Here is a 144,179-nt window from a genome sequence, read left to right on the forward strand (position 1 = left end):
GAACCTTGTTGAACACTTTACTCAAGAACATACAGATCACATCCACCACTCTGGCCTCATCAATTCTCCTTGGTAATTCAAAAAACCCAATCCATTTCATGAGACATGATTTCCCATGCACAAAGCCATGTTGACTAACCCTAATCACTCATTGCCTTTCCAAATACAAGTAAATCCTGACCCTCAGGATTCCCTCCAACAATGTCAGGCTCATAGGTCTATAGTTCCCTGGCTTTTCGTTACCACTTTTTTTGAATACTGGCACCACGTTAGCCAACCTCCAGTCTTTGTGCACCTATCTTTGACTAACAATGATACAAATATCACAGCAAGGTGGCCAGCAATCACCTCCCTAACTTCCCACAGAGTTCTAGGGTACACCTGATCAATTCCTGGGGATTTATCCATCTTTATGCTTTTAAGACATCCAGCACCTTCTCCTCTGTAACATGGGCATTTTTCAAGATGTCACCATCTATTTCCCCACATTCTATATCTTCCATGTCTTTCTCCACAGTAAACACTGATGCAAAATACTTGTTTAGTATCTTGCCCATTTCCTGCAGTTGCATATGTAGGCTGCCCTGCTGATCTTTGAAGGATCCTATTGTCTCACTTGTTATCCCTTTATCCTTAATTTATTTATAAATTATTTATTCTATAAATAATTATTTGGATTCTCCTTAACCCTATTTGTCAAAACTATCTCACATCTGAGTTTCAACCTCATGTTTTCTCTGTTAAGTATACTCCTACTGTTTTTCTACTCTTCTAGGGATACAGTCACTCTCTGCTGTCGATACCTGACATATGCTTCCTTCTTTTTCTTAACCAAAACCCCAATTTCTGTACTCATCCTGCATTCCAAAAACCTGCTAGCTGTACCTTTCACCCTAACAGGAACACACTGTGTCTGGACTCTCAGAATCTCATTTTTGAAGGCTTCCAATTTTCCAGCCATCTATACATGCGAACATCTGCCCCCAATCAGCTTTTGAAAGTTTTTAGGCAAAAGTTGGCACTGCAGATGCTGGAATCAGCGTCAAGGTTAGAGTGGTGCTGGAAAAGCACAGCAGGTCAGGCAGCATCTGAGGAGCAGGAAATTCGACGTTTTGGGCAAAAGCCCTTCGTCAGGAATGAAGCTGGAGACTCGGTGGTTGGAGAGATAAATGGGAGGGGAGTGGGGCTGGAAGGAAGGTAGCTGAGAGTGCTATAGTTGGATTGGGCTGGGGTTGAAGGTGATAGGTTGGAGAGGAGGGTGGAGCAGATAGGTGGGAAGGAAGATTGACAGGTTGGACAGATCATGAGGACGGTGCTGAGCTGGAAAGTTGGAACTGGGGTTAGGTGGGGGAAGGGGAAATGAAGAAACTGGTGAAATCCACATTGATGCCATGGGGTTGGAGGGTCCTGAGGCCGAAGATGGGGCAATCTTCCTCCAGGTGGTAGGTGGTAAGGGAGTGGCAGTGGAGGTGACCCAGAACCTGTATGTCCTCGGCAGAAGGAGAGGGGGAGTAGAAATCAGCCACTGGGCAGCGAGGTTGATTGGCTTTGCGAGTAGGTGTCCAGTCTCCCCAATTTAGAAGGGATCACATCCCAGAACACACCAGATAGCCTCCTTCATTAAAGACCACAATTCCTCCTCTCATGTTGTTGATGATGACGTTTAGTACATCTCATCCACGTACTGCACCTCTGCCCTCGAACCCCAACCATCCAAAAGGACCCCCCCCCCCACTGCGGTCCTCACCTCCATCCCACCAACCTCAGCATATGTCACATCATCCTCTGCCATTTCCACCACCTACAAATAGACCCCACCACCAGAGATATATTTCCCTCCCCACCCCTATTCGCTTTCCATAAAGACCATTCTCTCTGTGATTACCTGGTCAGGTCCACACCCCCTAACAACCCACCCTCCCCTCACAGCACCTTCCCCTGCCACTGCAGGAATTGCAAAACCTGCGCCCATACCTCCTCCCTCACCTCCGTCCAAGGCCCCAGAGGAGCTTTCCACATCCATCAAAGCTTCACCTGCACATCCACACCTGTCATTTGCTGCTGATGAGGTCTCCTCTACACTGGGGAGAGTGGATGTCTACTCACAGAGCGCTTCAGAGATCATCTCTGGGATACCCGCACCACTCAACCCCACCACCCCGTGGCTTAACATTTTTACTCCCCCTCCCACTCAGCTGTGGATATGCAGGTTCTGGGCCTCCTCCACCACTACTCCCTCACCATCCGACGCCTGGAGGAAGAATCTTCCGCCTCGGGACCCTTCTACCCCAGGGCATCAAAGTGAAGTTCAACAGTTTCTTCATTTGCCCTTACTCCAGTTTCAACCTTCCAGCTCAACACCATCCTCATGACTTGTCCCACCTGTCAATCTTCCTTCCCACTTCTCCACTTCACCCTCCTCTCTGGCCTATCACCTTCACCCACAGCTCCATCCACTATTGCATTCTCAGCTACCTTCCCTCCCATTTAAATCTTCACCCTTGAGGCTCACAGCCTCATTCCTGATGAAGCGCTTCTGCCTGAAACGTTGACTTTCCTGCTCTATGGATGCTGCCTGACTTGCTGTGCTTTTCCAGCACCACTCTAATCTTGACTTATGAAAGTTCTTGCCCAATAACATTAAAATTAGCCTTCCTCCAACTTAGAATTTTAACTTTTAGATCCGATCTATCCTTTTCCATCACTATTTAAAACTAATAGAATTATGGTCGCTGGCCCCAAAGTGCTCCCTCACTGACACCTCAGTCACCTGCCCTGCCTTATTTCCCAAGAGTAGGTCAAGTTTTGCACCTTCTCCAGTATATAAATCCACATACTGAATCAGAGAATATTCTTGTACACACTTAACAAATTCCTCTCCATCTAAACTCTTAACACTATGGCAGTCCCAGTCTATATTTGGAAAGTTAAAATCCCCTACCATAACCACCCTATTATTATCTTTATAGATAATTGAGATCTCTTTACAAATTTCTTTCTCAATTTCATTCTGACTTTTGGGGGTATTACAGCTTAGATTACTTACAGTGTGGTAACAGGCCCAACAAGTCCACACCAACGCGTAACCCACCCATACCCCTACATTTACCGCTTCACCTATAACTACAGGCAAATAAGCATGGCCAATTCACCTGACCCGCACATCTTTGGACTATGGGAGGAATCCGGAGCAAACCCACACAGACACGGGGAAAACATGCAAACTCCACAGACAGTCACCTGAGGCAGGAATTGAACCCGGGCCTCTGGCACTATGAGGCAGTAGTGCTAACCACTGTGCCACTGTATCTATAACACAATCCCAATATGGTGATCATCACTTTCTCATTTCCACCCAAATAACTTCCCTGAATGTATTCCCAGGAATTTCCTCCCTAAGTATAGCTGTAATGCTATTCCTTATCAAAATACCACTCCCCCTCCTCTCTTGCCCCCTTTCTATCTTTCTCATAGAATTTGTATCCTCGAACATTAAGCTATCAATTCTGTCCATCCCTGAGCCACTGTTTCTCTAATTGTTATGATAACCCAATCCCATGTTTCTAACCATGCCCTGAGTTGATCTGCCTTCCCTGTTAGGCCTCTTGCATTGAAATAAATTCAGTTTAATTCATTAGTCCTACTTCGTTCTCTGCTTGGTTCCTGTCAGCCCTGACTGTTTGACTCGGTCCTTTCCCCAACTGTACCATTCTCAGATTGATCTCTTTCCTCACTACCTCCCTGGGACGGCACCCTCTCCCTCCCCACCCAACCGACTGGTTTAAATCCTCCAGCCCTCGCAAATCTCCCTGCCAGTATATTAGTCCCCTTTCAATTTAGGTGAAATCTGTCCTTCTTGTACAGGTCACTTCTGCTCCAGAAGAGATTCCAATGATTCAAAAATGTGAATCCTTCTATCATACTCCAGCCCCTCAGCCATACTCTATCCTTCTATTCCTATTCTCACTAGCTCATAGCACCGGGAGTAATCCAAATATTACTACTCTCGAGGACCGCCTTTTTAAATTCCTGCCTAACTTTTTATATTCTCCTTTCAGAATCTCACCCTTTTCCCTTCCTATGTCATTATTCAAATGTGAACAACAACTTCCTGCTGATCCCTCTCCTCCTTGAGATCATTCTGCACCCTCTCCAAGATATCTTTCATCCTGGCACCAGGGAGGTAACACACCATTCTGATTTCTTGCTGTTGGCCGCAGAAACATCTGCCTGTGCCTCTGACTACAGAGCCCCCTATCACAATCGATTACTTGGAACTTGACTTACCCCTCACTACATTAGCGCTGGTCTCGGTTCCAGAAAGCTGGCTGTTTGTCCTACATTCCCCTCAGAGTCCATCACCCCAGCCATTTTCCAAAACATCATACTTGTTTGAGGTGGGGATAAAAACAGGAAACTTCTGCACTACCTGCCTGCCTCTCCTACTTTTCCTGGAGTTAACCCATCTTCCTGACTGTATCTGTACTTTTTTTCCCTTCCTACAACTGCCATCCAGCACACCCTGTAGCTCCTGTAAATTCCTTATAGCCTCTATCTGCCGCGCCAACCAATCCATGTGATCCGATAGGATTTGCAACCAAACACACCGTGGGGTGGCACGGTAGCATAGTGGTTAGCAATGCTGCCTCACAGCGCCAGAGACCTGGGTTCAATTCCCACTTCAGGCAACCACTGTGTGGAGTTTGCACATTCTCCCTGTGTCTGTGTGGATTTCCTCTGGGTGCTAGGTTTTCTCACAAAGTCCAAGACTGTGCAGGTTAGGTGAATTGGCCATGCTAAATTGCCCATAGTGTTAGGTGATGGGGGAATGGATCTGGGTGGGTTGCTCTTCAGAGGGTCGGTGTGGACTTGTTGGACTGAAGGGCCTGTTTCCACACTGTAAGTAATCTAATTAAACACTTCCTGCAGATGTAATCATCAGTAACATGAAAACTCTCCCAAATCCAACAGGAAGAGCACATCACTCTACTAAAAGCCATCTTTGCACCTTCACAATCTACAGACCCAGAAAATGGCCCAGTCTTACAGCTCTAAAAACACTGCTCTAGGCTAACGTAGACTTTTTGGGTTTATATTTTTAAAATTTAATCAACAGACAGATCTTAATAAAACATAAAATCAAGAAAGAACCCACTCTACTCATTACTGTAGATTTATAGCAAGGTTACACTTACACATGGGTGGCACGGTGGCTCAGTGATTAGCACTGCTGCCTCACAGCAGTGACCCAGAGACCCAGGTTCAATTGCCGCCTCGGGCAACTGTCTTTTTGGAGTTTGCACATCCTCCCCGTGTCTGCATGGATTTTTTCCGGGTGTTTCGGTTTCCTCCCACAGTCTAAAGATGTGCAGGTTAGGTGAATTAGCCATGCTAAATTGCCCGCAGTGTTAAGTGTATTAGTCAGGGGTGAATGTAGTGGAATGGGTCTGGGTAGGTTGCTCTTCGGAGGGTCAGTGTGGACTTGCTGGGCCGAAGCACCTGTTTCCACACTGTAGGGAATCTAATCTAAATCTAATCTAATCTACAAACCTAAGCACTCATCCACTCCTGTGCTGTGAGCTGTCCCACAGAGATTTCTCCAAGGTCAGCTGTGAATTTCGCTTTTGTTATCTTTTCGTAGATACACCCCAATATCCAGAGATACTTGAACTCAAATAGCAAAGGCATTAATCGTGCAGATTTACTGCTGTGTCAGATAGCTGTATAGGTTTCTTTCTCTAACCATGGGGTTGCTACCTTTGTCTGTCTTCCTCCTTTTTAAAGTGTTTTGATCTTTTTTCCCCCAAAGTTCCAAAACAATAAAACAGCTTATAAAACAGTAATTGCTGCTCCTGGAATTTGAGTAAATCACCTCCAACACCTAAAATACCTCAAAAAAGAAGCAGCTCTTACAGCCACAATTTTTTCCTGTCCTCCATCTTGGATTACTAAGAATCCTCAATTCTGGTCTCTCTTCTACAGGAAAGGTATTGCTAAACTTAAAAGAGTGGAGAGGAGATATACAAGGATGTTGCCAGGGTTGGAGGATTTGTGCTATAGGGAGAAGCTGAATAGGCTGGAGCTATTTTCTCTGGAGAATCAGTATCTGTGCAATGACCTTATAGAAGTTTATAAAATCATGAAGGGTATGGTTATAGAAGTTTATAAAATCATAAAGGTCTTTTCCCCAGCCTACGGGAATCCAAAACTAGAAAACTAAAGTCAGAGAGGGAAAATTTAAACAAGGCCTAAGGGGCAACTTTTTCACGTGGAGGGCAGTGTGTGTATGAAATGACCTGCCAGAGGAGGTGGTGGAGGCTGGTAAAATTACAATCATTTGGATGGGAATATCAATTACAGGCACCTGCATGTATATACGAATAGGAAGGATTTAGAGGGATATGGCAAATGCTGGCAAATGGAGCTAGATTAATTTAGGATATCTGGTTGTCATGGATGAATTGGACTGAAGTGTCTGTTTCTGTGCAGTTTCTCTCTATGACTCTATGCTCACATAAAGCTTCATATATGACTCTGACAGCAATTCCGTACTTGTTAATTCTCTTAGGCTACCACAGATAAAATTCTCTGCAAGTCTGTACAATCTTTGATAAAAAATATCAATTTCCTCTTATTGCTGTGTACATTTATTAAATCTGACCATTCTGATAATATTTTTCATAAACTGAAGTAGGAATCAAGTGTACTTATTACTTCCTTGCACATAGTTTTTTCTTCATTGACTCCTTGACTGTCTAGGATATTGTCTGTAAAATTACCCATAGTATACAATAGTGCACCAACTGCTCAGCTTTCCTGTGAGGCCAGATGCATTGTGAACTTTGTAAATCTTCACACCTAGTTTGCCATGCATCCAGTTGATTGGAACCTGTGACCTGCGTGAAGCTTTAGGATAATGGCAGAGACTTTCACTTGCTGCAACCATATAATATTCTTTCTCTCATTGTGCTGTTAAAGAATATTTACAGAACTTGCCTGGGTAAGAAAAACATACACTATTTAATAAAAATCTTACTGTGGCTTAGGCTATGAGACAAGAGGGTTCAAGATAATGTGACATTAAATCACTTCCAGTGATTCTGCATCCTCTACCTGCTTAGCACATCAGATAGTCAGACTTAACCCTTGATAATACATCCAGCAATTGCCCTGGCTCTCAATCCAGTGTCATAACTATATTCAAACTGTAAACTGTACTCAGTGGGAATATATTTGGGAAGCACTGCCTCAGACTATAGGCACCTTTTTGTGAGTCATCTAAGAAAGCCTCCACATTGAACATCTCTTGGAAGCACTGAGGGTGGCAAAGCTATCAAATGTACTCTGATTGGGAGATTTCAATATTCGTGCCAGGACTGACTCAGTAGTTCTAAAGGACCTGAAACAGGTGTTAAGGGAACCAAGAGAGAGAAAAGTCTGCTGGATCTTGTTCTCAACAATCTACCTATCATAGATGGGTCCATTATGACAGTATTAGTGGGAATGACCATTGCATAATTAGTGAGGCTACCTTCATCTTGTGTGTAGCACTCACACTGTGCTAAATGAGGCAGGCTTCAAGCAGATCCAATAAGTCAAAACTAGGCATTCATGAAGCATTGTATCATTAGAATCTGGAGAATTGCATTTAACTACAATCTGTAATTTCATGGCATGACATATCACTAGTTTGGCAGGAGATCAATGTTACGGTTCAATGAAGGATGCAGGACGGCATGCCAAGAATAAAATCATGCATCCTTTAAAAATGAAGTATGTAGCAGTTTCAGGGCAATCCCCAGTTTTAAAAGGAAAGACTGAAAGAAAATCACCTTTTGTGAAAAACTGGTCAACCTGGCATCTGTGCAGGTAGGATTTCCCAGCAGGCCTGCTAGAAGAAGGACTTATGTTCTTCTGGGGTCAGAGATCCTCAGAAGTATGAGACAACTCGACCAACAAAGTGGTACCCCTCAGACATCGTATCAAGGGACAGGCATAGAAATGGTAATGAGCTCCAAAACTGTGAACAATGGAGCCGATCTAGTTAATAGGATAACTGCCTCACAGCACTAGGGTCCCAGGTTCGATTCCAGCCTCAGGCAACTGTCTGTGTGGAGTTTGCACATTCTCCCCGTGTCTGCGTGTGTTTCTTCTGGGTGCTCCAATTTCCTCCCACAGTCCAAAGATGTGCAGATCAGGTGAATTAGCCATGCTAAATTGCCCATAGTATTAGGTGCATTAAGCAGAGGGAAATGGGTCTGGATGGGTTACTCTTTGGAGGGTCGGTGTGGACTTGTTGGGCCAAAGGGTCTGTTTCCACACTGTGGGTAATCTAATCTAATCTAAATTTACTCTAATCTGAAAACAGTTTGAGAGGATCCATGAAGTCATCAAAATTTCAGTTAAGTGAATTTGGGACAGTATCGACCCTTTTGTTTCCATTACTGAAGAGATTAAACTGGCCCCAGCAATAGGGCAGAACCAGCCGGCCGTTTGGAATTGCAAAGTTAAAGGGGACAGCAGGGCCAGCTATCAGGGCTTTTTTTCTACTTCACTGTCCTCACTCTGAGCTCACAGCATCTCTGGACACCAGCCCTTTGGAGCTGAAGATATCGATCCTGTCGGACTCTGCACCGAAACTAAGGCAGAGAGGGAGTTCCACCGAACAAGCAACAAATCCCTCTGAGACTGTTAAGAACCCTTTTCAGGCCTGGGACACTCATACTCTGGAGTAGTTGGTTAGGCATGGGGGCAGGGTGGTTGTGTAATTCTTAAAATATAAGTACCCCGTAAATTGTGTAAGGTTAAAGATTTATGCTGTGTCTGCTCCAGTTTCCTTATATTTTATGTCATAGTATAGAGTACAAGTTTCATTGAAGTATTTACAGGTTGGACAAGTTGATTTTTTTCGGTAATAAAGTTCACCTGTAATTTTGAACTCATATTTGAGTCTGTCTGTGCTCCTTCTGGGTACACCAATTCTGGCTGAGTTCACAGCCGATCCCAGACTAAAATTCCAGTGTCAATGACCAACCGAAGGGTGATCCCGCGATTCAAACCACCCACTCAAGGAGGATTGCTGGCCAGGATAAGCAGTTTGATCTCTCCTTTGCTCTCTTGGGGGGGTACTCCCTGAGCGGGTAGGTACCAGGTGGCCATTATCCCATCAACAAGAGAGAGAATTGCCGAGGCACTGATGGCGATCGCAATTACTTTGTGGAGATAAGTTTAGACTATAAAAGCCAGAACAATAATAGTGAATGAGGTTCAGTGCTCTCTCTCTCCAGCAGAATTTCCCTTGTGCAGCATTCCAGGTCATTGAAGTTTCAGACCCTGTTGGAGAGAGACCACCACAGTAATTGGCGAACTCCAGACACCAGCCTGAGTGTGGAGTAAAGGAAAGAGGCCCACCCACCATTACCAACCTGGTAAAGCTCCAACAGAGACTACTTGCATGCCAAAGAGTGGAATCAACATGCAGTGGACAGGGTTGAGCAATCCCACACCAACACCTCAGAATTCTGTACTCCTACAACATCCAGTTGTGAGTAGTGGTGGACAATTAGATTAGCTTAGATTCCCGACTGTATGGAAACAGGCCCTTTGACCCAACAAGTCCACACCGACCCTCGAAAGAGTAACCCACCTAGTCCCATTTCCCTCTGACTAACTCACCTATCACTATGGGCAATTCAGCATGGCCAATTCACCTGACCTGCACATCTTTGGACTGTGGGCAGAAACCGGAACACTGGAGGAAACCCACGCAGACACGGAGAGAATGTGCAAACTCCACACAGACAGTTGCCCAAGGCTGGAATTGAACCTGGGACCCTGGTGCTGTGAGGCAGCAGTACTAACCACTGAGCCACTGTGCAAAGGATACTCCATAAATATCCCAATATTTAATGACATAGAGACTAGTGCATCAAAGCAAAAGATCAGGCTGAATTAACTTGAGTGTCTCTATACACAGAAGGCTGTAGTGGTTCAAGAAGACAGCTCACCAGCAGTTGAAATAGGGCAATCTTGGATAGGCAATATGTTTCATCAATGAATAACGAAAACAATTTCAGTTTTTGCACAGAATGTACTTTTAGTAGCTTCAGGAAAATGATAAATGTGAGTATAAAGTGCAGATCACAGAACAAATGCAGGGAATTGTAGAGAATATAGTATAGACTGCCATTCTATTTTGTGGTAAATTGATGCTGCCACCAAGATTGCTAAAATGTGCCAGAAGAGAATGTTTCCAATGCTTTCAATCTGTACAGCAAAAATCTCCAAGATCTGGTTATAACAACTTTTACAGCTGAAAATGTGTTGCTGGTTAAAGCACAGCAGGTTAGGCAGCATCCAAGGAACAGGAAATTCGACGTTTCGGGCCAGAGCCCTTCATCAGGACAACTTATAACAACTTTTAGTTAGCATTAACTTTCTAATGATGAAGAATTAAGTCAGTTTCTTTATTGTAATCTATTGATTCTTAAGCCGTGTTATTTAACAAAGCTAAATGGACAAAACAAATGTGAGAGTAAGGACTTTCTAAGACTTATAATGTGTAACATAGGTACTTGGCACAGTTTAACATTGTTCATGCTATCACAAAACATTTCTTTACATTACAGGGATACTGCATGTCCCTGCAATTCCACAGTGTGATACTACTTGATGTTTTTCACAGAATCAACCTACATTGCCTGTGGAGATATCAAGTGTTATAAATGGAGCTCAAGTCAATCAACTTGACAATCAACAATCAATCAAAGTTTTAGGGTGGTATTTAGCATGTTTACTTCCAGCTGACATGTCGGGAATTCTGAGTGTCAGGATACATGTGGTTAATTATGGGATTTTCTGTACTTTTTTCACTGAGCCATGACATTAGCTTCGCAGCTCTGATCAGTGATTCACTGGCCCACCCAATCAGCAAGGGTGCTTCCAGAAAGAAACTGGGATCCCAATCAGTGCAAGAGTTTGGGGTGGTTTGTCTATTTTCTCAAAGGAAAATTTTCTGCTTGAAGTGACCATGATATGGTTAGAATGACTCTCCAGCACTTGGATTTTTGAGGGACAATAAGAGACAAGGAACTTGGGATGGCTGTTGCTCTGGTTCTCTCATTCTTACATAGAAATTCTGCTGTGGGATTCAAGATAGTAGAAAGAGGACAACCTTTCAAATCAAGCAGGTATGGAAAAAGATAGCCAAGAATGTAGGTATGTTCTTGCCATATCAGAGACAGTACACAAGAGAATCTAAGACCTCAAGAGAGTATGAACAGCAATTAGCAAAAGGCAGATATCTGATGTGGGACAGAGTGGATTGGCTCAGGACCTTACAGTATCATGCAATGCCCTTAATTTAGTTGCTGCAGAGATAACCCAGCTGTGGCTAAAAAAGCCAGTGCTGCCTTGTCTCAGACAGTTCCAAGAGCACAGTTATGGGTAAGTGTCTTTTAGGTTGTATGCTGTTCTAATCAGAGTTGCCATGCCTTGGAAACTGATGATCCTGACTCCAAAACTTGTTGCCAATCAAAGTAAATTGAAGTACGGCAAATCATAGAGCATTATCCATCGATAATGGCCTTAGTAGAGAGGTGAGTGGGTCACTGAGGGCGAAGGGTATGGAAGGGGTCTTTGAATGGGGCCAGCATTTGCTACTGAAGGGAATCCACTAATAGTGTCATAGTGTGATTGATCAGGAGGGCACTTGTGCACCTCAGGTTTATCAGGCAGCCTCGACATGTCCATTGTGCCTCACTGCAATCTCCCCCATGCCCGATGCTATTAGTAGAATACCAGTGGCAGCTGGATGAGGTGCCAATTTTGGCATTATTTTAGGGCCTCAATCAGCCATACAACAGGAAGGCCAATTACAATCTTTCCTTTCTGAATGCGCAGAGGTGATGAGAGGAGCTATGGAGGAGTCAGAAAAGCTTTGGTTTCTCCATCCCATATGTTCCAGCTCCCAATCCATTCCAAAGGGGATTAACATTTTGCCCAATGCTAGGGAATGTGGTTTTATTTCAGAAGGCAACAGTTCTCAGCAGCAATTTGTCATGTGTGTTTCTTTATGTTGGTTTCTGATAAATATTTAGGAGTCAATTATTTAAACTACAGAGAATGTACATTGGAAGCTATGTCATTGATGATGTCATGATGCTTATGTTAGTGATAGATTTAAGGAAAACAATCATAACTTAAATATTGTGCAGTATTGTAATACATATAGTTAGCATATGCTGCCTGACCCGCTGTGCTTTTCCAGCACTACTTTAATCTTGACTCTAATCTCCAGCATCTGCAGTACCCCCTTTTGCCTGATGTAATTAGACAATCACTTTAAAGACCCAAAATCAGCCATCTCTCTACCCTAGAGTGGATCCCACAAATGTTATTTAGAATTCTATCTGGCAACAATGAATGGTGGCACCAGTGAAGAAACCCATCAGCACGTTGGAGCATGGGAAAGAAAATATAAATAAATGTATTCTAATCATAGTTAAACAAAATATGCATTGTTGACTTAAAACTCCTTAACCTAAATCCTACCTCTTTTTAAACCTTTACAGACATACTTACAGACATAGACAAACAAAGAAATGTAGATGTTACGTGTGGAGAAAAAATATTGGGGGCATACAATTGAATTGCACCAGTCCGCAGGATTCATTTAGGCGTCCTTTTGTTTATTTTAGTCCTTTAGATCTTTAATCATCTTCATTCCAATTCTTCAGTTCTTTTTGAAGACCAAGGGTGGTTGGCACACATCATTCAGTCTCTGTCACTGATCAGGTGCAGATACATAAAAGCAAATGGTGAATGACAATAGCTAGCCATCTTCCACTTCTTTGTTACTTCTCTTCAAGGAAAGAAAAATGCTGTCTTTCTCAGAGTCTAAAGGCTGTCAGCTGATGTATTGTTCACATGTAGGCTATCCAACTGCCCAGAAGCTAATCAGAGAGTTGTTAGCTGAACACTCTTGATGAACACAACTGATCCTTATTGAGAAAAACCAATCAACAATGCTATGTCTGGATAAAACTGCCCTGAACATACACTTGACAGTGCAATTGAGTCCAGCGATCTCACCCATCACTTGAACAACACATGTGACATAGCCAAGCAATGATTCAAAAATGGTAAGGAAGTGATTTCAATACTTAAAACATATATGAGTCAAATTTCAGACACAGATGCATTTTCTTCCAAGCTGCATGTCATAAGTATATATCATGTGTATAGCAAGTTTTCGGGTTATTTTGTCCAGAGTCAATACCTCAGTGTCTGTGAATGTGTTCAGTTGGGTTCCTTGATGATGCAACTGAATTTGAAGATGACATTGTGTTTATATTAGATTAGCTTAGCTTACTTACAGTGTGGAAAGAGGCCCTTCAGCCCAACAAGTCCACACCAGCCCACTGAAGTGCAACCCACCCAGACTCATTCCCCTACATTTATCCCTTAACTTAACACTATGGGCAATTTAGCATGGCCAATTCACCTAACCTGCACATTTTTGTGACTGTGGGAGGAAACCGGAGCACCCGGACAAAACTCACGCAGACACGGGGATGATGTGCAAACTCCACGCAGTCAGTTGCCTGAGGCAGGAATTGAACCCTGGTCTCTGGCGCTGTGAGGCAACAGTGCTAACCACTGTGCCACTGTGCTGCCATTATTATCGCTGAGGTACTTGTTCCATTTTTATGCCTGAGCTTGCATTTACATAGTGCCTTTCATGGCTTTACAAAAGTCCTTTTAAGCTGCTGAGGTACTTTGTAGTCAATGTTGATAAATAGAGCAATTTTGATAGCCAATTTGCACTTAGCAAGGTTTACAAGCAGGATCAGATGCTGAGTGCAAAATTAGATTTTTGAATTCTACAAGGCCCTTTAATGTTCCAAAATGCACACTCCTCTGATTCAAAGTCCACTGTTTGTCATGGTGGTAACATATCATCTGACTAACTCGTGACCCCATGAATACTCTCCATCCCATTACTTTCCTGACCACTCAACTAACCCCCAATCTATTTTGACTACCCCCAAATAGACTTGTATAATGATTGACCCAATCTACGTAGCCCATGAACCAGACTTGAATAACCATGATTGAGGAACTATGGTATCAGAACAGCATGAATGCATTGAGAACCACACTTCTGACCATGCTACTGACAATTCAACTCAACATTATCCATCACCCTCACTCTGCGAAACCTCCGCTATCACCACTCACCTGAGTCAAGGACCCTCAGAAAATACAGGTTTTGGGTATGTGTCTTTCCTGCAGCCGCCACTATTTCCTGTTAGCCTGTATTGAGTGAAGGATCTGCCAGGCCTCTAATTGGCCAGCAGCTCTTGATCCAGATCTCTTGGTAGATCTGTTGGTGACATCTTAAGTAATTAATTGGCACATGGTACTGCTGGCCTTCCTAGGAAGAAACCACACAGATAGCTTGTTGTTGCTCTGGGCAATGGCCAAGACCTTTGGAAATGTCTTGGAAAATCCTCCTTTACACTTCTAGCCCCCAAAATTCTGTTAGCATATGCCTATTGTCACTGACCCATCCCTAATGCCTTAAAAATGGTTTTGTTCCTTTGTGACCTTGTCCCGACAAGTAACTTTCTGCAGCCTTATTACTCTCAAAACTCAGAGGAGAATCAAAACATGAGGAAGAGAGCTATTTTTTTAAAGCCGAGCCTCCAGCTGGAATCTAACTGACATAGCAGATTGTTTTTGGATGGGAGCAGATGATTTCCTGATTACACAGATTGTTACATGTTACTATTCATCACTAAATTAACAATGGATAACAAAATGTTACAGAACAATGATGGTAATTAGATCAAACAGACTAGACATTTGAATAAGACTTTTTTTAATACATGAAGGAGCTCTGCTGTTAATTTTCTAAGCTGAAAATGTGTTGCTGGAAAAGCGCAGCAGGTCAGGCAGCATCCAAGGAACAGGAGAATCGATGTTTCGTGCATGAGCCCTTCTTCAGGAATGTTAATAATAACGGCAGCACAGTGGCACAGTGGTTAGCACTGTTGCCTCACAGCGCTAGAGACCCAGGTTCAATTCCTGCCTCAGGCAACTGACTGCGTGGAATTTGCACATCATCCCTGTGTCTGCGTGGGTTTCGTCCGGGTGCTCCGGTTTCCTCCCACAGTCACAAAAATGTGCAGGTTAGGTGAATTGGCCATGCTAAATTGCCCATAGTGTTCCAAACCCAACATTGTACTTATCAAGTTAATAACAAAATTAGAAAAGCAATGAATCAATCATACTTATTAGCTTAAGTAATCATGTTCCAATGAAAAGGCTGTTGCCTTGATAATCATTTCTTATAAACCCTTCCTATTCATATACCCATCCAGATGCTTTTTAAATGTTGTAATTGTTACCAGCTTCCTCTGGCAGCTCATTCCATACACACATCACCCTCCCCATGAAAAAGTTGCCCCTGAGGTCCCTTTCAAATGTTTCACCTCTCAACTTAAACCTACGCTCTCTAGTACTGGACTCCACTTCCCCAAAGAAAAGACCTTGTCTATTTACCCTATCTATGCCCCTCATGATTCTATAAGCCTTAATAGAGTCACCACTTAGCCTCCGACACTCCATGGAAAACAGCCCCATCTTATTTAGCCTCTCCCTATAGCTCAAATCCTGTAACCCTGGCAACATCCTTGTAAATCTTTTCTGAACCCTTTCAGGTTTCACAATATCCTTCCGACAGGAGAGAGACCAGAATTGCACACAATATTCCAAAAGTGGCCTAACCAATGTCCTGTACCGCTGCAACATGACTTCCCAACTCCTATAGTCAATGCTCTGACAAATAAAGGAAAGAATACCAAATGCCTTCTTCTCTATCCTCTCTACATGCAACTCAATTTTCAAGGAGCTATGTACTTGCACTCCAAGACCTCTTTGTTCAGCAACACTTCTGAGGACCTTACCATTAAATGTATAAGTCCTGCTCTGATTTGCCTTTCCAAAATGCAGCATCTCACATTTATTTGAATTAAACTCCATCTGCCACACCTCAGCTCATTGGCCGATCTGATCAAGATGCCATTGTAATCTGAGGTAACCTTCTTCACTGTCCACTATGCCTCAAATTTGGTGTCATCAGCAAACTTACTAACCATACCTCTTAGGCTCACATCCAAATCATTTATATAAATGATGAAAAATAGTGGACCCAGCACCGATCCTGTGGCAAACCACTGGTCTTAGGCCTCCAGTCTGAAAGCCACCATCACCCTCTGTCTTCAACCATCAAGTCAGTTCTGTATCCAAATTACTAGTTCTCTCTGTATTCCATGAGATCTAACCTTGCTAACCAGTCTATCATGAGAATGCCTTACTCAAGTCCATGCAGATCATGTCCACCACTCTGCCCTCATCAATCCTCTTTGGTGCTTCTTCAAAAAACCCAATCACTTTAATGAGACATGATTTCCCAGGCACAAAGCCATGTTGACAATCCCTAATCAGTCATTGCCTTTCCAAATACATGTACATCCTGTCCCTCAGGATTCCCTCCAGCAACTTTGTGGGCGGCACGGTGGCACAGTGGTTAGCACTGCTGCCTCACAGCGCCTGTGAGACTCAGGCGACTGACTGTGTGGAGTTTGCATGTTCTCCCAGTGTCTGTGTGGGTTTCCTCCGGGTGCTCCGGTTTCCTCCCACAGTCCAAAGATGTGCGGGTCAGGTGAATTAGCCATGCTAAATTGCCCGTAGTGTTAGGTAAGGGGTAAATGAAGGGGTATGGGTGGGTTGTGCTTCGACAGGTCGGTGTGGACTTGTTGGGCCAAAGGGCCTGTTTCCACACTGTAAGTAATCTAATCTAATCTAAAGTAATCTAATCTAAACTTGCCCGTCACTGATGTCAGGCTTATAGTTCCCTGGCTTTTCCTTACCAGCTTTCTTAAATAGTGGCACCACGTTAGCTAACCTCTAGTCTTCCGGCACCTCATTTGTGACTATCGATGATACAACTATCACAGTAAGGTGGCCAGCAATCACCTCCCTGGCTTTCCATAGAGTTCTTGGGTACACCTGATCAGCTCCTGGGGATTTATCCATCTTTATGCTTTTAAAGACATCCAGCACCTGTAACATGGACATTTCTCAAGATGTCACCATCAATTTCCCCACATTCTATATCTTCCATGTCCTTCTCCACAGTAAACACAGATGCAAAATGCTCATTTAGTGTCTCACCCATTTCCTGCAGTTCCATAGGTAGGCTGCCCTGCTGATCTTTGAAGGACCCTATTCTCTCCCTTGTTACCTCTTTATCCTTAATGTATTTATTGAATCTCTTGGGATTTTCCTTAACCCGCAGTTATCTCACATCCCCTTTCCACCCTCTTGTTTTCTCTGTTTAATAAACTCCTACTGCCTTTATGCTCTTCTAACGATTCACTCACTCTGCTGTCTATACCTGACATATGCTTCCTTCTTTTTCTTAACCAAAACCTCAATTTCTCTACTCATCCCGCATTCCCAACACCTGCTAGCCATACCTTTCACCCTAACAGGAACATACTGTGTCTGGACTCTTGGGATCTCATTTTTGAAAGGCTTCCCATTTTCTAGCCATCCCTTTACCTGTGAATATCTGCCCCCAATCAACTTTTAAAAGTTCTTGTCTCATACTATCAAAATTGGCCTTCCTCCAATTTAGAATTTTAACTTTTAGATCTGGTCTATCTTTTTCCATCATCATTTTAAAGCTAATAGAATTATGGTCGCTGGCCCCAAAGTACTCCCTCACTGACACCTCAATCACCTGCCCTGCCTTATTTCCCAAGAGTAGGTTAAGCTTTGCACCTTCTCTGGTAGACATAGCTTCATACTGAATCAGAAAATGTTCTTATACACACAACAAATTCCTCTCCAGCTAAGCTCTTAACACTTTGGCAGTCACAGTCCTACAGCCCCGAATTTATCCTCGTAGCTGAGTTGAGTGATGGATCTGCTAGGCCTCTGATTGGCCAGCAGCACTTTGGTCCAGATCTCTTGGCAGGTCTTAACTAGTTAATTGGCACATGATACTGCTGGCCTTCCTAGGAGGAAACCACACAGGTAGCTTGTTGTTGCTCTGAGCAATGGCCAATACCTTTGGAAATGTCTTGGAAGATCCTCCTCTACACTTCTGGCCCCCAAAATTTTGCCTATTGTCACTGACCCATCCCTAATGCCTTAAAAATGATAGTCCTCATGTTTTTGTTCCTTTGTGACCTTGTCCCCACAGTAACTTTCTGCAGCCTTATTACTCTCAAAACACACAGAGGAACCAAAACATGAGGAATATTGCCTTTTTTTAAGTTGAGCTTCCAGCTGGAATCTAATTGGCATAGCAGATTGTTTTTGGGTGGTAGCAGATGATTTCCTGATTATGCAGATTGCTACATGTTACTATTCATCACTAAATTAACAATGGCTAACAAATTGATATAGAACAATGATGGCATTTAGTTCAAACAGACTAGACACTTGAATAAGTTTGTTTTAAATACATGAAGGATCTCTGCTGTTAATTTCCTAACCCAACATTACACTTGCCTAGTTAATATCAAAATTTGAAAAGCAACCAAACCATCATACTTATTAGCTTAAGTAATCATGTTAAAAATAAAAAGGCTGTTGATTTGATCAGCATTTTTAGTCAACAATTTTACAGCCAACACTCAGAAGATGTGTTCCATCCTAAAATTAAGTGAGGTCTTTTGCAGATGAGAATGAAATTTTTTTCAGATCTTCCTTGTCATGTTTAAAGTCATCACATCTAGCATTATCGTGTGTATCATGTGTATCCTTTTCACTTTCCCTAAGATTTCTGTTCCTTCAACGTGAACATCATAAAAATCAGCCACCGGCTCTCCATATTATTAACTATTCCTCACATATTTTAATATGTCTTTTAGGATACATCTGATTGAGCTGGAGTGGAAATGGAGGAGAAGCCACTAGATATAACCCTGAGCATTTTGTAACACTGTTGGGCCCTGCAATTTCCCCCTTAAACTTATCAATGGAGATAGATTCTCGAGAAGGTGAGCAGCATCAGTGAATGTGGGTCCTGAGTGGAATGGTGGACAAAGGTGAAACCCAAAGCGAAAATGTTGGAAAATCTCAGCAGGTCTGGCAGCATCTGTAAGGAGAGAAAAGAGTTGATGTTTTGAGTCTAACTGACCCTTTGTCAAAACTTAAATAAAGGGTCAGTTAGACTCGAAATATCAACTCTTTTCTCTCCTTCCAGATGCTGCCGGACATGCTGAGATTTTCCAGCATTTTCTCTTTTGGTTTCAGATTCCAGCATCCGCAGTAATTTGCTTTTATCCGGTGGAAATGTGTTGCTGGTTAAAGCACAGAAGGTCAGGCAGCATCCAAGGAACAGGAAATTCGACATTTCGGGCCAGAGCCCTTCATCAGGAATGAGGAGAGGGTGCCAGGCAGGCTAAGGTAAAAGGTAGGGAGGAGGGACTTGGGGGAGGGGCGATGGAGATGTGATAGGTGGAAGGAGGTCAAGGTGAGGGTAATAGGCCGGAGTGGGGTGGGGGCGGAGAGGTCAGGAAGAAGATTGCAGGTTAGGACGGCGGTGCTGAGTTCAAGGGAATCGACTGAGACAAGGTGGGGGGAGGGGAAATTCGGAAACTGGAGAAATCTGAGTTCATCCCTTGTGGTTGGAGGGTTCCCAGGCGGAAGATGAGGCGCTCTTCCTCCAACCGTTGTGTTGTTATGTTCTGGCGATGGAGGAGTCCAAGGACCTGCATGTCTTCGGTGGAGTGGGAGGGAGAGTTAAAGTGTTCAGCCACGGGGTGGTTTCCTCATTTCCTCATTTCCTCATTTCCCCTCTCCCCACCTTGTCTCAGTCGATTCCCTTGAACTCAGCACCACCCTCCTAACCTGCAATCTTCTTCCTGACCTCTCCGCCCCCACCCCACTCTGGCCTATCACCCTCACCTTGACCTCCTTCCACCTATCACATCTCCATCGCCCCTCTCCCAAATCCCTCCTCCCTACCTTTTATCTTAGCCTGCCTGGCACCCTCTCCTCATTCCTGATGAAGGGCTCTGGCCCAAAACATCGAATTTCCTGTTCCTTGGATGCTGCCTGACCTGCTGTGCTTTAACCAGCAACACATTTTCAGCTGTGATCTCCAGCATCTGCAGACCTCACGTTTTACTCGAAGATTTTATCCGGTGGACAAAGGTGGTTTCCCAGGCCTTAGAAAGGCGGAGTAGATGGTGAAGAAGACGGCATCCAATGGCAGAGGTAGCCATTCCAGGTTGAGGCAGACATGGCTCCATCCCAGTCTAAGGTCTCCTGGCGAGCAAGGGGCAGGTCCTAGGCTTAATCCTCTGGTCTAGACTCACAGGCTGAGCTGAGGGTCCAGGTCCATGGCTGGGCCTGATGGTGGACATTGCAACAGTGGCCAGTTTGGTTCCAGCTCAGGATCCTGTGCACTTGCAGCAGCTGCATTGACAAGGTTGGCCCATCATGAACTCATGGTGGCAGTATTGGTGGAGGTGAGATGGCACCGGAGAGTGGTGACTTGTCGTTCCAGTGTTGCGGTGTGATTAAAGCAGTGGATTAGATTACTTACAATGTGGAAACAGGCCCTTCGGCCCAACAAGTCCACACCGACCCGCCGAAGCGCAACCCACCCATACCCCTACATTTACCCCTTACCTAACACTACGGGCAATTTAGCATGGCCAATTCACCTGACCTGCACATCTTTGGATTGTGGGAGGAAACCGGAGCACCCGGAGGAAACCCACGCAGACACGAGGAGAACGTGTCTGGATATCTTGAGAGGACTCAAGACATTGGGATGGATGAACCAAGATCTAGGCTCATGGCTATTCCAAAGACCATTTAACTTTATTGAGAGAAAACTGTAAGATGAACTTTACTGCTTCATTTTTCTGACTTTATATTCTGTGGTTTTATTTATTTTAAGATGGCACCGGCGAACAACACTAAACAATACTTTTCACTGTATTTGCAATAAACTCGTGTGACAATAAATCAAACCAAATCATGTTAAATATTGTAAAACAGAAATACCAGTCAACTATTTACACATGAATCATAACTGTAATTTCTATTGTTACTATAATGATTTTAACTCACAAGCAGGCTTAAAAAAGGACAAACGTAGAAACTTTCAGTAAGATACCTAGAGTCTAAAACTTTGAGCAAAAAAAATGTATACTTTCCTCTGTGACTCCATCTGAATACAGTGCACCTAAGGTCAACTCCTTGCAAAAGTTTCTCAGTGGAATCTCACTGCAACATAGTTGTGGAAGTATAAAGTTCAACTAGAAAACACGAAGATCTTCAGGCAATCCATAACTTGAGGAGTTGGTGACTGAATAGCAATGTCACTGCCCCAGATACATGCAAGCAGAGTCTTGAACTGTGATTTCAGCCAGGAAAACCATGGACAATAATGTTTATAAACTATTGTGATCCAGGCCAAAGAAAACAATGACAAAGGTACTTATCAATTTCCTGAGGATATCTTTATTCTTTCATGGGATATGGGTGTCACTGGCAAGTCATATATTTGTTGCCCGTTGCTAATTTCCTGTGAATGGAGTGACTCCGTAGCCCTTTTCAGAGGATAGTTAAGAATCATAAACATTGCATTGGGTCCAGAGACACACATAGGTCAGACCAGGTAAGGATGTTGGATTTCTTTCCCTAAAGGACATTAGTCAGGTGGTTTTTATGACAATGCTATTTATGATCACTGTTACTGAGACCAGCTTTACTTTCCAGATTTTCTTTATAAATTGAAGCTAAATTACACCAACTGATTTCATCCTCAGTCCCACAGCTTCAGCTAGATTACTATAAGATGCACTGTACCATTGGCTGTGCCATTCAAGTCCATGACTTCTAGCACCCAAGAAGTGGGTCTTAAAAGGGTCAATTATTCAAAAGAAACTTAACAACTGATAATCAGCATGTGATGCAAACAACATATATGAAAGCTGTCAGGCCATTTCTCACATGAGCTATTTGAAATATGAGCAGTGTTTTAATTTCTCTCCGATAAAAATAAAGGTTTCTTTATTTCACAATTGGAATGTTTTGTCCTTGTTCAATAACTACAGAAAGGGCTTCACAGCAATTCTTTCTATTTTTGTAACATCCTTGTTTGATCTATTTACTTGTTACATATAGATGGCTTATAAACCTATGCACATATTTAATAAACATTGCTTACTTTCCTGTGACATTCTAGATAAACAAATTGAAACTCTGCTTTCAATAATGATGCCTTTTTTTTGCACATTGTATTTTTTCTGCTTGCTACTTTCAGCATTTCTACTTGTTTTCGTTCTACTTGTTCCCATCTTTCTGCATTTGCAGTTTCTCTCCATTATTTTTGCATCTTTCCATGTGGTTCAACTTCCTAAATCTAGCATTTTCTCTTTCTAATAATGTGTTTCTCTTTAATTCCACTCTTCCTGTATGTCTCTAATGGCACTATCAAGTTATTCAGCTGATGCATTCTACCTCTTTTAAAGTTGCAGAATAGCATTCAATGTTTGATTGATACAATGTATCATGATTCTTACATTTAGATCCAGGCTGCATCAGCTTTAAAATTTAATTATTTACAATGTATCTATAGTTTGATATGCTGGGTTTGGATTATAATTATGACTGTTTTTGTAACTCTATATCTTTCATAATTTGTTAAAGTACAAGAGGTTATCTGCAGACCCCACTCTCCAACTTTTAATCACTTTCATCATTTTCAGAACAATGGAGATGCTCTCTATCATGGTGAAAATCCAGGCCTCAGTCATCTTGGACATCCCAGTCACATCCTTCCAAAGGTCACATCCTGTCCAAACTGCTACAGCATTGGATCATATTGTTCAAAATTCTCTTTTGAAAAAGAGCAACCTTTCTTTGAGATACACAGAGAATATGTAATTTAACTATACCAAATGTGTTCCTGCATGACCTACATTTTCCATGTCCTAGATAAAGTAAGGCCCAACTCTGCACTTTAAACATTCTTGAATTTCGTACAGTTTTACGGACATCTGTCAGATCAAAAGTAAAATACTTCTGATGCTGGAAATCTGAAATGAAAGCACTAAGGCCAGGAAACCCCAGCGCAGAATGAAACAGAATTTTATCAGCCTGTGGTAATGGGCTGAGCATTAGGGTCATAAGGACAGCAATATAGTGAGAGAATACTTTAGGGTAAGCAATTTTTCCATTATCAGCTATATTTCTCAGAGGCAGTCAGGCAATGAGGTTATAACCATTTATAAAACACACAAGATATTGCCTCTTACCGAACCCATCCCAGTCTGGGAGCTGTGTTATGACCTAGAGTCTGCACCACTCTGTCCTAATGACGTCTTCCTAGCAGACCCAAGGAGAGGTTGTCCTCAGTGCTTTCTTCTGAACCATGACCCTCACAAATAAGACCCCACATAATAGCCTCAGCTAAACAAAACACGATGCATACCACTTCTGAAATGAAATCCCCTAAGAAAACCCCTGATTAATAAAACCCACAAATAAAATCTTCAAGTAAAAGTTCCACAACTAATAAGTCCTCCATCCTGGGGTAATTCACTCCATTCATGCGACCATTATGTCTTTCCAATGAAAGTAGCTAGGAGTGCCTGTAAACAGAGAAGGTTTGCATTGAAAGTTTACATAGTTTGCAATAATGATGAAAGTATCCTGCAGCTGTATGCATAATTCCTAGGAACTTACTAACTCCAATACTTCTTTAGACAGTCCCAAATCTTCAGGTTGCTCAAGTACATTTATGAATCAAGACTGAGTGACAGAGGCTTTATATTATAGACACAGATGGTTATAATTGTATAGAACGCCAACAAAGAGGCAGAAGACACTGATAGCTGCTGATAATTGACTGCATTCCACCAATGAACAGGCTACAGCCTTTGTGAAAATGAGAGTCAGATGCTGGATAGACATGGATGCATGTATAATACATGACATTATGTGCATCCTGCCCAGTCTGCCAATCCACAGGGAGAAACATTAAAGGGCGAGGAGCTAACTGCCACTACCTTTGTGGAGGAAGAGTTGGGGAAGGTTGGGATAAAACAGATGTTGTGTCAACAATATTGACATCTAACCAGGGAAGCATGAAACTCATTTGTACACCACAAAATTAGAAATGATCCAGTTTTGCTCCTGCAGAAATGATGGTGACCTTTCATGCACATCCTTACCATTTCAGTTGCCCCATTATTACAGAATTCTACAAGATATATTTCCCATTGCTGTACTCTGTGCATACAGTTATATATCCTACATCATAAGTTGTAAGTATTTGGTTAAAAATCCACTAGTGTAGAAATGAGATGACATTTTACATTTTACAGAATCAAACTTTTAAATTGGCACATACGTGTAGCACTTTGAAATTGTGTAAAAACATGCATTCAGTGAGAACCTAGGTACCACCTGTTAATTAATTCAAATACTCCCAAATCTTCCTACTTAATGCTTTCTTTGAGCCTATGGTTCATGAGTAGGCAGATTACTGCCTTTTCTGCTTCAGTGCATTAAATAACGAGTGTGGATGTTTCCCTGTGTCCTAAGTCTTTGTGCATTCAGGTACATGCAGATCATCTTTCTGTGTGCAGGATTGGCTTCTGCTTTTGTAATTTTAAGGATTTCTTATGTCATTGTCAAAGGAGTTGAGAATCCACAATCAAAGAAAATAATAGTCTGAGAAGAACTTCTATGTTGCTCAAATAAGAGCAGAACAATGTCATGATTTGGAGATGCCGGTGTTGGACTGGGGTGTACAGAGTTAAAAATCACACAACACCAGGTTATAGTCCAACAGGTTTGATTGGAAGCACACTAGCTTTCAGAGCGCCGTTCCTTCATCAGGTGGTTGTGGAGTACACAATTGTAAGGCACAGAATTTATAGCAGAAGTTTATACCTTGATTGTCTGTTGAGTCTTTCATCTATTCGAATACCATGATAGTTTCACTTGTTTCATGTGAAAATTACAAAACTTTTTTTTAAAAGTTGCATTCTCAGGTTAACTGTAACAATTGGTGTTAGCTAGACAATATGTTGAAGGTGTTAGCCCCTGGTGTTCTCTGTCTGTGCCATGATGTTTAGATTGATTCTAATCTAAAAAGTGAGATTACAGAGTTTTACAGTTTATATAGTTTTTGACCAAAGTACAATGTAACGGCAAGTACAAATTCACCCCACAAATATATATGTATATGAGTGCATGTGGGTCTTTGTGTGCATGTGGGTCTGTATTTATCTGTGTATGTGTGTATATGTGTGTGTGTGTCTGGGTTGGGGGGGGTTGTGAGTGAGAGAGAGAGTGTATATGTGTGTGTATGTGAGTGTAGAGTGTCTTACGTCTGTGGGGGGATGCATGTGTGAGTGTGGGAGTGTGTGTGTCTGGGGTTCGGGGAGTTGTGAGTGTCTGTGAGAGAGAGTATATATGTGTGTGCGTGAGTGTAGCGTGGTCTAAGTCTCTGAGAAGATGCATGTGTGAGTGTGGGAGTGTGTGTGGTTGTAAGGGTGTGTGTGAGTGTCTGTGTGCATGTCTGTGTATATGTGTGTCCATATGTATATATGTGTATAGAAGTGTGTGTGTGTAGGAGTGTCTGTGTGTGTGTGTATAATGCAATGGTGGTCACCCAGTTGAGGTACATGGCAGGTACTTATGTGAGGAGAAAGTGAGGACTGCAGATGCTGGAGATCAGAGCTGAAAATGTGTTGCTGGGCTTATGCCTGAAAAAGGGCTTATGCCCGAAACGTCGAGTCTCCGGTTCCTTGGATGCTGCCTGACCTGCTGCGCTTTTCCAGCAACACATTTTCAGGTACTTATGTGACTCAGCCAACATTGTCTATCTTATACATTGCAGGCAAGGATGCCCTGAGGCATGGTACATTGGGGAAAGCGAGCAAAGACTACGGCACCGGATGAATGGGCACTGCACAACAATCAACAGACAGGAATGTTCCCTCCCAGATGGGGAACACTTCAGCGGTCCAGAACATTCGGGTGACCATCCTCCAAGGCAGACTTTGGGACAGGCAACAGCAAAAAGTGGCCGAGCAGAGGCTGATAGATAAGTTCCATACCCATAGGGAGGGCCTCAACTGGGACCTTGGGTTTATGTCACACAGAATCCAGATTAGAGTGGTGCTGGAAAAGCACAGCTGTTCAGGCAGCATCCGAGGAGCAGTGAAATCGACATTTCGGGCAAAAGCCCTTCATCAGGAATACAGGTGACCACCATTGCACTACACACACACACACACACACGGACACACGGACACACGGACACACATATACACAGACACACACACAGACACTCACACACCCTTACAGACACATACACTCCCACATGCGTCCTCTCAGAGATTTAGGCCACTTTGCACTCATGCACACACATATACACACTAAGTCACAGACACTCACAACCCTCCCCCACCCCAGACACACACACTCTCCCACACTCACACATGCACCCCTCACAGACTTAAGACACTCTACACTCATACACACACATATACACTCTCTCTCACAATCACAACCTCTCAACCCAGACACACACACACACATGCACACATATTCATATACGTTTGTGGGGTGAATTTGTACTTGCGGAGTTACATTGTACTTTGCTCAAAAACTGCACGAATTCATGTAAAACATTGTTATTTCACTTGTTAGATTAGAATCAATCGAAACATCATGGCACAAACAGAAAACACAGGGGCTAACACCTTCAACATATTGTCTATCTAACACCAATTATTACAGTTAACCTGAGGATGCAACTTTTTAAAAAAAAAGTTTTGTGACTTACACATGAAACAAGTGAAACTATCATGGTATTCGAACAGATGAAAGACTCAACAGACAATCAAGGTATTTTTCTATAAACTTTTGCTATAAATTCTGTGCCTGATAATTGTGTCCTCCACAATCACCTGATGAAGGAGCAACGCTCTGAAAGCTAGTGTGCTTCCAATTAAACCTGTTGGACTATAACCTGGTGTTGTGTGATTTTTTCATTTAGAACAATGCTAGTACTGATCAATGTGAAACAGAATTAACATTTCAGGTCTTTGATCTTTCATCAGAATGTTCCATGGGTCTCATTATTCTATCATTTTTCTTGATGTGGTCTTCAGACAGATGCTCTTTGACTTTTCAACTCCTATCTGCCCTTTTCTGCTTATCCAGCGTAGTTAGTCACCTGGCAATGTGCCCAGGAAACTCAGTACCATCTTGCCTAGCTATCAGTTAACATAGTTCATGGATAATGCTATACAGTGCTTTCTCACACCTCCTACATCAATATGATTAGTTTTAAGCAACATTATGGTCTTCATTCTCTCTCAGTGGGCAATTCCAGGTGCTCACATACTGGAGATATTGTCCCATTCAACATATGGACAGACTCCCTCTGTGCCAGGAATCCCTGTACCAAATATCAATAGATTTCAAGTTATTATTCTAGCATTTGCCCTTTTAACTGTGACTGCTTAGGTTTACCATAAGAGTGGAGCTAAGTATCATTGTACCCATCCTCAGCCTCTGATGGGGGGCGAATAATACCCATATTAGCTATTCATGTACATCTTTGCTATGATCACCAGCTCTTACAACCATTCTAGTTGCAAGTCTGTGTCCACTGAATTAAGAGTGCATGTGATAGTAATGGATTTTGAATCATCCTCTTAATCTTGCTTTGCCATAACTATCATCAGTTTTGTATCGAGTCAGAGACCTGTGTGCGAGAAAGACAGGAGTAATGATGTTATCATACTGCATCTTCAATCAAGTTCCGTTTCCTGTCAATCTAGAGATCCCAATGTTCATCAGGGTTTACAGAGGTGCCATAGTTAGTTTGCTTGCATCCATCACGTTATATGTTCTCTGTTGTCTTCACACACTCATCGGCCTCAGCAACCAACTTCCCCACTGAAACTCATCCTACCTCCATGCCCTTCATCTATTAGAATCAAATCAGGTGAGAATGGTCCACCAACTCCAGTTCTTCCCCACTCCTTATCGTTGAGAACGTGGTTCTCACATACACGCAAGTATGTACACAATGTCATTCTCCTGTCATGGTCCAGCAGTATTCATCAATCTGCATCAGTTTCTATGTCCATGTTTACACTAATTGGAGGCCTGGTGGAAATTGGTTATTCAGATCTATCAATGCAGCAAACTACTGTAACTGATTATAGATCTCCAGTGTAAGTCTGCTGTGATGTTGGCCATGCCTAATGCTTTGGTTCAGCAATCTCTACAGCATCTCATGATCATGATAATTGATTATTTGCAGGACTGTAAACCTGCCAATTTCAATGACGTTCACCTGGCCAGATTATAGCAGTTAGTTGAAATTAATTTGAGGTATCATCACACAACTTGAATGACTTCCAGACATTGTTTCTTTGTTAGGTTTGTTAGCCTCTCTTTGCATCCTCTGTGCATTCCCAAAATGATAACTGGAAGAATTGGGAACTTAACATTGTTTCTTTCTGCACAGATACTGTCTAACCCTCAGAGTATTAATTTTTAAAAAATTTTAATATGTAATAAAGAACAAAATACGCTGAAATATTAACTTTAGACTGTGCGGTAAACATTTTGATTTAGAATTCTTGAGGAAAAGTTACATGAATCATCAGGACAGTATATCAAGAGATTGGAAAAGGTGGGTCAGTGTGGATGGCACAATCAATCCATGAAGTAATTTTAGAGGCATGGTGATTGTAATCTCGGAGTTTCTGACATATGCCCAATCCAAAAGCATTCTTTATTGGAAATTCTAACTCATACAATCTACCCTGGATTTTGATTTCATTGTAAACTTGATACCATTGTGTACAAGGTGTTGTGCAGTTTCAGTTGAATTACACTTGACAGATCTAAGGAATGTCATAAATCTGAATCTCAGCTGGATGCAGAGTGCATTAATGCAGCTCCTAAAGATTAGTGTGACATAATTCTCTGACACACATCTAAGCCTCTCAAAGAAGACACTATAGGATACAAGGAGAGATGGAAGATGTGTCCTTTTCACTTTAGTAGTTGCTGTATTCAGCAAAGCTTTTAAAGTTCCAAATATTTCAGTGAGTAGTTCAGTGAGTGAATATGTTAGCAGGTGAATGGGTGAGTGAGCAAGCAGTTATGTGGGTTGAGTGGGTGAGTTGGGAAGGCACTTGGGGTTTGGAGGTGGGGTGACTAATGGGTTAAATGTAGTGCATTTATGAGGCAGATATGTGGGAATACAGGTTGTTGGGTGAGTTGATAGAAGTTTCTTGGGTAGTCAGTTGGTTTGAATGATCAGTAAATGCTGCCCAATCATGGAAAAACATCTAAGTGCCATAGGTTCTGAACTTTATAACTTACTGAACAAACCTGAGTGTGCTGAGTATTTCATTAACAATTTAAAATTAACAGTTTTAAATTAACAGTTAGGCTTACAATATGTGGCTCATGTATCCTTGCTGGAAATGACCTATATTCTATTGAAGGTTCTGGTCCTTTGTAGGAAAAATATTGGCCAGGCTTTGCACTTTTTAAATTAGCAAAAGTTCAGAGAACAGAGTTTCCTGTCGCATTTCCCATGGCATATCTCAACAAATCAGTTTCAATTTGCCTTTTTTGATATGAAGAAAACCTTTGATGTAATTGTTCACTGGTGTATTCCCCATTGTAATGCATCTGCTAGAGTCTACTTACCAACCAATCTGAACCCTTTTTCGCATGTATTTTAAATTGATATTCCTTTTGAAATTTAGCACTTTTTTCATTTGTTCCAATAAATGCAAAATTTTAAAAAATCTTGTAACAAAATCTCCTGTTTTCAACAATGCCTTTGTTTTCACTAAAAGATTATTCATTCAACTAAAATGTACAAAATCCTATTAGGAGTCTGAACACCAGCTATTGGTTTTGTTACATGTAGAGATATGAATCAGAGAACACATCTTGGTCATCACGAGGACTTAATTACAACCAGAAGTATTTTTAAATTAATTTAAGACTGCAGCTAAACTTTAGAATCTCAGAGCAAAAGCTAGTATTTCAGCTTTGAGAAGATATGCAGTGCTTGGTCATCCAGAAACCACAAACAAAATATTTTACTGTGGAAAGTTAGATTCTCTAATTATCAGCTCAATTAATTTTACACTGATCTTGAGAAATTCATTTTGTATTTGCTGAACAAAACGTTTTTTGTGAAACAAAATGGGAAACAAATTTCTTTCTCTGTGCTGCCTATAGAAGTTGCTTCTGAACTGATCTTTCTTGGTAAGACTTTGTCCTTTCTGAAACAGGACACCAATTATTTTCACAAGCTAGGTTCTTTAGTTTTAACAATTACTTTTTAATTAAGCATGGCTACTAATGGGCTGGTCCCTCCACAATTGTCAGTTGCACTCTGATTGAAGCAGCAACTTTACAGAAAAGATCTGATTAGAAATATGCTTTGGTCTGTTTATTAAACAGAAAAAAAGTGTTATTAAAATCTCTTGGTTCTTATGTTAACATTGCTGGCCACATACAATAGTAATCTGTGAATGCGATCTCTGCTTATCTTCAGACAACTTCAGCTGAACAATCTGGGAATGAGTCATAGAGTCATAGAGATGGACAGACCCTTCAGTCCAACTTGTCCATGCCAACCAGATATCTCAACCCAATCTAATCCCACCTATTAGCACCCTGCCCATATCCCTCCAAACCCTTCCAATACATATACCTAAACAGATGCCTTTTAAATCTTGCAATTGTACTCATCTCCACCACTTCCTCTGGCAGCTCATTCCATACATGTATCACCCTCTGAGTGAAAAAGTTGTCCCTTAGGTCTCTTTCCCCTCTCACTCTAAATCTATACCCTCTAGTTCTGGACTTCCACTCCCCATGGAAGAGACTTTGTCTATTTATCCTATCTGTGTCCCTCATGATTTTATAAATCTCTATAAGGTCACCCCTCAGCCTCCGACACTCCAGGGAAAACAGACCTAGCCTATTCAAACTCTCCTTATAGCTCAAATCCTCCAATCCTGGCAACACCCTTATAAATCTTTTCTGAATATTTTCAAGTTTCACAACATCTTTCCGATAGGAAAGAGACCAAAATTGCATGCAATAGTCCAAAGGTGGCCAAACCAATGTCCTATACAGTCTCAACATGACCTCCCAACTCCTGTACTCAATACTCTGACTGATAAAGGAAAGCATACCCAATGCCTTCTTCACTATCCTATCTACCTGCGACTCCACTTTCAAGGAACTATGGTAATGCTTCAATGGAAATCTTTGAGACTTTTTTATGATTGTAAGGTTGCTATATAAATGCATACTGTTATTGTTAGACAATATGATCCCTTAAAATCCCTTAAACTGTTTAATGCAGCTTCACAGAAATTTGTATGAGGCTCATGAAGCCAGGTACGAGTAGAAAGAGTGACTAAACCCTTGATTTCAAAGAGTTGTTGAAGGAAGACGGAGAATTAAAGACTTATATGGGAAAAAAAATCCAAGCAATCTGATGGCATTTCCAAGAGTTTTGACCAACTGCTTACAATAGCGAATTCAATTCCTCAAAGTCTGGAATGATTTTAAAAGTATCTATCCACAATTCTTAATCCCCAGGAACAATCACTCTACTTGGTGTTAGTTTATGTTAAAACACATCTATTCCGCTGTAAAGTCTGACAACGGGGAGAAGTCTTAAACTGCACCCTGCCCTTCACCGACATCTGCGGTAATGTTACCTGGCATTGTGAATGTGACTGATGGTGACGGAAAAATGGATTGTCAGGTAATTTTTAATCAATTACACCAACACTTTTACCTCTCAGACTCCTGTAAAAAGATTTTGTTGTTACATCGAAATGGGATTTCTGCCATTGGACGTGCTTGATTTCTCTAACTGGGCAGGAGCGCGGCTGTCGGGTTGAAACCACTAAATTTGGCCTGGCAATGCTACTGGGACAGAAATCGTTAATTTACTATCCGCATCTCTCTCATTATATAATAACGTGGCTGCAGTGGAGTGGCTGTCTTTAAGATCGTGATCTCGTATTTGAAGTGTTAATGTGCAGAGAGCTCCCATCATTGTAGTTGACACAATAGGGTCAGACTTGAGCCTGACAGCTCTATTCAGCTCGGACTCGCCCTTCCAACCTCAATCCTTCCCCGATGGGATGAGTCTTCGCGCCTCCAGAGATTTCCCTATTCAGTGTAACTCGCCATTTGATCCTTGATCCCCTTCCGATAGTTATTATATCAGCTGGCCTATGCCCTTAATTCATCATTCTGGCAGCAGGTCGAGAGGTTGCTTCTTGGCAGAAGGCGAGAAAGTGCGGAAGGCAGAGATAAAAGATGTGGATGCCGACTTCGATCTGATCAATAGTGAATGCATAACTAGCTGGCGTAATAGATTTCCATCCATTAAAAACTTCGCCACTCTAACCGGGTTAGTCAGTTAGTCTTTTCCATATGGCAATATCACGGTAAAGATCTGGTTATTTCTATAAGATTCAGTTCGTCTTTTTTTTAACCTGTTCCGTTCTTAAATGAGTGGGCGAAAAGTTCCGATCATGCCGGAAAACGTGTCGATGAGGAATGGCTCGGCTGTGGCCGGCTCTGCCGTGCTGGGAGGGAGTTCTCGAGCTGCCTGGACAGTGACTGCGCTGTCCAGCGTGCTGATCTTCACCACCGCCGTGGACATCCTGGGAAATTTCCTAGTCATTGTCTCTGTCATTAGGAATAAGAAACTGAGAAATACCGGTAAGTCAAACGGTTCTCTTTAGGCGCAGCAAGTTTGTATCCGACTTCATTTGCAAAAGTCATGTGAAACAGTTTTTCGTGCAGTCGAGATTGCACACAGTTCCGTACTCGTGCACCGCAGTCAACGTGACAGTGTCGACTATATTTTTAAAACAAATTTTTCCCAGGTGACGTTCTGAATTTAGATCGAACTTTGTAAGGACTAAGCACTTGTCAAGGAACCAACAGCTGCTGTAGTAAAATTAGACAAATCGTTGTTTTATGTTAACTGTCACTTGACAATGACTGGCCGAAACCTCTAATCAGGATCAAAAACGAGGGCTGGTGAAGCATATGTGGAGAGAAAACAGCTAACGTTTCCAGTCGTGACCATTGTTCTGACGAACGGTCATTGTGCTTGAAACAATCACTTCTTTCCACTCTTTACAGGAGCTGACAGGCTTGATGCTGTTTCTCCAATATTCTGTTTTTCTTTCAGAATTCCAGTATCCTGCAGTTCTTTCTGTTTCTTTTACCAACTAGTCAGGAGTTGGCTAGCATAAAAAAAACCCGATGGACAATTTGTGTAAATAACGACAGACCAAATTGTTGTACTCTAACAGCTCCAAAATTACCGGGACATGTTGAAGGATCCAGTAAAGGAGAGTAGAATAAAGAGATCATTGTTTAGATCAGTTCTACAGTATTAACACAAATATCCCAGCAATGCTTCGCTGACTCTAGCCCCTAATTCTTTTCACCCTCCTCCAACTGAAAGATTAGTTCGAATGTTTTCATAGTATCTCAAACTATTAAAACTTCCGAGAGTTCCTTTTTAACGCGATGGGATTTATGTTTACAACTTGTTAGGCAACCACATCGATATATAACTCATAAAATTAAATAAATACGTCGGTGGAAACCTCAAATTGTGACAATTTACAGACGGTCCTTTAACCTTACTCTTCTGCAGCAACCGTTCTTTGATCAGATGCTATAGTTTCCACTCTTTGGCACGAAAGTAGTCAACGCCACACAAAACAAAACCTGAATGTGGAAACTCAGTATGCTTCTGAGTGGCTATCAATTTACCATGCAGTAGCATGAAGTGCTCAAACACAATTCTTAATATTTTGTGATACAAAATCTTGATCTGCAATCAGCCAACCTGAAGGAAAGGTCAAGTAACTATGAATTGCTTCTTCATCATGAAGAATAAAAACATATTGAGTTTGGGTGTACCCAGATAGCTCTGGTATAGGAGGGAACATAACAGATACTAACAGACAATTAAATCACATTCTGGTCTCTCAACTGAACATGTAGGAGGCTGGGGGGTGACCTTATAAAAGTGAATAAAACCACGGCAAGTGTAGATAGGGTGAATAGTTCTGGTTTGTTTCCCAAGGCTGGTTAGTCCAAAACTCATGGATATAGGTTTAAGATGAGAGAGGAAAGATTTAAAAGGGACTTGAGGGCTCATCTTTTCATGCAGAGAGTGGCGTATATGTGGAATGAGCTGCCAGATGAGATGGTGAAGGCAGGTAGAATTAGAACGTTTAAAATGCATCTGGATGGGAACATGAATGGCAAGGGTTTGGAGGGATATGGGCTACATGTTGGACCAAATCAGTTTAGGGTACCTGATTGGCATAGAGGAATTGGACTGAAGAGTCTGTTTCTATGCTAGATAACTCTAGACTATCTCTTTGTATTATCATTGAAGATATAATAATTGGAACACGAAATATGCCTTATAAGACAATGAAAATGTTTAAACAATTACCTACCTAATATATTTTATCTAATGTTGTTCTATTAACAAATCAAATAAATATTTTTCCCAGATGTTTGTGTTACTTGAATTTTATGGCCTGTTCACATATTTACATTTCAGTACAAATAAACTAACAATATTTTTGAAACTTAGGAAATTTTTATGTCATTATCCAACCTCTGAGGTAAATCTGGTTTCTCCCTCTCCTGATCTCTTCAGATGTCATTTCACTGTTCCAGTGCCTTGTACAATTATGGTTGTTTAATGACATCCTGTAACTTTTCAGATTTGGGTTGTTTGATGGATTGAATTATGGTGATGGCATGTGAGTGGAAAAAAAAATCATATTATATCAAAGTGAATGAAGTATTCCTGTATCTATACTTCTTAACTTGTAAATTGCATTAGAAAATTTTGGTAAGATAAAAAAGACCTCTTGGAGTCATTGACAGACATATCCTTTATACCAAGTCATCCTCTCCAATCTTTGTAGGCAATTACACAACATCCATTTCAGTTTGTGGTAATATTTCATCTGTTATGGTTCACACCTGTCTTCTACAGTGCATGTCAATTTAAAACTTTCACTTGGTTTTCTGCTTGTCTTCCTTGTACCCTACGTATTATATACACGTACCTATATAATTCCATGTATATATCACATGAATATCTCATACATACATTCAACTGGCACATACTTCTTGCAGTGAAAACAAAATGCCAAATTTATTAATGTAAATAGATTTATGTTGCTTTGAGCTTTTTATATATTGTCTTCCAGTACTTTACTGGTTGACACTTGCAAAATATTTGAAATCAGATTACGATCTTCATTACAACAGTACTTGAAGTGCAGAATTTTGAGTTAATCTTTCACTAAACATTTTAACAGAATCAAAATGCCTTATTCAAGCAGTTTGACTGTTGCTACAATTCACTGGGGTAGCACATTTAAAATCAAGTTCTTTTATTCTTAGAATCATCACAAAAATTAAAGACTGTATGCAAATGCCATTTGCAAAATTATTCAATTTACCTGTAATGTTAGAATGGTCAGGCCAAGTTTCTATACAGTACATAATATAACTAATCGAATAATAAATATAATTATTATAATAAACTTATTATCATTATTTATAATAAATAAATGGATGCTAGCTACAGGTAAATAAATATGAATTGTCAACATATGGTTCTGCTAGTTAAAAGCCTACCTCCTTCTTTTAAAACTCCCCCTGCCAACACAAACTGTTATGGGCAAACAGTTCCTATCCATGCAGTTCACTGAGATGATCATCTTGACTTGTTAGAACCTGTTGCTCCTCCATCTTCCTTCTCCAGGTCCTATCATTTGTTTGTATGAGGCACAAGTTCACACTTATAAAGTCTTTGATTAAACGCCATAGCTTACAGTAACTTAAGAGGAAATAAATTAGCTTTATTCAGGTTTGAGGTTTTTTTTATTGCAGTGGAAGGTAGTTTTTATCCTTTTCAGATGTCAAATGGCTTCTTCCCAAACATTCACACCCACAGCTATTTAGCTACCTGGGAGCCAATTACATAGTTGTGACTAAATAAAACATAGTTGTGAAGACAGGCAGAAGGCTTTTGTCAAGAGTCAACATACCACAGACTAATCAGTTAATTGTTGCTGACTAAATCTCCCATGACTCCTGTTTGTCTACAGTCACTTCCTTCACTGCTTAAACAAATAGTCTCGTGGGTCAACTACATTATTTTAAAATGTGCAGTTATCTTTTCCACAATGCTTGCCCTTTCAATATAACAATCATTTCAGTACACAGAGAAGTATAAATTATGTTGTTTAAACTGTAGAGAAATTCTGGAGAATACAAATGCTATCTATCAAATCTATACAATTGATGCTAATTTATTCTTATATTTGCTCTCTTATGAGTCTTTCTCATAAAATCAAGGAAATCTTAATTTTGAGCACAAAGAATAGCTTTTATGTTGTATCAAATAATTGTTTCCACCATTTTTCCTCATTTCACTAATTCCATGATATCACCTACTTCTGCTGCAACATTCTAATCATGCCCAACCATGGAATTGTATCCTGTTGATGATATTTCTCTCATGGCATACAATTCAGTTTTTTGTTCCTCCCTTGCCATTCTCATCTCTCCCATAATTCGTATTATGATCCTGGGGTTCAAAAAGGTGGACAGCTGGTTTGTGATGCAGAGTAATGCTAACCACATGGGTTTAACTTCTGCACTGAGATTACTCTAAAGAACTCTCCTTCTCAACAATTCCCCTTATCTGAGGCATGGTGATCTTAAAGTTAAACTATCACCAGTTATCTCTCCAATGAGACAGCATTCCTACTATGTTCCTTGCAGAAACAATCTCATAGAATCCATTCGGTGTGGAAGCAGGCCACTCAGCCCATCAAGTCCACACCAATCCACTGAAGAGCATCCCGCTCAGACCCACCCCATTCCTATAACCATGCATATCCCATGGTTAATGCACCTAGCCTGGACACCCCTCCACACAATGGGCAATTTAGCATGGCCAATCAACCTAACCTGCACATTTTTGCATTGTGGGAGGAAACCAGAGCACCCAGAGGAACACCACACAGACATGGGGAGAACATACAATTCCACACAGACAGTGGTCAAAGGCTGGAACCAAACTCAAGTCCCTACCACTGTGAGACAGCAGTACTAACCTTGCCAGCCCAGTTATGCTTTATTATTCAGCAAGATTGACTTTACAGCACTAATCCACTGCTTTATGCATTCTACACACAATTCTTTAAATACTCCACATTGATCCTCTCACAGTATAACAATTTAGCTATGATATTCAGAAAATATCAAACATTTGATATTCAACCCTGATCAAACTAAAATGTAGCCACTGATCTTGAGATGTCTTCTGCACTTGAGTTTATTTGATAGGGGGGTTCTTCTTATAAACCTCTCCAGGTATCTACAAACTGAGCAGTGAAGAAATTCTTTGTCGAAACCACATCCTCTTTTGTACTGGGCAGTGTGCAATGATGTGTGATTTAAATCCCCAGAAAAACAGTCAACCATCTTGGTAGTTCCTGTGAAAAGGAAATATGCAAGACGAGTGTGGAGCTTGGGTACATAGAGTCATAGAGATGTACAGCATGGAAACAGACCCCTCAGTCCAATCATCCATGCTGACTAGGTATCCCAACCCAATCTAGTCTCACCTGCCAGGACCTAGCCCATATCCCTCCAAACCCTTCCTATTCATATACCCATCCAGATGCTTTTCAAATGCTGCAATTGAACTAGCCTCCACCACTTCATCTGGCAGCTCATTCCATACACGTATCACCCTCTGAGTGAAAAGTTTGCCTCTTAGGTCCGTTTTATATCTTTCCCCTCCCACCCTAAACCTATGCCCTCTACTTCTGGACTCAGCAACTCCAGGGAAAAGACTTTGTCTATTTATCCTATCCATGCCCCTCATGATTTTATAAACCTCTATAAGGTCACCCTTCAGCTTCCGCACTCCAGGGAAAACAGACCTAGCCTATTCAACCTCTCCTTATAGCTAAAATCCTCCAACCCTGGCAACATCCTTGTAAATCTTTTCTGAACCCTTTCAAGTTTCACAACATCTTTCCTATAAGAAGGAGACCAGAGTTGCATGCAATATTTCAATAGTGGCCTAACCAATGTCCTGTACAGCTGCAACATGCCCTCCCAACTCCTGTACTCAATACTCTAAGCAGTAAAGGAAAGCATACCAATCACCTTCTTTACTATCCTACCTACCTGTGACTCCACTTTCAAGGAGCTATGAACCTGCACTACAAGGACTCTTTGTTCAGCAACACTCTCTAGAACCTTACCATTAAGTGTATAAGTCCTGCTAAGGTTTGCTTTCCCAAAATGCAGCACCTCACATTTATCTAAATTAGACACCATCTGCCACTTCTCAGCCCATTGGCCCATCTGATCAAGATCCCGCTCTAATCTGAGGTAACCTTCTTTGCTGTCCCCTACACCTCCAATTTTGGTGTCATCAGCAAACTTACTAACTATACCTCTTATGCTCACATCTTAATCATTTATATAAATGATGAAAAGTAGTGAACCTAGCACTGAACCTTGTGGCACTCCACTGGTCACAGGTCTCCAATCTGAAAAACAACCCTCTACCACCATTCTCTGTTTTCTATCTTTGAGCCAGTTCTGTATCCAAATGATGAGTTCTCCCTGTATTATATGAGATCTAATCTTGCTCACCAGTCTCCCACGGGGAACCTTGTCGAATGCCTTACTGAAGTTCACAGTCACGTCAACCGCTCTGCTCTCATCAATCCTCTTTGTTACTTCTTCAAAAACTCAATCAACTTTGTGAGACATGATTTCCCACATATAAAGCCATGTTGACTATCCCTAATCAGTCCTTGCCTTTCCAAATACATGTACATCCTGTCCCTCAAGATTCCCTCCAACAACTTGCCCACTACCAATGTCAGGCTCACTGGTCTGTAATTCCCTTGCTTGACCTTACCACCTTGCTTAAACAGTGGCACCTTGTAAGCCAACCTCCAATTTTCTGGCACATCACCTGTGACGATCGATGACACAAATATCTCAGTAAGAGGCCCATCAATCACTTCCCTAGCTTCCCACAGAGTTTAGATTACTTACAGTGTGGAAACAGGCCCTTCAGCCCAACAAGTCCACACCGACCCACCGAAGTGCAACCCACCCAGACCCATTCCCCTACATTTACTCCTTCATCTAACACTACGGGCAATTTAGCATGGCCAATTCACCTAACCTGTACATTTTTTGGATTGTGGGAGGAAACCAGAGCACCCGGAGGAAACCCACGCAGACACGGGGAGAATGTCAAACTCCACACAGAGAGTCGCCTGAGGTGGAAATTGAATCCGAATCTCTGGAGCTCTGAGGCAGCAGTGCTAACCATTGTGCCACCGTGCCGCTCAGTTCTAGGGTACACCTGATCAGGTCGTGGGGATTTATCCACTTTTATGTGTTTCAAGACATCCAGCACTTCCTCCTCTGTAATGTGGCCATTTTTCAAGATGTCACCATTTATTTCCCTACATTCTATATCTTCCATGTCCTTTTCCACAGTTAATATTGATGCAAAATACTTGTTTAGCATCTGCTCAATCTCCTGCGGCTCCACACACAGGCCACCTTGCTGATCTTTGAGGGGCTCTATTCTCTCCTGAATTACCTTTTTGGCCTTTTGTCCAAATTTTTTGGATTGTAGGAGGAAACCGGAGCACCCGGAGGAAACCCACGCAGACACGGGGAGAACGGTGGCACAGTGGCACAGTGGTTAGCACTGCTGCCTCACAGCGCCAGAGACCCGGGTTCAATTCCCACCTCAGGTGACTGACTGTGTGGAGTTTGCACGTTCTCCCCATGTCTGCGTGGGTTTCCTCCGGGTGCTCCGGTTTCCTCCCACAGTCCAAAGATGTGCAGGTCAGGTGAATTGGCCATGCTAAATTGCCCCTAGTATTAGGTAAGGGGTAAATGTAGGGGTATGGGTGGGTTACGCTTTGGCGGATCGGTGTGGACTTGTTGGGCTGAAGGGCCTGTTTCCACACTGTACGTAATCTAAAAACGTGCAAACTCCACACAGTGAGTCGCTTGAGGCGGGAATTCACCCGAATCTCTGGAGCTGTGAGGCAGCTTTGGTAAAAACCCTTTGGATTCTCCTTAACTCTATTTGCCAAAGTTATCTCATATTTCCTTTTTTCCATCCTGATTTCTCTCTTAAGTATACTCCTATTGCACTTATACTCTTCTAATAATTCACTCGATCTTTCCTGTCTATACCTTACATATGTATCCTGCTTTCTCTTAATCAAACCCTCAATTTCTTTAGTCATCCAACATTCCATATACTTACTAGCCTTTCCTTTCACCCGAACAGGAATACTTTCTCTGGACTCTCGTTATTTCATTTCTGAAGGCTTCCCATTTTCCAGCGGACTTCTGCGCCCAATCAGCTTTTGAATGTTTTTGCCTAATACCATCAAAGTTGGCCTTCCTCCAATTTAGAATTTTAACTTTTAGATCTGTTCTATCCTTTTCCATCATCATTTTAAAGCTAATAGAATTATGGTCACTAGCCCCAAAGTGCTCCCTCACTGACACCTCAGTCACCTGTCCTGCCTTATTTCCTGAGAGTAGGTTAAGCGTTGCACCTTTGCTAGTAGGTACATCCACATACTGAATCAGAAAATATTCTTGTACACACTTAACAAATTCCTCTCCATCTAAACTCTATGACAGTCCGAGTCTATGTTTGGAAAGTTAAAATCCTCTACCATTACCACCCTATTATTCTTACAGATAACTGAGATCTCCTTACAAATTTGTTTCTCAATTTCCCTCTGACTATTGGGGGGGGGGGGAGAACAGTCTATAATACAATCCCTTTCTTATTTCTCAGTTCCACACAAAAAACTTCCCTGGATGTATTTCCAGAAATATCTCCCTCAGTACAGCTGTAATGCTATCCCTTATCAAAAACGCCATTACCCCTCATCTCTTGCCTCCCTTTCTGCAGCATCCGTATCCTGAAATGTTAAGCTGCCAGTTGTGACCATCCCTGAGACATGTTTCTGTAATTGCTATGGTATCCCTGAGCCATGTTACTAACCATGCCCTGAGTTCATCTGCCTTTCCTACTCAGCCTCTTGCATTGAATAAATGCAGTTTAATTAATCAGTCCTACCTTGTTCTCTGCTTTGTCCCTGTCTGCCCTGACTGTCTGACTCGCCTTTGTTCTCAACTGTACCAGTCTCAGATTGAATCACTATCTCCCTGTGTCCCAACTCCCACCTTATTAGTTTAAATTCTCCTGAGCAGCTCTAGCAAATCTCCCAGTCCCCTTCCAATTTAGATGCAATCCGTTTTTCTTCTACAGGTCACCTCTACCCCAAAACAGCTTCCAATGATCCAAAAATGGGAATCCTTTTGCCATACACCAGCTCCTCGGCCATGCATTCATCTGCTCTATCTTCCTATTCCTGCCCTCACTAGATCGTAGCACCACGAGTAATCCAGATATTACTACTCTCGAGGACCTCCTTTTTAAATTCCTGCCGAACTCTCTGAAATCTCCCTTCAGAATCTCAACCTTTTCCCTTCTTATGCCATTGGTTCCAATGTATACAATGACCTCCTGCTAGCCCCTCTCCCCTTTGAGAACATTCTACACTGTCTCTGAAATATCCTTGATCTTGGGACCAGGGAAGCAACACACCTTTCTGATTTTTCACTGATGGTCACAGAAACGTCAGTCTGTACCTTGGACTAGAGAGTCCCCTAACGCAATCGATCACTTGGAACCTGACATACCTTTCATCACATTAGAACCAGTCTTAATACCAGAAACTTGGCTGTTCATGCTACACTCCCATGAGAATCCATCACCCCCTACATTTTCCAAAACAGCATACTTGTTTGAAATTGGGATTGCCACAGAAGACTCCTGCACTAACTGCCTACCTCTCTTACTTTTCCTGAAGTTAACCTATCTATGTGACTGTATCTGAGACCTCCCCCCTTCCTATAACTGCCATCCATCATATCCCCTTGCTTTTGTAGTTTCCTCATTGCCTCTAACTGCCTCTCTAATCGATCCTTTCAATCCGATAGGATTCACAACCAACGTCATTTATTGCATATATAATCCTCAATAACCCGTAAATTCTTCCTAAACTCCCACAGCTGACAAGAAGAGCATGACACTCTCTTAAAGGTCATTTTTGCTTCTTTCAATCTACAGACCCAGAAAATGGCACTGTCTATTTCTCAACAAAACACAGCTCCATGTTAAATGAAAACTTATGGCTTATATTTTAAGTTTAATGAAGAGACATAGCTCAATAAAACATATAATTAAGCAAAGGACCCACTCTACTCACTACTGCAGACTTATTTTAAGACCACGCTTAAAATCTACCTCTCCGTTTCCATGCTGTGACAGCTCCCTGACAGGTTCCTCCAAGATCAGCTGTGAAGTTCAGTTTTTTTTTTATTTTTTCAGACATACTCCAATGTCCAGCAATGTATGAATTCAACAGTAAAGGCAGCAATTGCTAACTCTGTCAGTTAGCAATGTGGATTTCTCTGTCTGTCTGTCTGTCTGTCTGTCTGTCTGTCTCTCTCTCTCTCTCTCTCCTGCACTTACCTCACCATGTGCTTCCTTTGTCTGTTCTTCTCCCTTTTAAAACTGCTGTTGTTTTGACATTCTTTTCTCCAAAGTTCCAAAACAATGCAACAGCATATCAAACATTAATTGCTGCTCTTCGAATTCAAAGAAATCACCTCCAACATCTGAAATACCTCAAAAAGGAGCAGCTGTTACAGCCAGAAATTTTTCCCATCCTCCATGGTGGTAAGGTGAAATAGGTGTAGGATTCCAGGGATAGAGGGTACCAAGTAAGGAGGTGGGTAGGTCCCAGAGTGCTGGGTAAATTATAGAGTACTTAGGATAGGCTTAGTTTGGAGGAGTTAATGTTAAGGCCAGCACCAGGATGAGGCAGTGAGGAATCATCTGAGTATAGAATGCCAGACCAATGGGATGGGAGCTAGCAGTGCGTTCTTCATTGAGGAAGAGCTTGTCAGGTCAGGCACTGAGGCATTTTATCAGTGGGGAATCAGACTGGTATTGTTGAGTGTCAAGTCCGAGGACGAGGTTAGGCTAACATTGGGTGTGTTTGGTTCTGATTAATTCAGATGTCAAGGCTGCAGGAATGTCAGGTCCATGAAGGATGGGGGTAGTGGAATCATTTTTGATGAGTGGTGATTTTGGTTGGGGATGTGAATATCAAGAGTCTGGGACATTGTAAAGTGTTGGTGCAAAGTAGTTGGAAAGGTGAGTAGTAAGTCAGTAAATCAGTAAGCCATTAATTGGTGATTCAGATGTTCAGGTTAATAGTTGCTCAGGATTTAGAGTAGGTTTTTAACCCTCTAATCTTTCTTAGATAGCTATTAAACTGGACAGAGTTGGAATTTCCTGAATTCTCTGACTTTGTTGGATTTTGTTTAAGAGTTCCACCCACAGGGGAATTGCCCACCAGAATCTTCAATTTCCCAAGCAATTCCCACAGATCCTGCTGTGTCTTGGATTCTGCATGGCCTGGACAAGCAACTCCAGTCTACATTCATAAATGACCATTTGGCATCAAAATATCTGGGCATCAGATGTGTGGACATGTAATCACAATGAAGCTGAAATTTACAGGGCGGGGGGGAAGCTATGCAATATCAGCAGATAAATTCAACAGAGAAAGAAACTCTTAACCAACATTCAGTTACCTAAATTTGGATGTTGCTATGGTGATTTGAGGGACCAGCAGATTGGAATATATAAGCTTTCCCACAGCTTAAGGTTACCATCTGCCTCTTTCTATTAATTCTAATAGTTCACTGGCTATCCTTGAAGATTTTTTAATTTGATTTCAGGATGTGACAGTCACTGTTTGGATATTTTGAGCTTCAATTTGGAAAATGTCTCTCTGCCAGGTTGGGTAGGCTTGGGGAATGACTGATAGATTTACTTACATGTAACTGTGATCAGAGTGAACTTGTATCTAGAATCAGGCATAGGGCAGAACAGACAATCATGACAACGTTGCCTGTTGTGAAGGCAACACATTAGAATTCATCATGGGCTGAAGGACCTGTTCAGAACCCTTTTTCTGATGGCTTTACATTTACCAATGGCAGGCACTTCTGTACAACCCCAAAGTAAAGAAAGCTTCAGATTAACAGTTACACCATTTCAGGAGCAAATTCAAGGTCACCTCAATCCAAATAAGATCTCAAGGATACATATAGTCATAGAGTCATAGGGATGTACAGCACGGAAACAGACCCTTTGGTCCAACTTGTCCATGCCATCCAGATGTCTTAAATTAATCTAGTCCTATTTGCCAACATTTGGCCCATATCTAATCCCTTCCTATACATATGCCCATCCAGATGACTTTTCATATGACAACACCAAATATTTCCCAGCTACTGGAGAGCCACAATGAGAAATATAAGGTTACTTAGAGTCATAGTGACATAGAGATGTATAGCATGGAAACAGACCCTTCAGTCCAACTAGCATCTGGCCCATATCCCTCCAAACCTTCCTATTCATATACCCATCCAAATGCCTTTTAAACCTTGCAATTGTATTAGCCTCCACCATTTCCTCTGGCAACGCTTTCCATATACGTACCACCCTCTGCTGAAAAAATTGCCCCTCAGGTCTGTTTTATATCTTTCTCCTCTCACCCTAAACCTATGCCCTCTAGTTCTGGACTCACCCATCCCACGGAAGAGACTTTGTGTATTTATCCTATCTGTGCCCCTTACAATTTTATAAACCTCTATAAGGTCACCCCTTAGCTTCTGACACTGCAGGGAAAACAGCCCCAGCCTATTCAACTTCTCCCTATAGCTCAAATCTTCCAACTCTGGCAACATCTTTGTAAATCTTTTCTGAACCCTTTCAAGTTTCACAACATCTTTCATAAATGGAAGCACTAGCATAATTAACATGGTGAAACACATTGCAGAGTTAATACTATTTGTGTGCAATATAGTTTAAACATTCTCAGAAATAAATCTGTTTGTAGTTTTGGATAATGTATCAGCAGATAACAAAAACAGGATCTTATACAGGATTATTTAAGACCTTCCATACAAAAGTGAGGAGACAATGGACTACAGGTATTGTCACAGGGCTATTAATCAGGAGATCCAGATAATGTCCTGGGGACCAAGGTTCAAATCTTACCAAGACTAGATGGTGGAACTTGAATTCAATAAATGCCCGGAATTAAATTGGCCAATGATAACCATAATGTCTGTTAGGGAAGGAAACTGCTATCCTTACCTAATCTGGCCTACATGTAATTCCAGATCCACAGTAATGTGGTTGACTATGGTGGGATTTGGGGGTTTGGCTTTGATGCCCCTTTTCCCCTTTGAATTGCTGTTTCTTGTAAACTGCTGTTCATTGTTAACTGTTTGTAACTTGTACTGGTTAATAAAATGAAATAGTGTCAGAATCCTGTTCACTCTGAGAGAGCTGGATCAGTGTTAAGGAATTTCCATGTGTAAATAAAGGCTGGTTTAGTGATGGGATACTGGCTTCTGTGGAGTTATTTTAAATATCTTTTTTATAAGTGCACTTCTCATATTACTACTTCCACTATTTAATAATATATCTGCCTACCTGTTGCAATATTCAGAAATCACTAAAGCAAAATAATTACTTTATTTGTGGAGTGTTTCTTAATGGATATATTGCTATCAGTCTTTTCTGATTGATGTGCCTATAAAATATTTTGCTGTTTTGGTTTTATTTTTCTACTTAGGTTTATTTCCCTTGCTAGTTCAATTACAAATTCTCTCTACCTTCCTAATTGTTTTTTTTTACTTTTCTTCTAATCATTTTGTCTTCTCTCATCCAGCATTCCTTTGTGTCTAATTAATCCCTTTGCTTACCCTTATAACTTTATTTATCCATGGGATCTCATTAGTGTTTATTTGTTCTTTTCTTATAGGCAATATATTTTCCTGCACTCAAAACTGTAGATTTAATAGAATCATAGAATCCTTACAGAATGGAAGCAGGCCATTCAGCCCATTGATGATTGTTTAATACCTAGTCTTTTGAGGCTAGGTGGTTTGGCACATTTCTACTGTTGTCTTGAAGAGTGACTTGATTGAGGTATATAAGATCCCAAATGGTCTTGAAGGTGATTATGAAAAAGGATGATTCTTTTTCCAGATTTATCTAGAACTAGAAAGCATTGTTTTAAAATTAGGGGCCACTCTTTTGAGATGGAGATTTAACTCTTAGGGGCAGAGAGTTCAACCTCAGCTCAATGTGATGGAAGTGAGTCATTGAATAGGTTGAAAATGGAGTTGAATAGATTCTTGGTGGGCAGTGGAACAATCATTATTGAGGGTTAATGAGAACATGGAATTTGAAACAAAGTCTATTGGCCCTGTTCAACATGCTGATCTGTCAACTCACCAAATCCTGTTGCTGGGAGTTTGTCAGGCCTGGTTCTGGAGAGGCACTCACTATTCAGAACCATTACTAAATGCAACCTCAAGCACTTATAGATTAGATTAGATTACTTACAGTGTGGAAACAGGCCCTTCGGCCTAACGAGTCCACACCGATCCTCCAAACAGCAACCCACCCAGACCCATTCCCCTACATTTACCTCCTCATCTAACACTATGGGCAATTTAGCATGGGCAATTCACCTAACCTGCACATCTTTGTGACTCTGGGAGGAAACCGGAGCACTCGGAGGAAACCCACGCAGACACGGGGAGAATGTGCAAACTCCACACAGTTGCCCAAGGCGGAAATTGAATCCGGGTCTCTGGCACTGTGAGGCAGCAGTGCTAACCACTGTGCTACTGTGCTGCCCACTACACTCCTACAATTGGCTATCAGCTCTCTGATGTGGGAGTTCTCCAATACCACCTTCAAATGTATCATATTTTAAACATTGCTGCCTCAAAATTCCCTTATTTTTGCTTGTCTTATCCGTCTGATTCACTTGCCTATAGAAGATAAATTATGGGTCCTTCTCTTGCTAATATTTTACATCTTTGATTGGGAAAGAGCCCCGTTTACATTGGAGGAACATATTCGCTTTGTAAAAATAATATTAGGGAATTGAAACCCATGGTTTATTTTTAAACTTAATTCCCTCATTTGTCCATATATCTATCTTGATTTCATTCCCATGTCTCAATGGCCTGTAGATAATATCTATTTGATCTTCTTCAATATAATTCATTTTGACCCATATGAATTCACTTTTCTGTTTTATTGTCTTGCTGGTGAAGCTACCAGACAGGACTAATTGCATGCTAAATAGCATAAACAAGTGATAGACAGATCTAAGAAATCCCACAACCAATAGATCAGGCCTAAACTCTGCTGTCCTGTCACATCCTGTCCTGAGTGGTGATAGACAATTAAACAACTCACTGGAGGAGGCTCCACAAATAACATCATGCTCAGTAATAGAAGACTCTAGTATTTCAGTGCAAAAAGATAAGATTGAAACATTTCCAGCAATCATTAGCCAGAAGAGCTGAGTGGACGATACATCTCAGCCTCTTCCAGTGGTCCCCAGCATTATGGATTCCAGTCTTCAGCTAATTCAATTTACTCCATGTAGTATCAAGAAGCATTTGGAGACACTGACTACTGCAAAGGCTATAGGCTCTGACAACATTCCAGAAATAGTACTGAAGACTGGTACTCCAGAATTTGTTGCTCACTGGTCAAGCTCTTCCAAATCAATTACAAGACTGGCATCTATTTGACAATGTGGAAAATTGTCCAGGTATATCCTGTACTCAAAGCAGGAAAAAACCAGCACAGCTAATTACTGCCCCTTGAGTCTACTCTTGATCATCAATAAAGTGATGGAATGTGTTATCAATAGTGCTATCGAGCAGCACCGGCTCAACAGATTCCTGATCAGTGATGCCCAGTTTGGATTCCACCAGGGCCACTCAGCTCCTGATCTCATTACAGCCTTGGTTCAAACATGAGCTAAATTGGTGACATGAGGTGACAGTGACAGTCCTTGACATCATGGCTGCATTTGACGGAGTTCATGAAGGAGCCCTACCAAACTTGGACTCAATGAGTACTGGGGAAAATTTTCTTCTGGTTGGATTCATACCTGCACATAGGGAAGATCCCTGGTTGTTGGAGGTCAGTCATCTCAGTTCCAGAACATCTCTGGAGGAGCTCCTTAGAGTGGTCCCCTAGACCCAATCATCAACTGCTTCATCTATGACCTTCCTTCCATCATAAAGTCAGAAGTGGGGATCTTTCCCGATGATTGAACTATGTTCAGCACCATTCGCGACGACTCAGATACTGAAGTATTCCATGTTGAAATGCAACAATATCTGGACTTGGGTTGACAAGTGACAAGTAACATTAAGGCCACATGAATGTCAGACCATGACCATCAACCAATAAGACAATCCAATCATTGCCCCTTGATATTTATTTATGTTACTAGCATTGAATCCCCCACTACCAACATCCTGAAGATTATCATTGAATAAAAACTCAACTGGGACTTGCCACATAAACTCAATGGCCACAAGAGCAGATCAGAGGATAGGAATTCCGTGGGGAATAGCTCACCACCTGACTCTCCAAAGCTTGTTCACCATCTCCAAGGCAAAAGTCAGGAATGTGATGGAATATTCCCCATTTGCCTGGATGAATGCAACTCTAACAATACTCAAGAAGCTTGACACCATCCAGAGCAAAGCAGCCACTTCATTAGCACTACATCCACAAGCATCCATTCCCTCCACTACCAAGATTCAGTAGCAGCACTGTATACTATCTACAAGACGCACAGCAGAAATTCACCCAAGTTCCTCAGACAGCTTTTCTCTTTTTCTCTCACTCACTTTTTCTGAACATATTTTATTGTGTAATAGTTCATTCCCATTTCTAAATTTTATACAGCCAGCTCTCAAAAATGCTGGCTGTCTGTTTGTTTGTTTCTTTCTATGATTTCATCCAGAAGCCTCCTTACTTTGCCCTGTTTGACTACAAGTTTGACTACTTTTCAATAAGATTTTCTCTCAGTTTATATTTAACCATCTCTTTACAATCTCTTCCTTTAATCTGTTTACTCACTGCCAATGTTCCTCCTTTCTACTTTTCTGTGATCTTTTTGCCAACTTGCTAACCTTATGTTGCTTATATTGCTTGTAGATCCCTCCAGCAAACCTAACAGCATAAAACATTATTACCTACCTTTTTACCCTTTCCTATAGGATACAGGAATTTGAGTTGTCCCAGGTGCTTGCAAAGATGCACAGATTAGGTGAATTGGCCATGCTAAATTGTCCATAATGTTCTGGGATGTGCAGGTTATGTTCATTAATCAGGGAGAAATGTAGAGCAATAGGGGAATGGGTCTGGGTGGGTTATTCTTTGGAGAGTCAGTGTGGACTTGCTGGGCCAAAGGGCTTGTTTCCACACTGTAGGAATTCTAATTCTAATTCAAAATTCAGTTACTTGCTGTCATTTTGAAGAATGAATTGGTGCTAATTAAATGTATTATTTCAACTGGGATCACCCCAAAACATCCAAACAAAAGCTATGGGTTCAAGAAGTTTCAGTTAGATTGAATTTGGTGCAAATTGAAACCTGTGGGGTTGTGTACAAGTTTTTAAAAAAACATTCTGTTGGATACCTTATCCACACAAAACTGATCACACTCTAGATTATTTTTATTTTATTCACTTGTGGAACACAAGCATTACTGGTTGCCCAGCATTTATTGTCCATCTCTAGTTGCCCTTGAGAAGATAGTGGTGAGCTGCCTTCTTGAACCTCTGCCATCCATGTGCTGTAGGTAAACCCACAATGTCATTAAGAGGGAGTTGCAGGATATTGACCCAGTGATAGTGAAGGTACAGTGATATATTTAAAAGTCAGGATGGTGAGTGGCATGGAGAGGAACTTGCAGGTGGTAATGTTCCTATTACCTTTGTGCTTCTAGAAGAAAGTAGTATGGGTTTAGGAGGAGTAGTCTAAGGATATTTGATAAATTTCTGCAGTGCATCTTGTAGTTGGTGTACAAACACAGTACTTTACACTAGTAGTATTGAGTGTCAATGGTGGAGGGAGTGAATGTTTGTGCATGTGATGCCAAACATTCAAGAAAGTGCAAATGAGTTTCACAAGTATGGATACAGAAACAAGAAACTTAAGCTATGAAGATTGGAGAGGTTGTGACTGTTTTACTGGGAGAAGAAAAGGCTAAGAGGAAGTTTGATTAAAAGTTTCAAATTATGACAGGTCTGGACAAAATGGATAGAACAAATTTGTTCCCACTCATAAAGGAATCAAGCTTGAAAGTGCACAGATTTAAAACAATTTATAAAATTAGTAATAGTGTTATGAGGAAAAGCTTTAACACAACAAATTGTTAGCGTCTGAATACACTGCTTGAAAATGCGAGGGAAGCAGGTAAAATCAAGACACTCGAGGCATTAGTTGATCATTTAATCAGCATTTGTGGGAAAAGGGCAGAGAGTGCCATTAAGACACGATGTTTGTTTTGGAGAGAAGATGCAAGCGCAATGAGCTGAATACAATGTAACAATTCTGTGATTCTGTGAAATGGTCACACATTCGACACAATGTCAGACTTGTGGAAAAACTTACACTTTTTATAATTTTTTCAAAAATCTTTCCAATTATTTAAAACCCTTGATAATAGCAGGTAATACACAAGTCTAATTAAAAATATTTGCCTTTTGTGGTAATCCTGGTTTCAGCTAGCTTTTTTAAGGCAGCACCAATTTTATTAAGGAATATCTTTTAATGTAACTTTGTTTAAGTAACATTCTAAAATGCTGCACAATAGTGCTGAGTCAAGTCAGATTTTCCATCTGGTGATACATATAATTTTGAGCAGAGATGAGCAAACAAATGACTTCCAAAAATCAACAAGTTTTGAATGCTCTTTGTTTCTAGATTGCTGATGTTGATGAAGGCATATTTGTTGTCAGTATGATAAACACATAGTGAGAACTGTACATAGAATGGGAAACTAACTACTTGGCAATGAGAACTTGACACAGCTTATTCATCTAGCAAAAATGTTTGAGCAACTCAATCTTCAAGCTTCTACTGCTCCTCCTCTTCACTCATTGTCTCTTTCCTTTGCTTGGTTGTTTCAGGCTCTCAAAAAATGATGTTTCCTTGATATTTTAAACTATAGAGCATGCACAGGTAGGGTATCTTTTTATTTGCATGTCTGAAAACCAAAAAGAGACCTAAAAACCAAAGATCTTTCCAAAGGTGGACCTGAAGACACATTGAATTCGGGGCCTTTTTATGGGGAAAACAATTTCACTTGGCCCAGATGAATCTAGGAGTGTTTTTTTTTCCTCAAAGGCTAGAACTCAGATGTCTACAGGTCTGTTCAGGCCAAGCAAAGATTTTTTTTTATGGTTGGCTACACGAGCATTTATTGCCCATTGCTAATCCCAGTTAGGAGCCAGTGACATTGCTGTGGATCTGGAGTCACATGTCGACCAAAGCAGATCAAGATGGCAGTTTCCTTCCTGAATGGTCATTAGTGAACTAAATGGATTTTTTTTTATTAACCAGCAATTAGCAATAGATTCATGATCATCATTAGACTCCTAATTCCAGATTTTTATTGAATTCAAATTCTACCATCTGCTACGACAGGATTTAAAACCAGGTTAACCAGAATATGACCTGGGCCTCTAGATTAACAGTCCAGTGACAATTCCACTCGACCATCACCACCTCCAATGTTTGCTCCAACCTCACCTCCAGCTTTAATTTCATGGACATGCTTATCACCAACTTTGTGCTAATCCATTCAATTGACACTACCACTTCCCTCCATTCCACTATTTTATCAGACCAAACTTCTTAATATAACCTGAGCACTGTACTTGCATTATTCTCTACTTTCTACCTTCATACTTTACCCAAAATCATCCTGCAGAATAGAGACAACTATTGCTCCCTCAAAATTATCCCAACTAAACTACTGGTCACTCAACTTCCTTTCTTGAATCTTATGTTAGCTAGTACTTCCTAAACAGTTCTCACTTTTCATGTGCCCCTCTGATTTTTAAACCAGCTGTTATCAGCCCTCTCAAAAAGACTGTTGACACCATTATACTTGCAAATGACCTCCAACCACCTTCACCTATTTCATCATTAATTTTCCTTTCATCAGAGCATTGATTCAAACACGGACAAGAGAGCTGACCTCCAGAGGTGAGGTAAAAGTGATTACCCTTGATATCAAGGCCACATTTGATTGGATGTGACATCAAAGGGCCACATCAAAATTATAGTCAATAAGAACCAAGGGTAAAACTTCCCACTGGTTCAAGTCATACCAAGTACAAAAGGAAGATGGTTGTATTTATTGGAGGTGAGTCATCTCAGCTACAGGATATTTCTGCAGGATTTCCATAGAGTAGTGTTCTATGCCCAACCATCTTCAGCTACTTCATCAATGGTATTCCGTCCTATATAATATCAGAATTGGGGATGTTCACTTATGATTGTATAATGTTCAGCATCATTTACAATTCCTCAGATACTAAAGCAGTCCTTGTCCAACTGCATCAAGACTGAGATGATTTCCAAGCTGAGACTTGACCAGAAACTGTATTGGATTGTCACATTTATATGCCTTTACTTTGCTGAATCCACTATTATCAACACCCATTAACTAAAAGTTGAACTAAATGTGCCTTATCAATACACAAGAGCACAAGAGCAGGTCAGAGCATAGGAATTCTACAGCGACCAACTCATATCCTAAGTCCTCAATGATTGGCCATCATCAACAAGGCACAAGTCATGAGTATGCCAGAATAATGAAACTTGGCTGGATAAATGCAGCTCCAGTAACAATCAAGAAATTCAGCATCATCCAAGACAGACCCCATTTGATTGGCATACCATCCACTACCTTCAACATTCACTGTCTTCATCATCAATGCATAGTTGTAGTGCTATGTACCACCTACAAGATGCACTGCAGCAAATTACCCAGGCTTTCTGACAGCATCTTCCAAATTCATGAGCTCAACCACCTGGAAAAACAAGGACAGCAGATACATGCAAACACCACCGCTTTCAAGTTCCCTCCAAGTCACACATCATCCTGCTTTGGAATTATATCACTGCCACTGAGTCAAAATCCTGGAACTCATTCCCTATTAGCACTATAGATGTTCTAACACCCCAAAGACCGCAAACATTTATGAAGGTAGCTGATCACCCCTTTTTCATTGTACACATTGGAACTAGCAACATAGGAAGAAAAAATGATGACATTATAAATGGAGAATATAGAAAGTTAGGCAGGAATTTAAAAAGAATGTCCTCGAGGGTAGCAATATCTGGATTTCACTTGGTGCTACGAGCTAGTGAGGGTAGGAATAGAAGGACAGGGCAGATGAATGTGGCACTATAGATCAGTGAGCTTGAAATTGGTGGTGGGCAAGTTGTTGGAGGGAATCCTGAGGGACAAGATGTACATGTATTTGGAAAGGTGAGGACTGATTAGGGATAGTCAGCATGGCTTTGTGTGTGGGAAATCATATATCATGAGCTTGATTGAGTTTTTTGAAGAATTAACAAAGAGGATTGATGAAGGCAGAGTGGTGGACGTGATTATATGGACTTCAGTAAGGTGTTCGACAAGGTTCCCCATGGGACACTTGATAGCAAGGTTAGATCTCATGGATCATGGAGAACTAGCCATTTGGATACAGAACTGGCTCAAAGGTAGAAGACAGAGGGTGGTAGTAAGAGTTGATTTTCGGACTGGAGGTCTGTGATCAGTGGAGTGCCCCAAGGACCGGTGCTGGATTCACTACTTTTCATTATTTATATTAAGTAGATAAGATTAGATTCTCTACAGTGTGGAAACAGGCCCTTCAGCCCAACCAGTCCACACTGACCCTCCAAAGAGTAACCCACCCAGACCCATTTCTCTAATGCACTGAACACTATGGGCAATTTAGCATGGCCAACTCACCTTACCTACACATATTTGGACCGTGGGAGGAAACCTGAGCACCTGGAGGAAACCCATACAGACACGGGGAGGCAGCAGTGCTAACCACTGAGCCACCATGCCACCCTTAATGATTTGAATGTGAGCATAGGAGGTATAGTTGGTAAGTTTGCAGATGACAGCAAAATTGGAGGTTTAGTGGACAGCGAAGAAGGTTACCTCAGAGTACAATGGGATCTTGATGGGATGGGCTAATGGGCTGAGGAGTGGCAGATGGAGTTCAATTTAGATTAATGTGAGGTGCTGTATTTTGGGAAAGCAAACCTTAGCAGGACTTATAGACTTAATGGTAAGGTCCTCGGGAGTGTTGCTGAACAAAGAGATCTTGGAGTGTAGGTTCATAGTTTCTTGAGTCTCGGATGGATAGGATAGTGATGAAGGTGTTTGGTATGCTTTCTTTTATTGGTCAGAGCGTTGAGTATAGGAGTTGGGAGGTAATTTTGCGGCTGTATAGGACATTGGTTAGGTCACTGTTGGAATATTGTGTGCAATTCTGGTCTCCTTCCTATCGGAAAGATGTTGTGAAACTTGAAGGGTTCAGAAAAGAGTGACAAGGATGTTGCCAGGTTTGGAGGATGTGAGCTATGGGGAGAAATTGTGGATAAGCTGGGACTGTTCTCCCTGGGGCATCTGAAGCTGAGTGGACCTTTTGAAGTTTATAAAATCATGAGGGCATGGATAGGGTAAATAGACAAAGTCTTTTCCCTGGAGTCCAGAATGAGAGGGTATGGGTTTAGGGTGAGAGGGAAAAAATCTAAAAGGGACCAAAGGGCATTGTTTTCATGCAGTGGGTGGAATGTGTATGAAAGGCGCTGCCAGAGGAAGTGGTGGAGGCTGCTGTAATTACAGCATTTAAAAGACATCTGGATGGGTATATGAATAGGAAGGGTTTCGAGGGATATGGGCCAAGTGTTGGCAAATGGGACTATATTACATGAGGATATCTCGTTGACATGGACAAGTTGGACTAAAGGGTCTAATTCTATGCTGTTCATCTCTCTGACTCTGTGACTCTGATTTAGAACAATAATAAATTCTGCCCATTCCCATCCAATTAATAAATAAAAATTGATCTGCGCTTGCACTCTTGAATGTTTAGTGCCTTCTAATACTATGCACATCTTTCCCCAAACTTCATGTATGCATGAATCCCTCCAACCATTTACCATACCAAAACAGTACCAAAATTGCTTTTATGAAAGAAAAAAAAGTCCCACGTGACTATAACAATGGTAAGCTTTATCTCCCTGTTCTTCTCAGCCTGCCTTCAGTCTTTGACATGGTTGATTTTACCACCTTCTATAATATCTGTGCACATCCAACATGATTGCATTGTTCCCATCTGGTTCCATTTTTATCTATTTCATCATAACCTGAGCATTATCTACAATGTTTCTGCCCCCTCTCCTGCACTGTTACCTTTGGTGTACTACAATACTTGACTACCTCCTAATTCTTGACTACTTGCTTGATAATACTACTCAGAAACAGGGTCAATAATCATTGTTACACTGGTGACATTTACCTCTACCTTCCTACCACCATCCTTGCCTCATTCATTATCACTCTGTCATTCATTCAACTGCCTGGCTGACATCTCACATCTAATACCCAATGAGCAGAAATTTCGAACGTAAAATATGAAGAGACCGAAATCATCGTCTTCACTACAAACTCTGCCCCCAGTTACCTCATCTATCTCTTTCTTGTGCGATTATCTGAGGATGAACCAGTTTATTTGATATTCAGATAAGCTTCTGACCACACATGAATGCTGTCATTTAGACTGCATATTTCCTCTCCTGTAACATTTTTCAACTCAGTCTTGCCTTGTTTTGCTGCTGAAACCCAAATTCATAAGTTTGTTTCCTCTACACTTATTGTAGTGCATCACAGCTCAGCCTTGGGTGGCACAGTGGTTAGCACTGCTGCCTCACAGCGCCTGAGACCCAGGTTCAATTCCCGATTCAGGCGACTGACTGTGTGGAGTTTGCACATTCTCCCCCGTGTCTGTGCGGGTTTCCTCCAGGTGCTCCGTTTTCCTCCCACAGTCCAAAGATGTGCGGGTCAGGTGAATTGGCCATGCTAAATTGCCTGTAGTATTAGGTAAGGGGTGAATGGGTCGGTGTGGACTTGTTGGGCTGAAGGGCTTGTTTCCACACTGTAAGTAAGCTAATCTAGACATCATTTAAAATTCTACTGCCCATATCCCTACTAGCAATGAGTCATGTCTATCAATCACTTCTGTGCTTGCTGACGTACATAACCGTGCATCTTGATTGAAATTTCTGATCTTTGTTTCCAAATTCATCCATGGCCTTGCCTGTACTCTCTCTGTAATCTTCTCCAGATTTACAGCTGTCTGAGATATCTGCAGTCCACTGGTGGCCAACTCTTCAGCTCTCTGTGTCATGAGCTCTGGAATTCTGTCCCTATATCTCTCCATTTCTCTTCTTACCTTCTTTTCAATGCTCTTTGACCAAGCTTGTGGTCATCTGCACTTAATATTGCCTTATGCTGTTCTGTATACTACAGTGAATGGAAAGTGTTTTGAGGATTTTTTTTGTAAATTATATCACTGTAAGAAAGGGGCCTTTGTCATTTTAATAATTATGAAAAAATAATACAAGTTAAATTATTTCACTACTTCAGACATTTCATTGACAGCTTTACTGTTAATTTAATCCATCTAAAAGTCTATAACTGAAGGCATGTTTTGATTATTTTTAGTGTACCAGCTAATAAAATCAAATAAGTTCAGCTGGTCTATCCAATATGTCAAAATATGATGATAAGGGATTCTTTATTTGAACCTAAATTTATTTTATTTACTTAGATATCAGTGAAACTGACTTGCGTATTAATATTCAAACATTTAACTTTTCACGGTGGCTCAGTGGTTAGCACTGCTGCCTCACAGCACCAGGGACGCTGGTTCAATTCCAGCCTTGGGGCGACTGTCTGTGTGGAGTTTGTACATTCTCCCCGTGTCTGCGTGGGTTTCCTCTGGTTGTTCCTGTTTCCTCCTGCAGTCCAAAGATGTGCTGCTCAGGTGAATTGGCCTTTATAAATTGCCCATAGTGTTAGATGCATTAGTCAGAGGGAAATGGGTCTGGGTGGGTTACTCTTTCGAGGGTTGGTGTGGACTCGTTGGGCTGAAGGACCTGTTTCCACACTGTAGGAAATCTAATCTTTCATTGCTAATTTAACAGAGATCATATACTTTTAAACCAGTTTCAGGTACAAATACTTTCAGTAAAATAAATATCAGACCTTAGTCAGTCAAGCGGCAGTGGATGTAAATAGTGCTCCAGTCCCTGACTGACAAAGAGAAAATATAAAAAATTATGTGAAGCAGCAACATGCTACGATTGTATTAATTATCATCAAAAGCAACAAAGCAGATTTGGTGTTAATCTGTGGAAAAGATAGTGACCAGTTTTCATAGATAAATGTCAGATGTTGTTAATTAATGCTGGAAATAAGTATTGGACAGTATCTATAAAACTTAATGAAAATATTATAAAGTCACAAACTAAGTTATAAAGGTCATGGAATAGATGATAGCCTGCATAAAAGTTGAGTCATATGACAATTAGAAGCATGTAATGGTAAGATACTGGTTTGGTTGGTATCTTGACACACATTTCTTTCTCTTTTAGGGAAGTTTTTGAAGGATCTAACTCCGATTTACATAACTGTTTCCAGTCTATTTTTGTGAATTCATTCAATAAAATCAGCCTCATACCAAATTAGAACTTCAACTTTAAAATCGTATTTCCATAATTAAAAATAACTGAATTATGATCACTGATCACTAAGTTGCTCTCTAATTTCACCACTTCTACCTGCCCAAATTCATTTCCTTTTAATAAGTCCAGAACCATGCCCTAGATTGTTGAACTTGGTACATTCAAGTGAAAATGCTACCTAAATGTACTTCTGTTTCCTTCATTCTTTTCTCATTATTACTAGTTCATCTAATGTTTGAGTAATTAAAATTCTCAAGCTTTACAAACATGTTGTTTATGGATTCTCAGAGATTTGCTTACATTATTTGCTCTTTCACCTCCACAAAACTGTTTGGGAGTCAATATTGCATCCCCAGCAGTGCAACTGCCCCTTGATGTTCCTTAGGTCAATTCATATGGACTCACTTGAGGATCATTCTAACATGTCACCCCTCTGAACAGCTGTGATAATTTCTTCCACTAAAATTGCCTCTCTCAAGGCTGTTTTATCTCCATCTATCTCACCTGAAAACCTTGTAACAGAGATGTAGAGCTGCCATTCATGTCACTTTGCAATACCTGTGATCATCAAATTGGCATTTTTTCTCTATGCCCACTCCTCCCACTGGGACTTATCTTGTCCTCCAACAAGAAACACAACTCCATGACTGCCACCCTGAAGAGCTACAGTCTTCAGTATTGGGGCTGCAATGACATTTGCAGAAAGCTGGACCTTCAGACAATTGACTTTTTCTGCGATATAAAATCATCTGCAGAGAGAAGACTGGTCACATGGCTCTCTATATCCTCCTTCTTTCTGTGACCAGAAGGAAAAAGAAGAATTCCCAGTATTTTACCTGCTTTTGTACCACAGTCTTTAGTAGCTGGTCTAGTTCACGTTTGGTCAATGTAGACGTGCTAATGACAATGAATTTACTAAGAGTAATACTGTTGAATGTGAAAGAGCTGTGGTAAGAGACTTTCTGTTTCCACCAAGCCATATACCTGGCAATATGAAGATACTTTATGTGCTTTGCTAAATGGAACTGAGTGTTAGTACACATTTAGATCTCAATTTGGATTTACTCCAATGAGTTTACCAGAATGTTGCTTGGGCTAGAGAGTTTCAGTTAGGAAGAGAAATTGGACAGACTGCGTTTTTTTTCCTTAGAGCAGAAGAAGTTGAAAGGGGACATGACTGAGAGATATAAAATTATGAGGAGTTTATGTAGGGTAGATAGGAAGAAACTTTTCACATTGATGGAGAGATTAATGAACAGGAGGCATACAGTTAAAGGAAAAGATGAAAGGTTTAGAGGAGATGTGAGGAAAAACTTTTTTAGCCAAAGGGTAAATGGGAATTTGAACTCACTGCCTGTAAAAGTGGTAGAGGAAGAAGCCCTCCTACTAGTTAAGAAGTGATAAGGCATAAAAGGCTTAAGGCGAAGTACTGTGAAATGGTTTTGGAATAGTTAGGTGGTTATTTTTGACTGATGTGGACTTGATGGTATTAACACCAATTTGTTGATGGAGGAGGTACTAGAAAAAAACTTACATGTTCAGTTTGAAAGCAGAACATAAAATTATTTTCCTTACAGATAATTTCTTCTATTTTGCAATGATGAAGATTGCTAAGCATCTTTAGGAAGACAGAGACAGTGTAACAGATTACGCAATGAGTAAGAAAACTAAATTTAGTGTATAGAAGCGTGAGATGTTACGGTTAGGTAGGAATTATATACTGAATGGTAAAATATTTAAAATAGAACAGGAAAAATAGCACTATGGGCTTCTCAAACAGCTTTTGGAAATTGAAGCACAATTTCATAAATCTGCAAATGAAAGTTTTCATGATATAATTGCAAATATTGCAGAAGGGAAAACTTATTCACCTTGCGTTTCAAAAGACAGATGATTGCTGCCTTATGATTTGGAATTAAAGTGTTTTCTGTATTTTTTCCTTCTTGTTTTCCATTTTGAAGTTGGAAGAAATATCCACAAAACAGTGGTATTTGATTAACTGCTCCTAAAACGTCTACATCAACCAGAAACCCACTGGTATTGACAAGCGTATGTGATCAATGACTCAAAAATATTGCTCCAACTGTTAAATAAGTAATTAGATTAGAGTACTTACAGTGTGGAAACAGGCCCTTCGGCCCAACAAGTCCACACCAACCCGCCGAAGCACAACCCACCTATACCCCTACATTTAACCCTTACCTAACACTATGAGCAATTTAGCATGGCCAATTCACTGGCCCACACATCTTTGGACTGTGGGAGGAAACCAGAACACCCGGAGGAAACCCACGCAGAGAATGCGCAAACTCCACACAGTCAGTTGCCTGAGGCAGGAATTGAACCCAGGTCTCTGGCACTGTGAGGCAGCAGTGCTAACCACTGTGCCACTGTGCCGCCCATGGTGGTTAGACTTTCTTCATATGACATAAAAATGCTGCTTTTCCAGTTGAGGAGATGATAGTTGAGAATATCATTAATAGGCTGTTAATCCAGAGGCCCAAATAATGTTCTGGACATGTGGGTTTGAATCTCACCACAACAGTTGGTGAAATTTAAATTCAATAAAAATCTGGAATTAAAAGTCTAATGATGACTATGAATCCAATGACAACTGTCGCAAAAGCTATCTGGTTCACTATTGCTCTTTAGAGAAAGAAACTGCCATCCTTACCTGGTTTGGCCTACATGCAACTCCAGATCCACAGCAATGTGGTTGAATCTTAACTGCCCTCTGGACAATTAGGGATGGGCATTAAATGCTGGTATAGCCAGTCCTTATCTCATAAATGAATTTTTAAAATGTTTTTAAAATCTTATGCTTACTGATACCTGGGTGCTAAATTACAGGCATCAATTTTGTATGTGTTAATGATTTTACCACAATTCTACATGGTTGAGCTTGCATGGTTTTAAACAGCAGAAACTTTTAAAATCAGGCAGTGATGGCACAGTTTGATCTATAAAGGAAACTACTAAATATGTATAAAGTCAATCAATAATATTGTTTTTTTAAAAAAACCTATATAAAATAAGGCAAATAATTGGAATTGCTTCAAATATTTTTGAGAAGTTTCCTAGAGCATTTTGTCATGGAGCCAACTAGGGAGTAAACTATTTTGAATCTGGTAATAGGTAACAAGATTTAATAGGATTTAATAAATGACCCAGAGTTAAAGATCCTTCAGAAAGTAGTGACCATACATGATAAAATGTAATATTCAAATCAGGAATTAGAAACTTGGGTCAGAAATAGCTGTGATTAACTTAAATAAAGGGAATTACAATTAAGTGAGAATGGAGTTAGTGAGAGTGAACAGGTGTGTAGGTTCACTGGACTATCAGTAAGCACATTTAAGGAAGCATTTCATGATGCTCAGCAAAAGTATATCCCAGGAAGGAGAAAAGACATAAAAAGAGAGATAAACCAGCCATGGCTAATTAAGGAAGTTGAGGAGAGCATTCACTTGAAAGCAAAAGTTTATAAAGCGGCCAAAGTTAGTGACAGCTCCACTGACAGTTAAATTCAAAATCCAGATAAGGATGATAAAAAGGGTAAGAAAAACAGAGAATATAAGTGAGGAATATAAAACTGACAATAAGAGCTTCTTCAAATTTATAAAAAGGAAGAGAGGGGTCAAAGTGAACATAGGCCCCTTAGAAAATGAATCTGGGGTAATGGTTATGAGGAAAAAGGAAATGGCAGAGGAATTAAACAGATATTTTGTATCAGTCTTTATGGTGGAAGATTCTTTGAACATTCCATTTATACAAATGAATGCAGGGGAGGAATTAAGTACCATCCTCATCACAAGAGAATAAGTATTAGGTGAACTAATGAGGCCAAAGACAGATAAGTCTTTTGGCTGTGATGTCTTGCAACCAAGGACCCTAAAAAAGGCTGTGAATGCAGTAGCTGTAATATTCAAAAGTCTTTGCAATCTGGAGAAGTACCAGAGGATTGGAAAACTGCTAATGTGAAACCGTAATCATAGAGTCATAAAGTCCTACAGCATGCCCATCCACTCTAATCACATTTTCCTGCACTTGGCCCATATCCTTCTAAACATTTCCTATCAATGTATTTGTCCAAATGTCTTCGAAATGTTGTTAATGTACTCGCTTCAACCACTTCTATTGGCAGCTTATTCCATAAGCGTACCACCATCTGTGTAAAAAAGTTGCCCCTCAGATTCCCTTTTAGTCTTTCCCTTCTGGCCTTAAACTGATGCCCTCTAGTCCTTGATTGCCCAACCCTGGGAAAAAGACTGTGTGTATTCACCCTATCCATGCCTCTCGCGATCTTATATAATTCTATAAATTCCTCCTTTAGTGTCCTACGTTCTAAATGAAACAGTCCTAACTTGTTCAACTTCTCCCTATTACTCAGATCATTGAATCCTGGCAACATCCTTGTAAATTTCTTCAGTATTCTTCCCAGTTTAATAACATCCTTCTGATAGCAAGGTGACCAAAACTGACCACAATTCTGCAAATGCAGTCTCACCAGCATCCTGTACAACTGCAACATAACTTCCCAACTTCTATACTCAGTGCCCTGACTGATGAAGGCCAGTGTGCCAAAAGCCTTCTTTACTGCCTTGTCTACCTTCAGAGAACCGCGCATCTGAAATCCAAGGTCCTTCTGTTCAACTACACTCCTTCAGGCCCTACCATTCACCATTAAATTCGTAGTCTGATTTGACTTTCCAAAATGCAAGATGAAAGTCTTATCTATATTAAATTCCATTTAAAAGGCATAAATCAGGAGTGTAATGTCATAATTTCTAGTTGCTTGAGTAAGTATAGGTCCAACTATTGTATGTGATGGAAACAACCATCATCAGACAGTTGGTACAGAGTGCTGCTACCAATTCTCTTTTCTACATTTTTATTGTTTAACCAAATAGGCCTTTAGGTGGCATGGTAGCTCAGTGGTTGGCACCGCTGCCTCACAGTGTCAGGACCTGGGTTCAATTCCAGCCTTGGATGACTGTATGTATAGAGTTTGCATATTCTCCCTGTGCTAAATTGCCCATAGTGTTCAGGGATGTGTGGATTAGGTAAATGTAGAATAAATGGGACTGGGTGGGTTACTTTTCAGCGAGTCAGTGTGGACTTGTTGGACCAAATGACCTGTTCCTATGCTGTAGGGATTCTATGGTACTGATTAAAATCTGCCAATCTCAGCCTTGGATATTAATGACCAAGGCTGAACAGCCCTCTGTAGTAATGAATTCCACATATTCATTATCTTCTGACAGAAAAAAATTCCTCCTAATTTCTGTCTTAAAAGTACAAACCCTTATTATGAGTTTATAAGTTAATAATGAGTATTAACTCATCATAAGATATAAGTAAATAAATTATTTAAACACCCACTACTGGGGCACTGCAACTAAAAAGATCAAAATATTATTGGACAATTACTAAAAGATAATGAAAACTAATCAAAATTAAATTGAAATATAATTTTAAGTAGAAATGATGCAGGCTTGACCATGCCATGCCCACTAATTATGGAAATGTCTCTTTCTCTCTCTGGTCTAAAGGCCTGTTTGGATAACAATGGTACAGAATGAACCATAATGAGTGCTTGTTCAAATAACAGGAAGCAATTTATTATATGATAGCAACAGGTAGAAGTTACATTGGCTAAGTTAGGTATAATTACTAAATAATATTGGGAGCCAGGTATGACACATCTAAACCTATTGAGATCATAAGTTAAACTCCCACCCAAGACAGTATATAGCATCATCAGATTAGATGCAGCTTAATGCAGTCTCCAACATTAACCATTTCAGAACAATTAACTTATATAACACAGCAACATTCAAGAGGTTGGACACCATCCAGCACAAAGCAACCTGCTTGATCACCCTATCTGCTATCATAACCATTTACATACTCTAATGGCAGTGTACTGTGACAGTAGTGTGTACCATCTATAGGATGTACTGCTACAATTCAAGTTTGTACTATCTAGAATATGTATAAATTACAACACATGAACATTCCTGGTGAAAGGCTAATGCCTGAAACATCGATTTCCCCTACTTCTCTGATGCTGCCTGACCTGCTGTGCTTTTCCAGCACCACACTCCCAACAACATATGAACAGGCTAATTAAAGTAACTGTGTTAGTAGTTCTTTTGATAAAAGTTTTTTTAATGCAATCATTGCATTTTCATTTGACATTCAGCTTTTCTGAACAAATGACATGATGACAATGTGCATCAGTTTGTTTTAGTTCTACAGTTATCAGACTTAAAGTTTTGCAGAGCCAAAACCTGAGACAGACGATGCTACACAGCAAGGCAGCACTATGCATTAATAATGGGGATAGTACTGTGAGCTGTAAAGATTCCAAGGCAGATTCTGTTTTCTGCAGATGGTAAATGGAACACTAATACAGAGAACAAGAAGGCATTTTTGGGTGCCTGGGCTGGTAAAAGTGGATGTGATCCTTCCACTTGTACCCTAAACTTCCAATTCAGAGACTCTTAGACTGCCTCTTGTTCTGATGATTGATTCTACATTTATATAAGTGTACATCCCCATGCCCTCGTGTGCCCCAAGACCATCTAAACAGTCAGAGCTGTCTCTAGGTCTGCTGAACAGGTATTGCAAAAGAAAGAAATAGTAAAAAAGGAAGATAAGAAATTTGTTTTAAAAATTCTAGTTTTATACAAATATGTGTCTGAGTGTTTACCAAAATGTTACATTTTATATTTCTGTTTAACATTTGGGCAACATTACATTTATTTGATTGTCCTTTTCCATGGTCTTACTATTTTGCCTGCTGCCTATAAAGTGGTCTTTCGTATTGTGGAGAATGCTAAAACGAAAATTAATGGGCAACTGAGAAAGGGATGGATAGGAACTGATTAGCCCAGTTAGTTCATGAATTTGTTTGCCAAATGCCTGATGCCCAGTCTGGAGGCATCCCTGACAGCTGTGTGTCCTTCTGATGATGTCTTTGCCTTATTACTCTGTTCCTCCTCATGCTGCTCCTCTGCCAAAAGAGAAACAGTGTACACAACACCTGAATTCTTATCCTGGAGCTATGGTCCTCATTGTTGCACTAAAGTGTGAAAAATGCAGCGGACCTCTATTATTTTGTTCCTTTAGCTTAGTGAATGCTGAAGGGCACCCCAAATCTGTACAGCTCTAAAATCTATCTTCAGTATCCAAAGAAGCTTTGGTGGCCAGATGGCTTCTACTGCAGCTTTCCTGAGAATCATTGTCTGAAGTCCTCACTGATGTCATCAGTTATATCTTCAAAGGATAACCCTTTTCTCTTCAAGATACAAAAACCTCAGGGAGCCTTGAATGGAACAGGATGAAAAGTTCTTGGCAGTTCATTAAGAATCTTAGATAGAAATATACAGTGGACTTCTTGTGGTTGCAGATAAGCTTCACATGGATGAAGAGGGATTTTCTTTGCTGAATGAACTCTACAAGGAATATGTGGAAAGACACCCAATGTGGCAAAGCCAAGTTCCTGCTCATCTGACTGGCTTCATAAATTGACACATGGATGAAAAGTCCTGCCCTTGGCAAAAGTGACTTGGTCATTATGAGATGCACTTGTTGCAACAGTTGTAAATGCAGAAATATTATCTGCTGATCTCAGTAAGCATGCAGAAATGAAAATATATATTTTGGATCATGAAGATTTTGACAGCCTCTGCCTATGTGTGCCAACCTGAATCTTTTACCAAGAGGAGCTGCAAATGTTTGTGATCATCTGAAGTGAAACCATGAGCCTCCTTAGGTACTTGCTCAGTCCACAAACTATCCTTTGCTTGTGAATTCTATGTTGCAAGCACTACTGTCTGTGAGGTGTTGCTTTGTGTACATCCCCTTTGACTTATGGAGTAGCAAATGATTGAAGAGAACACTATTGCCGTTCAGTGAGGGTGTTAATGTTGTTACTGTTGCTTATCTTATTCCTTGTCTGAAGATCAAAGTGAAACTGCATAGATAATCTTATGCTGAATTGAAGATTGTCTGTCAGCAATTGTAGATCTGCTTATGTAGACTTCACAGTATAAGTAGAGTACCTCAATCCAGCTATCCAAAAATTGGAGGTATCTGAAAATATTGACATGCTTTATTATATTCAATGCACAATTTTTAGAGTTTTTAAAAAATGACTTTTGAATAATTTGGTTAGGTGTTGCATTGGCACAAGTTAGAAACCCGCTTCACCACTTCATGTGACACTCTATCCCATGCTCCAAGTGACCCTTAACCCCACCTTGGCCCAAACTGCCTAACCCAAAATGTGGAAACTTCCAAAATTCAATATGGCCTCTTTCCCAAGGTTGTTGTATTGTACCAGTTTTGGAAGTCACCAACAAAACACTGAAGACAAACCCTATGGGCAAAATAATGTTATGGAGACAAGGAAATAGAAATTAAATCTCAACAGTTGAAGCATTTCTTGCCTGTCACCTGATTGACCTCCTTCGGACATAACTGTCTCATCATCTTGATTTTTCAGGTGAATTCCTCAAAGCCCAGGACACTCATGTACACGTCATTAACATCAGAAATCATGTTATAGAAGAAATAACAAATATTTAACATATATTAACTGCAAGATATCTGTCCCATGGAGGTTTTTTGCACATAGCAGGACGCTAAGGTTAAAAGTAGAAGTCAAAGATATTGTGCATTTATGGTTCTCATAGTCTTTTGATTGTCTACTTTTATCATTAATTCTGGTAGTGAATTCTATGATCTTTCAATTTCCTCTGTAAAAATATTCCTTCTGCTTTCTGAGATAATCACTGAAATTTAAGAAAATGAAGGGGAATCAATTAAAAATGTAAACAATTCCAGCAGGACTGGACAGGATAATTGCAGGTAATCTTGCTGATGACTGAGGAATCCAGAATCAGGGGTCACACTTTCAGGGTATAGGGTAGGCCACTGAGGACTGAAATGAGAAGAAATTGCTACAGACAACAGTGGAGGCCAAAACATTGAATATTTCAATAAAGAATTAGAATAGAATGAGAACAAAGAACAATACAACACAGGAACAAGCTCTTCGGCCCTGCAAGCCTGCGCCGAAACATTTTCCCTTCCATACTAAAACTGCCTTCACTTACAAAATCCACAGACACCTTTCAATTCATGTATTCATCCAGCTGCTTCTTGAATGCTGCTATTGTGTGTGTTACCACCACCTTCTCTGGCAGTGTGTTCCTAGCACTTATCACCTTTTGTGTGAAAATCTGCCTCACACATTTCTTTTAAACCATTCCTCCCCACCCCCACCATTCCTTGAACTGGTGTCCCCCAGTAGTTGACTTCACCACCTTGGGAAAAAGACTCATACATTCCACTCTATCCATCCATTCACTATCTTTTAAACTTCTTTCAACCTCCTGCATTCCAATGTAAATAATCCCAGTCTATCAACCTTTCTTCATTGCTAAAATCCTCCATACCAGGCAACATCCTGGTAAATTGTTTCTGTGCTCTCTCCAAAGCATCCATATCCATTTTGGTGACAAAAACTGTGTGCAATATTCCAAGTACGGCCTAACTAAAGTTCTTTAAAGCTGCAGCATAACTTGCCTCTCCTTATACTCAAAGCCCCTTGTGATGAAGGCAAGCATGCCATCAGCCTTTTTTACTGCCTTACCTACGAGCGCTGTCCCCTCCAGTCATCTGTGGACATGCACACCTAGATCCCTTTGCGTATCAATACTCCTAAGAGTTCTGCCATTCACTCTATAATTTCTACCTGCACTTAACCTTCCAAAATGCATCACCTCATATTTGTCCAGGCTAAACCCCATCTTCCATTTTTCTGCCTATGCCTCCAACTGATCTCTATCCTACTGTATCCTCTGACAATCCTCCTCACTATCTGCAACCCCACCAATCTTTGTATCATCCACAAAATTATGAATTAGACCAGCTATATTTTCCTCCAAACCATTTAAGTATGCCATGAACAGTAGAGATCCCAGCATTAATCCCTGTGGAACACGATTAGTCACAAGCCTCCAATGTGTCTCCTATGACTAAGCCAGTTCTGTATCCATCTTGCCAGCTCACTCCTGATACTATGTGACTTCATCTTTAGTACCAACCTGTTATAAAGGACCTTGTCAAAGGCTTCACTGATGTTCATGTAGCTAACATCAGCTGCTTTTCCCTCATCAATCATCTTCGTCACCTACTCAAAAAACTCAATCAAGTTAGTGAGGCACAACCTCCCCTACACAAAATAATACTACCTATCACAAATAATTCAGTTTGCTTCTAAATGCGTATAGAACTTGTTCCTGAGAATCTGTTCCAATAATTTCCCTACCACTGACATGAGGCTTACAGGCCTGTAATTTGCTGAATTAGTCCTGTTACCCTTCTTAAGCAATGGGTCAACACTGGCTATTCTCCAGCCCTCTGGGATTTTACCTGTGGCCAAAGAGGATATAAAGATGCCTGTCAATGCTCCAGCAATTAGTTTTCTTGCCTCCCAGAATATTCTAGAATAGATTCCTTCATGACCCTGGGACTTATTTACCTTAATGCATTTTAAGATTCACAACACCTCTTCCTTTTTAATAGAAACATGAGTTAGAAATTCGATACTCCTTTACATGAGATCATTGTTCATCAATTTCTTCCCTTTGGTGAATACTAATACAAATTATTTGATTATAGAACATAGAAGGATACAGCGCAGTACAGGCCCTTCGGCCCTCGATGTTGCGCCGACCGAATCCTACCTAACCTATACTAGCCCAATAACTTCCAAATGCCTATCCAATGCCCGCTTAAATGACCATAAAGAAGGAGAGTTCACCACTGATACGGGCAGGGCATTCCATGAACTCACAACCCGCTGTGTGAAGAATCTACCCCTAACATCTGTCCTATACCTACCACCCCTTAATTTAAAGCTATGTCCCCTAGTAACACCTGACTCCATTAGCTGTAAAAGGTTCTTAGTATCTACCCTATCTAAACCCCTAATCATCTTATACACTTCTATCAGATCTCCCCTAAACCTTCTCTTCTCCAATGAGAACAGCCCCAAGTGCCTCAGCCTTTCCTCATAAGATTTTCCTACCATTCCAGGCAACATCCTGGTAAACCTCCTCTGCACTCGTTCTAAAGCTTCCACATCCTTCCTATAGTATGGCGACCAAAACTGCACACAATACTCCAGATGAGGCCGCACCAGAGTCTTATACAACTGCAACATGACCTCAGGACTCCGGAACTCAATTCCTCTGCCAATAAAGCCCAGTACTCCATATGCCTTCCTCACAGCACTATTTACCTGGGTGGCAACTTTCAGAGATCTGTGTACATGGACACCAAGATCCCTCTGCTCATCCACACTACCAAGTAGCCTACCATTAGGACCTCACCTACCTCTTTTGGTTCCACATATAGATTCCCTCCTTTCTCCTTCATTGGTCCCACCCTTTCCTGGCTACCCTCTTGCTTTTTACACATGGATTAGAAACCTTGGGATTCTCCTTAATCTTGTCATTACCCCTTCTAACCCTTCTTATTCCTTGTTTAAATTCTTTCTTACTTTCCTTGTGTACTTCAAGGGCTTTATCAGTTCCCATCCTCCTAGACCTTATTTTTACTTCCTTTCTCTTTTTGAGCAAGGTCATAACATCCCTGGTCATTCAAGGTTCATATAACTTGCCATACCTATCTTTCATTTTTTGGGAATGTACCACTCCGGAACTCTGGCGTTTGAAATACTCCCACTTGTCCAATGACAGGTGGTGAGAGGAAGGTCAACAGTGAAAGTTCCAGCGGGTAAAGGAGGGCAAGTCTAAACAACTTCTGGATCTGTTATCATAGAGTTCTACAGGATGAAGACAGGCCTTTTGGCCCAAACTGGTCCATGCCTAGCAAAATGTCCATCCACTTTAACCCCATTTCCCTGCATTTGGCCTATATCCTTCTAAGTCAATAGCGTGATCCTGGAAAAGTACAGCAGGTCAGGCAGCATCAAAGGAGCATGAGGATCGACATTTCATCGACATTAAGCTGTTCATCAGGCCCTGAAGAAGGGCTTAAGCCCGAAATGTTGATTCTCCTGTTCCTCGGATGCTCCCTGACATGCTGTGCTTTTCCAGCACCATGCATTCGACTCTAATCTCCAGCACTGGCAGTCCCCACTTTCTCCCATATCCTTTTCAACCTTTCCTGTCCATGTATTTGTCCAAATGCCTTTGAAATATTGTTAATGTACTTGCCTCTGATGATCTATAGGTCTCCCGGTTCTATGATCGGTCAATAAACACACCTATAAACAACTCTTTGTCTAACATCCAAACAATTGTTTATTGTATGTTACAGCGATGGGTTGGATGACTCTGATTAGCCCAGAAGTATGAAAACATCTTGGCAATCAAAAGAATCCAACAACCTTACAGAGTTTGCATAAGGTTATATACATTATTCATCATCAGACATGGAAAATTATCATATTGTAACAACCAATCAATACATGATATCACTTCATGGGTAGTTGCTTGAAACGATGATATTGATTAAGTCATAATCGTTGATGTCACTTTACAAAGATTTGCAGCTTGCAACGTGTGGTATAGTGTTTCCTCTACGAGGACTTGCAGCTTTATATAGCCTTAGAGACTAGTTTAGGTGGTCACATCGGCACAGGGAACCAAATAGTCAGGTAAGAGCTGGGAACCATTTTGTCTCTAACTGCAATTTAGAATTAACCGTTATTTCTGGTTTTTTTTATTGGAATTACATCAGTCTGTGGTTTCTTGTTTCTATCTGGTTCAGTGCAATCTAATTTAGCAATGCAGAAGCCATTTTGTGCAGCTCCTTTATCCAATTGGTCCTACCTCCCAAAGGCCCATATCCTCACCTCAACCAGTTCTGTTGGCAGCTTATTCTATATGTGTACCACCATCTGTGTAAAAAAAGGTTCCCTTTAGGTTCCCTTTTATTCTTTCCCCTCTGACCTTAAAACTGATGCCCTCTTGTCCTCGATTGCCCAACCCTGGGAATCCCCCCTCAGTGTCCTACGCTCTAAATGAAACAGTCCTAACTTGTCCAACCTCTCCCTATAACTCAGATCATTGAGTCCTGGCAACATCCTTGTAAGTTTCTTCTGTATTCTTTCCAGTTTAATGACATCCTTCATGATAGCAAGGTGATCAAAACTAAACACAATTCTGCAAATGCAGCCTCATCAGCATCCTGTACAACTGCAACATAACTTCCCAACTTCTATACTCAATGCCCTGACTGATGAAGGCCAGTGTGCCAAAAGCCTTCTTCACTGCCCTGTCTATCTGTGACTCCACTTTCAGAGAACTGTGCATCTGAAATCCAAAGTCCTTCTGTTTCACTACACTCCTTAAAGCCCTACCATTCACCATGAAACTCCTGCCTTGATTTGTCTTTAAAAATGCAAGACTTCACACTTATTTAAATTAAACTCTGCCATTTCTTGGCCCACTTCCCAACCTGAGTAAGGTCCTGCTGCAATTTCTGATAACCTTTCTAAATGTCCACGAAATTGTTTATATTAGTGTCATCTGCAAACTTGTTAATCATGCCTTGTCCATTCTCATCCAAATCACTGATATAGATAACAAACAGCAATGGGCCCAGCGTTGACCCCTGAGGCACTCCACTAGTCACAGGCCTCCAGTCTAACAAGAAGGGCTCATGCCCGAAATGTCGACTCTCCTGCTCCTTGGATTCTGCCTGACCTGCTGCGCATTTCAAGCAACACATTTTCAGCTCTGATCTCCAGCATCTGCAGTCCTCACTTTTTCCTACCATCAAGCCAATTATGTATCCAATTTGCCAGCTCACCCTGGATTCCATGTGATCTAACCTTCCAGTTCAGCCTACCATGTGGAACTTATCAAAGACCTTACTGAAATCCATATAGACCACCTCAATCTCCTTGCCCTCGTCAACCTTTCTGGTCATTTCATCAAAGAATTCTAACAAATTTGTGAGTCATGATCTCCCATGCACAAAGCAATGCTGACTACTCCTAATCAAATGCTGTCTTTCCAAATACATGGTAGATCTTGTCTCTCAGATTCCTCTCAAGTAACTTACCTACCACAGATGTTAGGCTTATTGGTCTATAGAATCATAGAATCATAGAGATGTACCATATGGAAACAGACCCTTCAGTCCAACCTATCCATGCTGACCAGATATCCCAACCCAATCTAATCCCACCTGCCAGCACCCGGCCCATATACCTTCAAACCCTTTCTATTCATATAGCCATCCAAATGCCTTTTAAATGTTGCAATTGTACCAGCCTCCACCACTTCCTCTGGCAGCTCATAGAACATAGGACAATACAGCACAGAACAGGCCCTTTGGCCCATGATGTTGTGCCGAACATCTATCCTAGATTAAGCACCCATCCATGTACCTATCCAATTGCCGCTTAAAGGTCGTCAATGATTCTGACTCTACCAATGCCATGGGCAGCGCATTCCATGCCCTCACTACTCTCTGGGTAAAGAACCCAACCCTGACATCTCCCCTATACCTTCCACCCTTCACCTTAAAACCTCATTCCACCCTTCACCCTTCACCTTTGTTAGGACGGAAACTACCGTCCCGGTGTTCGTTTTGGAGAGAGAGAGAGAGACACCCGACCAGATTCAGAATACAACCCGCTTTATTTGGGAGAGAGAGAGAGAATCGTCTGTGATACAGCAAGCTGTCTGGCTTGCTGGAGAAGGCGCGTTCTGCTCTTCTGTTCGGGCTTGCTCCAGTTATACTCCTCACTGACTGCTCAGATTCCTGGCCGTGTCAAGGTGTCTGTTCGGTTCCTGCTGTGCTGAACAATAGTTCCGACATTCCGGGGCCAGCCGTCCCGTTTACTTAATCAATAAATACATTGTTGGCTTACAAACTCAACATTCCATTTGTCATTTCTATATGTCTCGTTACCCTACAGTTTCGATGGGTCACTTAAGTAAGCCAATTTGCAGCTAGTCTAACAGTTACACAATTACACAATTCAATGGAACCATTAGCAAGATAGCAGTGACTTCCTTCATGAGTAATGTCTGGCAGTTACGAGTTTCAATGTTTTAATGGAATGATTTGCATAATGTTTATCAGCTAGCCTTTTCTGTGGTATGGTTAGAATGGCTGCAGCTTTTAGTCCAGCTGTAGTTTAACCCGTTCAGGCCCGGTGCTAAAAACACTAGTTTGTAACAGGTACAGTTATCTCACCCTCCCTGGATCTAAATTAAACATCGTACTAGTGAAAGCATCCCAACACCTTAAAGCTCATTCCATACACGTACCACTCTCTGCGTCCCCTCTCACCTTAAACCTATGCCCTCTAGTTCTAGACTCCCCTACCCCAGGGAAAATTTATTGTCTATTTATCCTATCCATATCCCTCATAATTTTGTAAACCTCAGCCTCTGACCTCCAGGGAAAACAGCCCCAGCCTGTTCAGCCTCTCCCTATAGCTCAAATCCTCCTCCTCTGGCAACATCCTTGTAAATCTTTTCTGAACCATTTCAAATTTCACAACATCTTTCCGAAAGGAAGGAGACCAGAATTGCATGCAATATTCCAACAGTGGCCTAACCAATGTCCTGTACAGCCGCAACATGACCTCCCAACTCCTGTACTCAATACTCTGACCAATAAAAGAAAGCATACCAAACGCCATCTTCACTATCCTATCTACCTGTGACTCTACTCTGATCCTGCACTCTAAGGTCTCTTTGTTCAGCAATACTCTCTAGGACCTTACCATTAAGTGTATAATCCTGCTAAGATTTTCTTTCCCAAAATGCAGCACCTTGCATTTATCTGAGTTAAACTGCATCTGCCACTTCTCGGCTCATTGGCCCATCTAATCAAGATCCCGTTGTAATCTGAGGCAATCCTCTTCACTGTCCACTATACCTCCAATTTTGGTGTCATTTGCAAACTCGCATCCAAATCATTCATGTAAATGACAAAAAGTAGATACCTAGCACCAATCCTTGTGGCACTCCAATGGCCACAGGCCTCCAGTCTGAAAAACAACCCTCCACCACCACTCTTTGTCTTCTACCTTTGAGCCAGTTCTGTATCCAAATGGCTAGTTCCCCCTTTATACCATGAGATCTAACCTTGCTAACCAGTCTCCTATGGAGAACCTTGTCCTATGTCCATATAGATCACAACCACTGCTCAGCCCTCATCAATCCTCTTTGTTACTTCTTCAAAAAACTCAATGAAGTTTGTGAGACATGATTTCCCATGCACAAAGCCATGTTGACTATCATGAATCAGACCTTGCCTTTCCAAATACATGTGCACCCTGTCCCTCAGGATTCCCTCCAACAACTTGCCCACCACCGACGTCTATAGTCTATAGTACCCTAGCTTGTCCTTACTACCCTTCTTAAAGAATGGCACTGTGTTAGCCAACCTCCAGTCTTCCGGCACCTTACTTGTGACTATCGATGATACAAATATCTCAGCAAAAGGCCCAGCAATCACTTCTCTAGCTTCCCACAGAGTTCAACGGTACACCTGATCGTGTTCTGGGGATTTATCCACCTTTATGCATTTCAAGACATCCAACACTTCCTCCTCTGTAATATGGACATTTTGCAAGGTGTCACCATCTACTTCCCTGCAGTCTATATCTTCCATATCCTTTTCCACAGTAAATACTGATGCAAAATACTCATTTAGTATCTGCCCCATCTCCTGCATCTCCACACAAAGGCCACCTTGCTGATCTTTGAGGGGCCCTATTCTCTCCCTAGTTATTCTTTTGGCCTTAATGTATTTGTAAAATCCTGTTGGATTCTCCTTAACTCTATTTGTGAAAGCTATTTCACGTCCCCTTTTTGCCCTCCTGATTTCCCTCTTAAGTATATTCCTACTCCCTTTATACTCTTCTAATGAGTCACTCGTTCTATCCTGTCTATACCTGACATATGCTTTCTTCTTTGTCTTAACCAAATCTTCAATTTTTTTAGTCATCCAACATTCCCTATACCTACCAGCCTTTCCTTTCACTCTCACAGGAATATACTTTCTCGGGATTCTCATTATCTCATTTCTGAAGGCTTTCCATTTTCCAGCTGTCTCTTTACCTGCGAACATCTGCCCCAAATCAGCTTTTGAAAGTCTTGCCTAATACCATCAAAATTGGCCTTTCTCCAATTTAGAACTTCAACTTTTAGATCTGGCCTATCCTTTTCCATCACTATTTTAAATCTAATAGAATTATGGTCACTGGCCCCAAAATGCTCCCCCACTGACACCTCAGTCACCTGCTAATTTCCCAAGAGTTGGTCAAGTTTTGCACCTTCTCTAGTAGGTACATCCACATACTGTATCAGAAAATGTTCCTGTACAAGCTTGACAAATTCCTCGCCATCTAAACCCTTAACATGAAGGCAATCCCAGTCTATGTTAGGAAAGTTAAAATACCCTTCCATTACTACCCTATTATTCTTACAAATAGTTGAGATCTCGTTACAAGTTTGTTTCTCAACTTTCGTCTGACTATTAGAGGGTCTATAATACAATCCTAATAAGGTGATCATCCCTTTCTTATCTCTCAGTTCCATTCAAATAACTTCCCTGGATGTATTTCCAGGAATATCCTCCCTCACTACCGCTGCAATGTTGTCCTTCATCAAAAACGCCACTCCCTCTCCTCCCTTGCCTTCCTTTCTACCCTTCCTGTAGCATTTGTATCCCGGAACATTAAGCTACCGGTCCTGCCCATCCCTGAGCCATAGTTCCCAGATTTCTCTTTGCAGTCCTTCTTGAATTCACTACTCTCCAGTCTTCCAGGACCTTACCCATGGCAAACAATGAGGCAAAAATATTAGCGAGGACCCCTGCAATTTCTTCTCTAGCCTTTTGCAGTGTTCTTGGATATATCTGGTCAGAACCAGGTGATTTATCCACTTTCATATATTCTAATACACTCCCCTACTGTGATATGGACTGTCCCCAAGACATTTCCATTAATTTCCCCAAGTTCCCAAATCTTCTTGTCTTTCTCTATGGTAATACAGAGGAGAAATATTCATTGAGGACCTCACCCATCTCCTGCACATACATGTCCACTTTGGTCATTGAGGGGTCCTATTCTCTCTCTAGTTATTCTTTTTCCTTTAATATACTTATAGAATCTATTTGGATTCAGTTTAATCTTCTCAGCCAAGCTATTTTGTGCCCCCTTTTCACCCTTCTGATTTCCTTCTTCAGTAAACTCCTGTATCGGCTATATATCTCCAGGGATTCCCTTGATCCCACCTGTGAGTGCTACCTGTCAATCTTCCTTCCCACCTATCTTCTCCACCCTCCTACTACCATTGCCCCCACCTTGATCTACCAGTCACACCCTCAGCTACTTTCCCCCTAGCACCAACCCTTTCCTATTTATTTCACAGCACCCCAGCTCATAAGCCTCATTCCTGATGAAGGGCTTACACCAAAAACGTCGATTCTCATGCTCCTGAGATGCTGCCTGACCTGTTGTGCTTTTCCAGCACCACACTCTCAACCCTAATCTCCAGCATCTGCAGTCCTTACTTTCTCCTTCCTGAGGAGGGACAGAACTGGCAGCTGAATGTCCCAGATTTTAGATGCTTCAGGTGTGACAGAAAGGGGATGTAAAAAAGGTGGGTGAGTTGTGTTTACTGATAAAGGAGAATCCCACAACTGCACTGAGGGAGAATATATCAGAGGACTTGTGCAGTGAGGCAATAAATGTTGAACTCAGGAAGACTACACATCTCCCGACAGCCAGTGGGTAACGGAGAGAATATGTCGACAGATTTTGTGAAGATGTCAAAACAGCAGGACTGTTGTGGTGAATGATTTTAGTTTCCCCGACATTGACCGGGACTCACTTCATGCTTGGGTCTTGGATGAGGCAAATTGTAAGGACTGTTCAGGAGGGCTTCTTGACACAGTATATAAACAATCCAAACAGAAAACCGGTTTTAGAAAATGAGCCCCAGGCAGATGAGTGAAGTTTCAATGAGAGAGCATTTTGGGAATAATAACCATAAAACCACGAGTTTTAATATACTCATTGGTAGGGATAACAGCAGCCCTCAGGTGAAGGTGTGAAGTTGAGGGAAGGTGAACTACAACAATATTAGGCAAGCACTGGAGAATTTTGATTGGAGGAAGCCGTTTGAGGATAAATCCACATTGGATATGGCTTTTAAAGTTACAGAGACCAAAGGGTATGGGGAAAAAGTGGGAACAGAGAACTGATTTGGATAATCAGCTATGATCATTTTGAATGGTAAAACAAGATTGAAGGACTGAATGGCCAACTCCTTCACATTTTTTTTGTTTCTATGTTATGTTTGATTGTTCTACAAATTAATCACTACAAATGGTTTGTTTTTATTTATTTTCTCCCATCAAGTCATAATTCTAATATTCAATATCAATTAGCTTTGCTTCTCTTATCTCATGCAAACAGACTTTTTTTCTACTTTTTCTTTATATTTGCATTTTCTAATTTCAAGCGCTCTCATGTACTGTCCAAAAGTAATAGTGTAGATGTCCCATGCTGGAAATATTCAGCAGATCTGACAACATCTGTGGAGAGAGAAACAGAATAAATTTTTCTGCAAGACAAGGTCATCAACCTGAGTAAAGATTGTTTAGTGGTTGTTCCTCCATCACTGTAAACCAAATAAACCCTTATTCCAGTCAAGGGTAAAGGAGTGGTGACAACATGCTTTTACCTACAAATACCACCATAAACATGAGAAATTCCAAACTCTTCCAGGATCTGATTTTTAATTATTGCTGTAAAGTAGACATTGCACTCACTTTGGATATGAATTGAAAGCTGTGATGAATTTAAACCAAATGGTGAAAATAACAAATTCCATTCCCAAAGGATCAGAACATCTTGAAGTGTTTCTGAGGCCAGGATGACTTCAAGTGTGTTTATTCAATGACAGAAAGACAATATGAATACAAGTTTCACATATTCAAAGTTTAATCCTTCAATTCCGATAAATACATACATATCGTATAGAAATGTTATGTATTTATGCAAATACATTGTTATACAAATATATGGAAGGTAAACGTCCATCTTAAAGGGACTTGCCTCGAGTGTCAGTGGCCTTCATTTTTGGAAGCAGCAAGAGGAAAGGTAAATTCCCATCTTAAAAGGACTTGCCTCGAAGTCAGCTGTCTTCATTTGCAGCAGCTTTGGGAACAGTGAGAGCAAGGAGCTGAGTGGGAGCGATCGAATTACGCTCTGGGAAGGTGAGTGAACTGATATATTTGGGCAGCAGCTAATCCAAGACAGTGTCCCGGTAGTGGCTCCCACTTGCCCTCCTCTTCCACCCAAAAAACAAGAATCTGTGTGTGTTGATAAGGTAAGACTTTTCATTTTTATCATGCAATTGGTAAGAACTTTTCTTTTCTTCCCTTTTTCATTTATCTAAGTTAAGCTTAAGACTAAAAATGGCATGAAATCTCAGACCCATGTTATGCTCCTCTTGCTCAATGTGGAAGCTCAGGGTTGCTTATATCCCTAACTCTTCCACGTGCAGGAAGTGTGCCAACTCCAGCTCTTGTTAGACCACATGATGGGTCTGGAGCTGTGGATGGACTCACGTTGGAGCATATGAGATTGTGAGGGGGTCATGAATAGCACGTTTAGTGAATTAATCACACCGCAGATTAGAATTACTGAGGGAGAAAGGGAAAGGATGACCAAAAGGCAGCAAAAGAGCAGGAAGGCAGTGCTAGCGTCTGCTGTGGTCATCTCCCTCCAAAAGTATATCGTTTCGGATACTATTGGGGATAATGGTTCACCAGGCGAAGGCAGCAGTAGCCAGGTTCATGGCACCATGCCTGGCTCTGCTGTACAGATAGGTGGGAAAAACAGTGGAATGGCTATAGTCATAGGTGATTCAATTGTAAGGGGAGTAGATAAGTGGTTCTATGGTTGGAAATGAGACTCCGAATGGTATGCTGCCTCCCAGGTGCACGGGTCAGGGATGTCTCAAGATCGGCTGCAGGACATTCTCAAAGGGGGGGGTGCTGAACAGCCAGTTGTTGTGGTGCATATAGGCAACAATGATACAGGTAAAAAATAGGATGAGGTCCTACAAGCAGAATTTAAGGAGTGAGGAACCATGTTCAAAAATAGGATGTCAGAGGTAGTAATCTCAGGATTGCTAGCAGTGCCACACACTATCCAGAGTAATAATAAAAGAATAGGCAGGATGAATGCGTGGCTTGAGAGATAGGGCAGGAGGGAGGGGGTTCAGATTTTTTGGGACATTGGGACTGGTTCTGGGGGAGGTGAGGCTATTACAAATTGGATGGTCAATACCTCAGCAGACTGGAACCAATGTCATTGGGAGTGCTTTTGTTAATGCTATTGGGGAAGGCTTAAATTAATGTGGCAGGGGAATGGAAATCAAATGAGATAGTTAGTGGACAGTAAGGCGGGAGTAACTAAATCCTGTAAGGAATGAAATAATGAAGTCAGCATGACTAAGTGTGAGAGTAGGCAGGGAGCAGATGATGAACACAAAGAGACAGGTAGCCTGAGGTGCACTTGTTGTAATGCAAGAAGGGTAGTAGGCACGGCAGATGAACTTAGGGTTTGGATTAGTACCTGGGAGCATGATGTTATTGTTATTACTGAGACTTTGTTGAGGAAAGGGCAACTAAATATCCCAGAATATTGATGTTTCAGATGGGATAGATAGGGAGGTAAAAACAATAACTGCAGATGCTGGAAACCAGATTCTGGATCAGGTTGGTACTGGAAAAGCACAGCAGTTCAGACAGCATCCGAGGAGCAGGGAATTCGACGTTTCGGGCAAAACCCTTCATCAGGAATACAGGCAAAGTGCCTGAAGGGTGGAGAGATAAATGAGAGGAGGGTGGGGGTGGGGAGAAAGTAGCATAGTGTACAATAGGTGAATAGGGGTGGGGATGAAGGTGATAGGTCAGAGAGGAGGGTGGAGTGGATAGGTGGAAAGGAAAATTTGCAGGTAGGACAAGTCATGGGGACAGTGATGAGCTGGAAGGTTGGAGCCGGGGTGAGGTGGAGGAAGGGGAAATGAGGAAACTGGTGAAATCTATATTGATGCCCTGGGGTTGAAAGTGTTCCGAGGTGGAAGATGAAACATTCTTTCTCCAGGCGTTGGGTGGTGAGGGAGCGGCAGTGAAGGAGGCCTAGGACCTCCATATCCTCGGCTAAGTGGGAGGGGGAGTTGAAATGGTGGGCCACAGGGCAGTGTGGTTGATTGGTGTGGGTGTCCCAGAGATGTTCTCTAAAGCGCTCTGCTAGGAGGCGCCCAGTCTCCCCAATGTAGAGGAGACCGCATCGGGAGCAATGGATACAATAAATTATATTGGTGGATGTGCAGATAAAACTTTGATGGATGTGGAAGGCTCCTTTATGGCCTTGGATGGAGGTGAGGGAGGAAGTGTGGGCGAAGGTTTTGCAATTCCTGCGGTGACAGGGGAAGGTGCTAGGATGGGAGGGTGGGTTGTTGGGGGACGTGGTCCTGACCAGGTAGTCACGGAGGGAATAGTCTTTGCGGAAGGCAGAAAAGGATGGGAGGGAAATATATCCCTGGTGGTGGGTCCGTTTGGAGGTGGCAGAAATGTTGGCGGATGATTCGGTTTATGCAAAGGTGGCACCAGGGGAGTTCTGTCCTTGTTACGGTTGAAGGGGTGGGGTCTGAGGGCGGAGGTGCGGGATGTGGACGAGATGCGTTGGAGGGCATCTTTAACTACGTGGGAAGGGAAATTGCCGTCTCTAAAGAAGGATGCCATCTGGTGTGTTCTGTGGTGGAGCTAAAAGGGGTGGAGGAGTTGCATTACTGGTCAGAGGGGATATCACGGCTGTGATGAAGGATGGCAGTATGGAGGACTCAAGCAGTGAGGCAATATGAGCACAGCTTAGAAATAGGAAGGGTGAGGTAACGACGTTGGGGCTTTACTATAGGCCTTCCAACAGCAAGTGTGAGATAGAGGTACAATTATGTAGACAGATTATGGAAAGATGTAGGAGCAATGCGATGGTGGTGATGGGAGATTTTAATTTTCCCAACATTGACTTGGATTCACAGTGGTAGAGGTCTAGATGGAGAAGAATTTGTAAGGAGGATCCAAGAGGGTTTTCTCGAGCAGTATTTAAAAAGTCCAACTCAGGAAAGGCCATACTGGATCTGGTGTTAGGGAATGATCCGGTCAGGTGGTTGAAATTTCAGTAGGGAATAGTGATCACAATTGCATAGAATTTTAGAATACTAATGGACAAAGACAAAAGTGGTCCTAAAGGAAGAGTGCTAAAGTGGGGGAAGGCCAACTACAGCAAAATACAGCAGGAGCTGTGGAATGTAGGTAAGGAGCAGCTGTTTGAAGGTAAATCCACCTTATGTGGGATGCTTTTAAAGGGAAGTTGATTTGAGTGTAGGAGAGACATGTTACTGGGAAAATGAGGAATAGAAATGGCAAGATGCGGGAACCATGGATGACAGGCGAAATTGAAGAAGGAAGGTCTAGCGATTGAAGACAGATGAAGCTATGAAAGAATATCGGGAAAGTAGAACCAATTTAAAATGAGGAATTAAGAGGGCTAAAACGGGTCATGAGATATCTTTAGCAAACAGGTTTATGAAAAAACCCAAAGCCTTTTATCCATATATAAGGAACAAGAGGGTAACTCAAGAACGGGTTGGCCTTTTCAAGGACGTAGGAGGAAAGTTATGTGTGGAGTCAGAGAAAATGGGTGAGCTTCTTTAAGAATACTTTGCATTGGTATTCACTGAGGAGAAGGACATGACGGATCTTGAGGTTAGGGATAGATGTTTAATTTACTCTCGGTCAAGTCAGCATAAGGAGGGAGGTAATGTTGGGTATTCTAAAAGGCATTAAGGTGGACAAGTCCCCAGATCAGGATAGGAACAATCCCAGGTGACTAAGGGAAGCAAGAGAGGAAACAGCTGGGACCTTAACAGGTATCTTTGCAGCATCTTTGAACACAGGTGAGGTCCTGGAAGACTAGAGAATTGCTAATGTTGTCCCCTTGTTTAAGAAGGGTAGCAGGGATAATCCTGGTAACTATAGACCGGTGAGTCTGATTGTCAGTGGTAGGGAAGCTGCTGGAAAATCTACTGAGGGATAGGATCTATTTCCATTTGGAAGAAAATGGGTTTATTAGTGTTAAGCAACATGGTTTTGTGCAGGAAAGGTCATGTTTTACCAACTTAATAGAATTCTTTGAGGAAGTGACAAAGTTGATTGATAACGGAAGGGCTGCAGTAGCCTATACATGGACTTCAGTAAGGCATTTTATAACATTCCCCATGGTAGGTTGATGGAGAAAGTGAAGTCACATGGGGGTCCAGGGTGTACTAGCTAGCTAGATAGACCAGTGGCTGGGCAACAGGAGATAGACAGTAGTATGGAAGGGAGCTTCTCAAAATGAAGACCGGTTACCAGTGGTGTTCCACAGGGAACTGTGCTCTGACCACTATTGTTTGTGATATATAATCATAATCTGGAGAAAGGTATAGGTCATCTGATTAGTAAGTTTGCAGATGACATTAAAATTGGTAGAGGAGCAAATAGTGAAGGGACTGTCAGAGAATTCTGCAAAATATAGACAGATTGGAGAGTTGGGTGGTGAAATGGCAGATGGAGTTCAGTCAGGGCAAATGCGAGGTGATGCATTTTGGAAGATCCAATTCAAGAGCGAACTTTATGATAAATGGAAAATGAGTGTACAGAGGGATCTGGGCGTTTGGGTCCATTGTACCCTGAGGGTGGCAATGCAAGTCAGTAGTGTTCAAGAAGGCATACAGCATGCTTTCTTTCATTGGATGGGGTATTGAGTACAAGAGTTGGCAGGTCATGTTACAGTTGTGTACGAATTTGGTTTGTGTACACATTTGGAATACCGTGTACACATCTGGTTGCCACATTACCAAAAGAAAGTGGATGCTTTGGAGAGGGTGCAGAGGAGGCTCACCAGGATGTTACCCGGTATGGAGTGCGCTAGCTATGAAGAGAGATTGAGTAGATTAGGATTATTTTCATTAGAAAGATGGAGATTAAGGGGGAATCTGATTGAGGTCTACAATATCATGAGGGTAATAGACAGGGTGGATAGCAAGAAGCTTGTTCCCAGAGTGGGGGACTCAATTACTAAAGGTCACCAGTTCAAAGTGAGAGGAGAAATGTTGAAGGGAGATATGCATGGAAAGTTCCTTACACAGAGGGTTTTGGATGGCTGGAACACATTGGCAGAGGTGGTGTTAGAGGCAAGCATGATAATATCATTTAAGATGTATCTAGACAGACATGTGAATGAGCAGGGAGCAGAAAGATACAGATCCTTAGAAAAGAGGACAGCTTTAGATAGAGGATCTGGATCGGTGCAGACTTGGAGGGTGGAGGGCCTGTTCCTGTGTTATAATTTTCTTTGTTCTTTGTTCCTTTTCTATCAAAGAAATTTACTTTCGGGAAATCATGTCACTTGAACATTCAGGTTTTGAGTTTCGATTTTCCTGGACCAAATCCAACGTCATATCTCGGTTCAGTACTTTCTATACTTTTCTGAGGAATATATCACTGAACTAAATGACAGTACAGGGGATGTGGCAACCTCATTAAAATTACAAGAAGTGGTAGTTATAACCAGTGATTTAAACAATTTGTTACATAATGATTTATTAACTTGCTGATTCCTCTATTGTCAGGGTGTTTTTTTTAATAAAGCACATGGAATCCCTACAGTGTGGAAAGAGGCCATGTTGGTAACTCTGTCTTACCCGTGACTCCTAATACTTCACAGAATTGCTGTATGTTGTTAGGTCAGCAAATATAGCACTCATTGTGCACTAACCAGGTCCTGCAAATGTCAACAAAATGATTACCAACAATCAATGTTCCACATAAGTGTTTTTTAGGGATAAATGGTGATTCTATCTTGTTTCACAATTATTTCTCTCATTCTCTTGCAGGTAATGTGTTTGTTGTCAGCTTGGCATTTGCTGATCTTGTCGTGGCTGTGTACCCTTATCCGCTCGTGCTCTTTGCAATTTTTCATAATGGATGGTTCCTTGGTGACATTCACTGTAAAGTGAGTGGCTTTTTGATGGGTCTAAGTGTGATAGGTTCAATTTTCAATATCACAGCGATCGCAATAAACAGATATTGTTACATCTGTCACAGTCTCACATATGACAAACTATTCAGCTGTCGAAACACAATGATCTTTGTGTTTTTGATTTGGGCATTAACAGTACTTGCAATAGTTCCAAATTTTTTTGTTGGATCCTTACAGTACGATGCCCGTGTTTATTCCTGTACATTTACTCAAACAGTTAGTTCTTCTTATACCATGGCTGTGGTGGTGGTTCACTTCTTGGTTCCGATCACAGTGGTGTCATTTTGTTACCTGCGCATCTGGATTTTAGTTATTCAAGTAAGGAGGCGAATCAAGACAGATGTGAGGCCAGGACTGAAGCATAGTGACTTCAGAAACTTTCTGACTATGTTTTTAGTATTTGTGTTGTTTGCATTTTGCTGGGCACCCCTGAACTTCATTGGTCTAGCTGTGGCTACCAATCCAAAGAAAGTCGGACCAAAAATTCCAGAGTGGCTCTTTATCCTTAGTTACTTCATGGCCTACTTTAACAGTTGCCTTAATGCAATTATATATGGAATGTTGAACCAAAACTTCAGAAAAGAATATAAAAGAATACTAATGGCTTTGTGGACACCACGCCATTTATTTCAAGAAACATCCAAAGGTGGAACTGAGGCAATGAAGACGAAACCATCACCTGCATTACATAATGATGATTAGGTTAAAGCAAACTCATTGTGATATTATCCATTTACCTAAATATCTTGGAATGTAGTTTTTTGATTGCTTTTGTTTTGAAGTTGTCAGCTTTTGTTCAAGAAAATCAACTGTTTATAGATGTTCTCTTATTTTAATATCTTTGTTAAAATTATGATTCAATAATTCTGCTCTTCTTGCCAATGCTGAAATGTTGAATGGAGGTGTTTTTGGTCGGTGTAGCATCTGAATGAAGATGTAAAACACATCAATATAGTTAGCATAATATTAAAATCTTATTTGATAAGCTTTCCCGAACATATGGGAAAAATTCCATTCTTCATTCAATTACTATTTCAATCTTGATAAACTATAAATTTACCCTATAAATTGAACTTGACAGACACATTAATTCCAGAACATTCTGCTCATGATTTCAGCAATTCAATGCTATTTTAACACTGGGAAATTCCTTGAAGCTTCAGTTCTGCTTTAGTAAAGTTCCTGGAGGTTTTATGGAAACCCTAGCTGAAAGACGTTGCATAGTTGAAAAGGGTGTCTTTTGGAGTTTTGGTTGTGGAACTGAAGAGAATCAAAGAGCATTCACTTTAACATGTAAAATTTTCTTTGAAGCCACTTAAAAGTTTCAAGTTTCGGCAATGACTATTTTAGGGTCACAGAACACAAAACAAAAGGCCCTTCAGCCGATTGCATCAGTGCCAGTCAAAAATAACCATCTAACTGTTCCAATCTCATTTTCCAGCAATTGGCCCATAGTCTTGTATGCCTTGGCACTGCAAGTGCACACCTAAATACCTCTTCAATGTTATGAAAATGTTTGCCTGTACCACTCTTACAGGCAGGGAGTTTCAGGTTCCCACAACCCTCTGAAAAAATTGTTATCTCTCATCTTCTCTAAACCTCTATTTACCATAAATCATTGATCTCCAGTGATTGATCCCTCCATCCTGGTGAATAAGTTCTTCCTGTCTGCCATATCTATGCTGCTCTTAATTTCATACATCTCAGTCATGTCCCTTCTCAATCTCCTCTGCTTTGAAGAAAACAACCTCGGTCTGCCCAATCTATCTTCATAACTGAAAATCTCCAACCCAGGTGACAGTCTGGTAAATCTCCTGCACCTTATTACATCTATCCTATAAAGTGGGTTCAGTTGCAGCAAACCTCTAATCTTAAACTCTATGCCTTAAATAATAATGGCAAGTCTACCACCTGTCCTGCTACCTTAAGGGATCAATGTGCATGTATACCAAGGTCTTTCTGAGCCTGGATGCTTCCGAGAGTCATTTATTATGTATTCTCTTTCCTTATTTGTCTGGGCCAAGTACCTCACATTTATCCAGACTGAATTCCATTCATCACTGATCAGCCCATCTGATAGCCTGTCTATATCCTCTGTGATCTAAAGCTATCCACCTCAGTATTATTATTCTTCACTTTTAACATCATATGCAGGGCCACAATCAGATCAGTCATAAATTTATTCAATAGAGAAAACGACACCATTCCCAATTCTTGTGTTCATTCTTGGTTTCAGCGGGAATGGCTGTTTATTAATCAAATTCCTACTTAAACCTCATCTCTAGCAAGAAGTCCTATCTCTTGTACATTAGTTAGACTTGTCAATGAATACATTTACAAATCTACAAATTTAACCCAAGCATCTCTTATTCTGCAGTGGTCTGATCAAAACTAAGTTAATCAGTGCAATGATAAAACTGATCTTCAACTATGTACAAGAATGCACACACCCACACATGCTTTGGAAGTCACTATCCATTTGTTTGATAACAATCCAAGTTTGCTTAATCAGTTTCTGAATTGCAAAATGCTGAAAATTCACTTTGGGCATTCATTGCCGATCCTCTTCAGCATCGGAGAAATTGGCAGGTTTTGATTCTTCTTGTGATTTCAGAATTGATGTGTGAAAGGATTACAAACGCTCATATATATGGATATGCTTATGTATAATTTTGTCTTGAGTGAAATGTTTAGTATCATAATGAACTTAAGTTTGAAAATCTATTTTACAACATTCCCAAATTGAATTTTATTCATGATGACTAACGCACACAACTGAATGGTGTTGTCTTATCATTAATAAAATATGCTGCCCAAAAGCATTTGAAAATGATTGCACGTTCAATATTGTTCCATTACTGTTGATACATATGTCAAATAAAATAAAATTAGTACTTTGCATTCATTTCTATTTAGTGACAAAACAAATGTGAACCAAAAGTGCTTTGAGCTGAAGGCACTGATGTAGTTGTGGTTTGTTCCCTTGCTGCAGTAGTTAGTGTTGCACGGTAACACAGCTGACATGTTTATTCAGGTCAAGCTCTGCATAAAACTTCAATTATATAACAAAAAAAAACTTTGTGATGTACTTGCCATATCACAGAAACCTGGCATTCTAGCTCTTCTTTGTTACACACACAATTGGCCAGTGTTGATTTTCCTCAAATCTTTTTTGTGCAAAGAAACCTGATCTGTCAAAGGCCTGTGTAACATACGCCATAGTACTAGAGACTGGAGTGGCTACACAATGTGTCTAATTAATCAATTTCAAGAAACTGTATCCATTTAACATAGCATTTAATTTCCATCTGTTCACTTACAGCAAATTCTCGCATGTAAAATATGTACATAAAATATACTACTTTATTCGATCAAAAAACCAATTCAGACGACACAACTGTGAACATTAATAATTGCTGAAGTTCCTGTTTCTTCTACAAAAGTTTACATTTCAGAGACCACCAAAATCGAACAAGTTAATACTAAATCACAAATGGCAAATTCTGTTAGTTTTGTTTCATTGTAGCTTTCAAAGTATTGGACCAATTCTGCAACTGTAAGAATTCTATATCTCCTAACTTCTGCAATCAATGTTCTTAAAACAGATGGAAAATGTGCCCATGTCCATAACAATAAAATATAAATCATTGTCCTGTATTTAAATGTTGCTTTATTAAGCATAGTTTGTCAACAGCAAAATATTCTTTTTTTTTTACAATAAAAGTTAAAAATGAACCTTTCCAAGGCTGATTGACTTCAGATACTAGATTTGATTAACAATTTTTGTTTCTGTGGCTGGAAACTATGTTAAATGAACAGATGTTTGGAGGCAATTTGAACGTGTCAACATGAATGGATTTGTGATTCGATTATAGGTTAAAAGAGTTGGAATTTCTGATGCATAAGGGAACAGCATCATCTGTTGACTTCCACCTTCAATCTCCGTCTGACTGAAAAGGCCTGGGAAACCTCATTGGGGGCAGGTGGTTTGGTAATTCAACAATAAAAAATGCTTTAACTATGATTTTTGCCTTTAATGAAGTGTGCATGGATTTCCCAGGCTTTACAAAACTTGCCAGGCAAATCAAAGCAAGACAACAGCAATATTTCAGGGACTGAACAACTGACAACAAATAAATACCTTAAATTTGAGATCTCACTCCAGCTTTCTTGTATAAGTGATAGACTTTTGTTCACAGGGCTGGTTCTTAAAATGTGCTTTCACTGCACAGGGGCTGATTTCCAACACATTTTCCATTAACCTTTAGTTCAGTACAGGAGTCATTTTATCTGGAACCTAAAATGAGGAATAAAATGTGTATCAGCAGCAGCATCACTAGAATCAGAAGCAGTAACTGTCCAGAGAGTTACAGGTCTTATAATGTGATGCTCCCAACATAGAATTTACAAGCAGGCAATAAACAATCCTGGACATATGTAATTCCAGTGTCTCAGAAGGTTCAGACCTTCATATCAAACGGTCACTGGCATTTGTAGATTAATGGAAGAAAACGTCTTCCCTTGGACTAGAGAAGTAATCGTTATTAGTGACTTTCAAAGGTTTGTTTGACCTCTGGCTCTTTGTATTTGTGGAACCTACAATTTGCTCTTTAAGGTGCATCTCACAACTGACCAATGTCATGTTTGCCTCTGATAAGCCTGAAAATGCCTCAGTTGGCATTTTCTGAAGGGCCTTTTAAAGCACTTAAGTTGCTATTAGAGCAACAACATCAACTGCCCCGATGAAGGACTTATGCCTGAAACATCGATTCTACTGCTCCTCGGATGCTGCCTGACTTGCTGTGCTTTTCCAGCACCACACTCTCAACTTGGATCTCCAGTATCTGCTGTCCTCACTTTCTCTTAACATCAACTGCCCCATTCTACTCCCTCGGTTATCATCCCACTAACTGTGATGGTGTGAGTGCATTGTTCTAATTTTTTCCATGTCTAATTTTCCCTGCTGAACAGGTGGACTCATTCAGTGGTTCAGTTGTCACTGCCCCTCACTGTACCTTACAATGCAGAAGCTTATTAATTGCATAAACGTCATGCCAAAACAGAAAGATAGATGAGCTCTTCCTCCTAGTTGAATCCTGACCTACATGTCTATATATTTCAACATTTAACTTGCCCACACCACCACAGATTTTGTTTGTTTCACATAATTAAATGACACTTGGTCTGTTTCCATATGACTATGTCACTTTCTCTTTTTTTGAGCCTCTCAGGTTTTTGGAATACTCACCACTCTTTTACAGTCTTGGTTCTCCACTTGTGTCCAATAATCATGCCAATTTTCACAATAAGGTACCTTCATTGCTTCACCGTCCCAGCCTCTGCACCACAAAACCTCTCAGCAAAAGGTGATTTTAACCTGTATTTCTTTCTCCTCGGAGTTCATGGCCCTCTATCTTCACTTTTTAAATTCAACAACCCTTATTCATAGTCAGGACAAGGAAAATAAATAGTTGGACTTGCTATTTCTCCTCTATATCCACCACCTCCCCCAATCAAACCTTGCTCCTCACAGCCTTTGGGTGTCCAAAATTGAAAACTATAGATACAGTGGGTTCACAGTGAGGTTGAACGGTTTTATTTAGGTACAGCAAAACTCATGGCTCTTGTATTTTATGCCTTCATTTACAAATTCCAGCAAAAGCTCAGGTTTTTGGAATGATACACTTTCTAACCATTACTTTGTTAGGCAAATACACATGTCTTGGTTCTTCATGTTATTCAACTAATTCCACTTCTTTGAACTGGGCTGTTGTATTTTCAAATACCATAAAATCATATGACATTGAATCTGCTAATTAAATCTGCTCTACCATTCAATGGGATCATGGCTGTTCATCCTGAATGACACATTCTTGCCTTTTCATCACAACACTTGTTTCCCTTAATGATGAAAAATCTCTCCATCTCCACCTTGAATATTATGTATAACCCTGCCTTATATAGCTCTCAAAGGTAAATAATTTCAGGTTCATACTTTGAGAAAAGAAATCCCTATACATATCTGTCTTAAGTGGGCAATACCTTACACTGAGATTATGCCCATTGGTCTTGAACTCTCCTAAAAGTGGAAACAATCCTTCCAAATCTACCCTGTCAATCTGACAAAGAATCTTACATATTTCAATAGAGTGGCCTTTCATTCTTCTAAATGCTAATGAGCACAAGGTTCAACGTACTCAAACTTTTCTCATAAGAAAATCTCTCCATATCTTAGCTCAACCTAATGAACCTTCTCTGGACTGCTTCCAATGCCTTTCCTTCAATAGTTTACAATGTCTTTCTTTAGATAAAAGGGAACAAAACAGTTCACAGTATGCTATGTGTTCTACCACAAGTATGTGGTATTCTGGTTTGGGATGATTACAGCCCCAATCCTCGTTAGTCTGTTCTGAGTCCAGGTCCAACCTAATCATCAGTGTTAGAGAATAAACCACAGATAAACTGAAGCAAAAGAGGCACTGATGTTAAATATTGAGGTAAGTAATTGCAATTGTAGCTTTTGAAACAGTACACAGAAACATGGAAGATAAGCTCATTCAGCCCTTCAGAGCTGCTTGACCATTCAACGTGATCAGAGCTGACAATTCAACTCAGTATCCCATTCCCACTTTGTTCCCACGCCTTATGATCTCTTTAGTCCAAAGAAGCATATTTAACTCCATCTTGAAAATATTCAAAGCTTCATCTCTGTGGCAGAGAATTCCAAAGGCTCACCACTCTCTGGCTGGAGACATTTCTCTTCATCTCAGTCTCAAATGGCCTGCCCATATCCTTAGATTGAAACTTTTGTTCTGGACACCCCAATCAATGGAAACATACTTCTTGCATTTACCATGTCAAGTCCTGTTAAACTTTTATAGGTTTCTGTGAGATTCCCTCAAAGTTAACCCAAGTAAATATAGTCCTAACTGATCTATTCAGTCACCAGTCCTGGAATCACAAGATTCTCAGGATTTATCCACTCCAAATTCACTTCAGAGGAAAACATTAAATTCTACCCATACAATTGTAGAATATTGAAATGTTCTATGCAGCCAAATCTTGGGTGGCATGGTGGAACAGTGGTTAACCCTGCTGCCTAACTGCGCCAGGGACTTGTGTTTGATTCCAACCTTGAGTGACTGGCTGAATGGAGTTGGCACATTCTGTCCATGTTTGAGTTGGGTTTCTACTGGCTACTCTGGGGGTGGGGGAGGTGTGTCTGAGTGGCATACTTTTTGGACGTGATGGGCTAAATGACCTCTTTCTGCTTTGCAGCAATTCTACGATCAGTCTGGCATCTGTTGCACTCCCTCCATAACCAGAAAAATCTTTCTCAAACAAGAAGAATTAAATTACACGCAATACTTCACGTGTGATGTCATTAATGCCCTTTACAATTGTAACAAGACATCCCTGCTCCTATATTTGAATCCTCTCACAGTGATTTACCATTTGCCTTCTTCACTGCATGTTTACTTTCAGTGACTGGTGTACAGGAGCACCCAGATGTCTTTCCCAGTTTATTACATTCAGATATAATCTGCCTCACTCTTTTTGCAACCATGTAGATAACCTGACATATATCCACATTATACTTTATCAACCATGCATTTGCCTACTCACTCAGCTTGTCTAAATCATAGAACATAGAACATAGAAGGATACAGCGCAGTACAGGCCCTTCGGCCCTCGATGTTGCGCCGACCGAATCCTACCAAACCTATACTAGCCCAATAACTTCCAAATGCCTATCCAATGCCCGCTTAAATGACCATAAAGAAGGAGAGTTCACCACTGATACGGGCAGGGCATTCCATGAACTCACAACCCGCTGTGTGAAGAATCTACCCCTAACATCTGTCCTATACCTACCACCCCTTAATTTAAAGCTATGTCCCCTAGTAACACCTGACTCCATTAGCGGTAAAAGGTTCTTAGTATCTACCCTATCTAAACCCCTAATCATCTTATACACTTCTATCAGATCTCCCCTAAACCTTCTCTTCTCCAATGAGAACAGCCCCAAGTGCCTCAGCCTTTCCTCATAAGATTTTCCTACCATTCCAGGCAACATCCTGGTAAACCTCCTCTGCACTCGTTCTAAAGCTTCCACATCCTTCCTATAGTATGGCGACCAAAACTGCACACAATACTCCAGATGAGGCCGCACCAGAGTCTTATACAACTGCAACATGACCTCAGGACTCCGGAACTCAATTCCTCTGCCAATAAAGCCCAGTACACCATATGCCTTCCTCACAGCACTATTTACCTGGGTGGCAACTTTCAGAGATCTGTGTACATGGACACCAAGATCCCTCTGCTCATCCACACTACCAAGTAGCCTACCATTAGCCCAGTAATCCATCATCTTGTTATTCCTACCAAAGTGAACAACTTCGCACTTAGCTACATTGAATTCCATTTGCCACATTTCCGCCCAGCTCTGCAACTTATCTATATCCCGCTGTAACCTACCACTTCCTTCCTCACTATCCACAACTCCACCGACTTTTGTGTCATCCGCAAACTTGCTTACCCAGCTTTCAAGTCCTTCCTCTAGATCATTTATAAAGATAACAAAAAGCAATGGTCCCAAAACAGATCCTTGTGGTACACCGCTAGTAACTGCGCTCCAAGATGAACATAATCCATCAACTACTACTCTCTGTCTCCTTCCAGCCAGCCAATTCCTAATCCAAACCTCTAATGTATCCTCAATGCCATACCTCCGAAGTTTTAGCATTAGCCTACCATGGGGAACCTTATCGAACGCCTTACTAAAATCCATATACACAACATCTACTGCTTTACCCTCATCCACTTCCTTGGTCACCTTCTCAAAGAACTCAATAAGGTTTGTGAGGCACGACTTGCCCTTCACAAAACCATGCTGGCTATCCCTGATCACGTTATTCCTACCCAGATGTTCATAAATCTTATCCCTTACCATTCTCTCTAAGACTTTGCCCACCACTGAAGTCAGACTCACTGGCCTATAGTTGCTAGGGCTATCCCTACTCCCTTTCTTGAACAATGGGACCACATTCGCTATCCTCCAGTCCTCTGGTACTATTCCTGTTGACAACGACGACATAAAAATCCAGGCCAATGGCTCTGCTATCTCCTCCCTAGCTTCCCATAGGATCCTGGGGTAAATGCCATCAGGCCCAGGAGACTTATCTATATTCATCCTTTCCAATATTCCCAAAACCTCTTCCCTGCATATTTCCAGGGCATCCATGCTAATTATTTGTGATTCCATATTCACATCAGCAACAGTGTCCTGTTCCTGAGTGAATACTGATGAAAAGTACTGATTTAATGTCTCTCCAATCTCCTCCGCCTCCACACACAACTTCCCACTACTATCCTTGACTGGACCGATACCTACCCTAGTCATCCTTTTATTCTTGACATACCTATAGAAAGCCTTTGGGTTTTCCCTAATCCTACCAGCTAAAGACTTTTCATGTCCCCTTCTCGCTTCTCTTAGCTCCCTCTTTAGCTCCTTCCTGGCTACCTTATAACTCTCAATCGCCCCTACTGAACCTTCACGCCTCATCTTTACATATGCCGCCTTCTTCCCTTTCACAAGGGACTCCAATTCCTTACTAAACCACGGCTGCCTCACAAGGCCCTTTACACCATGCCTGACTGGTACATACCTATCGAGGACACGCAGTAGCTGCTCCTTGAACACTCCCCACATCTCATTAGTGTTCTTCTCTTGAAGCCTGTTTTTCCAATCCACACATCCTAAGTCATGCCTCATACTGAAGCATCTCTGCATCTTCCTCACAGTTCACCTCCCACACAGCTTTGTGTCATCTGCAAACTTCCGGATATTACATATAGTTCCCTCATTTGAATGGTTAATATATATTATGAATAGCTGCAGTCCAAACACTGATCTTTGCAGTACCCCTCACTGCCATTTGGAAAAATCCCACTTATTCCTACTCTTCCTTTCTGGCTGTTGTTCAGTTCTCTTTTTATGTCAATTTGCTACCCTCAATCCCACAGTGTTCATTACATGTCACTGTTTTATGTGGGATGTTATTGAAAGCTTTCTGAAATTCAAGTACATTACGTCAACCATCTCTCCTTCTCAATTCGACAAGTGTCATCCTCAACAAATTCCAGTTGATTTGTCAGGCATGTAAATCCACAGTGACTCTGTCTAATCCTGTCACTGTTTTCCAAATGCTTTGCTATTTAATCTTTTGTAATGGACGCTAGCATGCTCCCAATACCAATGGCAGTCTATCAATTTATAATACAATTTTCTCTCTACCTTTTTTTTAAATCAGATAGTGGGGTCACATTGGATTAAAGCGTAGCCAAAGGGACTGTTTCAGAGTCTACAGAATCTTGACAGATAACTACCAATGCATCCAGTATTCCTAGATTTATTCTGGAATGTATACAAATCGGGCCTGAGGGATTTATTAGCCTTTAATCCCATTCATTTCTCTGACACCATTTCCTTACAAATACGGATTTCTTCAGTACTCCCTCCCACTAGATTTTGTTATCCAATGTTTAGGACATTATTTGTAGCCTCCTTTGTAAAGACAGAACTGAATTGAATACTTATTATATACTTAATTGAAGATTTAATTCATATTTTGGTTCTATTTTTCTATCATTTCTTTTTTTCCCATTGCAACTTTCCCATTTCCTTTCATATATGTTTCAAAGCTTTTACAATCAGTTTCTATGTTTTGTGCAAGTTTAAACTTGTACTCTTTAAATGTTTGTCATTGCTATCCATCACTATCCCTTCAAGTAGTATTTGTCAATATTTGCCTGCTTGCACCTCATAATTGTAGTTTCCTTTATTTTGATTCAGAGTCATCTCCAGCATCTGCAGACCTCATTTTTTACTCAACTACATCACTGTCCACCTTAATGAAGTATTCTATCATGTAATGATCACTTTTTCCCAAGGAGCATCTTAGAGCAAGATTGGCAATTATTCATTTCTCATTAGACAATACTCAATCTAGGATGGCTTATTCTGTAGTTGGTTCCTCAATGTATTGAGGAGAAAGTGAGGTCTGCAGATGCTGGAGATCAGAGCTGAAAATGTGTTGCTGGAAAAGCGCAGCAGGTCAGGCAGCATCCAAGGAACAAGAGATTCGATGTTTCGGGCATAAGCCTGAAGAAGGGCTTATGCCCGAAACATCAAATCTCCTGTTCCTTTGATGCTGCCTGACCTGCTGCGCTTTTCCAGCAACACATTTTCAGCTCCTCAGTGTATTGGTCCAGAAAACCATCCTGTACACACTAAGAATTATTCCTCGATGGCATTGTTAACAATTTGATTTGCCCAATTTATATGTAGATTAGTGTCACCCATAATTACAGCTTTATCTTTATTGCTTGAACCTATGATGCCTTCTCCAACATTACCATTACAGTTTAGGGAACTATATACAACCCCCACTATAGTTTTCTGCTACTTACTGTTTCTAAGCTCTACATATAAAGATTCTACTTCACTGAAGTTAGTGTCCTTTCTCACTATTGTAATAATTTTACTCTCTAATTAGCAATGCTACTACATCTTTTTCTTTTTTTTTATCAGTCCTTCCTAAAAACTGAAAATCCCTGGATATTCAGTTCCCATTTCTGGGCATCCTGCAGTCACATTTCCATACTCCTGACTATATTCCATTTATATATGACAAATTACTCATCGAACACTCAGAATCCCTACAGTGTGCAAGCAGGCCATTCAGCCCATCAAGTCCACACCAACTCTCTGAAGAGCATCCTACGCAGACCCAACCCTACAACCCTGTATTTCCCATGGCTAGCCTATCCAGCCTGGACATCCCTGGATACTTGGGCAATTTAGCATAGCCTATCTGCCCTAAACTGCACATCTTTGGACTATGGGAGGAAACTCACGCAGACACAGGGAAAAACAGAGTCAGTTGCCCAAGGGTGGGATCCCTGATGTTGTGAGGCAGCAGTGCTGACCATTGAACCATGGTGCTGTGGTTTGCCCTCTGCTAACTATCCTATATAATGAGGACAGAGTTTAATTCCAATTAATCCACTTTATTGTGAATGCTCTGTGCATTAAACCACAACTCATCCCACAGGGCAAGAGTAATAGTTCGGGGAAGGGCAATTATGATGCAATTAGATTTAGGATGCACAGGATAGGGAAGGAAACTGCAGAGGACAGGCACAATTGAAAGGTGGAGCTTATTCAAGGAACAGCTACTGCGTGTCCTTGACAAGTATGTACCTGTCAGGCATGGAGGAAGATTCGAGCTTGGGAGTTGTGGTTAACTAAGGAAGTTGAATATCTTGTCAAGAGGAAGAAGAAGGCTTATGTTAGGATGAAATATGAAGGCTCAGTTAGGGCACTTGAGAGTTACAGGCTAGTCAGGAAAGAACTAAAGAAAGAGTTAAGAAGAGCCAGGAGGGGGACATGAGAAGTCATTGGAGAATGGGATCAAGGAAAACCCTAAGACTTTCTACAGGTATATCAGGAATAAAAGAATGACTACAGTAAGATTAGGACAAATCAAGGATAGTAGTGGGAGGTAGTGCGTGGAGTCAGAGGAGATGGGGAAGCACTAAATTAATATTTTTCATCAGTATTCACTTGAGAAAGTGTTCAAGGAAAATACCTGAGATACAGGCTACTAAACTAGATGGGATTGAGGTGCATAAGGAGGAGGTGTTAGCAATTCTGGAAAGTGTGAAAATGCATAAGTTCCTTGGACTGGATGGGATTTATCCCCAGATTCTCTGGGAGATTGCAGAGCCTTTGACTTTGATCTTTATGTCATCATTGTCTACAGTAGTGCCAGAAGATGGCGGATAGCAAATGTTGTCCCCTTGTTCAAGAAGAGGAGTAGAGACAACACTGGTAATTATAGACCAGTGAGCCTTATTTCTGTCGTGGGTAAAGTGTTGGAAAAAGATTATAAGAGATTAGATTTATCATCTAGAAAGGAATAAGTTGATTAGGGATAGTCAACACAGTTTTGTGAAGGTTGTGCTTCACAAAACTTATTGAGTTCTTTGAGATGGTGACCAACCAGGTGAATGAGGGTAAAGTGGCTGATGTTGCGTATATGGATTTCAGTAAGGTGTTTGATAAGTTTCACCATGGTAGGCTATTGCACAAAATGGGAGGCATGGGATTGAGGGTGATTTAGCGGTTTGGATCAGAAATTTGCTAGCTGAAAGAAGACAGAGGGTGATGGTTAATGGGAAATGTTCAGCCTGGAGTTCAATCATGACTAGTGTACTACAAGGATCCATTTTGGATGCTGTGCTGTTTGTCATTTTTATAAATGGCCTGAATGAGGGTGTAGAAGGATGGGTTAGGAAATTTGCAGATGACACTACAGTTGGTAGAGTTGTGGATAGTGATGAATGATGTTGTGGGTTACAGAGGGACATAGATAAACTCAGAGCTTGAGTGAGAGGTGGCCCATGGAGCTTAATGTGGAAAAGTGCGAGGTGATTCACTTTGGAAGGAGCAACAGGAATATTGGGATAATGAGCAGAGGGATCTCAGTGTTCATGTACATAGATCCCTGAAAGTTGCCATCCAGCTTGATAGGGTTGTTAAGAAGGCATATGGTGTGTCAGCTTTTATTGGTAGAGAGATTGAGTTTCGGAACCATGAGGTCACACTGCAGCTGTACAAAACTCTGGTGTGGACACACTTGGACTGTTGCATACAATTCTGGTCACCACTTATAGGAAAGATGTGAAAGGTTTGGAAAGGGCTCAGAGGAGATTTACTAGGATGTTGCTCGTTATGGAGGGAAGGTCTTATGAGGAAAGGTTAAGGGACTTGAGGCTGTTTCTGTTGGAGAGAAGAAAGTTGAGAGGTGATTTACTGGAGACATATAAGATAATCAGAGGGTTAGATAGGGTGGTCAGTGAGATACCTTTTCCTCGGATGGTGATGGCCAGCATGAGGGGGCATAGCTTTAAATTGAGGGATGATAGATATAGGAAACATGTCAGAGATAGTTTCTTTACTCATAGGGGCATGGAAGGCACTGCCTGCAACAATAGTAGATTTGCCATTTAAGGGCATTTAAATGGTCATTAGATAGACATACGGACAAAAATGGAATAGTGTAGGTTAGATGGGCTTCAGATTGTTGCACCGACCTGAGAAACCACCGAGGGCTGGAGGGCCTGTACTGTGCTGTAATGTTCTATGTTCTAACACCTGAAGGCTTGTCTTTTTAATATTCTTAATCCCATTTGTATTATTTTATGTTCTGACCCTGTTTGATTGCAGCATGTTAATTCTCAATAAAGAGTGTGGTGCTGGAAAAGCAGAGCAGGTCAAGCAGCATCCGAGGAGCAGGAAAATTGATGTTTCGGGCAAAAGCCCTTAATCAGGAATGACCTTAATTCCTGATGAAGGATTTTTGCCAGAAATATTGATTTTCTTGCTCCTCAGATACTGCCTGACCTGCTGTGCTTTTCTAGCACCACACTCTTGACTCTAATCGCCAACATCTGCAGTCCTCACTTTCGCTGCATTTGAATTTTCAGCCTTTCAATTTATTTCCCGTTCTGTCATTTTGCTGTTGCTCTCTCTTCTGTCTCCATGTAAATGATTCCATATCCCCCTCCCCACCATTTTGGTTTGAACCTTCCCAAAGTACTAGTAAATCACACATGAGTGTTAGTCCTGACCAAGGTACAACCTCTCCAGCTTGTACTGGTCACACCATCGCACCATCTCTCCAAATGAATATTCAACAGATATATCCTGCTCTGACTAGCACATGGCACTGGTAGCAATCCCAAGATCAGTACCTTTACTTAACTCCCTGTATTTTTTTTTGGAATATTATCCTCTTTTTAAATCCATGTCATCGGTACTCATGCGTATTATGACCACCCACCCACTGCAGAATGCAGTGCACATCTGCTCCTTTCAGGTACCTGTACAAAACTGAACAGTGTATATCCAACTATGTTACATCATTTGATTGGGTGGAGCCTAATGTAACATGAACATTAACTCCTTTTAAATCATTAAATTCTGCAATTTCTGCCCCAACCAACCTCAAGTTTTATTCACTCTGGTTACCTATTACATATTTATGTTTAAAGCAATATTGCATTTATCAATATCCCATCTCTTCAAGTGTCTGACTTCACAAATGCATATTGTAGACATTTCATAGTTTTAGCAGTGAACATTCTCTTCTGACATTAGGAATGATAGTCACCAAACAGAAAATCTAACTTTATTTCTAATCTGTAGATCATTGCTCTGCTGAAGCATCTGTTACCTCTTGGTTACCATGTGCAGAAGACATTGTTCCTGATAGGCATAGCCATTAGTCCATTACCTAACTTGGTAGACCTTTAATCTGACTTCCTTTTACAGAGCAAAATCCCTTCTGCCAACTCAGGTTGTTGCCCCATGAAATCAGCGTCTTGAAATGTCATGAAAATTCATCATGGGAGACCATCAATCTGTTGAAACAATTACTTCCTTCTTCATAATATCTTGGATTTCGGGACCAAACAATTTCATAGAATCCCAACAGTGTGGAAACAGGCCATTTGACCCAACACATCTACACTGACCCTCCAAAGAGTAACCCACCCAGACCCATACCCCTACCGTACATTTACCTTGACTAATGCACCTAACCTACACATCCATGAACACTACAGGCAATTTAGTGTGGCCAATCCATGCAACCAGCACATCTTTGGATTGTGGGAGGAAACCAAAGCAACGCCACGCAGACACGGGGACAATGTGCAAACTCCACACAGTCGCCTGATCGAACCCAGGTCCCTGGCGCTCTGAGGTAACAGTGCTAACCACTGAGCGACCATGCCACTTTCCTTACAGTTATTAAATAGGTATTTTTATAGTGTTCTAGATATTTAGATCAGGTAATTTCGGTGTAGGTTCTGTGTAAGTCAAGGTGATTCAATCTCCGCTTGAAATGATAATGTCTCCGAGGAATTCTCATTTCTCAATTGAAGCCATACATCTAATGCAGATATGTTTTCTAATGGTGGTAGGTGATGTACTGTGTAAACATCGTTAGGTATGTGGCATTATTTCCACGCTGTTTCAAAGCGGCTTCTTACTTCTGCATTTGTCTCAAAGAGACCTGCAGTAATAAAGATAAAGCATTCCTTTGTTGTAGCTGGGCAATGTCTAAGACTGAGTCCAACTGCACTACACTGATGTTTGGAGAGTAAACTGAAATGCTGACACTGTTAGCTTGTTACATGCCACTTTAGAGAATGTGCTTACCTTTTTCAGTTCAATGGCCTTGTGGCTCTCCTGAGGGAGGGTTGTTCCTGCACTCTCAGGAACTGTTTGAGTTATTTTGGTTTCTCTTTCCATCATAGTTTGGATAGCTTTATTCACAGTTCCTGGAGTCTGACAAACATTCATGAAGAATTCTATCTCTCATGAATTTTGATTTTAAAGTTTCATTGTCACAGTTTTCAACTAATCCATAGAGATTGTTAATTAAATCATCTATAGAGACTCCTAGAAACTGAACTCTCCCGTTAAATCTTCCTCTTCAAATGTTTTGTGTTCTTAAGTTGAATTTATTATCAAAAAGTTTTAGGACGTCATCAATCATATGAATGGTTTTTAATATTCTGGCAGTTAATAACATCTTCCACTGTGTGTCTCTCTGAACATCAATTTGTTCAGCTTCAGATGCAATGTTTAAGTTGGAATCAGTTCTGTATCTGCTGGATTGTCTTCTCCCAGATTAGATCCATTCCTGACCTTGACTCATTGCAGAAGCATTATTCCTCTTTCCATTTATTCTCAATTTGCTTATTATTTTTATTATTATAAAATTATTTTAAATTCATAGAATGAAAAACTGATTGTAATTTGCTGTTTGTTTTTTTAGAATTCTGATGCTGTAAAGTTTGCTCACCTCTACTATAACACATTCTTAGTTTGTCAGTCTATTATACTCTGCATTGAAACAATAATATCTTAATTGAAAAAATTAATAGTGTAAGTTCTGTTAAATGCTGCTTGGTAATGTTTTACTGCTTTCAAGCTTTTAAATTCTGTCTCCTTGTAATACTATCCCTCTGTGCTGTTTACAGTAGTTCCCTGCCTTTTGTATGAATCAAAATGGTGCCTTCCTGCCTTTTTCACATATTCTCTCCTGCACCAAGTTGGAGTATATTTTTGCTTCTTCACTGACAAATCCACTATTAATGGTCAATGCATTTACATGCTACAAAATTCTGAATGAAGTTTCCTGGCTGTCATCCGGAGACCCGGGTTCAATTCCCGCCTCAGGCGACTGACTGTGTGGAGTTTGCACATTCTCCCCGTGTCTGCGTGGGTTTCCTCCAGGTACTCCGGTTTCCTCCCAGTCCAAAGATGTGCAGGTCAGGTGAATTGACCATGTTAAATTGCCCATAGTGTTAGGTAAAGGGGCAAATGTAGGGAAATGGGCGAGTTGTGCTTTGGCGGGTCAGTGTGGACTTGTTGGGCCGAAGGGCCTGTTTCCACACTAAGTAATCTAAAATCTTCCCACTTAAATCACTCATGGTTAAGTTATTGAGTCCTGCCCCTAATAAATCTTAAGGAGCAAAGCTTCTGATCACACCTTGGAAGCAGCTAGCTGCAGAAGTTGGCATCAAAAAATACAAACTTCATTTTACAGTGGATCTCCTGCTTTCTGCAGGTCCCTAGATGAGAAATTTCCTCTTGGTATATGAGGAAAAGGCCATACATCCAAATGACGCAACTACTGAAGGGAATGCTTACTTCCTCTCTCAAGATGCAGAGGAATATCTGGGAGACGGTAGCAATGAGTTAGAGCATTATTTAGATGTGATGTGGTTAAGGATAGGTAAACTGGTGAGTAAATGATGAATAAGCAGGGAGAATAGAGTTGTATGTCTAACAGAGTGTCAGCTATGTGCCATGTTCAGCATAAGTTTGTCAGTGCTGGGCCATTGCGGTGACTGTAAAGGGCAATGCCAGATTACTAACTCTTGGCAGGGCTCACATGACCTTTAAAAGTTGGAGTGGCTGTCAAGGATGTTGGTTCTTTCTCAGATATCAGGTCAGTGGTGAGTTGTTCTGGGAGTAGCAAGTGATAGGATGGGAATAGCAGAAAGGCATCATTGGGGTAGGGGAGGTAATTAATGAGATGAGTTTCATAAGATCTAGTGAGATCTCGTGAGGCCACATAGCGAGAAATCACTCAATGAAACTGACACAAAGTCCTAAAACAAAATGTAAGATTCAGACCATTGTTTAAAGTCTTCACATGGCATGACCATCACTTATTATAATGTCATATGACCTAGGCAAGACACAACAGTGTTGTATCTTTCCATGAACCTAAGTATTTGTGCACACATCTCAAACCTATATGTTTTAACTTATTTCAAGTTGTGATACCAGCCTGCATGCTTGTTGATCATGCTTGTGTTCCATTTTCTCCCTTACTTCCACCAGTGTGTTGTGCACATACAGTTCAATGATTAGAATAAGGGAGGGAAGAAATGTGTCTAACTTCCAAACATAAGAACTTCCAGTGAGAGTAAAGCATTGTCTAGGAGGAGCAGCACATATTCGACATAACTATCCGAAAGTCTTCCAAATTGCTTTGGACTTGATGTTTATGGATTTTATGGTACGGACAGTGCAGTACAAGAGACAATATAACTGAGGATGGGGAGGAGAAACAGTAATATGCTGAACACCTAGTTTCTTGTAATATCTGGGAAAGATGTACTTATACTGCAGACCATTGCTGAACAGTTTGCTGAGGTGCATATACGGAAATGTACTGAATATGATAATCTACAACTACTGCACTGTTGGAACATTTTTTGTCTCACAAAAGAGAGAATTTGGTAAACTAGTCAGCCAGCAGAATGCAATCATGTCTGTGAACAAGGAAACTATCAGTTGCACTCTTGCATGACAGCTCAAAAGGAAACTCATATGGAATGAGAAGTTCTCTTGGTGGTTGAATTGATAGAATGAACATGTCACACAATTTGATGTAGTGATTGATCTCCTTATTAGTACAGAGGCAATAAATGAAGCCACGTGACAATTTCTTGATATTTTTCATGATTTGGAGGTGTCAAATCTCTCTCCATTGGGGACTTCTGCCACTCCAGTGACAAATCTGGTAAATATTCATTACAATCCTTCTTTGGCAAGGTTATCTTTCAGGAGCTAAGGAGACCAAAACTACACAAAAAATTCTCCACGTAAGGTCTTACAAAACTCCTATAAAATTGAAGCAAAACTTCACTGCCCCTGTACTTAAATCAACATGAAACGAAGGTGAACATTTCCTCGGCCTTCCCAATAGTTTTCTGTAGCTTCCAGTGGCTTATCAGCAAGAGATATCTACACTTCCAGGTTTACACCATTTACAAAGATACTCTGCACATCTTTTCCTCCCATCAAAGCAGATAACCTCACATTTTCTATATCATATTCCTTCTGCCATGGTTCTTGCCTGTTCACCAAGCCTGTACTAATTCTCCTGAAGCCAGTTTTTATCTTCCTCATAACACCCATCATCACTTAGCAGATTTGGAAATAATACATTATCTCTCCACCTTCAAATCAAATGAAATCTTTTGTGAACAGCTGTAGCTGAGGTACTGATTCTTGTGGTGCTCCACTCGTCTTAATCTGCCAGTATGAAAAGGACTCATCTGTTTCGATTTTTTTTTACATGTTTGCCAATCCTTAATTCACACTAGTACATTATTTCCAATTTATGTGCTTTAAATTTTACATACCAATTTCCTCTGGACTACTTATCCAAGTCTTCTGAAAATCCAACATGTTATTTCCATCAACTCCCATTTATCATTTTTGTTAGTAATATCCTCAAAACACTCCTTGTTCATAAAACATGATTTTCCACTTCCAAATAGATGTCGACTATGCCCAATCAGATCATTTTTATTGAATAGCCCATTTTTAAATACACTTTCACATCAATAAATACAAGGCACTTTCAATCATCACATCTGATCAAGTGCCATTTGAGATGTAGGACCTGGTCACATGCCTATCATATAAAAGATAAGTACTCTCTTCATCTATCCCAAGGAGGATAGAAGTTACTTGTCTGAGAAACAGCCTGGAGAGCAGCAGATTTTAAATATCTTTCAATACTTACATTCATGAGCGTAGCCAAGATTCAGCACTTTAATGAGGAGATCACTGGAGGTCAAAGATAACGTCATAGCATTGTAATAGATCCTTGCCTTTTTTTTAATATTCCACACTTGTGGCCATCTTGTATGTATGTTTATACAGGCTTGCGTGAATGAACACTTCTCTGAAGGCAAAGGCTCATTCCACATCACGTAATTAACAAAGAAGCACACATTTATTCAAGGATGGGTGATGACTCATGTTCAGTTACGATCCAAATGCAATCGCAAAGTGCAAGTACATCAACCTCGCTGACGCACACCAAAAAAAAAATTATTCCTCTCACTGGGTCCAAATGTGGTGGCAATCATTTTTCTTCCCTTTGAACATTTGAGGTTTGTTCCAAGATGGCATACGACCAAGGTTGCAGTCCCATGAGGGAGTTCCAGGGCCCACTTGACTGTTAAAACTCTTACCAATGCATCCTTCATTTACCGCTGTGTAATTATCTCTGTCATCCCCTTCAACTTTCAGGCACCCTATATTTTTATCCAATCCTTTCATTTAGTAGTCAGTACACCCAACTTTCCCCCTCCCTTTATTATATTATTTTGAAACAAAGTGCAGTACTGACTTGCAAAAACACCCTTCCTGCAGTACACCATATTCTCCCTTGCTATATCAGATCACAATCTTTTATTGGATTCCCCCCTTTCACTGTCACTATCACCTCAGCGTCATAGCATAATGCATTTTAACTGACACTTAAGTTTCTCATTTTCCCTAACACAGGATGAATCACTCCGATAACCATCACTTGATGTTTACTGCTCAAACACCCAGGACTAGCCTTGGCCCATCCCTGGCCTGACATATAAGGATAACACAGAAAAACTGCATCCCAGCTCCCTAACAGTCCTAACCGTGATAGCCAGACTAGTTGGACTTGATCTGCAAGTCTAACTGTGATTCAAATCCCATAATTTGATTACACCAAGTATTCAACTGGCCACTGCTCAATCTATTAAGTCAGAAGTCACATGACACCAGGTTATAGTCTAACAGGTTTATTTGAAATCACAAACTTTCAGAGAGCTGCTCCTTCCTCAGGTGAAGCAGGAAGGGTAGCCTTCTTGACCACTCTATCCATCTGTGCAGCCACCTTCAGGGTATAATGTGTCTGAACTCCCAAATCTCTCTGGTCATCAACTTTTCCCAAGGGTCTTCAGTTTACAGTATAGTTCACAAATAGTTATTGGTGACCAAAAATTCACATGTCGCATTCATCATATTACCTACATCACAAACTCATTCATATCCTGTTTAGTAAAATCATTGTTAGCCCTACTGGGAGATGAACAACTAGCACATTCAAAAAAGATAGCTCAATCTCAAAGTTTTATTGTGTTGGAAAGTTTTTGAGAATGAAAATGCTTCATGATTGATCCTTAAGATTAGATCATGAAAAATTATAGTACTACCAAGGATCATAAAATAATCTGTAGTATTTGCAGAAAAGCAAACCACTGAAGATGCTGGAGATCAGAAATAAAAACAGAAAACACTGGAGAAACTCATCAAATCTGCCAGCATCTGTAGAGAAGGAAATGGAGTTAACATTTAAAGTCCAATATGATTCTTCTTGAGAACTAAGTTTTGCATGTGGTTTTTTTAAAAATCTTTGTTATGGACTCAGTCTCATTGGATTTGTATATTTCAGTTACAACATGCCCTCATTATGTCACAAAAATCAGAGAAAGCTTAACTGGATAAGTGCAATGTAGAGAAACACGTGTCATGTTCATTACAGGAAAATAAAGGAAGTTAATGATAATCATTCTCTTTGATTTCTAAAATGAATAGTAATTTTGATGTATTCCTTTGATGTTCAGATTAAGTAAATTGCATGTATTAATATTGAAATTTATGAAATCCTAATAGAGAAATGCAGCACTGAAAATAGAAGTGACTGGGCTATTGTAAAAGATGAAATCTAAATGAATGCACCTTTTAATTACAGTGACATGCCAGCATATAAATTCTGAGTCATTTGATTCCAAACTCACTGAAATGATAAATTAATTAAATGTTTGCAATATAGTTTGTTAAGTGGTATCTTTTTCTTAACACTAGGTAATATATTTTGCTTTAGCGGTTTACTCATTTCATTTGCATAATTGTATTTAGTTTCCCAATTTAATGAGTAAAGCTCAATCATACTGCTTAAGGATTTGAAATAAAACAGGAATGTGCACATATGATATAGCATTTGTTTTGGTTACAGAACAGAAGACATGGCAGACAACACAGAAAACAAGGTAAAGTGTAAAGTATAAAGTCAAAGTACACTGTAGATAAACTATTACCACTGGTTAAGGATTCTAGAACTAGAGGGAATAATCTGAGAATTAGAATCAGACCATTCTGCAGAGATGTTAGGGAATGCACAAAGGGTGGTAAAGATTTGGAACTATCGCACAATTGACAGTTGATGCAAAGAGTTGAATCTCTGATGCAAAAAAGCTAAAGTTTATGTTCTAATTTTAACCAGTTGCCATAGAGTCCAATTACACCAGAATCTGAATTAGGCTTGGCATTCAGTTCACAAGGTATGATCAAGCTAAGAATGTTCAATAGAAATGCATTAAGGATTTCTATAGCAGTGCCAATAGTAGTGTACAACAGTACTTCATTGGTTGGAAAGTATTAAGACATCAGATGATCATGGAAAACCATATGTAAATGCAAGTCTTTGTTTATTTTTTCCAATCTTATCTGGTCACTACCTGCACAATAAGAGTCATGCTGTCACATGCAACAGCATAGAGAACATAGATGGAATGGGGCTGAAATTACAGTTCCATAACTCTGGAGGAGCCTGACCATTCTTGCTGGAATGCATCTTCCGATTCATTTGGTGGAATCTGCTCAGCTCCTGAACAATGTGGATATTTTTGAGTGATGTTAGTGAGCATCCAGAGATCTATTTGCATGTACTAATTATACCATTACTATGTAATCTCACCTCTTATCGTATAGTGCCTTTCTTACAAGATTTTTTTATAATTATGGGATCTTCACTGTGCAGGTGGAGTGGGAAAAACAGATTGGTTACAGACCTCTGAAAAAAAGGAATTTGTAGAATGTCCATGAGATTTATTTTGAAGTAGCTTGTGGTAGAGACCACGAGGGAACAGCCAGTTCTGGATTTGGTAATGTGTAATGAGACAGACTTGATTAGCAAGCTTGAGCTGAAGAAATCCTCAACAGGTTTTAATATGATTAAATTCTCCCTGCAGTTTGAGAGAGAGAGAAACTTGAATCAATATGTATAAGATTATTAAAGGATTGGACACCCTAGAGGCAGGAAGCACGGTTCCATTAATGGGCAAGTCTAGGACCAGAGAACACAGCTTAAAAATAAATGGTAGGCCATTTAGAATAGAGTTGAGGAGAAACTTCTTCATCCAGAGAGTGGTGGGTGTATGGATTGCTCTGCCCCAGAATGCTGTGGAGGCCAAGTACTTTCACGAAAGAGATGGATAGACCTCTTAAAATATAGTAGAATCAAGGGTTATGGGGATAAGGCAGGAACAGGATACTGATTATGGATGATCAGCCATGATCATAATAAATGGTGGTGCTGGCTTGAAGGGCCAAATGGCCTATTCCTGCACCTATTGTCTATTGACTGGAAAATGGCTAATGTAACACCATTGTACAGGAAGGGAGGGACAAGCTATAGGCCAGTTAGCCTGGCCCTGTTCATTTGTAAGATTTTAGAGTTCATTATTAAGGATAAGATTGTGGAGTATTTGGAAGTACATGATAAAATAGAACTGTGTCAGCATGGCTGATGGAATACAAGGTGAGAAAACAGGTGATGAAGCTTGTTTGGATAAATGGAGATATAAACTATTTTCTAAATGGGGAAAAGGCTGCAGAAATCTGAAGCAAGAAGGCTGTATAAGTCTCTGGTCAAACTACATTTGGAATATCGAGAAGAGTTTTGGGCTTCCTATCTAAAGAAAGACATGCTGGTGTTGGGGGGATCCAGTAGAGGTTTACAAGAATGGTCTCGGGGATGAAGGGTTTGTCTTATAAGAAGTAGCTGAGGATAGTAGGTCTGTACTCAGTGGAGTTTAGAAGGATGAGGGGAAGGACAGAGGATCGTGGAAACCAAGTCATTGAATGCATTTATGACAGAGAAAGATAGTTCTTGATTGGTAAGGGTATTGAGGGTTACATGGAGAAGACAAGATAATGGAGGTGAGAAATATATCAGCCATAATCGAATAGTGGAGCTGACTTGACAGGACAAATGGCCTAACTTATTGAATCTCTACTGTATGGAAAGAGGCCATTCAGGCTGCACCAAATTTTTGTAGACCATCCCACCCAGATCCAACCCTCTACCACATCCCCTTGCATTTTCCACAGCTAATTCAGCCAGCCCATGGACAACTTTGGACTGTGGGAGAAAACCAGAACACTCAGCAGAAATGCATGCAGATACAGCTGAATGTGCAAATTCCATGCAGAACACCCAAGGCTGGACTCAAACCTGGGTCCCTGGCACTTTGAGGCAGGTGCTAACAGAGCCACTGTGCCATCCGCTCCTATATCTTCTGGTATTATGTAAGTGCGACAGTGAGTATAATGCAAACAGTTTGGCATATGTGATGATCTCAGTTGAACAGCAGGCAGTGTGCTCCATGTGAGGTGTGATTATGAGTCTTGCACCTTCAAGCAGTGTTGGCTAGCTTTAAGTGATATGAGTCTTTACAGTAACCTGTCTCCCTGTCGAAATATACAGCCACTCAGCTACATTGTAATGCTGAGTGTCACTTTGAAGATGGATAAGAGGAAATAATAATTATGGATATGTATAGGTCATCCAGCCCTTCAAATTTACTACACCATTCATTCAAATCATGGCTCATCTAATTTACCACACTATCCCTGCAGCTTAATGTTTTTAGTACAGAGAAATCTAATGATCTCAGTCTTGAACATAGCTAATTACTTAACCCCACAGCCCTGAGCAGAGGATTTCAAAAAGATTTACCAAATTCTGAGGGAAGGAACTCATCTTTAACACGGTCCTAAATTTTCTGCTCTTTCTCCTGACAAGATATCCCCTGGCACATACTCACCAGCTAAAGAAATGCCCTTTCTACATGTATATGTTTTTAGGAGATAATCTCTCCTTCTTCTAAACTGAGAGCACAAAAACTCCATAAATCCAGTCAACTTAATCTCTCCTCATGGAACTCTTTCTCCATCCCAGGAGTAAGTTTGCTGAACCTTGGTTTCACTCCATTTAATGACAAACAATCTTTCCTTAGGTAAGGAGATCAAACCACATTATTATTCCAGATGTGGTTTCACCAAGGCTCTACATAATTGCAGTAAGATATCTTTATTCCTACCCTCAAATCTATATTCGAATAGGTGCAGATTAATTGCACATTTTGATTCCAATCTTCAGTTTTGGGTGAAAACAAATTTTTAGCAATAAGCATTTAGCAACAGTAAAGAATGAAATGCTGTCAATGAGAAAATTGGAGAAAATAATTCTAGGAGATAACCAAAACAAGATGACTGAATGGATACGATATACCACTGCTGGATGGGTTTTTGGTGAGGGGGTACAGGTAATACAGGTTAAATTGCTCATCTCCACTTTGCCATCCATCTGCCAAGTTCAGCCCACTGATCGAGAGGATGGGTGGATACTGAACTGAGCAGCCTATCCACTGTATGTAAGAGACAAGATCAATCAAGTCAGGTGCAGCAAACATTCCCAAGAATGAAGTGCCAGTCTGGTGAAGCTAAAACACAGGAATAATACTGCATGTTAAACAGCAGAAGCAATAGAAATAGCTAAACAATCACATAACCAATGGACCTGACTAAAGTTAGTATTATACCATATCCAATTGTCAATGATTAAGGAAAATTGAAAAACAGGAGGGAGATCTCCATGAGTATTTCCATTCACAATGATGATACAGCCTGGTTTATACAGTGCAAAAGGTGAAGCTAAAACAGTTTCAACCATGAGTGGTGATGTACCTTTATCTTCCCCTGAGAATCCCCCCATTACAGATGTCAATTATTCAGTCAATTCAATTAATATTATGTACAATCTAGAAATGGTTAAGTACACTAGGTATACCAATTGTTATTGCTTCTGGTCTCATCCCAGCTGTAGTGCTGAAAGCTTGTGCTCCAGAGTTAGTCAAATCCCTGCTACTCCTCTAACCAAGCTGTTCCGGTACACTTACAACCCCAGCACCTACTTGACAATGAGGAGAATTGCTCAATTATATTAGAGAGCTATCCAAAAGAGGATGGCAGAAAGACTTCACTGAGGAGCATTCTAATACAAGTTGGCTCAGTTACCACGACCGATCAGTAGAGTAAGGAAGGACATGGTGTCAAGGAATGGTAAGCTCCAAACATTACATTACTATTGTACATCTATCCTTCTCTCTTCTAACCTAAAGACAAAAAAAAAAGAGAGAGGAAAGAGGGATTAAGATAGGTGGTCCAGAAGTTAATTATGGCCTAGAGGGTATTTGGACTATTTGTAAGGTTTAGGAAGCTAAAAGCAGACAGGGCCCATGAGGAATATAAAGAAAGCAGGAAACTCAAGCAGGGAATTAGGAGAGCAAGAGTGAACCATGAAATGACCTTGACAAAAGGGTTAAAACAAAAGGATAACTAGGGGAGAAGATAGGACAACTCTGGGGTATAGGAGGGAACTTGTGCTTGGAAGTAGAAGATCCTAAATGAGTACTTTGTGTCAGATTCACAAGGAGAAGGACATGGAGGATAGTGAGATTTGTGTGGAGTATGCTAATATGTTATAGCATTTTGAGATCAAGAAAGAAGTGGTGTTGGTTCTCTTGATGAGCATCAACGTGGATAGGTCCCCATGGCCTGATGGTATCAATCCCAGATTATTCAGAGAAGCAAGAGAGCGGATTATTGGTGCCTTGACCAAGGTCTTTGTATCCTCATTAGCTACTGGAGAGATCCCAGAGGAATGGCAAGTAGCTAATTTTGTTCCGCTGTTCAAGAAGGGGACTAGGGACAATCCAGGAAACTATAGACCAGTGAGTCTCACATCAGTGATTGAAATGTTGAAGAGAATTCTCAAGTATAGGATTTACATGCATTTGGAAAAGCATGGCCTTATTAAGGACAGTCAGCATGGCTTTATGTGGGGCAAGTCATATCCTACTAACTTGATTGTATTTTCCAAGAAGGGGACAAAAGTGATTGATGAGGTAGAGCAGTGGATATTGTCTACATGGATGTTAGTAAGGCTTTTGACAAGATCCCTCATAATAGGCTTATCTAAAGGTTTAAAGATGCATGGGATCCACGGTGACTTGGCTGCATGGATTCAGAATTAGCTTGACTATGGATGGCAGAAGGTATTGGTGGAAAGGTATTTTTCAGGCTGGGATACAAGTCAGTTGCAGATATGGGCAGAGAAATGGCAGATGGTGTTTAACCCAGGTAAGTGTGAGGTGCTGACCTTCATCAGATCAAATGTTAAGGAAAAGTATACAGTTAATGACAGGACCCTGAAAAGCATTGATCCATAGATGGATCTTGGGGTTTAAGTCCATAGATTCCTGAAAGTGGCAACGCAAGCCAATAGGCTTGCCTTTATTGGTTGGGGAATTGAGTACAAGAGTCACAATGTCATGTTGCAGCTATATAAGATTTTGGTTAGGCCACACTTAAAAGTATTGCATTCAGTTCAGTTCTGGTCGCCATATTAGAGATATAATGTGGAGGCTTTAGAGAGGATGCAGAAGAGCTTTACAAGGAGGTTGTCTGGATTAGACAGTATGAACTAAAAAGAGAGGCGAGAAAACACTGGTTGTTTTCTCTGAAGTGGTGGTGGATGCTAAGTGGAGACTTAATAAAAAGTCTATAAAATTAAGATGTATAGATAGGGTTGATGGTCAGAAACTTTTCCCAGAGTTGAAATGTCTAATTCTAGGGGAATGCAGTTAAGGCAAGAGGGGAAAATTTCAAAAGGAGATATGAGGGGCAAGTTTTTTTTTAAATACAGAAATGGTAGGAATCTGGAACATGCTGCCAGGGCTGGTAGCAGATACGATAGGGGTATTTAAGAGACTTTTAGATAAGCACATGAATATGCAAGGAATGGTGGAATATGGATCAAGGGCACACAGAAGGGATAAGTTTAATTTGGTGTCACGTTCAGCACATCTTGGGCAAAGGGCCCGTTCCTGTGCTGTATTGTTCTGTGTTCTATGACCTGTATTAATCAACCTGTTGAGACATGTTTCGACACATCGTCGGAACAGTGGGAGTGGAACCCAAGCTTTCTAGCCTGGAGGTAGAGACACCAACACTGTCACAAAAATCATGAAGCAATGCACCAGGTTATTCAACCTTATGCCTCCTACAAATCTAGCACCTTAAAACATTTGGCTATGCCAGTGTGTGTCCAGCCAGAGATATTTTTAATTAACCTGCTCAGAAGAGTTACAGTACATTCTAAAGCACTTGGGGCTTCAACCAGGGCCTTTCTGGTTCAAAGCAGGTACATGTCTACAGTACCACAAGAACCCCACTACCTAGCTAAATTCTGTCCACAAAGAGAAGGATAACTGAGCCAATTACTGCAACATCAGTGCACACTTTTTCACCATGAAAGTAATTAATCAACAAGCTATTCACTGTTTCTTAGTTGGGTTTTGTCAGGGCATCCAGCTCCAGATCTCATTACAGTCTTGGTCAAATCATAGGCAAGAAAGCTGAACTGAAGAAGAAGTGAGGTGAGAGTGATTACTTTTGGCATCAAAGTAGCATTTCTTTGAATGTTGCAAGAAGAAGAATCTGGAGGACAATTGAAGTAAATGGGGATCAGGCCTGATATGCCAATAACTGGAGACTTACCAAGTACAATGAAAATTGGTGGAGACCAATCATCTCAGCCCTAACATATCCCTGCAGGAGTTCCTCAGAATAGTATCTTTGGCACAAAGATCTTCAGCTGTTTCATCACTGACCTTGTCTCCATCACAAAAACAGTGTAGCTATTCATAGATGAATCCACAGGCTCAGTTTAATTCAAAGCCCCATTGTTAATGAAGCAGTCCATTCCCACATTAAGCAAATTTGCATAACATTCAGATTGGGCTGATAAGTGGGAAACTAAACTCACATTATGCAAAAACAAGGCAATTACCATCTCCAATGAGAAAGTCTATCACTTCCACTTGACATTCAACAGCATTCCCATTTCTGAATCCTCACCATTTACCAGCATTTAATCAGATCAGCCATGCAAATACCACAGCTGTGCTTGGAATTTTGCATCAAGAGGTTAATTGCCTTACTTCTATTCATCATCTACAAGGCACCGATTGTGATATAAAAAAAACTTTGTGCCTGGACAAATGCAGCTTCAACAGCTCTCAAGTAATTGAATACCATCACAATAAAGTAGCCCACTCGATTGGAACTATATCCTCTATCTAAATAACATTTCCCATACAGTTGCAGTAGTATGTACCATCTACTTTGTTCAGTACAGCAACTCACCAATGTTCCTTCAGCAGTGTTTCCAAACAGCAAAACCTCTACCACCTAGAAAAAGTGCAGAAGGACCATGAAAACATCATTAAGTCCAAGGTCCCCTCCAAATCAAGATCAACTTAATTTAAAATTATACAATCATCCTATCACTGAATTTGGATTAAAATTCTAGATCTCCATCCCTCACTGCACTAGCATCACACAAATTTACAGCAGTTCAAAGGTGGCTTATCACACCTTGTCAAAGACATTTAGAGTAGACAATACATGTTGAACTTGACAATAGCATCATTCCATAAATGTATAAATGTGATCACAGGTTAAAATCAAACACTGATTCTTCAAATATTAAATGGACAATTTGAAATATAATCAGAGTCATCTAGCACTTTGAATAGCAAATTGTTAATGGGAAAAGTTGCACAAAGTTAGCAACAAAGCTCATAAAGGCAATTCAATAAAATCACCATAATTTAGCACTAATTGAATCACTGAATGTTAAATTATATTGTCCCATTGCAGTATCTGAGAATATTACAAATTAATTAAGTTACATTACGTTCCAGAAAACTGTTAAGTCCACAGTATTAAACAACAAGATTGACAGCTAGGTTTTGCTGACCAGCAGTGATTCAAGAATATTATGACCTTAACCAGAATATGAATATCTTTCAGCTTCTATGACTGACAAAGGCCATGAAAAGAATTCTTAATTTTATATTTTATTTGTAAAGACAGATTTTTAAAAAAAAAATTATGTGACTAACCAATTAACACCCAATAAATGAGTACTTTGCCTGCTTCACCATTTAATAAGCTCTTGGCTGATCTAATTCTGACCTCAACAACTATTCCCACCCAATAACTTAAAACTAGCTTCTGGATCAAGAATCTACCTATTTCTCCCTTAAAAGTTTACAATTGCCTCCCTCTAAGAGAAAAATATTTTTATTTTCATCTCAAATGGGGGAAACTTTGGGTAGAACCTTATGTAAGTCTAAGCCAATTGTCTATGGCAAGATTTGTGACAGAATCATATGCGAGGAGCATCTCTCTCTACCTTTTGTGCTTTTGACAAGTAGTGAAGTGAGTTTCTCACAAGACAGGGGTGAGTTGCTAATTCAAAAGGTTATTATTGCTTGTTAAATCCCTTGTTAATGGCCCAACTCAACTCATTAATATTAAACATCCTATACATATGTAAGATTTAGGAAGCTAAAACCAGATAGGGCCTGTGAGGAATATAGAAAAAAGCAGGAAAGAACACAAGTAGCAAGGAAGATTGGGTCTCTTGTAGAGCATTAAGTTGAAGAAGTTACCAGTGGCTGATGGTGTCTATCATAGCTTATTCAGAGAGGAAAGACAGGAGATTGATGGAGCCTTGACTAAGATCTTTGCATCCTTGTTAGCTGCTGGAGAGCTCCTGGAGGGCTGGTAAGTAGATAATGTTCTTTCTCTGTTCAAGAAGGGAATAGGGATAATTCAAAAAATTATAAACTGGTGGATCTCACATTGGTGGTTGGAAAGCTATTGGAGAGAATTCTTAATGATCGGACTTATGCACATTTGGAAAAGCATAGCCTAATTAGAGATAGTCAGCTTGGCTTCTTGCGGGGGGGGGTCATGTCTTACTAACTTGAATGAATTTTTCATGGAGATGATGAAGGTTATCAAGGAAGGTAGAGCAGTGGATGTTGTCTACATGTGAGTACAATAGACTGGATTAAATGAAGTGCAGGTAAATTGCTGCTTCATCTGGAATATATGTCTGGGGCCTTGGAGATCCTGGGGGTGGGGGGGGAAGTTGGGAGTTGGTGAACAGTTGGTATTAAACCAGCTGCCTTCCAGGTACCGTAGGGGTGTGGGGAGTTGTTGAGAATGGAGGAAGGAACGGTCTCTACGGAATACTAACAAGGGAGGAGAGGGGACTATATATCTGGTGGAGGCACTGCACTGGGGGTGATGAAATGGTAGCTTACAATCCTTTGGATGCAGAGGCTGTTGGGTAGTAAGTGAGGACCAAGGCGATTCAATTGGTATTGTGCAATAGAAAAGAAAGTGTGATCTAGTTAATAATAAAGAAGGTAATTGGTCTTTGCAATTTTCTTCAACAAAAAGTGGTTCAGACTGTGTTATTGACCGACTATATTCAAATCTGAGTAGGAAGACCTTTGAGCAGCATACAGGAAAGTAGAGTTAAAATCACAATCAATATAACCTTGAACTTATTGAATGGTGGAGCAGGTTCAAGGGCTGAATCCCTACTCTAGCTCTTTTTTCCTTATGATCTAATAATTGATGACAACTAAATCTATATGGAAAATGTTAACATGAAAAGTAAGGGACTAGTGTCGATTTAAAATGGGTCATATTCCCGACTGTTTAGAAGAATAGGAGGTGATCTCCCCGAAAAAGTGAAAATTTTAAATTGTTTAACAGCCTTGAATATGATTGCTGTGGCTTGAGAATCTATCACAGAAAGGGCACAATCAGAATAAAAGGTCAATCATTTAGTAATGAATTGAGAGAAATGTTGTCACTGAAGGGCTGATGAATCCTCTGTCAAAGGTTTGTGGATGTGCCTTCATTGAATATATTTAAGGATGAGATAGACAGATTTATAGTTGCTCAGGAAAGCACAGGATATGTGGTGTGACAAGAAAGTGGAATTGAAGTCCAAGATCAACCAAGATTATATTGAATGGCAGAACAGCATCAACAGGCTGTGCAGTCTCTCTTGCTCTTATTTCTTTGGTTCTTAAGAAGCAGCATTGGTGTAACAGTTAGGAGAAGAGGCTGGACTGGAAATAAAGAAGTTGAAGAACTTCTGGAACAATTTGCAATAAAAAGCTAGTGGCAGCTGGGCTAGAGATAGAAAATTAAAGGCTTCAGGTGCTCAATTCAATGCAGCCAGGACAATTTTGAAATTGAGTTAGCATACTCTGGATGAACATAATAGGAATAAGAATTTAGAAAATCGGATATCAGCGTGTGAAGCTGCTAGAGATCTCGGTTACCATAATTGTAACTACCCTGTATCAACTAAGGAAGTTGGAAATGCTGCAATGATAGTATTAACTTGATGTCAAGGCGCTGGTGTTGAACTGGTGTAGAAATGGTCAAAAATCACACAAAATCAGGTTATAGTCAAACAAGTATAGAGATAACAGGAGTCCAGAGACAGTATATTCCTATTAGGACAAAAGGAAAGTCTGGTAGATATAGGGAATGCTGCATGATGAGAGAAATCGAGGGTTTGGTTAAGAAAAAGAAGGAGACATATGTCAGGTATAGGAAGGCAGCATCCGAGGAACAGGAATGAGTTCATTCCTGATGAAGGGTTGATTTGCCTGAAAGATTGATTTGCCTGCTCCTCAGATGCTGCCTGACCTGCTGTGCTTTTCCTGCACTCCTCTAATCTCCAGTACCCACTTCTGCCTATATGTCAGGTATAGACAGGGCAGATCAAGTGAATCCTTGGAGTAGAAAGGCAGTAGGAGTATACTTAAAAAAAAACTCAGGAGGGCAAAATGGGGACATGAAATTGCTTTGGCAAATAGAATTAAGGAGAATCCAAATGGTTTTTACAAATGTATTAAGGACAGAAGGGTAACTAGGGAGAGAATAATGAGATACTTGTATCATTGACTGTCACAGGTGAGGTGCTGGAAGACCTGGAGATTAGCTAACTGGGTGCCACTATTTAAGAAAGTTGGTAAGGATAAGCCAGGGAACTATAGACTGGTGAGCATGTTGTTGCAGGGAATCCTAAGGGACAAGATTTACATTTATTTAGAAAGGCAAGGACTGATTATGGATAGTCAACATGGCTTTGTGCATGAGAAATAGTGTCTCACGAACTTGATTTTTTTTGAAATAGTAACAAAGAGATATGAGGGCAGAGCAGTAGATGAGATCTATATGGACTTCAGTAAGACTTTGGTAAGTCTTCTAACCTATGGAAGACTGGTTAGATCTCATGGAGTACAGGGAGAACTAGCCATTTGAATACAGAACTGGCTCAAAGGTATTGGAGGATTGTTTTCCAGACTGGAGGCCTGTAACCAGTGGAGTGCCACAAGGATCAGTGCTGCGTCCACTACCTTTCGTCATTCATATAAATGATTTGGATGTGAGCATAAGAGACATAGTTATTAAGTTTGCAGATGACAACAAAATTGGAGGTGTAGTGGACAATGAAGAAGGTTACCTCCGATTACAATGGGATCTTGATCAGCAGGGCCAATGGGCTGAGGAGGTGCAAATGGATTTTAATTTAGATAAATGCGAGGTGCTGCATTTTGGGAAAGCAAATCTTAGCAGGACTTGTACATTAAGGTCCTTGGGACTGTTGTGAACAAAGAGACCTTGGAGTGCAGGTTCATAGTTCCTTAAAAGTAGAGTCGCAAGTGGGTAGGATAGTGAAGAAGGCATTTGGTATGCTTTCCTTTATTGGTTAGAGTATTGAGTACAGGAGTTGGGAGGTCATGTTGCATCTGTACAAGTTTCCACTGTTGGAATATTACGTGCAATTCCGGTCTCCATCTTATCGGAAGGATGTTGTGAAACTTGAAAGCGTTCAGAAAAAAATTACAAGGATGTTGTCAGGCTTGGAGGATTTAGAACATAGAACAATACAGCACAGAACAGGTCCTTCGGCCCTCGATGTTGTGCCACCTGTGAACTATTCTCGCTCGTCCCCCTACACTATCCCATCATCCATGTGCTTATCCAAGGATTGTTTAAATCACACTAATGTGGCTGAGTTAATTACATTAGTAGGTAGGGCATTCCACCCCTTTACCACTCTCTGCGTAAAGAACCTGCCTCTGACATCTGCCTTAAATCTATCGCCTCTCAATTTGTAGTTATGCTCCCTCGTACAAGCTAATGTCATCAAGCTAGGAAAAATATTTTCTCTGTCTACTTTATCAAATCCTCTGATCATCTTGTATGTCTCTGTCAAATTCCCTCTTAGCCTTGTTCTTTCCAATGAGAACAGACCCAAGTCTCTCAATCTTTCCTCCTAAGACCTTCTGTCCAGAACAGGCAATATCCTGGTAAATCTCCTCTGCACCTTTTCCAATGTTTCCACATCCTTCCTGAAATATGGGGACCAGAACTATGCACAATATTCCAAGTGTAGCCACACTAGCATGTTGTATTGTGGCTCTGGAGCTCCATCCCTCTACCAATGAAACCTAACACACCGTATGCCTTATTAACAGCATTATTAATCTGGGTGTCAGCTTCCAGGGATCTATATACATGGACACCAAGATCCCGCTGCACATCCACACTTCCAAGAATCTTTCCATTGACCCAGTACACTGCCTTGCTGTTATTCTTCCCAAAGTGCATCATCTCACATTTGGCTGCATTGAACTCCATTTGCCACCTCTCAGCCCAATTCTGCAGTTTATCCATGTCCCCCTGCAACCTGCAACATTCTTCCACACACTCCACTACTCCACCAACTTTAGTGTCATCTGCAAATTTACTAATCCATCCACCTATGCCTGCATCCAAGTCATTTATAAAAATGACAAACAGCAGTGGTCTCAAAATAGATCCTTGTGGCATACCACTAGTAACCAGACTCCAGGCTGAATATTTTCCATCAACCACCACTCGCTGCCTTCTTTCAGAAAGCCAGTTTCTAATCCAAACTGCTAAATCACCCTCAGTCCCATGCCTCTGCAATTTCCTCCAACAGCCTATCATGTGGAATCTTATCAAAGGTTTTATTGAAGTCCATGTATACCATGTCAACTGCCCTACCGTCATCTATATGCTTGGTCACCTTCTCAAAAAATTCAATGAGGTTTGTGAGACATGACCTGCCCTCGAAGAAACCACATTGACTATCTGAAATCAAATTGTAGCTTGCTAGATGATTATAAATCTTATCTTATCCTTTCCAAAATCTTTCCTATAACAGAAGTAAGGCTCACTGATCTATAATTACGTGGGTCATCTCTACTGTCCTTCTTGAACAAGGGCACAACGTTTGCAATCCTCCAGTCCTCTGGTACTAAACCTGTAGAAAATGACGACTCAAATACCAAAGGCAAATGCTCTGCTATCTCCTCCCTAGCTTTCCAGAGAATCCTTGGAGAAATCCCATCTAGCCCAGGGGACTTGTCTACTTTCACTCCTTCTAGAATTGATAACACCTGTTCATAACTAACCTCTAGTCTAATATCTCGCGCCACATTCTTTTTCCTCTACAATATTCTCCTTTTCCTGAGTGAAAACTGATGAAAAATATTCATTTCACACCTTTCTGATCTTCACAGGGTCCACACTCAACTTCCCACTTCCGTCTTTGACAGGCCCTATTCCTACCCTAGTTATCCCTTTATTCCTCAATTACCGACAGAAAACTTTTAGGGTTCTCCTTTATTTGAGATAACAGGAGAGGTTGAGTAGGCTGGGATAGTTTTGTCTAGAGCATTGAAGGCTGAGGCATGACCTTTTAGAGGTTTTTAAAATCATGAGGGGCATGGATAGGATAAATAGACAAGGTATTTTCCCTGGGGTGGGAGAGACCAGAACTAGGGGGTATAAGTTTAGGGTGAGAGGGGAAAGATATACAAGAGACCTGAGGGGCAGGTTTTTCATGCAGAGTGTGATTCATGTATGGAATGAACTGCCAGGGGAAGTGGTGGAAGCTAGTACAATTGTATCCTTTAAGAGGCATCTGAATAGGTATATGAATAGGAAGGGTTTGGAGGGATATGGGCCGGGTGCTGGTGAGTGGGAATAGACAAGGTTGGGATATCTGGTTGGCGTGGACAAGTTGGACCTAAGAGTCTATTCTGTGCTTTACATCTCTTTAATGCAAAACTAAGTTTATTTGAAGTGATGCCTCTGCATCAGGTGAAGTGAAGTGAGTACCCAGATTTTATAATTGGAGAGATCAAAGGATCATACAAATGGTATGAGTGGAATGTTGACAAGCCAAATTATAGATTTCTGCAGGTGATCAAGAGTGTGAGACAGTGTGAGTAAAGTGCCAACAGTGGAATAGTGAAGGGGATGACCTAGAATCTGATTAATTGAGGCAGAGAGATACTTACAAAAAATTAAAAATAAGGTGTAGATGGAAATGAGTCAAATGACTGGGATAATATACTAGGCATAAGAGTCACTTGCCAAAGTAATAAGTAATCCAAAATTAATCTAATTATGGCAGAGAAATTATAACAAGTTGATGGTATCAAAACAGTTCAGTAAGGAAGATTTTACAGAATGGTATGGTGGGGTCACATACAGCATGAGATGAACCCAAGATTGCAGTTGAGGTCATCTTCATGTGTAAGCAACTTAGCTATCAGTTTCTGCTTGGTGATTCTGCTTTGTTATATATCTCAAAGGCTGCCTTGGAGGATGCTTATTCAATGATTGACTCTATGACTTTCTGCTCCATACAGTTATGTAGCATGGAAACAGATCCTTCAGTCCAATTCGTCCATGGTGACCAGATATCCTATATAATCTACTCCCATTTGTCACTATTTACCTCATATGCCTTACACCCTTCCTATTCATATTTCCATCCTGGTACTTGTAAATGTTGTAATTGTACCATCCTTCACCACTTCCTCTGACAGTGCATTCTAAACACACACCACCCTCTCTGTGAAAATGTTTCCCCTTTTTAAATATTTTCTCTTTCATCTTAAACCTATGTCCTCTAGTTTTGGACTCCCTCACTTTGGGAAAAAGATCTTACCTATTTATCCTATGCATGTCCCTTAATTGCTGAGTATTCCCCGACTGGGAGCGAACATTCCTGTCTAGTGATTGTTGTGTGGTATCCACTCAACTGGTGTCTTAGCTTCTGCATGTTCTTGTCAATATACCATGTCTCAGGCATCCTGGCCTGCAACGTATGACATGGCAATATTGTCCAAGTCATATGAGTATCTGCTGTGCACTTGGTTGGTGGTGTTCCTACGTATAATGGTATTATCCATGATGATGATCGGGCATGTCTTGCAAAGGTTGCCATGGCAGAGTTTTGTGTGGTGTTGTGGTCAATGTTGTCCTGAAGACTGGTTCGCTTGCTGCGATCGATGTCTGTTTAAAGTTTGGCAATAGTTTGAAGGCAAGAAGTGAAAGCACATGGATGATCTCAGTGGGATATCCATCATCATCACTGACCTGTTGAAGGCTGCGAAGAACATTTCTCCACTCCAGGAAAGTATGGGACAAAAAAGGGTACTTTATCGGTCGTATCCTGAGGAGGTCATTGTGGTTTTCAGCTGTGGCACATCAGAACTGACAATTGATGAGTTGAGCGTCATATCTCAATCTTATGAGGGTGTCTTTTCAGCATCTTTACATGTCCGTTGCTTTCCTCCTCATCTGAGCAGATCTTGTGTATGTGCAGGGCTTGTACGTGGGAATTGGCTTCTATAACATGCTTAGCATGGCAGCGAGAGAAATGGAACATGACATTATCAGTGGGTTTACGGTAAACTGATGTACTGAGGTTTCCATCCTTGATAGAGATGTGTGTGTCTAAGAATGAGACTGATTCTGAAGAATTGTCCATGGTGGGTTGAATGGGAGGACGAAACTTGCTGATATTGTGTTGCCGTTTTAGAGATTCCTCAACGTGAGTCCAAAAGGAAGAAAATGTCATTAATGTATCTGATATAGTGTGTTGGTTGGAGGTCCTGTGCAGCAAAGACATCTTGCTTGAACTTCTGTATGAAAATATTGGCATATTGAGGTGCAAATTTGTTTCCCATGGCCATTGTGTATGTCTGGATGAAGGACGTGTTGTTGAAGGTAAGGACAATGCGGTCAAGGATGAAATTGGATGAGTTGTGAGATGGTATCTGGAAATAGGCATTTGTTGGTGTTGAGTACTGAGGCTGTTGCCGTGATGCCATCATCATGGAGGATGCTGGTGTAGTGTGCTGATACATCCATTGTGACAAGGAATGTTCCTGGTTTGACTGGTCCATGGGTGCTGAATTTCTGTAAGGAGTCTGAAGTGTAAAGGCCAAAGCTGGGGGTCCCCTGTACAATGAGTTTCAAGATGCCCTTGACATAGCCAGAAAGGTTCTCATACAGAGCCCCATTGCCTGATATGATGGGACATCCAGGTTGTGTTAGCTTTGTGTATCTTTAGAAGGCAGTAGAAATCCCCTCTGCAAAAAGTACACGGATTGAGAGGGCATAGGATAATCTGAAGATCTGGATCAAAAGTCTTGAACAGTCTGTTGAGACTTCCACTACCTTTCAAAGATACACAAAGCCAACACATTGAGACATCCCAGTGTATCAAGTAAATAGACCCTATGTGAGAACCTAAGAGAAAGTGAGAACTGCAGATGCTGGAGATCGGTGGTGTTGGAAACGCACAGCGGTCCAGGCAACGTCTGAGGAAAAGGAGAATCAACTGATGAAGGACTTATGCCCAAAATGTCAATTCTCCTGCTCCTCAGATGCTGCCTGACCTGCTGTGCTTTTCCTGCATCACAATCTTGACCCTGTGAGAGAACTTCTCTGGACATGTCAAGGGCAGCTTGAAACCCATTGTACAGGGAACCCCACCTTCTGTTATGATACTACAGACTTCTTACAGAAACTCAGCACCCACAGACCAGTCGAACCAACAACATTCCTTGTCGCAATGGATGTTTCGGCACTCTGCGCCAGCATCCCCGATTACGACGACATCACTGCAACAGCCTCAGTACTTAATACCAACAACTGCCAATTTCCAGGAACCATTCTACAACTCATGTGCTTTATCCTCAACCACAACTTCCTCATCTTTGATAATCATCAGCTCTTCATCTAGACTCATGGAACTGCCATGGGAACCAATTTTTTACCACAATCCACTAACATTTTCCTACACAAGTTTGAGCAGGACCTCCATCCAAAGCAGTACATCAGATACTTCAATGACATTTTCTTCCTTTGGCTTCATGGGGAGGAATCACTGAAACAACTACACAATGATATCAACAAGTTTCATCCAACCATCAGACATACAATGGACTAAGCCTCAGAATCAGTCTCATTCTTGGACACATGCATGTCCATCAAGGATGGACACCTCAGTATCTCACCCTACCGCAAGCCTGCCGATAATATCACGATGCTGCACTTCTCTAGCTTTCATTCTAAAAGATGTTAAAGAAGCCAGCCCCCTATGGACAAGCCCTGCACAAACACAGGATTGGCTCAGGTGAGGAGGTTGCTGAAAGGTGCCCTCATGGGGTGGGATACGATGCTCAAATTGTCGATTACCAGTTGCAGTGAACCACAGCTGTAAACCACAACAAACTCCTCAGAAAACAGACATTGGATATGACCAATAGAGTACCCTTCGTTGTCCAGTACTTTCCCAGAGCGGAGAAACTACACAATGTTCTTCGCAGCTTTCAACATGTCAGTGACAATAGACATCTTGCCAAGTTCATCTGTATGCCTTCACTACTTTCCTTCAATTAACAGTCAAACTTTAAACAGACTATCGTTCGCAGCCAATAGCCCAGCTTTCAGGACAACATAAACTACAACACCACACAATCCTGTCATGGCAACCTCGTACAAAACATGCTGCCAGATCATCAACATGGATACTACCATCACAAAAAAGGAACACCACCCACCATGTAGACTGCACATACTCCTGTGACATGACCAATGTTGTCCATCTCATACGCTGCATGCAAGGATGCCTGAGGCATCGTATATTGGTGAAACCATGCAGAAGCTCAGACAACAGATAAATAGATACTGCACAACAATCACTAGACAGGAATGTTCCCTTCCAGTTGGGAAACATTTCAGCAGTCAAGGACGTGCAGCCTCCAACCTACAGGTAAGCATCCTCTAAAGCAGCCTTTAGAATTGCTGAGCAGAAACTGATAGCCAAGTTCTTTACCCATGAAGACAGCCTCAACCGTGATCTTGGGTTCAAGTTGTGCCGCATGTGACCCCACCATACTGTTTTGTAAAATCTCCCTTACTGTCCTGTATGACACCATCACCTTGATGACTTGTTATGATCTATCTACCTTTAATTAAATTTTGGATTACTTGTTATTTTAGTTAGATCCTCAGCATATGACTCTTATACCTAGCATGTTATTCCAGTCATTTAGTCTGTCTTCAGCACCACATTATTTTTGTAATTATCTGTCTGCCTCAATCAGATTGTAGGTCATCCTTTCACTTATTATTCAACTGTTGGCACTTTACTCATACTGTCTGACACTATTGATTATCTGCAGAGGCCTATTATTTGGCCTTTTGACACTCCACTCACACCATTTGTATGATCGTTTGACCTCTCTGATTATTAAGTCTGTGCCTAGGTGCTCTCTTCACTTCACCTGACAAAGTGGCAGTGCTCCAAAAGTTTGTAGCCGTTTTTTCCCAGTGGGAAGTAGAAAATGATGATATTTGATGTGCTCAGAGGATTTCTCTAGCTCTAAAAGTTGAAAAGGGAAGTGGAGTGAGGCCACTATTCCCTTTCACACTCCCTTTGTGTTCTAATGTTGGAAGTCCAAACCCAAACTTTTGAGTGGTGAAGTAATTTTAGATGTGTCTTATTACTGCCCTTAAAATCAAGAGTGGAAGATTCGCAATCAAGCTTTCATCTTATCTGCCCTAATATGCTTCACCCACTCTTGCAGTTGAATTATTATTTCAGAATGTTTAAAATTTTAAGTTTACTTGAAAGTTGACTCAAGCTTACATTGATTGATTAGATTCAGTGTGGAAACAGGCCATTTAGGCCAACAAGTCCACACCGACAGTGGCCCAGACCCATTCCCCTAAATTTACCCCTGACTAATGCACCTAACACTATGGGCAATTTAGTATGGCCAATTCACCTGATCTGCATATCTTTGGACAGGTGGGAGGAAACCTACACAATGGACCCTGAGGTTCATGGGCATTTGAGAATCTGCTTTCTGGGTGTCATGGTTTTTTGTTTGCAAATAAAAGACCTACTTCTTGAAGGACTCTCTGCATCTCCTGGTGATTCACTACATCTTGTCCACGACACATGTCAGTACTGTTGCCTCATGGCTCCACAGACCCATATTCATTTCCAGCCTCAGGCGACTGTGCAAACTTCACACAGACATTCTCCCAGTGTTTGCGTGGGTTTATGCTTGGTGCCCCAGTTTCCTCCCACAGTCCAAAGATTTGCAAGTTAAATGGATTGGCCATGCTAAATTGATCATAGTGTCTACAGATGTGCAGGCTAGGTGGGTAGAGCTTGGGGAATGTAATGTTACAGGGATAGGGGGTGGGTCTAGGTAGGATGCTCTTTGAAGGGTCAGTGTGGACTCAGTGGGCCAAATATCTGCTTCCACACTATAGGGGTTTTATGAACCAATATTGTATCATTGTTGCCCCTTAGACTACGTACTTAACACAATAACCTCTATGGCTCTTTGGTAAAAGCCCTCTGGAAATAAGAAGTACAGTACATCAATGGATCTGCTATTCCACAGCATGTTATTCCTTCAAATAATTCCACTAAATTAGATTGTCATGATTTCTGTTTCTCAGTTTCTGGCACAGTAGCTCAGTTAGCACTGCTACCTCAGTGCGAGGGACCTAGGTTCAATTTCAGCCTCATGCAACTGTATGTTTGGTGTTTGCACATTCTCCCTGTGTTTGTGTGGGTTTCCTCCCACAGTCCAAAGATGTGCAGATTAGGTGAATCGGCCATGCTAAATTGCCCATATTGTTCAGTGATGTGTAGGTTAGGTGCATTAGTTAAGGGAAATGTAAAGTAATATAGTAGGGGAATGGGTGGGATACTCTCTGGAGGTTGGGTGTGGACTTGGATTAGATTTTTTTAGATTAGATTAAATTATTTACAGTGTGGAAACAGGCCCTTCAGCCCAACAAATCCACATCGACCTGCTGAGCGCAACCAATCAATCAATTAGTTTGATTCTAATATCTCTAGTCCATGACCCATATCAAGCTAACAGGCCTATAATACATAGAACATAGAACATAGAACATAGAAAAATACAGCGCAGTACAGGCCCTTCGGCCCTCGATGTTGCGCCGACCGAAGCCTACCTAACCTACACTAGCCCAATAACCTCCATATGCTTATCCAATGCCCGTTTAAATGACCATAAAGAGGGAGAGTCCACCACTGCTACTGGCAGGGCATTCCATGAACTCTCAACCCGCTGAGTAAAGAATCTATCCCTAACATCTGTCCTGTACCTACTACCCCTTCATTTAAAGGGGTGTCCCCTAGTAACAGCTGACTCCATTAGCGGAAAAAGGTTCTCACAGTCAACCCTATCTAAACCCCTAATCATCTTGTACACCTCTATCAAATCTCCCCTAAACCACCTTTTCTCCAATGAGAACAGCCCCAAGTGCCTCAGCCTTTCCTCATACGATCTTCCTACCATGCCAGGCAACATCCTGGTAAACCTCCTCTGCACTTGTTCCAATGCCTCCACGTCCTTCCTATAGTATGGCGACCAAAACTGCACACAATACTCCAGATGAGGCCGCACCAGAGTCTTATACAACTGCAACATGACCTCAGGACTCCAGAACTCAATTCCTCTACCAATAAAGCCCAGTACACCATATGCCTTCTTCACAGCACTATTTATCTGGGAGGCAACTTTCAGAGATCTGTGTACATGGACACCAAGATCCCTCTGCTCATCTAGACTAGCAAGTAGCCTACCATTAGCCCAGTAATCCATCTTCTTGTTACTCCTACCAAAGTGAATGACTTCACACTTAGCTACATTGAACTCCATTTGCCACCTTTCTGCCCAGCTCTGCAACTTATCTATATCCCGCTGTAATCTGCCACATCCTTCTTCGCTGTCCACAACTCCACCGACTTTCGTGTCATCCGCAAACTTGCTCACCCAGCTTTCAAGCCCTTCCTCTAGGTCATTTATAAAAATGACAAACAGTAATGGTCCCAAAATAGATCCTTGTGGAACACCGCTAGTAACTGCACTCCACGATGAACCTATACCATCAACTACTACCCTCTGTCTCCTTCCAGCCAGCCAATTCCTAATCCAATCCTCTAATGCACCCTCAATGCCATACCTCCGTAGTTTTTGCATTGGCCTACCATGGGGTACCTTATCGAACGCCTTGCTAAAATCCATATACACCACATCTACTGCTTTACCCTTGTCCACTTCCTTGGTCACCTTCTCAAAGAACTCAATAAGGTTTGTGAGGCACGTCCTGCCCTTCACAAAACCATGCTGGCTATCCTTGATCACATTATTCCTATCCAGATGTTCATAAATCCTATCCCTTACAATTCTCTCCAAGACTTTGCCCACAACAGAAGTGAGACTCACTGGCCTATAGTTACTCGGGCTATCCCTACTCCCGTTCTTGAACAAGGGGACCACATTCGCTATCCTCCAGTCTTCTGGCACTATTCCCGTAGACAATGACGACATAAAAATCAAGGCCAATGGCTCCACTATCTCCTCCCTAGCTTCCCAGAGGATCCTAGGATAAATGCCATCAGGCCTAGGGGACTTATCTATTTTCATCCTTTCCGGTATTCCCCAGACCTCTTCCCTACATACCTCAAGGTCCTCCATTCTAATCACTTGTGACTCAATATTCACATCAGCAACAGTGTCCTGTTCCTGAGTGAATACTGACGAAAAGTATTGATTTAGTGTCTCTCCAATCTCCTCCGCCTCCACGCACAACTTCCCACTACTATCCTTGACTGGACCGATACCTACCCTAGTCATCCTTTTATTCCTGACATACCTATAGAAAGCCTAATGTCATACCCACTCTGCTGTTAGCTAGTAATATGGTTGGCAGCAATTTGTATACGTTACCAGAAATTCCAAAAAAAGGAATAAAAACATCTTATTTGTGATTTCCAAAGCCCTGTCACCTTATAACAAAATATAAGGTGATGTTTTGATAGTTCTTGTTAGCTTTTCTCCAAAATGGATTGTTAATTATCAGCTGACTAATAATTTATGAAATCTTTCAAATATGAGCTAAGAGACTTGAACTCTCCAGTGTCAAGCAAACTTGGAGAGGGTACTTCTTGTACAAAAGATTTATATTGATGCCTGATTTAAATCACCACTACAAAAAGATGGAGTGAATTCAGGCATGCCCAAGAGATGTGGTTATTTTGGGTAAAGGAAATAATTATGGTCACTAATTTGTAAATCTTATTAATAATTGGAGAGAAGTACTATTAAAATTCAGTAATAAATATATAATTGTACATTTTTTGTTGGACATGAATTACTTTGTTTATTAATATTGAATAGCGCATGGCATAAAACCACCCATTGTTTTAAACCAGCATGTCCCTGAATTAATTGTGAGATCCATTTACGTTAAGTGGAAACTTAATAAACTATAATAATTTGAAGACGTCAAAAATATATGTCAAATATATATTCTGGGGAGCAGCAATAATAGATTGCTACTCTCCTACCATATTTTTCTTTGAATACTGAACTCAACATTTCTAGACAAGAATTCCAATCCTGGTTCCAACAGAGATTTGGCACATACATAAATTCAACATAATTTCCCCATAATGCAGGCTAGTCCTGGAAAAATCAAACTATGCACCCTTTTCCAGCAGTCGATTTGTCATTTTCTGAGATTTAAATGTCCAGCAGGACAAACAGACACTTAAAGGGCAAGTACAAAAGATGGTTGTGGGCTGAGAATGGCTGCTGGTTAAGGGATAAGGTGCCAGTTGGTATTGTGTCAGTAGGGGTTGCAGAGAACCAAGTGAATAGAGCGCCAGGTAAATGATGGATTACTGAGGAGAAGTTGGGGAGATGGGTATGTTGGGGTTGGTGGTGGTGAAGGGAGGATGCTGGGAGGAATGATGAGGTCTGTGAGGAGTGATGTTGAAGGGTTGAAGCATTGATGCTGTGGCTGATGAGTGAGGGGGCATCTGGCCAGTAAATGTTCAGCGGGCAGGTGTTGGGCCCCATGAATAAGAAGTTGCTGGGGTCAACAAGAGCTCAAGCCAGCAGTGGCATGTGAATGGGTGTCACATCAAGGGGGTGAATGGAATCTTGTTGGGATAAAGGGGTATAACTGGGGTAGGGATTGTAGTTTGAAGTACATGATAAATTGCGGCATATGAAGCATGACACAGATAATTCTGAGATAATCCACTTCGGCACCAAAAACAGGAAGCAGATTATTATCTGAATGGCAATAGATTAGGAAAGAAGGAAATGCAACAATGCCTGGATGTCTATGGTGCACCAATCTCTGAAAATAAGCATAAAGGTACAATAGGCAGTGAAGTAGGTAAATGGTATGTTAGCGTTCACTGCTAGATGTTTTGAGCACAGGAACAGGGATGTCTTTCTACAATTACACAAGGACTTGAGACTACACCTGGAGTTTTGTGTGCAATTTTGGTCTTTTTATCTGAGTAAGCATGTTCTTGCTATGGAGGGAGTGCAACAACAGTTTACCAGACTGCCTTTTGTGTACTTGTGTAAAAATGGTGGATTTTGTTTTGAGTGTCCAAACTCGTACATAATGATGTTATCAGCCATTTCTATACCTCAAAGTGTATCAGACGCAGCTGAGCTACATTGCACTGCAACCCTCAACATTGTACACAGCTTTTTTGGGAAAACGTGATTGAAGAAAATCAAACTTAACTGGGCTGAAGTAAATTGTTTATCAGGTTCTGAAATTGATCTGTCACATTCTAAACACTGTCACATTCCAGTGTTTTCAATGGTGATCTGAGAAATATGGAAAAGGTCTCTGTCAAAGTGAAAATCAGGGATGAGTATCAAACAAAATACTGCAAGGCTAGTTCAGTGCCTTCGGCAATCAGACCAAAGGTTGAGGCAGAATTAGGCTGGTCGAGACAGGAGTCCTTGAACCCATAAAGGTGATTGGACCCATGCTTATCATACCAGTGAAGGAAAAGGATGGATCAAAATGCATCTGTGGTGACTTTAAGTCACTATTAACTTGGTGCTGAGCAGTATCCTTTTGCCTTTTATGAATAGCTTTTTTGCTGGACTGTTTGCAGGTCAGCTTTTCAGTAAAATTGACCTACGCTGAGGACACGATGGCCAAATGGTATTATCACTGGACTGTTTAATTCTGAGATCTAGATAATGTCCTGGGGCCCTGGTTTGAATCTTGCCATGGCAGATTGTGGAATTTGGATTCAATAAATATCTGGAATTAAAAATCTAATGAAGACCATGAAATTATTGTCGTGGAAAAATCCATCCAGTTCACAAATTATCTTTAGGGAAAGAAACTAACATTCTCACCTGGTCTGGCCTGTGTGACTCTAGACCCACACTAATATAGTTAACTCTTAACTCAATTCTGGATAGGCAATAAATGTTGCTTGGCAGTGACGCCTTCATCCCATGAATGAATAAAGAAAAAGAAGTCAAACCTATGGATTTGAGCTGTAAGGAGAGGCTGAACAGGCTGGGGCTGTTTTCCCTGGAGCTTCAGAGGCTGAGGGGTGACCTTTATAGAGGTTACAAAATTGAGGGGCATGGATAGGGTAAATAGGCAAAGTCTTTTCCCTGGGGTCGGGGAGTCCAGAACTAGAGGGTATAGGTTTAGGGTAAGAGGGGAATGACATAAGAGACCTAAGGGGCAACTTTTTCCTCAGAGGGTGGTACAGGTATGGAATGAGTTGCCAGAGGAAGTGGTGGATGCTGGTACAATTGCAACATTAAAGAGGCATTTGGATGGATACATGAATAGGAAGGGTTTGGAGGGATATGGGCCAGGTGCTGGCAGGTGGGACTAGATTGGGTTGGGATATCTGGTAGTCATGGATGGGTTGGACCGAAGAGTCTGTTTCCATGCTGTACATCTCTAGAACATAGAACATAGAACATAGAAGGATACAGCGCAGTACAGGCCCTTCGGCCCTCGATGTTGCGCCGACCGAGTCCTACCTAACCTATACTAGCCCAATAACTTCCAAATGCCTATCCAATGCCCGCTTAAATGACCATAAAGAAGGAGAGTTCACCACTGATACGGGCAGGGCATTCCATGAACTCTCAACCTGCTGTGTGAAGAATCTACCCCTAACATCTGTCCTATACCTACCACCCCTTAATTTAAAGCTATGTCCCCTAGTAACACCTGACTCCATTAGCGGTAAAAGGTTCTTAGTATCTACCCTATCTAAACCCCTAATCATCTTATACACTTCTATCAGATCTCCCCTAAACCTTCTCTTCTCCAATGAGAACAGCCCCAAGTGCCTCAGCCTTTCCTCATAAGATTTTCCTACCATTCCAGGCAACATCCTGGTAAACCTCCTCTGCACTCGTTCTAAAGCTTCCACATCCTTCCTATAGTATGGCGACCAAAACTGCACACAATACTCCAGATGAGGCCTCACCAGAGTCTTATACAACTGCAACATGACCTCAGGACTCCGGAACTCAATTCCTCTGCCAATAAAGCCCAGTACACCATATGCCTTCCTCACAGCACTATTTACCTGGGTGGCAACTTTCAGAGATCTGTGTACATAGACACCAAGATCCCTCTGCTCATCCACACTACCAAGTAGCCTACCATTAGCCCAGTAATCCAACATCTTGTTATTCCTACCAAAGTGAACAACTTCGCACTTAGCTACATTGAATTCCATTTGCCACATTTCCGCCCAGCTCTGCAACTTATCTATATCCCGCTGTAACCTACCACTTCCTTCCTCACTATCCACAACTCCACCGACTTTTGTGTCATCCGCAAACTTGCTTACCCAGCTTTCAAGTCCTTCCTCTAGATCATTTATAAAGATAACAAAAAGCAATGGTCCCAAAACAGATCCTTGTGGTACACCGCTAGTAACTGCGCTCCAAGATGAACATAATCCATCAACTACTACCCTCTGTCTCCTTCCAGCCAGCCAATTCCTAATCCAAACCTCTAATGTATCCTCAATGCCATACCTCCGAAGTTTTAGCATTAGCCTACCATGGGGAACCTTATCGAACGCCTTACTAAAATCCATATACACAACATCTACTGCTTTACCCTCATCCACTTCCATAGTCACCTTCTCAAAGAACTCAATAAGGTTTGTGAGGCACGACCTGCCCTTCACAAAACCATGCTGGCTATCCCTGATCACGTTATTCCTACCCAGATGTTCATAAATCTTATCCCTTACCATTCTCTCTAAGACTTTGCCCACCACTGAAGTCAGACTCACTGGCCTATAGTTACTAGGGCTATCCCTACTCCCTTTCTTGAACAATGGGACCACATTCGCTATCCTCCAGTCCTCTGGTACTATTCCCGTTGACAATGACGACATAAAAATCCAGGCCAATGGCTCTGCTATCTCCTCCCTAGCTTCCCATAGGATCCTGGGGTAAATGCCATCAGGCCCAGGAGACTTATCTATATTCATCCTTTCCAATATTCCCAAAACCTCTTCCCTGCATATTTCCAGGGCATCCATTCTAATTATTTGACTATGACTCTATCTCCAGATAAATGTAGATACTGTATCAATGAAACACTTAGCAATTATTAAGACCTCAAGAACTATTCAAAGACTTTCATTTGGAAATGTACCTACAACTGTTATTTCAACATGTCATGGATTAGTTTTTAAGTGGATTGGAAGGAGCCCAGTGTTTCTGAGATGATATTTTAGTCACGGGGGAGTTATTAAAAGAGAACCTGCACAATTTCAGTTAGGTAAGAGACTTGAAGATTACGGCCTAAAAGTGAGGAAAGACAAATGTAACTTCTAAAATTTTCCATTGAATATTTAGGACATGTTATTGATGTTCAGAGATTACGAAGAAAGTCACCTTCAAAAGTAAAGGCCACAACGGAAACACTAGCATCTAAAAATGTAAACCAACTATAATCATTTTTGGGCTTGCTACATTACCATGGTAGGTTTGAACCAAATCTTGTAACCATTCTTAAGCCATTGTACAACTTATTATGCTGAAACAAGAATTGAAAATGGATATATCAATGTAGAAAACTCTTTACAAAAGAACGAAGAAATTATAGCACAGGAACAGGCCCTTTGGCCCTCCCAGTCTGCGCCACCACATTCTCTACCTAAATCCGTCACCTATTTTTGAAGGATCTGTATCCCTCTGTTCCCTACCCAGTCATGAATCTGTCTGGATACATCTTAAATTATGCTATTGTGCCAGCCTCTACCACCTCCACTGGCAATGTGTTCTTGGAGCCCACCATCCTCTGCATAAAGAACTTTCTATGCATATCTCCCTTTAACTTTTCCCCTCTCACCTTGAACTTGTGACCCCTAGTAATTGAAGCCAAAGAAGCCTTATTAAAGTTAGAAGTCCTGACCTATTTTGAATGAAACTTACCATTGCAACTAGTCTGCAAGGCATCACTTTATATAGTGGGAACAGTCGTTTCTCATCATATTACCCAATGGTGAAGAGAAGCCAATAGCTTTTGCATCTAGATCATTGATTAAGGTAGAACTGAATTTTGCATATGTAGAGAAAGAAGCACTAGGAATCATTTTTGGCATTGTCAGGAATTTACCTAATAACAGCCCACAATATTTGTTCTGGGATATATTCCCCGGTAGTAAATGGATTGGTGCTATCAGCTCCCATTTATACAATTACATATCAGCAATCCAGCTTACATGGGACTGTCAAAGGGGCTCCCTAGATTGTCTTGGTCAAATAAGTCGACCACAAACTTCTGTAGATATGTTCTGCTTTGAACAAGTAGCAAATACTCAGGTAAAGGTAGAACAAGTTAAAAAGTACACTAGAGGTGATCCACAGCTACCAAAGTGATGAATGTGGTACTTCATGAAAAGTCACCAAAAAAGCCCCAGAACTGAAACCATATGTTTTTCAGAAGCTATAGCTATCCATAAAAGCAGGATGTCTCCTATTGGGATTGAGGGTATCATTCAACCACAACTAATGAAATGTGTACTAAATCAACTGCATGAAGGGCATAACCAGACACTATTTCTGGTAGCCAGATTTCAACTCTAAAATTGACAAAAAGGCAGGAATCTGTGCAGCTTGTGCAAGAGTTCCCAAGCTCCTCCATCAACACCATTGCACTGATGGGAATGGCCACAAAGCCATTGGAAATAATCCATATTAAATATGCTGGACATTTTGAAGGGCAAATGTTTTTCACAGCTGATGATGCACATTATAAATGGTCTGAAGTTATCTTCACTGCAGACAATATCTTCAGAGAAAACCACTGAAAGATTGTGAATGTTTTCAGTGCAGGAATCTCTACTGTAAAGGGAGAGATTTGGTTTGTTAGTAAATAAATATGGTGGTCTGTCATTTTAAGAGTGTAATCATGTAACTTAATTATGACATCATTGGGCATTTTGGGTGAACAAGCAGCTGTCTCAAACCTTGCTGCCTGTAGAGTGAATGCCTCCATAATAAGACTTCTGCTGTTCAATGTTTGACCTCCTGGTCCTTCTTGGAACTTAACATTACCACCCAAAAATTTCCCACTTATCCCACTTTCTGCTTCATATAATGGAAAGACAAGGCTAGAACTGGAAAGTAAATCACCTACCAACTAACATGCCATCTTGCCAGTAACAAGTAAAATGGGAAAACTGCCATCGTGCCATTGAGCAATTAAGGTTCTCTTTCAACTGCTACTGATATTTGACCAGTTGTGGATGGATGCCCAGCCACATGAGGAGAATAGCAAGTGAATGCTGACAGACTTCCTGCAGGCTCTTGAGAAGGCCTCCTAATCAGATACTCTTTGGGCAACCTGAAGTTGCAATGGTGCCAACTGTACTCACTAACACACTCCCACTTGTGACTGGCCTCAATTTCATAGATTCCCTACAGTGTGGAAGCAGGCCATTTGACCTATTGAGTCCACACCACCCTTGGGGCATCATCCCACCCAGACCCACCCCTTACCCCATCCCATGGCTAACCGACCTAGCCTGAATGTCTTTTGGATTGTGGGAGGAAACCAGAGCACCTAGAGGAAACCCATGCAGACACGAGGAGAATGTGCAATCTCCACACACACACAATAGCACAAGGCAGGAATCGAACCCGGGCCCCTGTCATTCTGAGTCAGGGTAATAACTGAACACCATGCTGCCCAAGTCACTTTGCAGTTTTGAAAGACACCATCCTTCCACAGCATCCTTTCAGGTGGTGTTCTAGGTTGCTAATATCTCTGCTGACATTGTTGAGACTGCAAAGCTACTGACCATTTCAATGGCCAGGAACCCCTTAATGGCATTGTGAGCCAACTCACAGCAAGGGTTTGCAATTGTTCATGAAGGCAGCTCATCACCACCTTCTCAAGGGCAACTAGGAATGGGCAATAAATGCTGGCCAGCCAGCAATGTCCACATCCCACAAATGAATAAATAAATAAAACCACTTTTGAAGTGATGTTTTCTGATCTCCATAAATGCTGCGAGCTGGTGCACAACAAATGGTTAAGGCCAGGTCACATTCAATTTTCGAGATCATTGTTGGGACCTCCTCCATGGATGTATAGAATAACATCTAGAGGAGAATTGAGATTTGCTTTTTCTTCACTAAAATGTTTCAATGTTGTACCTGAAAAGGTGCCAACATCTGATTTTGTAACTAATCTTGAAGGGAGCATGCCAAGTTATTAAAGATGAGAAACTTACACAGATAGAAAGAATGTATTATTTATTTATTTTAATTGCTAGGATATGGCCATACTAAGCCAGCATTTATTGCTCATTCCTAGTTGCCACTGAGAAGATTGTGGTTGAGTTGTCTTCTTGAACCACTGCAGTCCATGTGGGTGTAATTAGCCACATAATGCTGTTGGGGAGGGAATTCCAAGATTTTGACTGAAGAATGCTGAAAGAGTGGTGATTTGTTTCCAACTCAGGATGGTGAATGGCTTGGAGAGGAATTTGCAGATAATGGTGTTCTCATATATCTGTTGCCTTTGTTCATCTAGATGTTAGTGGTTATGGGTTTAGAAGATGCTATCTAAGAAACTTTTGGAGAAATGCTCTGGGCTGCATCTTGTATCTGGTACTACAGCTACTGAGCCTTCGATGAAGGGAGTGGATGTTTGTGGGTGGGTTGGCAACCAAGCGGGCTGCCTTGTCCAGGATGGTGTCAAGTTTCTTGTGTTGTTGGACCTGCCCACATCCAGACAAGTGGAGAGTAATTCATCACACTCCTGAACCCGTACCTTATAATAGCGGACAGACTTTGGGTAGTCAAGAATCGAGAAAATCCTATTTTCTGACCATACAACCCTGTCACAGCAGATGCTGCAAGATATGTCAGAGTGTTGACTTCATATAATGGAAAGAGAAGGCTAGAACTGGAAAGTCAATCACCCACCAACTAACATGCCATCTGGCCAGTAACGGGTAAGATGGGAAAACTGCCATCATGCCATTGAGCAATTAAGGTTCTCTTTCAACTGCTACTGATATTTGACCAGTTGTGGATGGATGCCCAGCCACATGAGGAGAATAGTAAGTGAATGCTGACAGACCTCCTGCAGGCTTTTGAGAAGGCCTCCTAATCAGATACTCTTTGCGCAACCTGAAGTTGCAATGGTGCCAACAATGCAAAGTGGCCAAGCAGAGGCTGACAGCTAAGTTCGGTACTCATAGGGAGGGTCTCAACCAGGACCTTGGGTTCATGTCATCATGTCACACTACAGGTGACCGCACTGCGCTTCTCTCACTCTCACTCTCACTCTCACTCACTCACGTTTGTGGGGTGAATTTGTATTTGCAGAATTACATTTTATTTTCCTCAAAAACTGCATGAATCCATGTAAGATTCTGTAAATCCATTTTTAAAAAATAGAATCAGTCTGACCATTGGGGCACAGACAACCTCACTCAGGGCACCTTACACGTTCATATCTGAGCTGACATGACACCTATTGTTAAAGTTCACTTGAGAATGTAACTTTTAAGAAAAGTTTTGGGATATACATATGAAAGAACTGAAACCAACATGGTCATTCTAAAAGATGAGAGACTTAACAAACAATCCAGGTCTTTTTCAATCTATAATTTCAGTTACAACAGCTTGTAAACCTTTGCTATAAATTCTGTGTCATAAGATCTTATATATCACAATCACCTGATGAAGGAGCAGCGCTCTGAAAACTATTGCTTCTAAGCAAAGCTGTTGGATTATAACCTGGTTTTGTGTGTTTTTTAATTTATACACCTCAGTCCAACACCAGCACCTCCAAATCATAGTTTTTAATATGCTGTTGTAGTCACAATATTTATATGGCTAATCCAGTCCAATTTTTGGTTATATGTAGCAATAAGCACACTTGCTCTTCAAGGGGACAGCTCCACTATGACAGATCAAATGGCTTTCTTTTGGACTAATGAAGGCTCCTGCCTGAAACATCGACTCTTTTGCTCCTCAGAACCTGCCTGACCCGTTGTACTTTTCCGAACACCACACTTTATTGACTCCTTTTGCACTGACAGGTTCAATGATTTAGCATAGTTTGAGATTCCTATCGATCACAAATAATCGCATAGACCAATTTGGCCTGTTTTTGTGCTGTATATACAATGTGCTTCTACATTAAAAATTGCTTCTGATCTTTGTCAGGATCACAGCTCTGAATGAGCTATTTGAAGTTTCACTTACGCCTTTGTGTTTCTGCTAGTTTATTTAATGGAGAACTTGTGGTGCAGTGATCATGTCATTGTGTGATTAATCCAAAGAGCCAGGCTAAAGACCTGGAGATAGTTCAAATTTCAGCATGGGAGCTGGTGGAATTTATATTCAATTAATAAATCTGGAATATAAATCTAATCTCAACAATAAAACTATGAAGGTTTTATAAAAACCTATCTGGGTCACCAATGTCCTTTTCAGAAGGAAATCTGTCCTGTTCCCCTAGTCTAGCCCACATATGACTAGTTCTACAGTAATGTGGTTGACACTCAACTGTCCTCTGAAATGATCTAGCCAAGTTCATTCAGTTCAAAGGCAATTGGCGGTGGGCAAGAAATGCTGACCTTACCAGAATTTTCCCACCCCATAAAATAAACTAAGAAGCACATCACAACAAGTTGCCAACATGTGCAGATGTTATTTTACTGTTACCTGTTTTGTTCATCAATTAAATCTATTGATATTTTTACACTGAAATATATACTGATAAACATTTTTAAAAATTTTCCACATGCAATCAAGTGCTTCTTTGACCAGCAGTTTCAGATTTCCTGTCAGTTATTCTGGCAGAAATTCCACAGATGTTCATTTCTGTAATAGTACCTTAGTGGCTTTAAAAAAAAATATTAATAAGGGTGGATAACTTTGCAGTGGATATTGAAATGATTTTTGTCATTTGTCACTAGTGCCTTGTTGTCCTTGATGAATGTCTGACTGCAGACATTTCCACAGAGCACATTGCTATATAACAGATACCAGTAGTATCCTGAATAGCAGAAAATGGATTTGGATGTTTCTGGGCAAGTCTTCAAGCTTGTGTATTAATACATAAGGCTATTCATGAGGTACTGGAATATTTCTGTTGCTCACAGATCAAACATGGAAGTACTTCAATGAAGTATTATTTGATCTTAATTAAGTGTTGTACACTAGAGTGGCTGTATTGCAGAGATACAGAAATATCCCTTATGGACTCCTGCACTAGGCAATATGTTGTTAGTTCTAAACAATTTGAGCTGATTTCATAAAAGGAATACAGCCAACCATCGTTGGAAATTCTTGGAGGTAATTTAGTGCCAGTTTTCACCTCCTGGGAGTTCAAAACTGAAATTAGAAATAGTGAAATCAACATTTTACTAAAAGGGGCAAACAAGATGTGACTGCCTGACCAAATGGTTTGACTGTATTTAGCTAATTTTTCACATTCCATCAATTAGCAGCTACTCTGACATTCAAATGTTATGTAAAGTATCTGAACTTCAGAATTCAAATAGATGCTGGAAAATTAAGAAAAATGTTAAGCACATTCTTTAGCCTGTGCTCTGATTTTGAAGAAATTTGCTAATATAAAACAAACACTTATTGTACAGACACAATGTTAAATCCTTCATTTCAGTTGATATTTATTTTGTCTCACGTTCTGCATCAATTAGAATTGGTTAAAAGAAGATAACTTGGCTGACATGTGAGAACTGAAAGGTGGCTTTGTTGGTGAACTCAAACGTATAATATTTTTGTACTTCGATTATAGGAAGTACAAAAGAGGACTGGAATCCACTTTTAACTTATGGTACCTGAGAAACATTGTTTTCACATTGGAGAACTATGATTTAAAAAGACTCTTCTGTTTTAATGAAAATCATGTTCACATTAATAATAATTCACTAAAATAAAACAAAGAACTGCACTTGCAGAAGATCTGAAACAAAAACAGAAATTGCCAGAGAAACTCAGCAGATATGATAGCACCTGTGGAGAGAAAGGGTCACTGGACTTGAAACGTTACCTCTGCTTTCTCTTCACAGAAGCTGTCAGTCCTGTTGAATTTCTCAGCAATTTTTGATTTTGTTGAAGAATTCATCTTGGACAGTAGCACATAATAGGAAATGGTGAATTAGTAATTCACTTTACAGCATTCGATTTTTTTTTTCAATTAAGTGTGTGAAATAGAATGCCAATTTACCAGCATTATTTTATCTTCCTATTCATAACACTTTTTAGTCCAGATAGCTTTCCATTAGGGAGATATCTCAAATGTTACAGTATGGCATGTTTCCAAAAAAAAACTAATCTGCTTTTAAAATAGATGCAAGATCTTTTATGGTGTCCTGAAGAAGCCACATGACTACTCTTCTAGATTCAACTAAAGGCAGACAATAAAACTGCATTATCTTAAGAGGAACTCATACACTAAATTAAATAATTTACAATTCCTAGACTGTTGATTGAACCTTCAAAAGATGAGAAAACTCAAATTTCTCTAATGTCAAACAGGAAATGGGAGGGACATCACAAGGAATTCCAACATAATTGACTTTGACTTTGAGCAGAATAATGTGAACATTATGAAAGAGATATCCTGAAAACAGCAATTGCTTCTCAACACAGACAGAAAATCTCTAGGACTCATGCACTAAACAAGGCTACTAAGATTTGCAACTTGCAATGTAAATTAAGACAAACAAACCTCCACTTATTTCCCAGACACATTCTGTTCAGTCCACTTGTGCAAGCACCTTCCAACTATTGCAGAAACCATTGCAGCTACTGAATATGATTTCATGTTTTCAACCCTTTCACCTCAAAGAAAAGTTTCAAATAAGGTAGGCCTGCAATGGTAATAAAAAAAAACTGATCTCATTTTCATTTCCACATACAAATTTATCCTTACTTATCTTAGGAACTGTATTTTAGCTAATAACTTTTTCAGTTTTACATAAATAGCTTGTATAATGAATTAACTTTTTATCTTGTTTTAAAACTGGAACTGTACTCGGTTATTTTTAAATTGAAAATCTCAAAAACTAAAAGGAGGATACATATAAGCTTGTACAAATTCTAGATTCATTGACCAGTCCTCATATACCTGGTGTATGTTCATGACAGTTGGTAGAATCAGTCAGAGCTGTTGCAAATTATCAATATCGTTACTACGTCAAAAGAGTATATGTTCACTTTAACATAAAGTGTTGTCTGAATTTTTAAAAAGTAAATTTTAAAGTATAGTCACATCTGCAAAACAGAACAGCTAGGAGATGGGCTATTCCAAAATAGATACACGTAGCAAATGGCTGTTTAATTGGTTACCTGAGTTTTGGTTGCTGTTTTGATAACAATTTAAATTAATTCATAAAATCCCTACAGTATGAAAACAGGCTGTTTGGCCTAACAAGTACACACCAATCCTCCAGGATACTTAAACATAATTAAGTTCAAATTTATTGTATTGACAACATCAAACCAATGACAGAGCACAATATTGGGGAGTATACAACCCGTGCATTTTGATAATTGCTCAGAATAACTACCACCATACAGCAGAGCAACTGCTGTAGAGCCAAAGAGCTAACTACTCATCTAAAATTGTGCTCTCAAAAAAGTGAGAAGGCATTCTCTATCAAAAAGTACCTTCTTCCTGTAAAAACAGTAAAAAGGAAGATGACCCAGGGAGATCAGTAGACAGTGGAGAAGACAGAGACTGTGTGGACTTGAAAGTAAGTTAATGTAATGTTTAATAATTGTGTTATGGAGCAGTATTTTTAGAGTTAGGGTCAGATAGTAATTAGTCAAGAAAAAGGGGGCTTGGATTTGTTTTTGTTTAGTGTTGTGCTAGTAAAATAAATCATTATTTTTCTTTTAAATAGTGGAATTTAGGAGTTCTCTTTCACTCCCTCACACTTTTAACAGATTATGAGGCAAGGCAAGCTTTTCTGGGTAGTTGGTTTTAATTAACAGAGGGGTTCTGCCCAAAACATCAACTCTCCTGCTCCTCAGATGCTGCCTGATTTGCTGTGCCTTTTCCACATTCTATCTACTCTTACTCTGAACTATTTTCTGTCAGAGATCGCAAATATCATGCGATGTCAGTAATAGCAGTCAGGATAATTCTACAAAATGACCAGGGCTTCATCTCACTGCCACAGATATTAATAAAGTGGTGGATGGGGGTTTTACATTTTGGGAGGCAAGATAAGCTTGCAGATTCCAAGGTGTAATCTTTTGTTCGGATGCATTCAGTGCCTGATCGATGAACCTGACATCACAAAAAGGGAGTCCTGCTGAAAGCCACCCCCCTGCCCTTGCTGCTGACTCTCTGCATGCCACAAACTCCCACCCTGACATCACTCACATTTAACTGAGTCCCTCCAAGACCTGGATTCAAATGGGCAGTGTTGAGCAGTTGAGAATACAGGAAGCAGCCACTTTTTCTTCCTGGTGGTGCTGCCATTTATGAGAGTTTCAGGCCTCTGACCGAGAGCTCTGGGGCCATGTGACTGAAGCTCCTGAGGAGCAAACTACTGCAGATGCTGGAATTGTTACTGAAAACAGCAAATGCTGGAGATCACATTGGGTCAGGCAGCCTCCCTGGAGTGAAGCAAGCTAACATTTTGAGCTGACATGAAGTGTGGAGAGATTAGCATTTATGCTATATTTGATGGCGTGAGATGGTGGTGGAGGGTAGAGTGCTGGGAGAGAAAGGATGATGATAATATCGATTGGAATGTGAGAATGGCCAAACAGTGGTGTCTAACTGCCAGATTTGAAAGAATAGACAGTCCCACTGGGGTGGAGGGAGGAAAGAGAGTAGATGGTGACAGAGAATGTAACAAGTAAAGTACCTTGCTTACTGAGGAAAGATCTGCTGACCTGTGAAATGACTAAAGTGACACAAATGTGGCAGGCATTCTTATAAAAAGGTGACATGTCATTTGTGGCCGAGACCCCATCACTTCACAGGGTTTTAGTCTTTGAATATATTGTTGCCTCCCAATCTGTGTCCAGCATGTCCTTTTCTCTGTTAAAACCCAAGTTGAAATCTGATTGTTTGACCAAACCTGTGGTCATCTGTCTTAATAACACTGTACATACAGAGGCATAGAGATGTACAGCATGGAAACAGACTCTTCCGTCCAACTTGTCCATGTCAACCAGATATCCTAACCTAATCTAGTCCCATTTGCCAACACTTGGCCCATATCGCTCTAAACCTTTCCTATTCATTTACAACATTTAAATGGCATCTCGATGAGTATTTGTACCAGCCTCTACTACTTCCTCTAGCAGCTCATTCCATGCACATACCACCCTCTGGGTGAAAAAGTTGTCCCTTTTATATCTTTTCCCTCTCACCCTGAATCTACGCCCTCTAGTTTCCCCATCCCAGGGAAAAGACCTTGCCGATTTATCCTATCCAAGCGCCCTCATGATTTTATAAGCCTTTACAGAGAAGCCTTTATTATCCAAATGAATTGGGCAGACACTATTCTGTTCAAGTAATTGGTTATTTGGATAGTTGATTTTACCTTAAACAAGGGAAGCCATGCTGATCTGATGATATGCTCTACTGGAGAATTTGTTTAAATCTATGATTTTAATGTATTGAGTGCAAGAGGACATTGATTTCACATAATGCCAAAATGAAGCAATGATAACACAAGAAAACGTTTCAAAAATGCAGCAGCAGTAATTAGCATTTGG

General features: G+C 40.8%; 1 protein-coding gene across 1 annotated transcript; it reads left to right on the forward strand.

Annotated features, from left to right (window-relative positions):
* The first annotated feature begins 32,669 nt into the window (after window positions 1-32,669).
* On the forward strand, window positions 32,670-84,923 carry LOC132816684 (melatonin receptor type 1B-like). Its single transcript, XM_060826544.1, has 2 exons — window positions 32,670-32,859; window positions 84,076-84,923. The coding sequence occupies exons 1-2, from the start codon at window positions 32,670-32,672 to the stop codon at window positions 84,921-84,923; spliced, it is 1,038 nt and encodes a 345-aa protein (XP_060682527.1).
* Window positions 84,924-144,179: the final 59,256 nt, after the last annotated feature.

Source organism: Hemiscyllium ocellatum, chromosome 6 (genome assembly GCF_020745735.1).
Source record: "Hemiscyllium ocellatum isolate sHemOce1 chromosome 6, sHemOce1.pat.X.cur, whole genome shotgun sequence".
Classification (NCBI taxonomy): domain Eukaryota; kingdom Metazoa; phylum Chordata; class Chondrichthyes; order Orectolobiformes; family Hemiscylliidae; genus Hemiscyllium; species Hemiscyllium ocellatum.

Bases quoted from the DNA above. Each gene is read 5' to 3' on its own strand.
- LOC132816684 (XM_060826544.1), top strand. From the start codon at position 32,670: ATGCCGGAAAACGTGTCGATGAGGAATGGCTCGGCTGTGGCCGGCTCT. The intron at 32,860-84,075 runs GTAAGTCAAACG...ATTCTCTTGCAG, and splicing joins TAAGAAACTGAGAAATACCG to GTAATGTGTTTGTTGTCAGC.